The 143214-nt window shown below is 43.7% G+C and overlaps 3 protein-coding genes and 3 non-coding genes across 6 annotated transcripts; 5 read left to right on the top strand and 1 right to left on the bottom strand.

Moving 5' to 3' along the window:
- Positions 1–2707: 2707 nt before the first annotated feature.
- On the top strand, positions 2708–56110 carry SPDYA (speedy/RINGO cell cycle regulator family member A). Its single transcript, XM_007523882.3, has 7 exons — positions 2708–3099; positions 5543–5792; positions 9486–9544; positions 14219–14304; positions 17664–17835; positions 29997–30294; positions 55183–56110. Exons 2-7 carry the CDS (start codon positions 5561–5563, stop codon positions 55269–55271), a joined length of 936 nt encoding a protein of 311 aa, XP_007523944.1. The 5' UTR covers positions 2708–3099; positions 5543–5560; the 3' UTR covers positions 55272–56110.
- Positions 54543–72816, bottom strand: TRMT61B (tRNA methyltransferase 61B). Its single transcript, XM_060186807.1, has 7 exons — positions 72155–72816; positions 65318–65420; positions 63316–63506; positions 61061–61152; positions 59294–59520; positions 55661–55738; positions 54543–55562 (listed from the first exon to the last, which is right to left on the bottom strand). Exons 1-7 carry the CDS (start codon positions 72755–72757, stop codon positions 55501–55503), a joined length of 1356 nt encoding a protein of 451 aa, XP_060042790.1. The 5' UTR covers positions 72758–72816; the 3' UTR covers positions 54543–55500.
- Positions 72817–98934: 26118 nt separating this feature from the next.
- On the top strand, positions 98935–138789 carry WDR43 (WD repeat domain 43). The gene is made up of 18 exons (XM_060186808.1): positions 98935–99195; positions 108316–108453; positions 109542–109663; positions 114266–114386; positions 115071–115210; positions 117648–117750; positions 118611–118675; positions 119575–119746; positions 120929–121015; positions 122795–122926; positions 125470–125601; positions 128703–128789; positions 129408–129439; positions 133429–133492; positions 136736–136849; positions 137665–137734; positions 138268–138317; positions 138425–138789. Exons 1-18 carry the CDS (start codon positions 98971–98973, stop codon positions 138587–138589), a joined length of 2019 nt encoding a protein of 672 aa, XP_060042791.1. The 5' UTR covers positions 98935–98970; the 3' UTR covers positions 138590–138789.
- Positions 114724–114807, top strand: LOC132537938 (small nucleolar RNA SNORD53/SNORD92). The gene has a single exon (XR_009549343.1). It is a non-coding gene; the product is annotated as a small nucleolar RNA SNORD53/SNORD92 (small nucleolar RNA).
- Positions 121361–121440, top strand: LOC132537936 (small nucleolar RNA SNORD53/SNORD92). Its single transcript, XR_009549341.1, has one exon. It is a non-coding gene; the product is annotated as a small nucleolar RNA SNORD53/SNORD92 (small nucleolar RNA).
- LOC132537937 (small nucleolar RNA SNORD53/SNORD92) lies at positions 123166–123240 on the top strand. Its single transcript, XR_009549342.1, has one exon. It is a non-coding gene; the product is annotated as a small nucleolar RNA SNORD53/SNORD92 (small nucleolar RNA).
- Positions 138790–143214: the final 4425 nt, after the last annotated feature.

Genomic DNA, 143214 nt, shown 5'->3' on the forward strand with positions numbered 1-143214 from the left:
AGTGTAAGTTGAATAGTTTGTAATAGAATTCTAGGTGCACTCCTTGTCATTGTAATGAAGCAGGTCTGAAAAATCTGGCAGGAGCTAGGGCAGTCTTTAATACATTCATTATAGTATTTATAACAATAACTTAAATCATGCTTCTTGGGATTTAGTTTAAGACATTCAGATCAATAATGAATTTTATAAGTAGTAACAAACTAAATCTTGATCACTAAATTTAAAGGATGGAAATTTATTATGTTTAAAGTCATTTAAATTTCATGAGAGAGAACTACAGCATCATTGGCACACAGTGCCAGCAGTCAAACTGGGCACCTTATTCTTGAGCGTCCAATGCTCCATTCTACCTCTCAGGCTGCCCCTCTGACTTTTTTATATTAGTGATTTTTCTATGTCTGGATTGAAATAAAAACAGTTCATTGTTTTTATTTTGCCTAAGCACAAATTTTAGTATGATCAACCCCGACTGGTTTGTGCAAAATGTTGACACCCTCCCCCCAAATCCAAAAGAATCCACACATGGTAAAGGAGCGCACTGTCGATGTAGTAAAAGTCAAAAAGGCTGTCAGAAACGGTGGGGCAGTGCAGGCACTTAGCCCCAGTGACACCCTGCTGCCATAAAATAAAAGACTTCTAAATATATATATATATATTTTAAATATTTATTTCCTTTTTGTTGGCTTTTATTGTGGTTATTGATGTCATCGTTGTTGGGTAGGACAAAGAGAAATGGAGAGAGGAGGGGGAGAGAAAGACAGACATCTGCAGACCTGCTTGACAGCTTGTGAAGCAACTCCCCTGCAGGTGGGGAGCCAGGGGCTCAAACCGGGATCCTTAACGCCAGTCCTTGCCGTTTGTGCCACATGCGCTTAACACGCTGCACTACTGCCCGACTCCCCTAAAAATATTTTTAAGCATCAAAGACTCCATTCCTTAATTCCTAGTTTTCTGAAACTGCCCATAAATCTTTGCTTCCTTCTCCTTAGGCATCTTTGCCAGTTAGCATGGTTAGATCACCTTTCTTGTAACCACAGTGCTTTGGATATCTAGGCTAGATGATGACAGGTGAAGACTAACCGCCTGGTACTATGTGCATAAATGTGGGGTCCTAAGGTCTATTTTTTATGTTTGTTTATTATTGAGTAGAGACAGAAAAATTGAGAGAGGGCAGGCACATAAAGAGACACCTGTAGCCCTATTTCATCTCTCATGAAGCTTTCCCCTTGCAGATGGGGACCAGGGGTTTGGGTCCTTGCGCACTGTAGTGTGTGTACTTAACCAGGTGCTCCACCGCCTGGTTCCCCCTAAGATCTGTCCTGAGAGAGTTTCAGTCAGGCCTGGCCTGGAATCATCAAAGAAGAGGTGTTAATGTTTCCAACTGCCTGATCTGATTCAGTAGTTCTATACACGTCAGAGTTCTCTGATAACATGATAACATAGCTGAACACCTGGAGAGATCATTGATCATTACAACGGTTTATTAAAAGGCACAGTAGCTCTAGGGATCTTACCAGTAGGTTGTCCACCTTGCTTGCCTGAGGCCCTGGGTTTGATCCTCAGCACCACATGGGGGTGGCAAGGAGAACTCTGGGATAATTGAGTGGTGCTTTGCTCTTTTTTCTCTCTAACCCTCTTGCTGCTGTGCTCTCACGGGCTCGCTGTGTGTGTGGTGTTTTTAGGTTAGGTTGGGGTGGCTCAGCAATAAAAGTGCAGTCATGAGATTGAGTTCTGGCACTCCATGAAAAGCACACTTTTTTTTCCTCCAGGGTTATCGCCTGTGCTACATATCCACTGCTCCTGGTAGCCATCTTTTCCTCATGGTTACTGCTGTTGCTGTATAGGATAGAAATCGAGAGAGGAAGGGGAAACGGGGAGGGAGAGATAAGCACCTGCAGACCTGCTTCACCGCTTATGAAGCACCCCACCCCCTGCAGGTGGGGATCTGGGCGCTTGAACTGGGATCCTTGCATGGGTCCTTGTGCTTTGCACTATGCGCTTAACCCAGTGTGCCACCCACCCCCCTTTTATAAACTATTATTGACAAAGTCACAAAAGACAACACCAGAAAGTCCAAAGAGGTCTTTAATGTAACAGGTTTCTTTTCAGTTAACTTCGGGGCATTAAACCTAGCATATGTCTTGGGGGGGGGGGACTAGGGTGTTACATTTTTTTTGTCAAGCCAAGTCCTCCAATACATAATTCTCAATTTAATATTGGCACAATTTCTCGAATGCTTACCAACCAAATATTGTCTGCTAAGGCCTAGCCTGTTTACACTGTTTTCAGGTAAGCATGAATTTTGTCTTTAGTAAGTCTAATAAATAGTCCCAAGAAGCCGAGTATATACCAGCCATTTGAAGAAACAAATGTGTGGAAGAACTTAGGAAACTACTCAACTTAAAAGTAACCTGGGGAGTCAGGTGGTAGCGCAGCGGGTTAAGCGCATGTGGCACACAAGGACCGGCATAAGGCTCCCGGTTCGAGCCCCCGGCTCCCCACCTGCAGGGTAGTTGCTTCACAGGCGGTGAAGCAGGTCTGCGGGTGTCTTTTTTTCCCCCTCCTCTATTTCTGTCCTTTCTAACAACTACATCAATAACTACAACAACAGTTTAAAAAAAAGCAACAAAAGGGAAAAAAAGTAGCCTGTGGCTGTGGAGGAGGTAGCCCAGTGGTAGAGCGCGGGGTTTGTATGCGTGGGGTTGTCTTCATGTCACTTATCTCTCTAGATGTTAAACACTGCAGTGTAAAGGTGCAGGGCAATACAGTGGATGCACCACATCTAAGTGGGGCAGGTTATCCTGACGGAGAACAGGTGGTGAAGGATGTCAAGATTCCTGCTGCAGGGGCAGAGGGGCGACGACCGGAAGTCCCGGCCCTGGACTCCATCTATTAACTGACCGGAAGGATTCACTGAGAACACGGGAGCGGCTGCGGGGGGCGTTGCGAGGCGGCGCGCGCATGCCCCGCCCCCGGGCCCCTCCGCGCACGCTGATTGGCAGAGCTCCGAGTGGGTGTGGCCGCAGACAAGCAACGGTCTGAGGCCAGGCGTCTGGAGCGGCTCTGCCGGCTGCGTGTCGCTGCCGCGGGTCGGCGCAGGTACCTCCGCTCCCTCCCGGCTGTGGGCTCAGTGCCGCCCGCTGTCTGCCCTGCCCCGGACCTCAGGGCCGTCGGCCCCCGCCCGGGGCGGCAGCATCGCGGCCCCTCACGCCGCGCCGGGAGTCTCCTCAGTGGCCGTGGCCGCCGCGGGCCGGCCTCGGGACGCCATGGGTCGGGGGGCGTCGCGGGCGGACCCCGGGGCGGCGAGGCCGCGGGCTGAGGGTCAGGGCCGGGAGGGGGCGCCGCGGGCTCCTCGCGCCGCGCAGGTTCGTGAGGGCCGGCGCTGCGCGTCTGTGGGGAGGGGGCGGCCGCGGAGCTCCGGAGCGGCGCTGGGGCTCGAACCCGGGGCCGCACGCCTCCCCGGCCTTTGCAGCTGGGCCCCGCCCCTCCCCGCGCCCTCTGGGCTTCTTCCTCAGCGGCCCGGGGCTCCTGGGAGCTGGGGGTGGGGTCGCATGCAGAGTGGGGAGCAGTGTTTGGGGCGCGGAGTGTGTCTTGATGTTAAAAATCACGCGGGGCCGCGAGAACGCAGCGCGATCTCGCGAGAAGACCCTCCCACCTGAGGCTTCTCCGTAGGCCAGCGCTAGGAGATAGTGCTGGAGGGGGCCAGTGACGTGCGCGGGAGCGTGCACACGTGACCACGCGTGAGGACCCAGGTTTGAGGACCCGGGTTCGAGCCCTGACTCCCCACCTGCGGGGGGGGGGGGGGGGGAACGAAGCGTCAGGGATGCAGGTGTCTCTTACCTCAATTTCTCTCCGTCTTTTTTTATATTTGTATTTTTTAAATTATTTATTCATGAGAGAGAACCAGACATCAGTCCGGTACATGTGTTGCCGGGGATCAAACTCAGGACCTCATGGTTGAGACTCCGATGCTTTATCCACTGCGCCACCTCCCAGACCACTGTATTTATTTTTTATTGGCTAGAAATCGAGCGGGAAAGCAGACACTTACGGCCCTGCTGCACCACTCGTGAAGCGTCAACGCCCCCCACCCTCCCCCCTCCCACCCCCGGCAGCGGAGGACCGGGGGCTCGAACCCGGGTTCTTGCACTGTGATGTGAGCGCTTAGCCAGGTGCAGCACAGCCTGGCGCCTCTGTGTCTATCCAGTAAAAACGGGAGTGTGGGGGAGAGGGCGTCCCGGAGCAGCGGCCATGAAAGATCAAAGTCTGAAGTAAAGCAGAAAAGACGTTCAGTAACTAACTGACTCTGTGGGGCAGTGTGGGAGGTGGCGCAGTGCACGGGGCGTTGGGCCTCACACGTGAAGAAGAGAATCGCGGAGAGACGGAGACGCCGGTGGCCCGGGAGGTGGCGCGTGGGTAGCGCGGTGGACTCTCCAGCGTGAGGTCTCCGGTTCCGTCCCCCTGCACATGCGCCAGAGCGACGTCTGGGTCTTCCTCTCCTCTTATCGTTTCTCATGAATGAATAAATAAAATCTTCGAAGGAGAAGAAGAACGGAGAGAACCACACTGTTAAATTGAAATTCTGGCGCCCCCAAAGAGAGCCGGCCTGGGCGGCGCGCCTGTTTCCACCCACCGCGTGGCTCCCGCACCCCCCCCCCCCCAACTGGCGAGGCCCCTTCCATCCCCGCCAGGCAGAGGTGGCCCCATCCACGGTGGCCGGAGCCCCCAAACTACCGCCCATGGGTGGTTCTCCAGCCAGGACGCCTGGCGCTGCACAGACACACCTCTCAGCTTTAAAGGGAGAGAAATCCCACTGAACAGCCCACTATGCAGGTGTGAACTCCAGTATGGACTTTGATTTATTGGCTAGAGGCGGGGAAACCGAGAGGGAAGGGGAAGCCAGTTCAAGAGACACCTGGAACTGCCTCGCCTCTGGGGAAGCTTCTGCCCTGCAGGGGGGACCAGGGTCTCCTATCCGTCCCTAAAATGGCCCCAGTTTCCATTTGTCTTTATTACTACTTCTTCCTGTCTGAATGAAGAACAGAATTAAAAGGTGCATCAAGAGCTGAAGAACTGGGACAGATAAATTGAGAGGGAAGGGTGAACTAGAGAGAAGAAAAAGATGCCTCCATCACTGTTGGGCTCTCAAAGCTTCCCTCTGAAGGTGGGGGACAGAAACTTGAACCCAGGGCCTGGATATAGTGGTAACATGTACACGTAAGTACACCACCACCCAGCCCCATAACTTTTCTCGGAGATTTATTTGTTTGAGAGAGAACACAAACCAGAGCGTCACTGCAGCCCCTGTGATGCTAGAGATAGAACTCGGCACCTCGTGCTTGAGAGTCCAACACTTCTTCCACTGCGCCACCTGCTGGGCCACAGGAGGCTCAACTGTTCCAAAAGAAAAGCAGTTTCTCATGAGTCTGTCGCGGTATTTTAAGTTCAGTAACACATCATGTGATTGTATCTGGTGTATCATCCAGTTATTTCTACATAGGCATGAATGAGTGTGGCAAATAATTATGTTCTGTTTTTCTAGGGACCTCAGGAAACCAAAATGAGGCATAATCAGCTGTGTTGTGAGACACCACCTACTGTCACTGTCCATGTAAAATCAGGGCCTAATAGATCACATCAGCCTAAAAAACCCATTAATCTGAAGCGTCCTATTTTTAAAGATAGTTGGCCAGCATCTGAAAAAAATGCACATAATAACAAGTCTAAACGTCCCAAAGGACCCTGTCTAGTTATACAGCGTCAGGAAATGACAGCTTTCTTTAAATTATTTGGTAGGTTTAAAATGTTGTAATAATAATTGTAAAGCACTTTAAATGAGTTAATATAAAGGTCAGTTTTGACATTTTCATGATGATCTAAAAGGCTGTTGTTTATTTCTGTCAGAATTCCCATGTTTGAGCAAATTTATGTTGTTTTGGTCTCCTTTAAATGTTGGGTTTCTGTTTATTTTGATTGCCTTTGAATTAAAAATTCATCTGACCTTTGCTCTACTGAAATACAATGTAAGCCAACTGTAAATGTTGGGCAGTTTATGATAATAATATAAGTTTTGTTTAGCCACAAGTAAAAGACTACTTAAAGTCTCAGATGACCCGCTCTACCCACTCTGGACCCAATGGGCTTCTGGGTACTTGCAGTGTTAAAATTAAACAAGCTGCGAAGGTTTCTTCCATCTTAAGTACTATAAATACAACTTAAACGTTATAGTGAAATTGAATTTCAGATCGTGAGATGGTGCTACTTTGCAGATATATTTATATCTTTCAAACAGCCAAAAGAGAGGGGGGGGCAGGGGGAAACTTCTATTGGCTAAGAAAGAGAAAGGACTTTCCTGTTTTAGGTAGGGTAGTAAGGTAGATTAGAATAAAAATGGCTGTGGGCAAGTTCTGGTAAATATCTATAGAAATGAATCAAAGCATGTAGTTCGAATCCAGAAAGTCCATTGGTAAGTTTCCTTGATTACAGAGGAAGGCAGATTAAAGAGTATTTTCCCTGAAATGACAGAAATCTTTAAGAGAAAACTGGTTTAGATATTAGAAAATCAAAATAAGTAAGTAAGAAAAAATTTAAGACTGTGAATTGTGAAACGTGTTAATACAAGCTTCCTTTTATTCAGAGTAGAACAAAATTGTTAGCCAGAATTTTATTACACATAACTGATAGTGACAAATAAGAGAAAACGCCTTGCATTTCTGTTTTAGGTAACAAATATAAATGGAATTTATAAGAAATTGAACAAATAATTACTTATTCTTGGAACAGCCATATATTTGAGTGGATTGTTGGTATTTCTTTTTGAAATTTATTGATTTAGTTATTGGATAGAGACAGAAATTGAGAGGGAAGAAGAAGATAGAGAGGTGGAGAAAAAGAGACACCTGCAGCACTGCTTCATTGAAGCTTCTTCCTGCAGATGAGGACCAGTGGTTTGAACACAGGTACTTGAGCATTATAATGTGCACTCTACCAGGTGCAACACTGCCCAGGCCCTAGTGCCATTTCTAGGATATAAAGAGATTATGCCTTGCTACTTAAAGTGAAGGAAAAAATTGAAAAGAAATTTTCTCAGATTATATTCTGGCAAATGCCAACATACTTTGAGGGTATATATTTTAGTGTTTTAAATAGTTCTTGTTATATTCTTAGCATTTTGATATTTATCATTATATTCATTTTCAAAATTAAATGTTAATTGTAAATACAAATGAATTATGATTTTCTTTTCCAGAGCACTACTTAGCTCTGGCTTATGGTGATACTGGGGATTGAACCTGGGACCTTTGGTGCCTCAGGCATGAGAATTTTTTTTTTGCATAATCATTATAGTATTTCCCTAGCCCTTACGAATCTTTATATAGACATTTTTGTGTTTATTTGGATATTAGATAATTGGACAGAGATAAATTTGAAGCATAAAGAAGAATCCAAAACTAAAATTACCCTGGACCTAGGAAGAGAAGTAGTAAAAAGATTTTTTTTTTTACATACTTAGAAAGCAGTATTTATTCAGTCTTATGTGTTTGTTTTTTAGAGAATCAGAGAGAGAGAATGAAATCACAGTATTGAAACTTCCTTCAGTTCTGTGGGGGCTTGAACTTGGTTCACACACTTGACAAATCAGCAGCACTATGCAAACAAGCTTATTTTGCCAGCCTGTTCAGTCATTTCTAAAAAGAATTATTGATATAAAAGAGAGACCAGAGCAGTGCTCAGCTCAGACTTCTGGCTGTTTTGGGGGATCAAACCTGATGCCTCAGGCCTGTAAGAGCTACACTCTAATGTTGACCTCTCTCTGGCATCATTCTTTTTTGCTGTTTTTTAAAAACAGACAGAGAAACACCAAAAAAAAAAAAAAATACTGCTCTACCATCTATGGAGTCCTGTGGTGGTATTCTTGGGACTATCCTATGATGTAGAGGATCAAACCCAGGACCAGATACATGTGAAGATACATGTTCTACGTGTTGACCCCCAGTTATTAGTTGTTGTTTCAGGATATAGACAGGCAGAAAGAGGGTGAAAGACCACAGCACCAAAACTTGTTTCATGCACATGGCAGAGCAGTGTGCACTGTCAAAGTGAGCTATTTCCCTGGCCTACCAGCTTCTTAGTTTTGTTGCCTCCAGGATTATTACTAGGGCTCTGTGCCAGCACTATGAATCCACTGCCCCTAGTGGCCATTTTTTTCCATTTTATTGGTTAGAACAGATAGAAATTGAGAGAGGAGAGACAGACACCTGCAGACCTGCTTCACTACTCGTGAAGCGCCCCCCTTTCAGCTGGGGAGCGGGAACTTAAACCCGGATCCTTGCACACATCCTTGAGGGTACAGGGTGTGCCACCGCCCAACCCCTCTGTTTCATTTGTTTGTTTTTTGTAATGAGAGACCAGAGCACTATTCAGCTATAGCTTATGGTAGTGCTGGGGATTGAACATGGGCCTTTGGAGCTTCAGGCATGAAAGTCTTTTGCAGAACCATTATGCTGTCTTCCCAGCCCAAGGTTCTGAGGTTGTGTTTTTTTTTTTTTCCTCCATCGTTATTGCCAGGGCTCAGTGCCTGCACCACAAACCCACTGCTCCTCGGAGGCTATTTTTTTCCCCTTTTGATGTTGTTTTATGGATATTGTGGTTATTGTTGTTGTTGTTGGATAGGAAAGAAAATTGGAGAGAGATGGGGAAATGGGGAGAGAAAGATAGTGACACCTGCAGACCTGCTTCACCACCCGTGAAACAACCCCCCTGTCAGTGGGGAGCCAGGGCTCGAATAGGGATCTTTAAACCAGGCCTTGCGGTTTGCGCCAGGTGTGCTTAACCCACTGTGCTACCACCCAACCCCCTGGTTCTGAGTTCTTAAAAGATTTACCTTTTACCAAAATTCATTTCCCACTGTTAAGGGTTGATTTAGGAAGGTAATAAGCGAATCTAGAATACCTAAAATGTATTTATTTCTCAAGGAACTACTGGGGTATTCAATAAATGAAACTTCTCTGATTTGACCTGCAGTCTGATCTCTATGTTGAAATGGATCAGATGGGGAGACCAGGCAGTGGTGGCACACCTGGTAGAATGGACATGTTACAGTGCACAAGGACCTGGGTTTAAGCCCTGTCCCTACCGGTGAGGGAAGTTTTTCGAGCGGTGAAGCAGTGCTGTAGGTGTGTCTCTTCCTCCCCACTCCCAAACTCCCCCGTCCCTCTTAACCTCTCTCTCTATATCCAATAAATATATAAATAAAATATTTACAAACTAGATCAGATGGGAGGCTAAAGGATAAGACAGTGGTATCTGGTACAGTGTTTACAGGGAGAACTTCATCAGGTAAATGAAAAGTAGGTCTTAGACAACATTGGCCCAGCCATTTTTTAATCATCTGCATCAGTTATAATTTCATTATATAGAAATAAATTCTTCAAAAGGAATCATTCTGTTTTTAAAAGACAAGTCATAGCTATCTTTTGTTGTAGATGATGATGTAATTCAAGATTTCTTATGGATGGACTGTTGCTGTAAAATTGCAGACAAGGTAAATAGCACTGTGATGGCACTGCCCAGTCGGAACTTCATGGCAGTCTCATAAGCTCCTTCTATCTTAGTCATTAAGCTTAGGAGTGGCACTAACCTGCATTGCCCTCACAAAGCAGAATAATCCTTACATGTCATTTGGGGTGGGGGTATACAGGGGCCTGGGAGACAAGGGTCACTGGTCCTCACAGAATCTTCTTTTTAAAATTATTATTATTATTACTATTACTATTTTTCCTCCAGGTTATTTTGCTGGGGCTCAGTGCCTGCACCAAGAATCCACTGCTCCTGAGAGCTATTTTTTCCCAGTTTGTTGCTCTTGTCATTATTGTTGCCATTTCTGTTGTTGGATAGGACAGAGAGAAATCAAGAGAGAAGGGGAAAACAGGGGAAGAGAAAGACAGACACAGACCTGCTTCACTGCTTGTGAAACAACCCCCCTGTGGGTGGGCAGCGGGGGGTGCTCAACCAGGACTCTTATGCTGGTCCTTGTGCTTCATGCCATGTGTGCTGAACCCACTGCACTACCGCCTGCCCCCCCCCTTTTTTTCCCTCCTCTCTTTTTAATTTCAGATAGAAAGAGAGAGAGGGAGGAGAGTAACCACAGCATCACTCCACTTTTGACGAGGCTTTCCCTGATACTGTGTATGGAACTCCCATGTGAGACCAGGGGCTCGAACCCAGGTTGTCCACATGGTAAGGTGTGTTCACTAATGGGTGACCGATCCCTCAGCCCTTTCACACATTAAACTTTGAAATAGAAACATAGCTTTATTCTGTACTTAGGAATTGTAGGTTCTTACTGATTAGATGTACTTGACAGTCCACTTGTTTTGGTTTGAAACAAGAATCAGAGTGGACTCAACATGTTTTTGTTCAATGTATGTACATTTGGTTATTTGTGAGAGTGAAAAGAGAAGAGAAGCAGAGTGTCGTGCTGCCACACAAGTTGCCAGGAATCCAGCTCAGGCCCTCAGTGCTTGAGAGTCCAATACATTGCACTACCTCCCAGGCTGTGACTAAAAACGTTTTGGTCAGAATTACCACTTTTTATCAAGTTAAAGAGAAATAATATTGTGAGATTCATTCTACTAAAACAACGCTACACACTTTCATACTACTTCCTAGGTGGTTTGGATAAAGCAAGTCTGTAAAATAGTAATCTTATAGAGTAAGATTTGTTTAGCATGTCCTATTTTTTTCTTTCAAATTTCTCACCTATTTGTTAGTGAGTCAAGAAACAGGAACAGGTGGTCCGGGAGGTGGCGCAGTGATAAAGCTTTGGACTCTCAAGCATGAGGTCCTGAGTTTGATCCCCAGCAGCACATGTGCCAGAGTGATGTCTGGTCCTTTCTCTCTCCTTCTATCTTTCTCATTAATAAATAAACTCTTGGGAGTCGGGCAGTAGCCCAGCAAGTTAAGTGCAGATGGTGCAAAGCACAAGCACTGGCATAATGATCCGGGTTCGAGCCCCGGCTCCCCACCTGCAGGGGAGTCGCTTCACAAGCAGTGAAGCAGGTCTCAGGTGTTTCTCTCTCTCTCTCTACCCTTCTCTGTCTTCCCCTCCTCTCTCCATTTAAATAAATAAATAGATTCTTAATCCACCTGCAGGGGAGTCACTTCACAAGCAGTGAAGCAGGTCTGCAGGTGTCTATCTTTCTCTCCTCCTGTCTTCTCCTCCTCTCTCCATTTCTCTCTGTCCTATCCAAAAAATAGTCTTAAAAAAAGATTTTTAAATAAAGGAGAAACAGGAACAGAAGCATACAAATAAAATGAAAATGAAGGACCACTGGTCCTCTACACATGAAGCTTGAACCCAAATCCAAATCCCAGGTCTCCTAATATGCCCATCAATATATCAGTATTTCTGGAGTTGGGTGGTAGCGCAGTGGGTTAACTGCAGGCAGCACAAAGCACAAGGACTGGTGTAAGGATCCCGGTTCGAGCCCCCAGCTCCCCACCTGCAGAGGAGTCACTTCACAGGCAGTGAAGCAGCTCTGCAGGTGTCTGTCTTTCTCTCCCCCTGTCTTCCCCTCCTCTCTCCATTTCTCTCTGTCCCATTCAACAACAACAACATCAATAGCAATAATAACTATAGCAGTAAAACAACAAGGGCAACAAAAGGGAATAGATAAAATAAATATTTTTTTTAATTCAATATATCAGTATTTCTTTCTAAAATGTTTTTTCATCATGATTACAATGTCACTAACGTCTAAAAATGAATAGTAATGCCTTGATGTCATTGCCTTGTTCATATTCAGTTTCAATGTTATCAGTTTAAATGTACAAGAGCAGGGAGCAATGTTTTCAAAATAACAAAAAAGGACTGCCTCTTCTGTTGTTCCTTAAGGAACCAGATCTTCACACATGCACGATTTCTCTGCTCCTGCTCTGACTTTTCATTCCAATAGGGAGGGAGAAGCACCACCGCAGTGAGGTTTGCCCAGCTGACACTGTGCTTCCCATGTGGTGCTTGGCAAGGCACCACAGTACTGCATCTTAGCTTAATATTCCTTTCACTGAAAGTTACCTTAAAAACTTGAACTAGGGGGCCGAGTGGTGACACATCTGGTTAAGTGCATATGTCACGGTGCACAAGGACCTGGGTTCAAGCCCCCAGTCCCCACCTGCAGGGGGAAAGCTTTGCAAGTGGTGAAGCAGTGCTGCAGGTGTCTCTCTGTCTCTCTCCCTCTCTGTCACCCTCTTCCCTCTCAATTTCTGGCTGTCTATCCAATAGATTTAATTTTTTTGTTTGTTTCTTTTAGTGGTCCGGGAGGTGGCGCAGTGGATAAAGCATTGGATTCTCAAGCATGAGGTCTTGAGTTTAATCCCCAGTAGCACATGTACCAGAGTGATATCTGGTTCTTTCTCTGTCTCCTCCTTTCTCATTAATAAATAAAATTTTTTTTAATAAATAAAATATTTAAAATAAAGAAAATTTAAACTTGAAATAAACTTTATTGCCAGCCAGGATAAATAAGCATCCTTATGAGAGGACATGCAGTGCATCAGTTTTTCATCTCTTCACAACTTAGCATCATGTTTTGTTTTCCACTGCTTCAGTTTTCCACACTGACTTTTGCAAATAGAAATGGAGAGGGTCAGGGGATAGACAGCATAATGGTTATGCAAAGAGGCTCTCAAGTCTAAGGCTCCAAAGTCCCAGGTTCAGTCTCCTACACCACCAGAAGCCAGAGCTGAGTAGTGTCTGGTTAAAAAAGAGAGAGAGGAGGAAGGGCACCACTGAAGCCTCAGTGCAGTGGGGCTGACCTTTAACCTGGGCCGCACAGTGCTCTAGTAGCAGGCTAGGCATTCTAATAACACATTTAAAACACATTTCTGGTTATTTTCTAATTCATTTTTTTATATTTCTTTATTCCCTTTTGTTGTCCTTGTTTTATTGTTGTAGTTATTATTGGTGTCACTGTTATTGGATAGGACAGAGAGAAATGAAGAGAGGAGGGGGAGAGAAAGAGAGACACCTGCAGACCTGCTTCACCGACTGTGAAGTGACACCCTTGCAGGTGGGGAGCCAGGGGCTCGAACCGGGATCCTTACTCCAGTCCTTGCTGTTTGCGCCATGTGCGCTTAACCTGCTGCGCTACCGCCCGACTCCCAATTAATTCATTTTTAATGAAAGAGAGAGAGACAAAGAAAAACCAGAGCACTAGTCAGCTCTGGCTTATGGTGGTCCTGGGAATTGAACCTGGGGGTTCAAGTATCAGGCATGAAAGTCTTTTGCATAACCATCATGCTATCTCCACAACCCTTTTCATGTGGTTCTAATTGTAAGTTATTTTTTAAATACTATTTTAGAAGTGTGGGTACTGCGACCGGGGAAGATTTTGCATATCCACATAACATCAAGCCGGTATGGAAACATATTAATAGTTGGTGAATTTAACTAAGTATGTATTTTTTTCAGCTTCTTACAGATTTGAAATTTGATTTAGAAAAAATGTAGGTTTGTTAAACATTTATAATTATAAAACTTAGTTCATTTTAGTTAATAGTGATAGTTAAGGGGCCTTAGTAATGACTCCCCTGCTGAGTGCACACACATTACCATGTATAAAGACTGTGTTTAACCCCCACCCTCCGCCCCCACAAGCCACCATATAAGAGCACCATTCGAAAGGGAAAGCTTCACAAGGAATTAAGCAATGCTATAATGTCTATTCTCTCCCCCCACCTCCCTTACCAGAGCACTGCCCTGGCTGGCTTGTGGTGGTGCCGGGACTTTGGAGCCTCAGGCATGAAGGTCTCTACATAACCATTATGCTATCTACCCCTACCCTTCTGACTCACAGACTCTCTCTCCCTCTCCCCCTCTCTCCCCCTCTTTCTCTCTCTCCTTCCCCTCCTCTCTCCATATGTATATATACACACGTCTCTACCTGTCTCTACCTCAAGAGAAAAAAGTCCACCAGGAACAGTGGAAAGGTGCAAAGGCCCGGTGACACCCTGGAGGCAAAAATAAATAGTAGTACAGAGCTGCTTCTTACTGTTCAGTTATATTACTGGAAGAAAGAGGGGACTCAAATAAGTAATTTTGAAGAAAAGATAATTCTTTTATATGTACCTTATTGTTTATCTTTAAGGGACTATTTAAACCTGTTTTACTTAATGAAAGTAAGGCATTATTATTAACTTTTAACTTTTTTCCCTATAGTATCTTTTGGCTATGACCTTTGTTTATTTCAAGAGGGCTAAATTTACTATAAGTGAGCATACCCGGATAAATTTCTTCATTGCTCTGTAAGTATACTAACTTTTAAGTGATATTTTGCTAGTTATTTATAATATGTAATCCATTATTTAAAACAGACTGATTAAAATCTGATGTATATCACTGAATATACCTTCCTGTATGAAAACTATACACTTTTACTTTAATAGACAATTTTGCTTTTCACTAATCTATTTTGCTATATGCCTGAGATTTATTGACTTTATTTGTACTATACCTTTTACATTTTCCACAATGCTTCTATAAATTATACCAAACTCTTTTTTTTTAAGATTTTATTTATTTATGAGAACGACAGAGGAGAGAGAAAGAACCAGACATCACTCTGGCACGTGTGCTGCCGGGGATCGAACTCGATACCTCATGTTTGAGAGTCCAAAGCTTTACCTCCTAGACCACTCAAATTCTTTTCTTTTAGACATAGATATTTTATAAAATTCAGCATATTCTCTTTTGAATTTCCATTTAGTATATAGTAACCATAATCACCATCATCATTATCCTTTATATAGAGAACTTGGAGGAAATGTTCCAGACATACACAATGTGGAGTTATTCATATTTGACATCTGCTGTTTTACTTAACACACTGAACTTTGACCAAGGAATATAGTTTGTTTCCCAGCTATTCAATTGCTGTTATAATAGCGATTCATATTAGTTTTATGTCCTGTTAGATGATTTTGGCAAGACTTTACCACTATAGTTCAGAATTCTGCTAGAATCAGTGTAATGTAAGAATATCCGGAGCTGGGGGGTCGGGCGGTGGCGCAAGGCTCAAGGACCAGCGTAAGGGTCCCGGTTCAAGCCCCCCGACTCCCCACCTGCAGGGGAGTCACTTCACAAGCAGTGAAGCAGGTCTGCAGGTGTCTATCTTTCTCTCCCCCTCTCTGTCTTCCCCTCCTCTCTCCATTTCTCTCTGTCCTATCCAACAATGAACAACATCAACAATGGTAATAATAATAACCACAATGAGGCTACAACAACAAGGGCAACAAAAGGGGGAAAAAATGGCCTCCACGAGCGGTGGATTCATGGTGCAGGCACCAAGCCCAGCAATAACCCTGGAGGAAAAAAAAAAAAAGAAAAAAGAATATCCAGAGTTGGGAAGATAGCTCAGCAGACAGAGTGCATGAACTTGGGGACCCAGTTTTGATCACCAATACCGCATATGATGGCATGGTAGCCTAGTCTGTCTGTCTGTATTTGTCTCATAAAATGCAAACATACAGTGCATACATACACACACATACATATGTGTTTGAGTTATACATATATATTTGATATAGTCTCAGAATCTTTATTACCAAGTACATGGATATGATTTTGCAGTTGGGAATATATGGATATAGCTTTAAGTATTTCAGGAACTGTATGTGAAGTATTTACAGTCTGGGGAGTCCGGCGGTATTGCAGCCGGTTAAGCGTAAGTAGCACAAGGACAAGCCTAAGGATGCCGGTTTGAGCCCCCGGCTCCCCACCTGCAGAGGAGTCGCTTCACAGGCAGTGAAGCAGGTCTGCAGGTGTCTGTCTTTCTCTCGCCCCTCTCTGTCTTCCCCTCCTCTCTCCATTTCTCTCTGTCCTATCCAACAATAATAACTACAATAAAAAAATGTAAGTAACATTATAAAAAATAGAAATATATATATTTACAGTCTGGGTCAGGGAGGTGGCTCAGCAATAGAGTTTGTGCCTTGCATGCATGAGACCTTAGGTTCAGTCCCCAGGACTGTCCATGGTGGTGTGTTGTTCTCTTTCATAAAGAAAAAAAAGGGAGGTGGGAGGGAAGGTTCAGGTCCTAGATCATGGCAAAGGAGGACCTAGTAGGGGTTGAATTGTTATATGGAAAACAGAAATGTTACACATGTGCAAACTACTATATTTTACTGTCAACTGTAAACCATTAGTTCCCCAATAAAGAAAAAAATTTAAAAGATTTAAATTTCTTTTAAAATATTTCAATTGAGGGGGTCGGGCTGTAGCGCAGCAGGCTAAGCACACTTGGCGCAAAGCGCAACGACTGGCGTAAGGATCCCGGTTCCAGCCCCCAGCAGGGCAGTCACTTCACAGACGGTAAAGCAGGTCTACAGGTGTCTTTCTCTCCCCTCTCTGTCTTCCCCGCCTCTCTTGATTTCTCTCTGTCCTATCCAACAACAAACGACATCAACAACAATAATAACCACAACAAGGCTACAACAACAAAGGCAGCAAAAGGCGGGGGCGGGGGGTGGGGTGGAGAATGGCCTCCAGGGAGTTGGGTGGTAGAGCTGCAGATTAAGCGCACGGGGCACAAAGATCCCGGTTCGAGTCGCTTCACAGGCGGTGAAGCAGGTCTGTAGGTGTCTTTCTCTCCCCCTCTGTCTTCTCCTCCTCTCTTGATTTCTCTCTGTTCTGTCCAACAACGACGACATCAATAACAACAACAATAACTGCAACAATAAAAAACAAGGGCAAATAAATAAATAAATTGGCCTCCAGGAGCAGTGAATTCATGGTGCAGGCACTGAGCCCCAGATATATATATATATTTCAATTGAATACCACAGCTGTTAGTGTTGACTCAAGAGTAAGTTTTTTTGTAATATTTTTATTTATTTATTGGATAGAGATAAAAATTTAGAGAGGAGGGGAGATCAGAGGGGAAGAGACAGAAAAGAAAGACACTTGCATCCCTCCCTGCTTCAGCACTTGTGAAGCTTTCCCCCTGCAGGTGGAGACCAGGGGCTTGAACCTGGGTCCTTGCACATTGTAGGTTATGCACTTAACCAGATGCGCCACCCTCAAGAGTTAAGTTTTTAATCAAAATCTGTTTAATTCAAAATCAAAAAGTGATAAAGAAATAAAACGGGGAGTGTAGTGGCATACCCAGTTAAGTGCACACATTACCAAGAGCAAAGACCCAGATTGGAGCCTCCGTTCTCCACCTACAGAGGGGCCACTTCATGAGTGGAAAAGCAACTGCAGGTTTCTGTCTTTCACTCCCTCTATCTATACGTCCTTGCTCAATTTCTTTTTGTACTAATGGGAAAAAACCCACTGGAAGCAATAGATTTCTAGTGCTGGCACCAAACCCTAGCAATAACCCTGGTGGCAACAAAAAATAAAATTGTGGCCAGGATATAGCTGATCTAGTAGAGCACATGTTTGTCTTATGTGGAGCCAGGGCTTGAACCCAGGACTTCACACATAACAAAATGTGTCCTCAGCTAAATGAGCTTTTGCCTAGCACTTGATTTTTTTATCTGCTTTCTTCAACTAGAGGTAATATTAAATGAACATTAACATCATGTGTGTGTGTGTGTGTACTACCTGTTTTTATCCTTTTTCATTTTTTTTAATTGTTGGTTTTTTGTGTGTTTTTTGCCAGATATTTGGCTAATACAGTTGAAGAAGATGAAGAAGAATCTAAGTATGAAATTTTCCCATGGGCTCTAGGGAAAAATTGGAGAAAGCTATTCCCTAACTTCTTAAAGTTAAGGGACCAACTCTGGGATAGAATTGACTATAGGGCAATTGTAAGCAGGCGATGCTGTGAGGAGGTAAGATTTTAAAATATTTTACAGATGTAATCTCTGTCTTCTGTTTATATGATTTTGTGTCTTATTTTTAATTTGTTCATAATGTTATTTTTTAATTGTTTCATTTATTGCACGAGAGAGTTTAAGGAAAGGTAAAGAGAGACAGCAGAGCACCCCTGTAGTGAATAGTTGATGCCAGGGAACCTGACAAGGAACCTCAGGAATGAAAAATCCAGTGCTCGGGTGTCAGGCAGTAGCATAGTGGGATAAACGCATGTGGCGCAAAGCTCAAGGACCTGTGTGGCGTAAAGATCCCGGTTCACCTACAGGGAGTCGCTTCACAGGTGGTGAAGCAGGTCTGCAGGTGTCTTTCTTTACCCATCTCTGTCTTCCCTTCCTCTCTCCATTTCTCTCCTATCCAACAACGAAAACATCAATAACAGCAACAATAATAACTACAACAATAAAACCAGGGCAACAAAAGAGAAAATAAATAATTTTTTTAAAAAGAGGGAGTTAGGCAGTAGCTCAGCGGGTTAAACGCAGGTGACACAAAGCGCATGGATCTGCATAAGCATCCCAGTTGGAGTCTCCAGCTCCCCTACCTGCAAGGGAGTCGCTTCACAAGCGGTGAAGCAGGTCTGCAGATGTCTTTCTCTCCCTCTCTCTGTCTTCCCCTCTCTCCATTTCTCTCTGTACTATCCAACAACAATGACATCGGTAATAACTACAACAATAACAAGGGCAATGAAAGGGAAAAAATTAATAAAAATATTAGAAAAGAAAGAAAATCCAGTGCTCCACCAATTGAACTAGTTCCCAAATCACAGCACTATTTTTCTTTAATGTAAGGGAAAACTTAACCTTGATGGGTACCATGAATACAGTTTGTGTATTACAGTGCCATGTTAAGTTTACACTGTAGTAATTAAAGGTTGTCATTTCTGGTTTTCAGAGAAGCCAATTTCTTTCTTTTTTAAAAGAATTTATTTATTTATGAGAAAGATAAGAGGAAAGAGAGAAAGAAACAGACATCACTTGGTACATGTGCTGCCGGGGATTGAACTCAGGACCTCATGCTTGAGAGCCCAGTGCTTTATCCACTGCACCACCTCCCAGACCACAAGAGAAGCCAATTTCTGTAGTATTTTTATTTTACTGGGATCCTCTTATCTGAGATATCACTGTTAAATTGGGGAAAGAGGGTGTCTTCATACAGGCTTTTGAAATGATTTTCATTGAATAAAGTATGAAATTTCAAGTCCTCAAAATTGAAATGTGAGCTACATGGTATAAAATTAAATAAATTTAAATACATTGAACAATTATACCTCTTGGGGAACAGAAAAGTAGCTCATCTGCTGTGTTCTCTCCCTCTCTCTCTCTCTCTGAAAAAAAACTGACTCCAGAGCAGGCCCAGAAGTGTCAAAAAATAATGAAAAGCATACCACTTTTCATAGATTACATAAAGTAAGTTTTCATCTAATGAGTGATTTAACATTATTTTACAAAATAATCATATTTACACATATTTTCATAACCACATATGATGCATGTAAGTTGCCACACCCCATGCCAAGGTTCTGTGCCCCCTAGCCCCCACTCCTTTTTTTTTTTACTTATTTATTTTTATTTTATTGGTTTATAGTATAGTCTATTTTTTTTCTCTTTTGTTGCCCTTGTAGCTCCCATTCTTATCCCCCCAAGCTGAGTTTCCTGATATCATATCCCATTAGGAAAAAACAGAAAAACCCTCACATTGAAAGACTAGTGATTTGGGACCAGGTGGTGATTCAGCTGGTTGGGCGCACATGTTGCAATGTTCAAGGACCCTAGTTAGAGCCTCTGGTCCCCACCTGCATGGAGAAAGCTTTGAGAGTGGTGAAGCAGTGTGGCAGCTGTCTCTCCCTCTCTACCACGCCCTTCCCTCTCAATTTCTGGCTGTCTCTATCCAATAAGTACATAAAAGATAATTAAATAAAAAAGACTAATGACTCTATCTAATGTTCTGGGTATTTCTTAAGTAAAGAAGAAAGTTAGGGGGAGTTGGGCAGTAGTTAGCGGGTTAAGCACACGTGGCGCAAAGCGCAAGGACCGGCATAAGGATCCTGGTTCAAGCCCCCAGCTCCCCGCCTGCAGGGGAGTCGCTTCACAGGTGGTAAAGTAGGTCTGCAAGTGTCTTTCTCTCCCCCCTCTGTCTTCCCCTCCTTTCTCCATTTCTCTCTGTCCTATCTAACAATGATAACATCAATAATAATAACTACAACAGGGCAGAGGGTAGATAGCATAATGGTTATGCAAACAGACTCTCATGCCTGAGGCTCCAAAGTCCCAGGTTCAATCCCCTGCACCACCATAAGTCAGAGTTGAACAGTGCTCTGGTTAAAAAAGGAAAGAAAAGAATAAAATAATAATAATAATAACTACAACAACAATAAAAACAAGGGCAACAAAAAGGAAATAAATAAATATGAAAGAAGAAAAAAGTTAGGGCCAGCAAGACAGTTTACTTGGAGCATGCCTGCTTGGCCATGTTTAGTTCCGAAGCTTGACCCCTGCCACTCTAGGGGATGCTTTCGTGCTATGGTGTCTTTCCTTCTCTTCTTGTCTTTCTGTCTCTTTCTCTCTGAAAAAGTCAGCCCAAAGCAGTTAAAGCCTTAGTGAAAAGAAACAGAGAGAGAAAGAAAGAAAGGGAATGAGTTAAATATTTCAGTGATAACCCTGGAAACAAAAAAAAAAAAGAAAAAAAATTCAATGGAAAGTAGCCATCACTGTAAGCTGGTATCATTTCAGAAAAGTTTAGTAAATTTGAGCTGGATGCTGCTATAGGCCCGAAGAGTCAATTAATACAGTTAGTGTCAATCCTGAGGAAGAACTTGAGACATATTTACAGAAATCTGCCAAGAACTAGCCTTATCAATTATATCTGTAACAAGATAAAGATATAACAATTGTGCATCTTTATGGGTCAGATTAGGAATGCTGTTGAATTTTTGAGGAATGCAGATTCAGAAATAACAAGACTGTACAGCTGTCTAGGTTTTTAAAAGACTGAATTCAGTAGAAAAAGATGATCAGTTGATCTTCTAACACATGCACATACCAATTAATGCATTTTTTTCTTCAACTGGGCTTATTTCAATCACAGAATATTGAAAAAAAAAATCCTGCACTTTTAAAAGATTTATTTATTGGTAAGAGAGGAACCAGAGCATCACTCTGGCATCTGCAATGCCAGGGATCAGACTCAGGACCCCACTCTTCAGAGGCCAATGTCCATCCATTGTAACCACCACAGACCTCGAATTCTACATTTTTGCACTGTTTAGCTGTTTGTCTATTGTCCATTTCAGTTGTGATCTCCATTTAATGTGTCAGAAGTCTACAACATTTCTAGCGTTTCTACTGTTTCTGTTCTCACATTCCACTGGTAACACCCATGAATCCCTTCTACTGAGAAAATCAAAGCAACTGGCAAATAAGGTCACGATGAGCTACCTTGTCTGCCATACTACGTGCATGTGCGCCCGTATGCCGTGTCTTCCCTTTGTTGTGGTGAAAGAAGTATTGTTTTTGTTCCTCTCCAAGTCCTTCTCTCTACCTCCACAGTAGTTCTCAGCATGCAAAAAAAGTTGATTTCTGGTTTTTCCACATACATTTCTAAATCTATTTCTCTTACAGTTTTCAACATTTCAGTGATCCTTCTAGTTGTTCAGGGACCAAAAGATCCTATCACTTGAGGATTTTCTTTATTTTCTCAGCCATACATCTTTAAAAAATAACCCTCCTGAGAGTCGGGCTGTAGCACAGCAGGTTAAGCGCATGTGGCATAAAGCTCAAGGACTGGCATAAGGATCCCGGTTTGAGCCCCCGGCTCCCCATCTGCTGGGGGTTTGTTTCATAGGCGGTGAAGCAAGTCTGCAGGTGTCTGTCTTTCTCTCCTCTTCTCTGTCTCCCCTCCTCTCTCCATTTCTCTCTGTCCTATCCAACAACAACAACAATAACTACAACAATAAAACGAGGCCAACAAAAGGGAATAAATAAGTAAATATTAAAAAACACACACACACAAATTGTAAAAATAAATAAATAACCCTCCCATTTCTTACTACCTCTGTCATGAAAACCTTGGCTTGTCACCTCCTTCCTCATTTAATTATCATCATAACCTTCTAAATCAGTGATGGGGAACCTTTTTTTTTCTGCCAAGGACTATTTGGGTATATATAACATTATTTGAGGGCCATACAAAATTATCAACTTAAAAATTAGCAGTTAATGTTATTCTTTTAAAAACTCTGGTTTCTTTGGCAGGGCCTGACCAAATGATTTCATGGGCTACAAATAGCCCATGGACCAGATATTCCCTACCCCTGTTCTAAATAGTCTGTCTGATTGTCTGATAATTACTCTCGTTCATAGTTGTTTTCTTTTTTCTTTTGAAATTTTTTTATTTTTTATTTTTTTTTTTTTTGGATAGAAACAGCCAGAAATTGAGATGGGAAGATAGAGAGGGAAAGAGACAGAGAGACACCTGCAGCTTTGCTTCACCACTCGTGAAACTTTCCCCTTGCAGGTGGGGACTGGAGACTCGAACCTGGGTCCTTGCACACTATACATGTGTGCTCAACCAGGTGTGCCACCACCCGGCCTCCTTTCTTCTTCTTCTTCTTCTTCTTCTTCTTCTTCTTCTTCTTCTTCTTCTTCTTTTTTTTTTTTTTTTTTTTTAGTGATTCATTGCTGCCTTGGGAGGTGGCTCAGTGGTTCAAGCCTGAGGTCCCAAGTTCAGTCCCTGGCATTGCATGTGCCAGCATGGTATTCTTGTTCATTCGTGATCTCTGTCACCCTCTCTTCTATTAAAAAAATAATCAATATTTTGGGAGTCGGACAGTAGCACAGTGGGTTAAGCGCACATGGCACAAAGCGCAAGGACGAGCATAAGGATCCTGGTTCAAGCCCCCGGCTCCCCACCTGCAGGGAAGTCACTTCACAAGCGGTGAAGCAGGTCTGCAGGTGTCTGTCTTTCTCTCCCCTTTTCTGTCTTCCCCTCCTCTCTCCATTTCTCTCTGTCCTATCTAACAACAATAACAACAGTAATAACTATAACAACAATAAATAAATATTTTAAATGATTTATTTATTGATGAGAGAGAGAGAGCAAGTGTGCAAGAACAGTGCTGAGACTCATTCCAGCAAACTTGGGACCTTCTACTTGAGAGTCCTATGCTTTACCCACTGTTCCCAGGCCACTCCATAGTCTATTCTTTTATTTATTTTTTTTCAGTGAGAGACAGGAGGAAGAGACAAAGAACCACAGTGTCACTCTGGCACATGTGACACAGGGATCAAACTCAGTTGAGGCTCCAGTGCCCTATCCATTTTGCCGCCTCCTGGGCTCTTTTTTTTTTTTTTTTTTTAAGAATTTATTTATGAGAAAGATAGGAGGAGAGAGTGAAAGAACCAGACATCATTCTGGTACATGTGCTGCCGGGGATTGAACTCAGGACCTCATGTTTGAGAATCCAAAGCTTTATCCACTGTGCTACCTCCCAGACCACGGACTGCCTATTCTTAATATAGTAGTCAGAGTAAAACTTCTAGACTCCCCCACACAGAAGCCTCCAGAAAAGTCCTATCTCATAAAAGAATAAAGTTCAAAGTCCTTGTGGTCTCCTAATCTCTCTGAAAAGCGTGCTGATGGCAATGATGAGAGAAGACAGTGTACTGTGTCAGCGTATTTGGTGCCCAGGATTGAACTTGGCGCCTCATACCTGATGCTCTACCTGCTGAGCCACTTCCTCAGGTGTCTCTCTTCCTCTCTATCCCTCCCTCTTCCCTCTTGATTTCTGGCTGTCTCTAGCCAATAAATAAATAAAGATAATTAAAAAATTTTAAAAAAAAAAGAAACCTTCCTGGGACCAGGTGGGTGGTGCACCCAGTTAAGTGCACATAGTAAGTAGTGTAAGAATCTATCAAGGATACAAGTTTGAGCCCCCAGCTCCCCACCTGCAGGGAGGATGCTTCTTCACAAGCTGCGAAGCAGATGAAAAGTGGATTCACAGTACCGGCACCAAGTCCCAGACATAATCCTGGAAGCAAATAATAATAATAAATAAACCTTCCCTTCCCACCCTATATAGAGTAATATTCAATACTCCCCACATGGGAGTAGAACTGAAAAGTCCGGAAATAAACCCCCATATTTATGTCCAGTTGAATTTTGTATTGACAATGAATGGAATGTACCTCTTCCCCTTTCAATTTCTCTATCCAGTAACAAATAAATAAAAATGTAATTTTAAGAGAGGCCAGGTGGTGGTACAGCTGGTTAAGCACACACATTACAGTGCACAAGAACCCAGGATTAAACCCCTGGTCCCCATCTGCAGGGAGAAAGCTTCAAGAGTAGTGAAGCAAGGCTGCAGGTATCTCTCTGTCTCTTTCCCTCTCTATCTCACCTCACTATTTCTCTGTCTCTATCCAATAATAAATAAAAATATAGTTAAAATTACAATGAGTGAAATGTAAAGCATCTACTTTCTCATACTTACTAAAAATGTAAACTTTATTTATTTACTTATTTTTGCCAGAGCACTGCTCAGCTCTAGCTTATGGTGGTGTGGGGGATTGAACCTGGGATCTGGGAGCCTCAGGCATGAGAGTCAGTTTGCATAACCGTTACACTATCACCTCCATCCTTCCCTTATTATTGAAAAATGGAACATGTAAATCCTGTAGAAAAAGCAACTATGTAGTGAATTTCACCCTGTTAAGTATCTATTCAATACCTGATTTGAATAAGATACCAAATTCAGTGTTGTGGAAGTTTATTATAAGGAAGTAATACATCACCCTTTCCCTGAATTTTGCTGCATTTCAGCAGAAAAACAGCTGTTTAACAATGAAGTATTCTGGGCCAGGTGATAGAGCAGCGGGTTAAGCGCACATGGCGCGAAGTGCAAGGACCAGTATAAGGATCCCGGTTTGAGCCCCCAGACCCCACCTGCAGGGGGTCGTTTCATAAGTGATGAAGCAGATCTGCAGGTGTCTTTCTCTCCCCCTCTCTGTCTTCCCCTCTTCTCGATTTCTCTCTGTCCTATCCCACAATGACAGCAGTAACAATAATAACAACAACAACAACAACAACAGTGATAAACAACAAGGGCAACAAAAAGGGAAAAATATTCCCCAGGAGCAGTGGATTCATAGTGCAAGCACCGAGCCCCAGTGATAACCCTGGAGAAAAAGAAATATTAAAAAAAAAAAAAAGTATTCTGTACATTTGTTGTTGAGATCTAGGTTCTGCCATACCTCCAACTCATTTCTCCAGTCTCTGGCACATGAGATGCCAAGGTTCAAATTCAGGACCTCTTGGTTCAGGGTTCTAATCACTGCGCCACCTCTCAGGCCACTTTTTTTTTTGTATGTGTTATTATTTGATAGAGACAGAAATTGAAAGGGAAGGGGAGATAGAGAAGAAGAAAGAAAGACACTTGCAACACTGCTTTGCCACTTCTGAAGCTTTCCCCTGGCAGGTGGGAACTGAGTGCTTGAACCTGGGTCCTTGTACATTGTCATGTGCTCTCAACTAGGTGTGCCACCATCCGGCCTCAGCACTAGCGTTTTATAACTGATGAAACTAGGCCCAAGGAGGTTGAGATTTATTCAAGATCATACATCAATTAAGTGGTAAAATGAGAACTAACATCTGATGGTTCCCAGAGTTCCATTTCCTCTAACCTCCACCTCTCATGGTCAGTTTAGAAAATGCATTGTTGGGAGTTGGGCGGTAGTGCAGTGGGCTAAGCGCCTGTGGCGCAAAGCACAAGGACCGGTGTAAGGATCCCGGTTTGAGCCCCATCTCCCCACCTGCAGGGGAGTCGCTTCACAGGTAGTGAAACAGGTCTGCAGGTTTTTCTCTTTCTTTTTCCCTCTCTGTCTTCCCCTCCTCTTTCCATTTCTCTCTGTCCTGTCCAACAAAGAAAAAAAGAAAATGCATTTTTAAAAATTTATTTATTAGAGACAGAAAAATTGAGAAGGGAAGGGAAGATAGAGAGAGAGAGACACCTGCAGCCCTACTTCACAGCTCATGAAGCTTTCCCCCTGCAGGTGGGGACCAGGGGCTTGAAGCTGTGTCCTTGTGCACTCTAATGTGTGAACGTAACCAGGTGCGCCACCACCTACCTGGTCCCTAGAAAATGTATTTTTACCATTTGCAAGGACCCAGGTTTGAGCCCCTGGTCCCCACCTGCAGCACATGGCTGGTGAAGCAGGCTGCAGTTATCTCTGTCCCCCTCTGTCATCCAATTTCTTTATCACAGCAGTGGGGGGGGGGGACAGAATGGGCACCAGGAAGTGGTGAGTTCATTGTGCAGGCACCAAGCCCCACTGATAACCCTAGTGGCAATAAAGAAATCAGCATATATACTTGTTAAGAATTTTTATCTCAGGAGTCAGGTGGTAGCGCAGCGGGTTAAGCGCACGTGACAGATGCAGAGCGCAAGGACTGGCGTAAGGATCCTGGTTCAAGCCCCCGGCTCCCCACCTGCAGGGGAGTCACTTCACAGGCGGTGAAGCAGGTCTGCAGGTGTCTGTCTTTCTCTCCCCTCTCTGTCTTCCCCTCTTCTCCCATTTCTCTGTCCTATCCAACAACAACGACATCAAGAACAACAACAATAACTACACTAAAACAACAAGGGCAACAAAAGGGAATAAGTAAATAAATAAAAACAGAAAATAATAGAAAGAAAATTTTTTATCTCGGGGGTCGGGCACTAGCGCAGTGGGTTAAGCACACATGGCACCAAACGCAAGGACCAGCGTCAGGATCCCGGCTGAGCCCCGGCTCCCCACCTGCAGGAGAGTCGCTTCACAGGAGGTGAAGCAGTTCTGCAGGTGTCTCTCTGTCGCTCTCCGTTTCTCTCTGTCCTATCCAACAATGACGACATCAATAACTACAACAATAAAACAACAAGGGCAACAAAAGGGAAATAAATATATATTTTTAATTTTATCTCAGGAATTAAATAGCATATATAGTCTGTGAATTTTACAGATGAAGAAACTGACTTACAAAAGATAACTGATGGTAACAATAACAATAACGACAACAACAAGGGAAACAAAATGGGAAAAATGGCCTCCTGGAGCAGTGCATTCCTAGTGCAGACACCAGGCCCCAGCAATAACCCTGGAGGGGAAAAAAGAAAAGATAACTGAAGGGGCCAGGTGGTGGCGCACCTGGTTGAGCACACATGTTGCGGTGTGCAAGGGCCCAGGTTCAAGTACCCAGCCCCCACCTACAGGGGAAAAGTTTCATGAGTGGCGAGCAGGGCTGCAGGTGTCTCTGTGTCTCCCTCTCTATCACCCCTTTCATAAATTTCTGGCTGTCTCTATCCTATAAATAAAGATAATAAAAAAAAATTTTAAAGAAAAGATATGGGAGTCGGGCGGTAGCGCAGCCGGTTAAGCACACGTGGTGCCAAGCACAAATACTGGCGTAAGGGTCCAGGTTCGAGCCCCCGGCTCCCCACCTACAGAGGAGTCGCTTCACAGGCAGTGAAGCAGGTCTGGCAGGTGTCTATCTTTCTCTCTTCCTGTCTTCCCCTCCTCTATTTCTCTCTGTCCTAACAACGATTACATCAATAACAACAGTAAAAAACAAGAGGGAGTCGGGCAGTGGGGCAGAGGGTTAAGCGCACGTGACTCAAAGCGCAAGGACCGGCATAAGGATCATGGTTCGAGCCCCCGCTCCCCACGTGCAGAGGCGTCGCTTCACAGGCGGTGAAGCAGGTATACAGGTGTCGATCTTTCACTCCCCCTCTGTGTCTTCCCTTCCTCTCTCCGTCTCTGTCCTATCCAACAACAAAGACAACAATAGTAACTACAACAATAAAAAGAAACAAGGGCAACAAAAGGGAAAATAAATATAAAAAAAATTTAAAAAAAGAAGAAAAGATATAACTAGGTGGGGGTAAGTAGCATAATCGTTATGCAAAGAGACTGTCATGCCTGAGGCTCCAAAGTCTGAGGTTCATTCCCCCACACCACCATAAACCAGAGCTGAGCAGTGCTCTGGTAAAAAGAAAAGGCAAGGGAGTCGGGTGGTAGTGCAGCGGGTTAAGCACACATGGCGCAAAGCCCAAAGACCGGCAGAACGATCCCAGTTTGAGCCCCAGGCTCCCCACCTCTAGGGAAGTCGCTTCATAGGCGGTGAAGTAGATCTACAGGTATCTGTAGGTGTCTTTCTCTCTCCATCTCTGTCTTCCCCTTCTCTCTCAGTTTCTCTCCGTCCTATCCAAGAATGACGACATCAACAACAATAACAACTACAACAAAAAACAGCAAAGGCAACAAAAGGGAATAATAAATAGATTAAAAAAAAAAAGACAAGAAAATAAGATATAACTGGGGGCCAGGAGGTGGCGCACCGGGTTCAGCACACATAGTATGAAGCTCAAGGATCTCAGTTCGAGCCTCTCGCTCCCCACCAGCAGGGGGTCACTTCTCAAGTGGTAAGCTAGTCTGCAGGTGTCTTTCTCTCCCCTTCTCTATTTTCCCTTCCTCTCTCAATTTCTCTCTGTCCTATCTAATAAAATGTATTAAAAAACTATTTTAAAGACCCCCAGCAGCAGTAGATTCATGCCAGCACTGAGACCCAGTGATAACCAACCCCCCACAGGCAAGCAAACTGACAAAACCAAGAGTAACATGAAAGGTTTCTAAGCATGAGTCAAGGAACAGAAGAAGCAGAGCAGATGATTGGAGCAGCATTTGTTTCTCCCCAAATCTAGAAGTTTTCGTTCATATGTACACTAGCCAGTGGTTGTGGACAACCACTTACTTGGCGTAAAGAACTTAATTTCAGTATACACCGGCTCTGGGCAGCATTTGATAATGCTCTATCCTGAGTTGTAGCCGCTGTAATTGTGTAATAGTGAACTGAGATAGTGAAACATGGTGTCCAGCTTTCTACTGCATTTTTCAAGTGGAAAAGTTAACTTAAAGATTGACACATACAAATTGGTGGAGAAATTGTGCATATGCCAATTTTTTGTTAAAACCTTTTATTTTGAACTGTACTGCTTTGAGATCTCATTTCAGAAGAACAGCATGAACAGTCTTCAGCCACAGTTGTGATGGTTGTAAATGCTCACAGTTATGCATCCTTAGGGTGTGTCTTTCCCTGGGGGTTGCAAGGTGTTCACTTAAAACATTCTTAAAATGCTTGGCTTCTTGATTTTGCAAGCCAGCTGATGCGGTAGCAACCAAAGACTCCAGTGATTGAGCATATGAAAGACTCTGCCTGCTAACCTGTGCTAGAAATAACAGCATCTAACGTGAAGACTTAAGAAAAACTTAGTGACTACTAGATTATATTAGGACTCTGCATTAACTCTATAATTTTCTTGGTATTAAAAAAAATCTGCCACACAAATTTAGTTAACATCTTATAACTGAACAAGTTTGTATGTTGCTTAGATAAATGTAATCACTATAAACATCTATATGATCTGGGATTTTGTTTTTATTTTGAAATGGGAGCTTTTTATGTTTACGAGTTCATTAAAAACTAAAAAAATGTTTCTGTAAAAAAAAAAAAGAAGAAGAAAAGATATAACTTACCCATGATCAATCAGTTAGAGTTATCGAGAACTTAGTCAGCATTCATGGAGCCCTTGAGTTAGCTCATCTGGAAGTGTGCTTCTTTATTTTTTAACATCATAAGTCTGGATTGTTTGGATTTAGCTGTTCTTGAGTTATAATTTCTGTGCTTGATTTTACAAACTTTTTAAAATTAAAATTTGTGTTTATTTTGTTTTGATGAGAGGAAAGCAGAGGCTGCTCAGTTCTGGCTATGGTGGTGCTGGGGGTTCTGTTTTGATGAGAGGAAAGCAGAGGCTGCTCAGTTCTGGCTATGGTGGTGCTGGGGGTTCTGTTTTGATGAGAGGAAAGCAGAGGCTGCTCAGTTCTGGCTATGGTGGTGCTGGGGGTTCTGTTTTGATGAGAGGAAAGCAGGGCCTGCTCAATTCTGGCTATGGCGGTGCTGGGGTTGGGTTTGGGGCCTAAAGCCTTGGGCAAGGGAGGGTTTTTTTGCATAACATTTATGCTGTCTTCCCCAGCCCTGATCCCAGCAGCTTTTACGAAGATTTTACTAAGGTTCTAAAATACTGTCCATGTAGGTTATGGCCATTGCTCCGACCCACTATATATGGCAACGGGAACGCTCTGTGCATCACAGTGGAGCTGTCAGAAACTACAATAGAGATGAAGTTCAGCTGCCCCGGGGACCTAGCGCCACGCCGGTAGATTGTTCCCTCTGTGGTAAAAGAGGAAGATATGTTAGACTGGGGTTGTCGTCATCATCTTCTTCATCCAGTGATACAGTAGAGGCAACTGAAAACCCATCTGGGGAGTCACACAACTCGCTCTCCGCAGGCAGAGTGGTTGACCCTGCTGAAGCTCATAGCCGTTCTCCAGGTACGATGTACAAATAATGATGCGAGACTGAGACATATGCAAGTGCTAACAAGTCCAAGTTCTTTATTGACCTGTAGTTCTCACAGACAGATGTACATAACACTTTATAAACTACAGAGATATGAGTTTAATTAGTATTGAAAGTTTTCCCCTTTCAGTTAATGTTTTTTTGTCTTCTGTCAATGTCTGTTTTGTGGTGGCTTACCTTAACTAAAATGTTTTTAATGTAACTTATGCTTAGTTGAAACTGTAATCTATTTAATGTAATTTATGCTAAATTGAAACCATGGGTTGCAAGAGACTGAATAATTTTCTTTGAAATGTTTATTTTACCTTAAAGGAGTTTCTCAAAGAAAATAAATTGCTTGTATTTTCACCATTTAGCTTTATAGTGATCAACATTCTTTAGCTTTTATTTTAGTGATTTACTAGATCATAAGATCATTCCCAAAACCAAAGTTTTGTGACACCCCCCCCACAATAACAACAAAAAAGTTCTAATCACAAGAAAATAAACTGCTTATTAACTAAACTTATTGTGGTAAATTGCAATATATACATATATCAAATCAGTGACCCACCATAGTTCTCCCAAGAATGTAGTTATGGCTTGACTATATATAATTTTTATTCTCTTTTCAAATTTATGTGTTTCAATTCTCTATATTCCACTTTGGAGTGAAATCTCAACATTCTTATATACACTTGAAAATTGACATATAATGGGCAAATAACATATTCATTTTAAGTATATAACACTGATTTGATATATGCACATATTGCAGATTACCACAATAAGTGAACTTTTTTTTTTTTTTGCCTCTGGGCTTATCACTGGGGCTCAATGCCTGCACTACGAATTCACTGACATTTTTATTTCCTTTTTCATTTTTTTCTCCTCTATTTTTTTCAATAATTTATTTATTCATTAATGAGAAAGATGGGAAGAGAGAGAAAGAACCACACATCACTCTGGTACATGTGTTGCCGGGGATTGAACTTGGGACCTCATGCTTGAGAATCCAACGCTTTATCTACTGCATCACCTCCTAGAGCACTTTCTTCTTTACTTTATTGGATAAGACAGAAATTGAGAGGAGAGGGAGAGATAAAGAGGGAGAGCGAGAGCGAGAGAGAGAGAGAGAGATGCCTGCAAACCTGCTTCACCACTTGTGAAAGGACTCCCCTGCAGGTGGGGAGCCGGGGGCTCGAAGCAGGATCCTTACGCCGGTCCCTGTGCTTTGCGCCACCTGTGCTTAACCCATTGCACTACCGCCCGACTCCCAAGTCCAAGTTCTGTATTGACCTGTAGTTCTCACAGGCAGATGTACATAATACTTTATAAACTACAGAGATATGAGTTTAATTAGTATTGAAAGTTTTCCCCTTTCAGTTAATGTTTTTTGTCTTCTGTCAATGTCTTGTTTTGTGGTGGCTTACCTTAACTAAAATGTTTTTAATGACGGAGTCAGGCAGCAGTGCAGCGGGTAAGTGCACATGGTGCAAAGCACAAGGACCTACATAAGGATCCTGGTTTGAGCCCCCGGCTCCCCACCTGCAGGGGAGTCCTTTCACAGGCGGTAAAGCAGGTCTGTAGGTGTCTATCTTTCTCTCCCCCTCTCTGTCTTCCCCTCCTCTCTGTCCTATCAAACAACAATGACATCAATAACAACAACAACAATAAGAACTACAATACAAAAAAGGAAAACAAAAGGGAAAATTAAAATATTTTTAAATGTAATTTATGCTAAATTGAAACCATAGGTTGCAAGAGACTGAATCATTTTCTTTGAAATGTTTATTTTACCTTAAAAGAATTTTTTTTTAATCTGTGAAGCAGATCTACAGGTTTCTCTCTTTCTCTATCCCTTTCTACCTCTCCCCCTGCCTCTCAATTTTTCTCTCTTTTATCTGATAAAATAGAAAAGAAGAGGGGACCAGGCAGTAGTTCACCAGGTTAAGAGCACATAGTTGTGAAGCACAAGGATCGGTGCAAGGATCCCGGTGCAGCCCCCAGCTTCCCACCTGCAGGGAGTTCACTTCACAAGCAGTGAAGCAGGTCTGCAGGTGTCTTTCTCTCCCCATCTCTTTCTTCCTCTCCTCTCTCAATTTCTCTCTGTCCTATCCAACAACAACAGCAGCAACAATAACAGCAGCAGCAGCAACAACAATGAAAAAATATGGCCTCCAGGAGCAGTGGATTCATAGTGCTGGCACCAAGCCCCAGCAATACCCTAGAGGCAAAAAGAAAGAAAGCAAGAGAGAGAGAAAGAAAGGAAAGGGGGGCCCATGCAAAGGAAGAAAGAGTAAAAGAAAGAAAAATAAATTAATTAATTAATTAAAAAGTAAGAAAAGGGGGCCCAGCCCTAGGCAGTGGCACATCTGGTTAAGTGCACACATCACAGTGCACAAGGATCCAGGTTCAAGCACCCTGGTCCCCACCTGCAGAGGAAAAGCTTCATGAGTGTTGTAGTTGTATCCCTGTCTCTCTCCCTCTCTTATCTCTCTACGCCCAATTTCTCTGTCTCTATCCAAATAGTAAATAAATAAAAATGTTTTTGAAAAGAATGTCATTGTAATTAAAGGAGAAAAAGGAACAAAGGAAGGAAGGAAGAAATGACTGCCAGAAGTAGTGGATTCCTAGTGCCAGCACTGAGCCCCAGCAGTAGCCCTGGTGGAGATTTAAAAAGAAAGAAAGAAAAAAGTATACGGGGGCCAGGTGATGACACATCTGGTTGAGCGCACATGTTACAATGTGCAAGGGTCTAGGTTCAAGCCCCCAGTCCCCACCTTCAGGGGGAAGGCTTCACAAGTGGTGGAGTAGTGCTGCAAGTGTCTCTCTGTCTCTCCCTCTCCATCTCTCCCTTCCTTCTCAATTTCTGACAGTATCCAAAAAATAAAGATAATAACAAAACTTAAAAAAAAGAAAAAAGTGTACGCCAGAGAACTGGTGCAAGTTACTGGATATATATTGGGTTGTTGAAAAAGTCACAACACATTTTTGCATAAAAAAATACATCATTGGGCCTGAATAGATAGCATAATGGTTATGCAAAGAGACTCCCATGCCTGAGGCTCCAAAGACCCAGGTTCAAGCCCCCACACCGGCATAAGCCAGGGCTGAGCTGTGCTCTAATAAAAAGAGAGATCATGACTTTTTCTTTTTTTATTAGTGATTTAATGATGATTAACAAGACTGTAAGGTAACGGTTACACTACCATACAGTTCCCACCACCAGAGTTCCATGTCCCATCAACCTCATTGGAAGCTTCCCTATTCTTTTTTTTTTTTTTTTTTAATATTTTATTTATTCGTGAGAAAGGAGGAGAGAGAAAGAACCAGATATTACTCTGGTACATGTGCTGCCGGGGATCGAACTCAGGACCTCATGCTTGAGAGTCCAATGCTTTATCCACTGCGCCACCTCCCGGACCACAGCTTCCCTATTCTTTATCCCTCTGGGAGTATGGACCAAAATTCTTTATAGGGTACAGAAGGTGAAAGGTCTGGCTTCTATAATTGCTTCTCCACTGGACGTGGACGTTAGTAGGTTGGTTCATACCCCCAAATCCGTTTCTGTCTTTCTCTAGTGGGGTAAGATTCTGGAGATGTGAGACTTTGATACACATTGGTGAGGTCATCTGCTCAGGGAAGACAGGATAGTATCATAGTAGCATCTCCAACTTGGTGACCGAAAGGCGGTAAGAATACTGTAAAGCAAGACAAATTGTTTAATAAACAAGAACCCAAAGGTAGAACTAGAGCAGATAAAATGAGGGGTCTTCATATGGGAAGAAGCTGGGAAGTCTATTTAAGGTATGTTTCAAGGAGCACGTGACTTTAGTAATTTTTGAACCTAGTAGCTAACATGCAGGTGGACTAAAATATTGTTTGAGAAGATATTGGAGTTTAGAATAGGGCTAGAAAGCTGGATTAGGGCAGAGTATCTCCCAAACATGAGGAAAGTATATAAATACCATTAGCTGTAAACTCCACCAATCTGACCGAGGGCCCATATCGATTCATATTTAACACTGGAGCCTGTGTGACCTAAGTCCCTGTCAGTCTCAGCTCAAAGTCCATGGTCACAGCAAGGAACATTCTAGGCTGCATTCATTTCAGGAAGGCAGACCCCCACCTCCTTTCAGAGAGTGGGACAGTCCATACCATTGCTACTTTACCGTGATGGCAAGGTCCTGGAGAGGCCCACAAGAGGACTTATGATGATGTTCCTGATGGAAGTGACCAGTGGCGGTGGAGAGAGGCATCTGTTAGAAGACTAAGCCCATTATTATCTATGTGGGAATCCAAGGATTCCCTGACTAGAGCCCCAGCTGATGGGGTGACCTGGTATTGACCAAAAAGGTGAAACCAGTCTCTTGCCCATATCCAGCTTTTGTAGTCCTTACTTTATCTGACAAGGTTAGACTTCCTCCCAGCTTTTGAGTGTCATTTGTTGTATCCAAACTGGTATTGGGTTTATAGGATCTGCCTCATGTTGGGGAGGAATAGACTTAGGACTTAAGAAGTGGGATCTAAGTTAACTAAAGTTTTAGTGTATTTTACTTCTTTGGTGATTATAATAGAGGTTCCATAGGGGACAATTAATTGCTTTAAAAAAATTTTTTTTTTACTTGTGTTCTTTTTTTTAAAAAAATCTATTTCCTTTTGTTGCCCTTGTTTTATCGTTGTAGTTATTATTGATGTCATTGTTGGATAGGACAGAGAGAAATGGAGAGAGGAGGGGAAGACAGGGGGAGAGAAAGAGAGACACCTACAGACTTGATTCACTGCCTGTGAAGCAGCTCCTAGTAGGTGGGGGTCCTTCTGCTGATCCTTTTGCTTTGCGCCACATGTGCTTAACCCACTGCGCTACCGCCTGAATCCCTAATTGCTCTTTAGTTGATATATACACACACACTTTTGCACAGTATATCTGTCTCTATGCCAATTGTATACAAGATTTCTTTTTTTTTCTAATTATTTTTATTGGATAGAGACAGCTAGGAATCGAGAGGAAGGGGAAGATAGGTAGAGAGAGAGAGACAGACACCTGCAGCCCTGCTTCACCACTTGTGAAGCTTTACCCCCTGCAGGTGGGGTCTGGGGGCTTGAACCCAGGTCCTTGCACACTATAACATGTGAGATCAACTAGGTGTGCCACCACCCAGCCCCACAACATTTCTTCTAAAGATTATCAAGGGGTGGCATTAATGTTGTGGGTGTCAGGAGAAATTGGGGTTATCTCTTCCTTTCTTTTGTGTAGTTCATTGAGTAGATAAAGTGATTAGGAAAATGAAGTAGTGGGTAGGGTGTCTAGTCCTAAGTAGTAAATATTTAATTGGACATTTTATGCTGTCTTCTTTTTTATTGTAATTATTATTGTTGTTATTGATGTCGCCATTGTTGGATAGGACAGAGAGAAATCGAGAGATGAGGGGAAGACAGAGAGAGGGAAAGAAAGATAGACACCTGCAGACCTGCTTCACCACCTGTGAAGCGACTCCTCTGCAGGTGGGGTGCCGGAAGCTTGAATCGGAATCTTTATGCTGGTCATTATGCTTTGCGCCACCTGGCGCTTAACCCGCTGCGCTACAGCCCGACTCCCTTTTATGGTGTCTTCTTTTTTTTTTTTTTTTTTTTAATTCTTCTAATAAGACTAGATTTATTCAATACCCTAGTAAAAGTTTTGATTATAAGTATCCAACAGTATAAAAAAGTACAAAACAGATTTGTAGATTTCTAATGTATTAATACAAAGTGCATGACTACATACAGTACGTCCTACAGGCAAAGAGAGGTGGAAGGGGGAAAAGATGACTGTGGTTGAGGTCAAGTAATAAATAAATAAATACAGAAGTAGAGATGATCCATATCATAGTATATTTTACCACCAAATACTGCAGCCAAAATGTACAAAGAAAAAATTAAAAAACCATTTTAAAGTAACGCGGGAAGAAGGTGGTAGTGGCCGGACTCCTGGCGTGCGCCCAGGGCTGTGGTAGAGCAGGCCCACTCACCGTGTGGTCTGTGCGTATGGTGGCTTGTAGTTTTTCCCAAAAGGAAGAAATATGAAATTTTAGATTAAGAACTATAAAACTATAGGGTGCCCTTCCTTGGCCATCTGCACAGTTGAGTTTTAGCTCTCAAAGACTTCAGTTAACCTTTGTGAAGGTTTTATCTGTGTAGAATGGGTGTTTGACTCGTATCCTTATAGGGTTTGGGGGTTTGTTTCACTATATTAATGTAAAATTCTACTAAAAGAACAGAGGTGTGTATGAATGCTGAATGAGTTTGGGTTTGTTTTGGCTTTTAGTAAGGCTTTCTGAATATTGAGATGCCAGATAATAAATCCTTAAGGAACTTAACTCAGATCCTCACTAAAAGACTCTTGAACCCAAGCCAAAGCACTCTTGTTGCCTCTTTTCTGAAAGTTCAGGAAAAATAGATCACCAGTTAGGACTTTATGAGGATCACTTGCCTACCTTATTATAGTAGCATAACTCAGTGCTTATTTTTTAAACTGGATTTTAAAAATTGGATAGTATAAAGAACAATAAGGAGTGAGCCACTTTTTATGGGCACCCTATAGTTTTATGGTGTCTTCTAAAGGGCTTTCTACTTGCTTGCTGAGCTTAAGTCTTTTTTTTTTTTTTTTATGCCTTCAGGGTTATAGCTGGGGTCCGACGACTGCACTATGAATCCACTGCTCCTGGAGGCCATTTTTTTTTTATTTTGTTGCCCTTGTTTATCATTGTTGCTTTATTGTTGTTGTTGGATAGGACAGAGAGAAATCGACAGAGGAGGGGAAGACAGAGAGGGAGAGAGAAAGATAGACACCTGCAGACCTGCTTCACTGATTGTGAAGTGACCACCCCTGCAGGTGGGGAGCTGGGAGCTTGAACCGGATCCTTACGCCGGTCCTTGGGTCCTTGTGCTTTGTGCCATGTGCGCTTAACCCACTGTGCGACCACGCGGCCCCCTTATTAAGTCTTAAGTCTAATCACAGCAGACTGAGCACTTTTACTTTGAACACCAGGGGAACAGTCAACTTTTGCTTTTTTTTTAGAAAAATATCCTTGGCCAGACGGTGGCACACCTGGTTAAGCGCACATACACTGCAATGCACAAGGTTGCAGGTTCAAGCCCCTGGTACCCACCTGTAGGGGGAAAGCTTCATGAGTGGTGGAGCAGGACTGCAGGTCTCCAGGTCTCTGTCCCTCTTTCTCCCCCTCCCCTCTCAATTCCTGTATTCAATTAAAAAAAAAAAAAAACTTAAAAAATAGATCTATATCCCTAAGTGGAATTGCTGGGGCATATGGTAGTTCTGTTTTTAAAATTTGCGGGCTCTCCATCCTCTTCTCTCCATAGGCAGCTACCAACCACATTAGCACTGGTGCACCATGGTGATGTGCAGCTCTTGCTTTTTCAGGATGGAGAGTGCTGGTCACTGTCCAAGGGAGCTCTTTTGCTGTCCCAGCACACTGTTTCTTTTTTCTACCAGAGCACTGCTCAGCTCTGGCCTATAGCGGTGTAGGGGATTGAACCTGGGACTTTGGAGCCTCAGGCATGAGAATCTTTTGGCATAACTATTATGCTGTCTACCCCTGGGTTGCTTGTCTTTTTTATATCAGCGATCCTAACAGTATGAGGTGACATGACATTATGGTTTTGCTTTACATTTCGCAGGTGATTAGTGGTGTTAAGCACCCTTTCATGTCCTTGCATGTGTTGGATATTTGTAAGTCTCCTTTGGAATAATGCCTACGCGCATTTTCTGACCTTTAATGTTTTTCCCGTTGAGTCGTCTCAGGTGTGAGTGTGTGTGCATATAGGAGGATATCATCACTTCCTGCCAGCTGCCCATGTATTTTCTCCCTTTCAATAGGTTGCCTTTTCACTTTATTATTCACTTCCTTTGCTATGCAAGAGACTTTCAGTTTAATGTAGTTTAACTACTTTTGCTTTTAATGTCAGATTTAAAAAATACCAAGGACAGTGTCAAGGACTATACCCTTAGTTTTCTTCTAAAAGTCTTATGGCTTTAAGTCTTCAATCCACTTTGCATTGATCTTTTTGTGTGTAGTGTAAAATAGTGGCTTCATTTTTTTGCACAAACTGTCTAGTTTTTCCAGCTTCAACTGTTGAATAGTCTGTGCTTTCACAATTATACATTCTTGGCTTATTTGCCATAAATTGACTGCTTGTGTGCATTTGTGAGGATTGAACCTGGGATCTTTAGTGCTCCAGGCATGAAAGTCTTTGCATAACTGTTATGCTATCTCTCCAGCCCAATTTGACCCCTCTAAAGAATGTTTTTTTGTGGCCCAGGAAGTGGTACAGCGGATAGTGTTAGGACTCTTGCTTGAGGTTCTTGGGTTCAGACTCTGGCATTACATGTGTTAGTGTGATGCTCTGGTTCCTCTCTCTCCTGTCTCAAATAAATAAAGAAAATATACAGTTATATCTTAATTAGAATATACATATGAATTGGAATTCATATACTAGACTTAATACCATAACTTGTAATCATATTATAGAGGCATATTTCTGACATTTCACAATTTGAAACAGAACTGTAATAATGTTCAACTAGCAGTGATCCTTTTTAATATATATATATATATATTTATTATTATTAGAAAGATAGGAGGAGAGAGAGAAAGAACCAGACATCACTCTGGTACATGTGCTGCTGGGGATTGAACTCAGGACCTCATGCTTGAGAGCCCAATGCTTTATACACTGCGCCACCTCCTGGACCACCCTTTTTACATTTTTTTCAGTGACTTATTTCATATGAGATACTTTCCGGTGAGAGAGAAAGCCAGTGCATCATTCTAATACATGTGGTGTCATGAGTCAAACTGGGAGGCTCAGGCATATAAGTTCTGCAGCTACCAGCTGAACCACTGTCCCAGCTGCCCTTTTTTACTTTTTGTAGTTGTTGATAAAGAAACTGAGTCACACAGCTCAGGCCACTGGCACACCTGGTTAAGTACATGTTACCATGTGTAAAGCCCAGGTTCAAGCCCCTGCTTCCCACCAGCAGGGGGGGAAGCTTCACACGTGGTGAAGCAAGTACTGCAGGTGTTTCTCTGCCTCTCCCCTCCACTATCAATTTCTTTTTTTAATTTTAAGATATTATTTATTTTATTAGTGAAAAAGTAGGAGGAGAGAGAAAGAACCAGACATCACTCTGGTACATGTGCTGCCAGGGATTGAATTTGGGACCTCATACTTGAGAGTCTAATGCTTTATCCATTGTGACACCTCCCAGACCACATCCACTATCAATTTCTCTCTATCCTATCAATTAAGTAATAGAAAGGGGAAAAAAAGGCTGCCAAGAGTGGTAGAATAATCATGCAGGCACCAAGCCCTAGTGATAGCCCAAGGAGACAATAAAAACAAAATTAAGAAACTGAGGTATAGAGAGGCTAAATAGTGTCTCCAATATTGCACCAAAGCAAAGGACTCTGGAGGAGGGACAGGAGGGGCAGAGGAGAACTTTGGAGTCCTGTTGCAAAAGGAAGTTGTAACCATGTCATTGATTGCACTGTAAACCATTAACCCCCTCAATAAAAATGAATATAATAATAATAAAAATAATGTGCAACATTTGAACCAGTCTGTCTAGACTAGAGTCTCAAGTCTTATTATGCTGAACTTCCTTCCCCCTGATGAAATCCTGACTTTGTTGATGATAAAAAGCTGTCATGAAAAAGTCTCCTGGTAGACTCTTAAGGACCAAGGAAATGGTGACAGAATTAGAACCGAGTCCCTTGTGAAGGCTTATGTAGCAGGAACTGGGAGAATTTGAACCATAATTTTCTGAGCAGGTAATTCTAGAAGGCAGACAAAAGCAGTTATATTTCATTTAGACTAGCTGCTATAAACAGTGACACTACATTTTAGAATATGCTCTCCTAACAGGAAAATCAGGACGCACCCAGGAAGTACGGAGTGCCTGCTACCTTGCTTTGAAAAAGAAAGTGGTTTTTGAGGGATTAAGGACTAAAAACAGGGTACTTGATTTAAAAGTTGTAAGTGAAACTATTTCAGCCTATTGCTGGATGAAAGCCCTAAGCCCCCCTCTGCCCCCAGATTAGAATATACAGGTCTGATACAGAGTAAGCCAGCCACGCACGGGGCAGTGTGGGGGTGGAAGGTAACAGGATTTTAGGCGCTCCAGCAGTTAGTGGCTAATGTGAGCTTCTGATTCCCAGTCATGGCCTCTGTTTATGGTTGCAGAAGACCCACATTTGCTTTCCCCAAGAGAGACACAAAGAGCTGATATGTCCCATGCTTTAATTTATTATTATTATTATTATTATTATTATTATTATTATTATTTTATATAATAGAGCCAGTCAGGTGATACCACTGGCCACCTACTTGGCCCAGTTTTTATCTCATATTTTGAGAAAGAGGGGCCGAGCAGAGGTGCACCTGGCTGTGTACACATTACCTTGCACAAGGACCCAGGTGTAAGCTCCTGTTCCCCCTGCAGGGGAAAGCTTCACAGATGGTAAAGCAGTGCTATAGGCGTCTGTCTGTCTCCCCCAGCCCTCCGAATTTCTGTCTCAGAGAGAGAGAGACCACCAAAGCACAGATCCATCATTCAGGGTCCCACCTGCAGGTGGCTGGTGCTCTCCTGCGGTGCAGGGGTTGGCCCCAGGCCCCACTTGAGGAAGGCCTGCACTGTCCTTACTTCCCGGGCACCTTTCTTTTCAACTTAAGCAGTTTCTTACTTTTTCAGCTAAAAACATGTTTTTCTATCCTTAAACACTTTTACCAAAACAGCATGTTCGAAAAACAAGTTTTACATAACATGTTTATGACATTAAGAACAAAGTATTTTTCAGCTCAACAAGGGTGAGGGTGATAGATGAGTCACTCTACAAACTCCAAATTCACCTCACAGTCACTAGCGATTCACTAGGCCTCTGTAAAGGCCGGCTCCTCTAACACATGGCAGACCAAGAAACCTTTTTTGGTTTTGGCTGTTTATTTTACCCAAAAATTCTTGAAGAAGCATCATGACATTCATTTTACTGATGAAGAGACATCCATGAAAGTTACAGTTGCAACATAAAATAACAAAGATATAAACAGCAAGATGGGAGCCCAGCTCATATAATAAATACATAGCAGGCTTTATACTAAAGACTATTTCTCTTTACCTTCTGCTATACTTTTATTTATTCTTTTTGTTTCAACTTATTTTAAAGTCTTCTTAATATTTATTTTTTTATTTTTTAAATTTTAATATATTTTTTATTTATTAATGAGAAAGGAGGAGAGAGAAAGAACCAGACATGTGGTTCTGGTACATGTGCTGCCGGGGATTGAACTCAGGACCTCATGCTTGAGAGTCCAATGCTTATCCACTGAGCCAGCCACCTCCCGGACCACTCTTTGTATTTTTATTTATTAGGTAGAGACAGAGAGAAACTGAGACGGGAGGGGGGGATAGGGAGAGAGATAAGAGAGACACCTGCAGCCCTGCTTTCACCATTCGTGAAGCTTTCCCCCTGCAGGTGAGAACCAGGGGCTTAAACCCAGGTCCTTGTGCTCTATAATGTGTGTGCTTAACCTGGTGCGCCACCGCCTGGACCTCAGCTTATTTATTTACTAACAAAAAAGAGAGAGACCCAGAGCATCACTCTGGCACATGCATTGCCAAGTGTTGAACTTATGACCTCTTGATTGAGAATCCAATGCTTTACCCACAGTGCAGTGCCACCTCCTGGACTGCCTTATGCTACTGATTTTTTGTCTGTTTTGACTTAGTTTGGGTTTTTGTTTGCTTTCTTATAGAAAGAAACTGCGGGGGGGGGGGTAAGGTAGGTAGAGACTGAGACTTGGAACACTGCTTCACCACTCATGAAGCTTCCCCCCTTCAGGTCGGGGGGACAAGCCCCTCAAACCAGCATCCTTGCGCATGGTGACATGCGCCCTCAACAATGTGCATTACTATCTGCCCCTTCCAGGAGGGGACACCAGAACTCTGGCCCGCATATATTTTTTATATATAATTATTTGTTTATTTATTCCTTTTTGTTGCCGTTGTTGTTTTATTGTTATTGTTGTTATTGATGTCATCATTGTTGGATAGGACAGAGAGAAATGGAGAGAGAAGACAGAGAGGGAGAGAAAGATAGACACCTGCAGACCTGCTTCACCACTTGTAAAGCAACTCCCTTGCAGGTAGGTGGGGGGCCAGGGGCTTGAACTGGGATCCTCACACCAGTCCTTGGGCTTTGCACCACCTGCGCTTAACCCGCTGCGCTATCGCCGGACTCCCAGCCCTCATATGTTTTAAATCCACTGTTCTAGCCAGTGCGCCAACTCCCCCCTCCCCCCACCAGGCCAATACATTATGCTATTTTGGGGTTTGTGGTTTTTTAATTATCATTATTTTATTTTCACAAGAGCACTGCTCATCTCTGGCTTGTGGTGGTGCGGGGGACTGAACCTGAGACTTTGGAACCTCAGGCATGAGAGAGTCTCTTTGTATGACCAGTATGCTATCTACCCGTCCGATTATGCTGCTTTAAGACTTATGACAACTGTACTGTCTAAGAGCCCCTCAGATATTAGAGTGAGGCTTTGGAGAAAAAAACAATCTACTAAACCTGGGTCACTAGGGCAGGCATTGAGCATTATAACTATTACATGATTCTAACACCAAAGCTTCCCTCAAAAATAAATTCCTGCATTTTGTTGTTATCATTATTTTTGTCATCCTGGTTTAAAAGCCTTACACTTCCAGTGGAGGCATAATCAGGGCTGATAAACTAATGATGTGATGAGGCCATGCTAAATAATGACCAATATCTAGGAGCCTGAAGGATTCCAGGATTCTGTGGGGAAGAGATGTGAAAGTTTTTTCAGAGGAATTTATGAACTGGTAATTGAGGGGAGGGGCAGATAGCCTAATGATTATGCACTGTAACTCACATGCCTGAGGCTCCAAAGACACAGGTTTAATCTCCATTACCATAAGCCAGAGTTGAGCAGTGCTCCAGGAAAAAAAAGGAAGACTTGATTTGAGGTTTGTTTTTTTTTTTTTTTTTTGGGGGGGGAAGCTGTTATTGTTTGCTTGTTTTTACAAGAGCACTGCTCAGCTCTGGCTTTTGGTGGCAATTGAACTTGGGACTGTTGTGAAAATCTTTCATAGCAATTATGCTATTTCGCCAGCCCTTACTGGTTTCTGCTTGCCCAGAGATGTAAGGGAAAGGGCTCTTGAATAAATAGTAGATAAAGTTTAAAAATGTTTTAACTTCTCTCCTGTACACCAAATGTCTCACTGGTTTATCTGGTTCTTCCATATATATTTTTGTTTGTTTTTATTGTTTATCTCTGCCCTTTCCTTCACCTCAAAATTGTAGAAAGTATTATAATGGGACTGGGGAGATAGCATAATGGCTATGCAAAAAAGACATTTTCGTATCTGAAGCTCCCAGACCCTAGGTTTAATACCCAGCACCACCACAAGCTAAAGTTGAGCAGTGCTCCTCTCTCTCTCTCTCTCTCTCTCTCTCTATTTGTCTTCTGTATCTCTCATTGAAATAAAATAATTTTTTTAAAAAGAAGCTAATAGTTTTTAAAAGCATTATGGACTTAATTCAACAGAAATTTTCCCTTCCCTTAAATAGATACTAACAAACTGATGTTCCTAAACTATCTCCTTTTACATAACCATGGGACCTTCAGAATAAAATTCAGAGGGGCCAAGTTGAGCGCTTAAGTTACAATGCGCAAGGACCCGGGTTCAAGCCCTGGTCCCCACCTGCAGCTTTGTAAGTGGTGAAGCAGTGTTGCAGGTGTCTCTCTGTTTCTCTCTCCCTATCACCCCCTTCCCTCTCAATTCCTGGCTATCTCTATTGAATAAATAAAAATAAAAATAAATAACAATAAAATTCAGTCTTCCACAATCGAAGAGTTACATGCCAAGACTTTTCACATGTAGCAGCCAAATAAATCAACAGATGAAATAATACATGGTCGAGTGTTGGCTTAAAGTCATCATCAGTTTTTATTGACCATTTATTGGTTGAAAACGTAAGGTAAGGCCTCTCACTAATAATTTTTTTTAAATAAAACTAAAAAAGGTAAGCCCTCTAGAAGGTACTGGGAAGATGTCTGTGAGTCAGTGATAAAACTCAAGGAATTTACAGCATGGCCAGATGTAGACACAGAAAGTTATCCTTAGAAGTTTATGCTTTGGGGGTCAGGCGGTAGTGTAGTGGGTTAAGCGCACATGGCACAAAGTGCAAAGACCAGCATAAGGATCCTGGTTTAAGCTCCCAGCTCCCGACAGGTGGTGAAGCAGGTCTGCAGGTGTCTATCTTTCTCTCCCCCTCTGTCTTCCCTTCCTCTCTCCATTTCTCTCTGCCCTATCCACAGTGACAGCAGTAACAACAGTAATAATAAAAGCAATGATGAACAACAAGGGCAACAAAAGGGAAAAAAATAGCCTCCAAATAGGAGTGGTGGATTCATAGTGTAGGCACTAAGTCCCAGCGATAAACCTGGAGGCAAAAAAAAAAAAAAAAAGAAGTTTATGTTTTGGTCTGAGGAGACAGCATAATGGTTTCTGCAAAAGACGCTCATGCCTGAGGTGCTGAGGTCCCAGGTTCAGTCTCCTGTGACACCATAAGCCAGAGCTGAGCAGTGCTCCGGTCTTTCTCTCTGTATAGCTCATCGAAAACAAAATATAAGAAACAGAAGTTTATGAGTCAATAACCCTCCCATAAAGTATTTTCTAATAAGTAGGCATCTGTTCCCATAAGCAGGACTGTAGACAAGCTGAATGTCCAGTGGAGAGAAAAAGAGGTTTTTTTTTTATCTTTATTTGTTGGACAGAGATTGTCAGAAATTGAGAGCGAAGGGGTGATAGAGAGGAAGAGAGACAGAGAGCCTCCTGCACTACTGCTTCACCACTTGTGAAGCGAGAGAAAGAGTTTTAACTGGACTTTGATTAGTTGCTTGTGAAGTCTGGTTTCCTTTCCCTTTTTATTAATTTTTTTTAATCTTTATTTATTGGATAGAGACAGCCAGAAATCAAGAGGGAAGGGATTGGTAGAGAGCCACCTGCAGCCCTGCTTCACCACTCGCAAAGCTTTCCCCCTGCAGGTGGGGACCGAGGGCTCAAACCCAGGTCCTTGCACATTGTAATATGTGCACTCAGCCACATGCGCTACCAGCCAGCCCCTCTTCTTTCTTTTTTATTAATTGTTTATTTTTAGGATTTTATATATTAATGAGAGAGACAGGAGGAGAGAGGAGAGAGAACCAGAGCACATGACACATGTATTGCCAGGAACTGGACTTAAGATAATGCTTGAGAGTTCAACACTTTATCCATTGCACCGTCGCCTGGACTGGAGTCTGGTTTTCAGTGCAACATAAAATGAATACTGTTCTGATCCAACATCCACTGAGCATGGTGTATTGAACAGAAATGAATTATTCTCAGGAGTCTGGCGGTAGCGCAGTGGGTTAAGTGCACGTGGCGCGAAGCACAGGGACTGGCTTAAGGATCCTGGTTCAAGTCCCTGGCTCCCCACCTGCAAGGGAGTTGCTTCATAGGCGGTGAAGCAGGTCTTCAGGTGTCTATCTTTCTGTCCTCCCTCTCTGTCTTCCCCTCCTCTCTCCATTTCTCTCTCTGTCCTATCTAACAACAGCGACATCAATAACAACAACAATAACTACAACAATAAAAACAACAAGGGCAACAAAAGGGAAAATAAATATGTAAATAATAATAAAGAAATTAATTATTCTCATGAAATAGGAATAAAATGTACAATTGTCTTTGCTCTTTAGCCAGCCCCTTCTCTAAATTGTACAACTAGAGCCTGGCAGATAGCAGGCACGTAAACGCATAATAGAGCAGCAGGTTAAGCGCAGGTGGCACAAAGCTCAAGGACTGGCATGAGGATCCTGATTCGAGCCCCCGGCTCCCCACCTACAGGGGAGTCACTTCACAAGCAGTGAGGCAGGCCTGCAGGTGTCTATCTTTCTCTTTCCCTCTCTCTGTCATCCCCTCCTCTCTTCATTTCTCTCTGTCCTATCCAACAACAACGACATCAATAATAACTACAACAATAAAACAATAAGGGCAACAAAAAGGAATAAATAAATATTTAAAAAAAAGAAAGGCTTAAAAAATACATCATGGGAGTTGGGCAGTAGCGCAACGGGTTAAGCACAGGTGGCGCCAAGCGCAAGAAACGGCGTAAGGATCCCAGTTCAAGCCCCAGGCTCCCCACCTGCAGGGGAGTCGCTTCACAGGCAGTGAAGCAGGTCTGTAGGTGTCTATCTTTCTCTTCCCCTCCTCTCTCAATTCCTCTCTGTCCTATCCAACAATGAAGACATCAATAATAACAACTACAACAATAAAACAAGAGCAACAAGGGAATAAGTAAATTTTAAAAAAATACATCATAGAATTTGACTACTAGTTAAGTTGAAAAGCTGAAGGAAAAAGGGTTATTTCATGATGAACTTTAAAAGTAGTTTTTCTTTATGGAGAGGGGATTAATGGTTTACAGTCAACAGCAAAATACAGTAGTTTGTACATGTGTAACATTTCTTTTTTTAAAAAGTATTTATTTATTAATGAGAAAGATACGAGGAGAAAGAACCAGACATCACTCTGGTACATGTGCTGCTGGGGATTGAACTCAGAACCTCATGCTTGAGTCCAATGCTCTGTCCACTGTGCCACCTCCCAGACCACGTCACATTTCTTTTTTTTTTTTTTTAGAAGGTGGAAAGTGGAATTATATAGATAACTTTGTGTTGGTGACCTGATCTTTAACACAAGTGACTCTACTTGGTGCTTTTGGTTTGTTTGTTTTTGCCACTAGGGTTATCAATGGGGCTATCTTGCATGACAAATTCACTGTTCCTGATGGTCATTTTTTTTTTCTCTCTCTTTCTCCTTCTCCTCATTGTCCTCCTACTTCTTCTTTCTCATTTCTTTTTTAATACTTTTATTTATTATTGGATAAACAGGGATAAATTGAGAGGGGAGAGGGAGATAGAAAAGGAGAGCAATAAACACCTGCAGCTTCACCTTGTGAAAACTTGTGAAGTTTTCCCCCTGCAGGTGGGGACCAAGAGCTTGAACCTGGGTCCTAGCGCACTGTAATGTGTGCGCTTAAACCAGTTGTGTCACCACCTGGCCCCCCCAAACCTTTCAAAGGGTTACTTGTTATGACTCTCTGCAGGAGGGGTGGGGGCCTGAAACGAGGTTTGCTCATTGTTATGTGCCCAGGCAGGTGCACCACTACCCAGTCCTTCCATGATGAACTTTAGAAATGTACTTGAGGTGGTCTGGAAGATGGGACAGTGGATAAGGCATTGGGCTCTCAAGCATGAGGTCCTGAGTTCAGTCCCTGGCATCACATGGACAAGAGTGATGTCTGGTTCTTTCTTTCTTTCCTCATATCTTTCTCATTAATCAATAAAATCTTTTTTTAAAAAAAATCTTAAAAAAGAAAAAAGAAGTGTATTTCCAGGGGGCCGGGCAATGGCCCACCTAATTAATTGCACCTAGAACTATGTGCAAGGACCTGTGAAGGATCCAGGTTCAAGCCCTGCTTCCCACTTGCAGAAGGGGTTGCTTCATAAGCAGTGAAGCAGATCTGCAATTGTCCTCTTTCTCCCACCTTCTATATCCCCCTCCTCTCTCAATTTCTCTCTGTCCTATCGAATAAAATGGAAAAAAAAAGAGAGAGAGAGAGAGAGCTGGGCGGTGGTACAGCGGGTTAAACACACATGGTGCAAAGCTCAAGGGCCGGCATAAGAATCCTGGTTCTAGCCCCCGGATCCCCACCTGCAGGGGGTTGCTTCACAGGTGGTGAAGCAGGTCTGCAGGCATCTTTCTTCCCCGTCTTCCCCTCCTCTCTCCATTTCTTTCTATCCTATTCAATAACAGTAATAGCAATAATAACAATGATAAACAAGGGCAACAAAAGGGAAAGTTGAAAATAAACAAAAATAAAATGAAAAAAGGGGGGTTGGGCGGTAGCGCAGTGGGTTAAGTGCATGTGACACAAAGTACAAGGACCTGCATAAGGGTCCTGGTTCGAGTCCCCAGCTCCCCACCTGCAGGGGGGTCTCTTCACAGGCAGTGAAGCAGGTCTGCTGGTGTCTGTCTTTCTCCCCCCTCCTCTCTCCATTTCTCTCTGTCCTATCCAACAACATCAATGATAATAGTAACCGCAACAACGATAAAACAAGAGCAACAAAAAGGGGGTGGGGATGGCCTTCAGGAGCAGTGGATTCGTGGTGCAGGCACCGAGCCCCAGCAATAACCCTGGAAGCAAAAAGGAAAAGAAAAGGGGAAATATGGCGGGGCTGAGTGGTGGTGTACCTCGTTGAGTGACCAGAGGCTCAAGCCTGGGACCTTGCGCACTGGAACATGTGTGCTCAACCAGGTGTACCACCACCTGCACCTATTTTGTAATTATTTTTATTTATTGGATAGAAGACAGCCAGAAATCAAAAAGAGAAGGGGGGTGGCAGAAAGGTAGAGAGACATTAGCAACATTGCTTCACCACTAGCAAAGCTTTCCCCCTGCAGATGGGGACCCAGTCCTTGTGCACTGTAACATGTACATTCAACCAGGTGTGCTACCACCCAGTCCTTTCATTCTTTCTGTGGAAGAAAGGGAAAAAAAAGTTCTTCTGGAACAGTGGAATCATGCAGAACAAAGCCTTAGCAGTATGTGTGTGTGTGGGGGGGGGGGGAGGGTTGGCTGGGAAGGAGTCTAAGTATCTTGAAATGTTATACAAACTCTGCAGTGACTTCATGATAAGAGCTTTCAGATAGCTTTTGCAGAAATAGGATGCCAGAGGCAGGGAGGCAGCATACCTAGTATATCACACCTTTAAAAAATTTTTTATTATTATTTATTAATGAGAAAGTAGGAGAGAGAAAGAAACAGATACCACTCTGGTACACGTGCTGCTGGGGATTCAACTTGGGACCTCATGCTTGAGAATCCAATGCTTTATCCATTGTGCTACTCCCCAGACCACACAGATCACACATTTTAAGGTGTGTCAGGACCTGTGTTTAAGTCCTTGGTACCACATGGGAGTATTATGGCCAGCAGCTTCATGACAGTGGAGCCGTGTTGTGGGATCTTTCTCTCTCTCTCTCTCTCCCCCGATGTCTCTATCAAATCTTAAAGATGGTGGGGTTTCCTCCAGGAATAGCGGAACCATGCAGGTACGAAGCCGCATTGCCGAAAGCAAAAACATCAGGAGGATACAAGTCTTGATTCAATCACTGCAAATACAACCAGATAGTTTTTTTTTTTCAAACATACAGATGTTATCCCACAGTCATTACATCCTTCAACAGTCATTACATCCTTCAACAGTTCACCGGTTTTCGCAGGCTAGACAAATTGCTTAACAGGGCTCAAGAGCCTGCAATCTGATCCCTGCTGTCTTTACAGTCTCTCTCACTCAACCTCACCATCACTGGCCTTTCTGGCTCTTTTTCTCTGCTGTAGTTAACGCCTCCTGATCACTCATGTTTCAGCTCATGGTGAAGCAAAGCCTTTACTATGGCCTCCTGTACTTTTGGAATCTTTATAATGGTATTGGCTCTTTGTTTGCATGATTAATATTTAATGTCTAGCTCTACCATAGAATGTAAAGTCTAAAGGCAAAGATTTTAAGTTAAAATTTTCCACATAGTGAAAAACACATAAAATGTTCTTTAGAAAATGTTCTTTTCTTTTTTTTTTTTCTTTTATTTTTGAAAGAGATTCAGAGAGAGACACACAGAAACACCAGAGCACTGCTCAGCTCTGGTTTAAGAAAATGTTCTTTTCTTTTTTTTAATTTTTTTTTTTAGTATTTATTTCCTTTTTGTTGCCCTTGTTGTTTTTATTGTTGTTGATGTCATCATTGTTGTATAGGACAGAGAGACATGGAGAGAAGAGAGGAAGACAGAGAGGGGGAGAGAAAGATATAGACACCTGCAGACCTGCTTCACTGCCTGTGAAGCGACTCCCCTGCAGGTGGGGAGTCGGGGGCTCGAACCAGGATCCTAAGGCTGGTCCTTGCACTTTGCGCCACGTGTGCTTAACCCGCTGCGCTACTGCCCGACTCCCAGAAAATGTTATTTTCAATAGGTCCAGTCTGAGAGATGCACCCAGGGCTAGCAGCATCTAGCCTCCTGGGCACAACTTTAAAACTTACAAGACATTTATATATAACCACCTAGCCACTCTAAGCCTTTGCTTATCTATTTAAGTTTAAAAACAATTTTTTTTTAATGAGCTACTCATATTAAAAAAAAAAAAAAGAGAGAGTCAGGTGGTAGCGCAGCGGGTTAAGCACACATATTGCAAGCACAGGGACTAGGCGCAAGGATCCCAGTTCAAGCCCCCAGCTCCCTACCTGCAGGAGGGATGCTTCACAAGTGGTGAAGGAGGTCTGCAGGTGTCTATCTTTCTCTCCCTCTCTGTCTTTCCTTCCTCTCTCAATTTCTGTCCTATCCAACAACAGCAGCAACAACAACAGTGGAAAAAAGATGGCCACCACGCCCTAACAGTAACCCTGGAGGCAAAAAAAAAAAGGACAAAGGAAAAAGAAAAAATGTTTAATGAATGACATGTGGTAAATACTAAATAACTGGTGACTGAATCACAAGCCCTAGTCCTAGTTAATTTACATTTATAAAGTGTATTTCTTTTTTTATTATCTTTGTTTTATTGAATAGAGATAGCCAGAAATCTAGAGGGAAGGGGGTGATAAGAGAGGAAGAGAGAGAGACACCTGCAGCCCTGCTTCACCACTCGCAAAGCTTTCCCCCTGCAGGTGGGGACTGGGGGTTTGAACCTGGGTACTTGAGCACTGTAATATGTGTGCTCAAGCATGTGCGCCACCACCCAGTCCCTATAAAGCGTATTTCTACAAAGGTTTGATTTATGCAACAAAACAATTCCACTGGTGGCCTTGGAGGTATAACAGTGCTAGAGTACAGGGTGGTGGCACACCTGGTTGAGCACACACAGTACCATGCTCAAGGGTCCAGGTTCAAGCCCCACTCCCCATCTGTAGGGGGGAAGCTTCATGAGCAGTGAAGCTGGTCTGCAGGTGCTGATATTTCTCTCTTCCTCTTTTATTTCCCCCCTACTCTCTCAATTTCTGTGTCTAATCAAATAAAATATTTTTTTTTAAAAAAGGTGGTCTGTGAGGTGGCACAGTGGCTAAGGCACTAGACTCTCAGGCATGAGGTCCTGAGTTCAGTCCCCAGCAGCACATGTACCAGAGTGATGTCTGGTTCTTTCTCTCTCTCTTCCTATATTTCTCATTAATAAATAAAGTATTAAAAAAAAAAAAGGAAAAAATGGCCACTAGTAGCGGTGCATTCATGGTGCCAGTACCAAGTCCCAGCTATAACTCTGGTGGCAAAAAAAAGAAAAAGTATAAGGTCCTCAGTTCAGTCCCTGGCACTGCACATTGCCAGAATGGTGTGCTCTCCTCCCTCTCTCTCATAAATAAATCGATCAATCTTGGTGCCAGGTGGTGACGTACCTGGTAGAGTGCACATATTGCTATCCCTAAAGACCTGGATTAAGCCCCTGGTCCCCACCTGCAAGTGGGGTGGGGGGTAGCTTCATGAGCAGTGCTGCAGATGTCTCTCTATCTCTTCTTGTTTCTGTCAAAAAAATAATGATTTTTTTGGTATGCTAGGATTTTGTCCCTGCATCATTTCATTACTCCTAGAGGATTTACCCCCCCCCCCCTTAACTTCTTCTTTTTTTAATCAGAACACTGCTTAGCTCTAGGTTATGGTGGCTCATGGTTGAACCTGGGATCTTCAATGTCTCGGGCTGTTGTCCTACTGACAGTTAACCTCTCTCCCAGCCCTCCCTCTCACTTTTTGCCCCTTTTGAATTGGAAGATAGATAGAAAAGACATCACAACATTTGCCATGCATGGTGCTGTCACGGGGTGGTGGAGGCTTGCACACGGGTTCTCGTGCACGGTAAACTGTGCACTCTACCAGCGGACACATCCCTCGGTCTCTAAACAAGTATTATGTACTGATGCCGCCAGGGCTCTCGCTGGCACTGCCTGCTCAACTCCACTGCTCCTGGAGGCCTCTTTCTTTCTTTTCTTTCTTTCTTTCTTTCTTTCTTTCTTTCTTTCTTTCTTTCTTTCTTTCTTTCTTTCTTTCTGTTTTAATGGAGGGTGAGAAACAGAATGAGAGGGAAAAGGAGGGAGGAGACACTTGCAGAACTGCTTTACCACTTGAGAAGCTTCCCCAGTGCAGGGAGACAGGGGGTTGAACCCAGGTCCTTACACATGGTAGCATATACACTCTACCAGATGAGCCAACACCCACACCCTAAACAGCTCTTTAAAAGAAAGTAAAGTTGTGAGTCCGGCAGTAGCGCAACAGGTTAAGCGCACGTGGCGCAAAGCGCAAGGACCGGCATAAGGATCCTGGTTCGAGCTCCCGGCTCCCCACCTGCAGGGGAGTCGCTCTGCAAGCGGTGAAGCAGGTCTGCAGGTGTCTATCTTTCTCTCCCCCTCTGTCTTCCCCTCCTCTCTCCATTTCTCTCTGTCCTATCCAACAAAGATGACATCAATAACAACAACAAAAATTACAACAATAAAACAACAAGGGCAACAAAAGGAAATAAATTTAAAAAAAAAAAAAGAAAGTAAAGTGGTCCGGGAGGTGGCGCAGTGGTGAAGCTTTGGACTCTCAAGCATGAGGTCCCGAGTTGGATCCCCAGCAGCACATTGCCAGAGTGATGTCTGGTTCTTTCTCTCTCCTCCTATCTTTCTCATTAATAAATAAAATACTTAAAAAAAAAAAAAAAAAGAAAGAAAGAAAGAAAAGAAAGTAAAGACTCAGGCTGGGACGGTAGCTTCTCTGGGAAAGGCATATGCTCTGCTGTGCGTGTGACCCAGGTTGGAGCCCCAGTTGCCACAGCACTAGGAAAGCTTCAGTGCCATGTTTCTCCCTCTCTCTCTTTTTTTTTTTTTTTTTTTGGCCTCCGGGTTATTGCTGGGGCTCAGTGCCTATACTACAAATCCACTGCTCCTGGAGGCCATTTTTCCCATTTTGTTGCCCTTATTGCCCTTATTATTGCCATGGCTATTGTTGTTGGATAGGACAGAGAGAAATCAAGAGAGGATGGGGAAGACAGAGAGGGGGAGAAAGGTAAGACACCTGCAGACCTGCGTCACCACCTGTGAAGTGACCCTCCCCTGCAGGACTCTCCCTTTTTTTATATATTTATTTATTTATTCCCGTTTGTTGCCCTGTTGTAGTTATTATTGATGTCGTAGTTGTTGGATAGGTCAGAGAGAAATGGAGAGAAGAGGGGAAGAAAGACACCTTCAGACCTGCTTCACCACTTGTGAAGTGACTCCCTTGCAGATGGGGAGCTGGGGACTCGAACTGGGATCCTTACACCGATCCTTGCGCTTTGTGCCACATGCGCTTAACCCGCTGCGCTACTGCCAGACTCCGCTTCTTTTTCTAAGAAGGAAGCATTGACAAAGCCATAGGGTAAGAGGGCCTGTTTGATCTTTTGATACCATTGATTCTTTTGCCTCCAGAGTTATTGGTGGGGCTCGGTGCCTGGACTAGGAATCCACTGCTCCTGAAGGCCATTTTTTCCCATTTTTGTTGCCATTGCTGTTGTTGGGTAGGACAGAGAGAAATCAAGAAAGGAGGGGAAGACAGAGGGAGAAGAAACAGATACCTGCAGACCTGCTTCACCACTTATGAAGCGACCTGCCTGCAGGTGGGGAGCAGGTGGGGAGCAGCCGGGGGCTGGAACCAGGATCCTTACACTGGTCTGTGCGATTCACGCCAGGTGTGCTGAACCTACTGCATGGCCCCCTTTAATACAGTTTTTGAGATGGGTCTATTGAGCTCACCAGTCTCCCTCCCCTTTTTTGTCTCCAGGGTTATCACTAAGGCTCCGTGCCAGCACTATAAATCCACTGCTCCTGACAGCCATCTTTTTCCATTTTATTGGATAGGACAGAGAGAAATTGAGATAGAGAGGGAGCACTGTAATGTGTGCATTCAACCAAGTGCACCACCACTTGACCCACGTGTGTGTATTGAAGGATGTCTGAGTAGCCAAGGAGGGTGGCTTAGCAAGAGTTCCAGTCCCAGGTTCAGCCCCTGGTATCACTGTAAACCAGCGCTGAGCAGTGTACAGTAACAAATAACTTTTTTTTCTTTTTCTTTCTTTCTTTTTTAATGTAAGGACATGAGCTAGCTCACTCAGTAGAGTAAATGTTTTATTATGCTTGAGGACCCACTCTAAGTCCTGGACCATCCCGCAGGCACACCATGCAAAATGGAAGCTCTGTGAGTGATGAAATAGTGCAGCGATCTCCCACCTCTCTCTGTCTCTCACCCTCTGGCGGAGGGGGGAGGAGAAAGAAAGAAAACAGGAAGAGTCTGCTAGGTTTGGTAGAATTGTGCAGGCGTGAAGCTCCAGCGAAGCTCTGATAGCAAACAAAACAAAACTTAAAGTCTGAGTTATAAGAAGTAAACGGAGGGAGGAGTGGTTGTGCGCCTGGGCAAGTGCACAGAATACAAAGTGCACGGACCCGCGTGGGACCCGCGCAAGGATCTGGGTTCAAGCCCCTGACCCCACCTGCAGGGAGGAAGCTCCACAAATGGTAAAGCAGTGCTGCAGGTGTCTCTCCTTCCCTCCATCTCTACTTCCCCCTCCATTCTCAACTTCTGTATTTAGCCAAAATAAATATTTAAAAAAGTCCAAAATACACACATGCCACTAAATATATACTTAATATACACAGATACATTTTTTTTTCTTACAATGCATGTTTTATTTTGGTAGCCAATGACCATCAATCAAACAAAGAAAAGAAACATAATTCTATGAAGAAAGACAAATCTATGGAGTGGTTTACAGGCAGTGAAGAATGAAATGACGCAGCTGGAATCCTTTAGAAAATGTCAAATTAACTAGAAGACAAGTATCAAAATAAGACATTTAAGCAGTTTGAAATGTTACACACCCTTTTAAAGCTTGTTACTTTTCAAAATTTTAAGGAAAAGTTATACAAACCATAGTAACAGCTAAAAACCCCAATCTCTGAAAGTAGTGCTTTGGAATATAAAGTTCTGTTTTGATGTTCCTCCTTCTTCAGATCAGTTACTGTCTGTCACCTGAGATGCTTGGGTGAAATTTGAACTTCCTCAACTTGACAAGAAAAGCTAATTAAAAAAAAAAAAAAAGTAAGAAAAATGGCCATGACAATAATGAGAAGGAAGCGCCCCTTAATATGGCCTGAAAACATGAAAACACGACTCACCTGTGTGGCTCTTCTGCTTATGTGATGGCTTAGCAACATAGGGGAGCGGTCCATCTGGCAAAGCAGAATGTGAGTCTTCTGTTGTGGAACAGAATACATAGCATAATACAGAATGACAATATATATGCAAAGTGTATTAGTTTGTTCACAAAACTGTTAAAATACAAACCATAAATTACTATGCCTTTACTCTTAAGTTTTTTCTCTCAGGGTTTTTTTTGTTTGTACTTTCTCCTCAGCCCTGTTAGATTTTTTTTTTTTTAAGCATTTTGTTTTGGAGCTACTCTGCCAGGCATTATACAGAAATGATTTATAAAGGATTACATGACTAGTTTATATAAAGGTTTATAATCTAGTAGGTAAGTCAATATCATAAACTAATGGATATTTGAAAACTTGTTTGTGGCTTAAATAATGTTTACAATATAATAAATTCAGTTCTTTGAAGCATTCCAGTGACAAAGAAGTTATTTTTTAAATAGAATTTGTATCTTATTACATTGTTTCCTTTCAGAAATAGCCCATGACCTAAACAAAACACTTCTTCAGTATATTTAAAGTACTTCATAGGGCTGAAGACAGAGCAAATGACCTTCATGCCTGAGGCTCTGGGGTCCCAGGTTCAATCCCTAGCACCACCATATGCTAGAACTGAGCAGCAGTCTGGTAAGTAAATATTTTTAAAAATTAAGTACTTCACAAGCCAAACTTCTTGTGACAAAAATATAAATATTACACAAAGCTCAATTCTTTGTTTTAGTTTTTATTAAGCACTGTTCAGCTCTGGCTTATGGTGGTGCTAGGGATCGAACCTGGGACCTTTGGTGCCTCAGGCATGTAAACATTTTTGCATAACCATTATGTCATCTCCCCAGCTCATACAAAAACTTTTTTTTTTTTAACCAGAACACTATTCAACTCTGGCTTATGGTGGTGTGGGGGGTTGAACCTGAGACTCTGGAGACTCAGGCATGAGAGTCTCTTTGCATAACCATTATGCTCTACCCCCACCCATAAAGATCAATTCTTCTTTTTTAAATATTTATTTATTTATTCCCTTTTGTTGTCCTTGTTGTTTTATTGTTGTTGTTGATGCCGTTGTTGTTGGATAGGACAGAGAGAAATGGAGAGAGCGGGGAGAGAAAGACCTGCAGACCTGCTTCACCGCTTGTGAAGTGACTCCCCTGCAGGCGGGGAGCAGGGGCTCAAACCAGGATCCTTACGCTGGTCCTTGCACTTTGTGCCACCTGTACCTAAGCCGCTGCGTTACTGCCCGACTCCCAAGATCAATTCTTAAAAGGCAAGAAAAGACATTTTTTTCTCTTACAGGGTGTCTTATTTTTATTTTTTATTTTTACCTGAGCACTGATCAGCTCTGGTTTATGGTGATGCAGGGGACTGAACCTGGGACTTCAAAGCCTTAGGCATGACAGTCTGTTCGCATAACCATTATGCTATCTACCCCTGCCCTTTTTTTTTTTTTTTTTTAAATGAGTGAAGGACAAGAGTATCATTCCATCACATGCAGAACTGGGAACTGAACCCAGGGCCTCCGATATGCTATACTAGGCCACCTCCCCAGTCCTTAGAGACTTAAGACATTAAGAGAGAAGAGGGAAACAGACATAGAGGAGGGAGGTGAAGGGAGGGAAACCTGCAACACTGTTTCTCCACTTAAGCAAATCCTCTGCAGGTAGGGACCAGGGACTTGAACCCAAGTCCTCGCACACCGTAATGTGTGCACACAGCCAGGTGCACTACCACTTAGCCACTAACATTCATTTATTTTTGAGAAAGAAAAAAGGACTAGGTATACAAGGTGCCAGGAATCAAACTCAGGACCTCATGCTTGAGAAGCCAACACTATTCACTATTAACTCCCAGGTCACAATATTTTTATTTAAAGTTTTTTATCTTTTTTAAATTTTTTTTCTTAATCTTTATGTATTTATTGGATAGAGACAGCCATAAATTGAGAGGGAATGGGAGTCAGGCGGTTGCGCAGCGGGTTAAGCGTGTGGTGCAAAGCGCAAGGTCTGGTTAGGATCCCAGTTTGAGGTCTCCCCCCCACCCTGCAGCAGAGTCACTTCACAGGCGGTGAAAAAGATCTGCAGGTGTCTCTCTGTCTCTTTTCCTCTCTATCTCCCCCTTTTCTCTCAATTTCTCTGTCTCTATCCAGTAACAAATAAAAAAAATTTTAAAAAAAATTAAAAATAAAATTGAGAAGGAAGGGGGAGATAGGGAGAGAGACAACAGAAAGACCTGTAGCACTGCTTTACCACTCGCAAAGTTTTGCCTCTGCAGGTGGGGACTGGGGGCTCAAACCTGGGTCCTTGTACATTGTAACATGTGCACTCAACCAGGTGTGCCACCATCCAGCCCCTATTTCTCTTTTCTTAAAAAAAAAAAAAAAAAAAAAAAAAGGGAGTCAGGCTGTTAAGCACAGGTGGCGCAAAGCACAAGGACCGACGTAAGGATCCCGGTTTGAGGTCCTGGCTCCCCACCTGCAGGGGAGTCACTCGCTTCACAAGCGGTGAAGCAGGTCTGCAGGTGTCTGTCTTTCTCTCCCCCTCTCTGTCTACCCCTCCTCTCTCCATTTCTCTCTGTCCTATACAACAACGATGACAACAACAGCAATAATAACTACAACAATAAAAAAACCAACAAGGGCAACAAAAGGGAAAATAAATAAATAAATAAATAAAGTGTGTGTGTGTGTGTGTGTGTGTGTGTGTTTAAAGGAGAGGGGAGAGAACCAGAGTATCACTCAGGCCCTTAGCAATGCTGGATGGGGAGATGGGGTGTGGGGGTTGAGGGGGTGGGGGTCAATTTCATGACCTCATGGTTATGCACTGAGCCACCTCCTGGCCTATCTGTTCGTTTCTTTTCTTTATTATCTTTATTTACTTACCAGGTACAGACAGCCAGAAATTAATAGGAAAGGGGGAGATAGAGAGGGCCAGAGACAGACACCTGCAGCCCTGCTTCACCACTTGTGAAGCTTTCCCCTTGCAGGTGGAGACCAGGAGCTTGAACCCGGGTCCCTACACATTACAATGTGTGCGCTTAACCGGGTACACCACCACCCGGCTCCTTATTCTTCATAAAGACTGAGGCTGAGAGGGAGAGAAACTACAGTACTGAGTCTTCCTTCAGTGTGGCGGGCACCAGGCTTGGCACACAAAGCAGACAGTGCACTATCCAACTGAGCTGTTTTGCCAGCCCCAAGAAGTATTTTCTGACTTACTGGTCAATGCCTTCAGAAACCCGGTCTTCACTTATTACAAACACATGCATAAAAGAAAAAGGAGGGAGTCGGGCGGTAGCGCAAAGGGTTAGGTGCACCTGGCGCAAAGCACAAGGACCGGCGTAAGGATCCCGGTTCAAGGCCCCGGCTCCCCACCTGCAGGGGAGTCGCTTCACAGGCGGTGAAGCAGGTCTGCAGGTGTCTGTCTTCCTCTCCCCCTCTCTGTCTTCCCCTCCTCTCTCCATTTCTCTCTGTCCTATCCAACAAGGACGACATCAATAACAACAACAATAATAACTACAGCAACAATAAAAAACAAGGGAAGCAAAAGGGAAAATAAATAAATATTAAAAATGTTTAAAAAAAAAAAGAAAAATGAAGCTCACCATTACTCTCCTCCTGAGACATCTCATCTTCAGCTGCAGTATTCTCTTCAGAACTTAACTGTAGCTCTGTGTTGGTTTTAGACTCGACTTCTCGTGCTGAAATCCTACTGTTCTGTTTTGCAAGGCAGACCACCCAGTCTCTGACTATGACTTCACTGATCTTTTCACATGAGAGAGCAAGGCCGTACATACGAATTCCATCTACAAGTTGAATGACCTGTGTGATACTTTCAGAAAAGTCAAAAATAGAATTTAAAATTGTAGTGAAATTATTTGATATTTAAGTTTGTTATACTTCTTGCCCAAATATAAATGCCACAATTAAGGAAGGAAATATTGGGTGGAGGGCAGATAGCATAAAGGTTATGCAAACAGACTCTCATGCCTGAGGCTTCAGAGTCCCAGGTTCATCCCTGCACCACCATAAGCCAGAGCTGAGCAGTGTGCTCTGGGGGCGGGGGTGGGAAGGAAGGAAAGAAATATTAAAAATTCAGTTACGGCATGTAAGAAGCAATTTCACAGAATACTGTGCTAAAATATGGGTGGGGAGGCAGTACAATGGTTATGTAAAAGGCATTTTATTTTTTAATTGGCTTGCTTATTGTTTATTTTTTACCAGAGCACCGCTCAGCTCTGGTTTGTGGTGGTGTGGGGGATTGCACCTAAGATTTTGTGTCCTTAGGCCTTAGTCTGTTTGCATAGCCATAAAGCTATCCCCCCCACTCATGCAAAATATTTTCATGCTTGAGACTCTAAAGTCCCAGGTTCAGTCCTGATACCACCATAAGCCAGAGCAGTACTCTGGAGGGGAAAAAAAAAAAAAAGAGAGAGAGAGAGAGAGAAAGAAATAAAACACAAAAATACAAGCCAGACATATAGAGCAGAGCTGCCTTCATGTCCAAGACGCAGGCTACAGCCTGGTCCCTACTTTATTGAAAGAAGCTTTGGTGCTGTGCTCCCTTTCATTCTCTCCTTTTTTGTCTCTATTTTAAAAAGAAAAAAAAAGTATATAATATGTATGTGTGTGCGTATGCACACTCACTTAACATTAATATGTGTGTGCGTATGCACACTCACTTAACATTAATATGTGTGTGCGTATGCACACTCACTTAACATTAATATGTGTGTGCGTATGCACACTCACTTAACATTAATATGTGTGTGCGTATGCACACTCACTTAACATTAATTATATTTTAAGTCTTCCAAATTATCAGAAGAAATAGTAGCATTTTTTTTTTTAAATCTATTTTAGAGAGCAGGAACCAGAACATAACTCTAGCACGTGTGATGTTCTCAGTACCCTGTGCTTGTGAATTCTATACTATATCCACTGCTCCACCTCCTAGGCCACAGAAATAGTACTTTATAGCCCTATTTATAGGAAGGACGATTTCAACAGCAACATAACTGTGTCTGGGACAAACACTGTTAGCCTTGCACTTATACAAAAGAAAGCCATATCTAAAATCACTTTATAAGCCCAGGAGACAGCCCACCTGGTAGAGTGCACATCTGCAGTGTGCAAGGACCTGGTTTCAAGTCCTTGATCACCACATGGAAACACATGCAGAAGGAAAGCTTCACAAGTGGTAGAGCAGTGCTTGGGTGTCTCACGTTTTGTCTGGCGCTCTCTCTCCCCCCCGCCCACCTGAAATTTAAAAAAAAGAGTTCAACAGGAGCCATGGAATCATTGAGTCATGCAGTGTCCCCCAGTCACTTAGCTAATTAAAGCTCGGCACAAAGGACAGTCACGTTACTCACCTCACCAGATACACAGCACACACACCACCCTGTTTAAGATGTGGATACACAACAAGCAAAGCAATCAGAGGGTTCAGCATATCCAGAGCTACCTGTGGGGGGAGCAAAGAGGTCAGAGTGAGCACTTTTCATATAAAGGATAGGCATCATCATTATTGTTTTATTTCTTTTTTCATTTTATTTCTTTTTTATATAATTACAACTCTTTTTAAAAATATTTTATTTATTAATGAGGAAGACAGGAGAGAGAAAGAACCAGGAATCACTCTCACACATGTGCTGCTGGGGACCGAACTCAGGACCTCATGCTTGAGAGTCCAAAGCTCTATCACTGCGCCACCTCCCTGACTACCTTTTTTTATTTTTAACAGAGCACTGTTCAGCTCTAGTTTATGGTGATGTGAGGATTGAACCTGGGAGCTCATAACCTCATACCTTGAGGATCTATTTGTATAACCATTATGCTTTCTCTTCCCCACTCCCTTTGTTAAGTTTGTTAGACAGACAGAAACTGAGGGAAGGGAAGGTAGAGGGGGAGAGACACCTGCAGTACTGCTTCACTATTTGTGAAGCATCTCACGATAGTCTTTTTTTTTTTTTTTGCCTCCAGGGTTATTGCTGGGCTCGGTGCCTGCACCATGAATCCACTACTCCTGGAGGCCATTCATTCCCATTTTTGTTGCCCTTATTGTTGTTATTTTTATTGTTGCCATTGATGTTGTTGCGGGATAGGACAGAGAGAGATTGAGAGAGATGGGGAAGACGGGGAAATAAAGATAGATACCCGAAGTCCTGCTTCACCGCTTGTGAAGCGACCTCCCTGCAGGTGGGGAGCCGGGGACTCAAACCCGGGTCCTTATGCTTTGTGCCATCTGCACTTAACCCGCTGCGCTACCGCCCAATGCCCAGGATAGGCTTTCTTACTGGAATGAAATGACACACTTTTGGAAAACAATTGCCCAATTCAAGTAGTTTGTATTTTAGAATGTAGTACTACATGGGGGTGGGGGAGTAGATAGCATAATAATTATGCAAAGAATTTTCATGCCTGAGGCTCCAGGGTCCCAGGTTCAATCTCCAGAACCACTATAAACCATAATTAAGCACTGCTTTGGCAAAAATAAATACATAAATAAATAAAATCCCTAGGGCTGGAGTCTATAGCATAATGGTTATGTAAAGAGACTCTTATGCCTAATGCACCAAAGTCCCAGGTTTAATCCCTCTCACCACCATAAACCAGAGTTGAGCAGTGGTCTGGTAAAAAAAAAAAAAAAAAAAAAAGTGGGAGTTGGGCGGTAGCACAGCAGGTTAAGCGCACATGGTGCAAAGCACAAGGACCAGAGTGAGGATCCCGGTTTGAGCCCCCAGCTCCCCACCTGCAGGGGAGTCGCTTCACAGGTGGTGAAGCAGGTCTGCAGGTATCTGTCTTTCTCTCCCCCTCTCTGTCTTCCCCTACTCTCTCCATTTCTCTCTGTCCTATCCAACAGCGATGACATCAACAGCAATAATAACAACAACAATAAAAACAACAAGGGCAACAAAAAGGAAATAAATGTTTTTTACATAATAAATATTTTTGTACACCTGTACAGTAAACTTACTTCTTTCCTTCCTTCCTTCCTTCTTCCTTTCCTCCCCCCCCCCAAAAAAAAAAAAGAATGTAGTACTACAAACTCCCATTTCACTGCTCTCTACATACATAGTATCCTACAATTCATAGTAGTGTCTGGCTATGTAAATAATGGTCTTGCAGGGTGGGATGGTGGCACAGCTCTGCTCAAGGGGCAGGCATGGTGGGGGTGGGGTGAGGGGCTTCGCGAACAATGAAACAGTGCTGCAGGTCTCTAGTTCCCCCTCCTCTCATTTTCTCTACCTTATGGTGCTCCAGTGTGGTGCTGGGGTTCAAACCTAGGTCTTCACACACAGAAGGCACATACATACTCTACCATATAAGATGGTCCCATGGAGGGGTCAGGCGGTAGCGCAGCGGGTTAAGCGCACGTGGCATGAAGCCCAAGGACCGTTGTAAGGATTCCGGTTCAAACCCCTGGCTCCCCACCTGCAGGGGAGTCGCTACACAGGACAACAATAATAACTACAATAATTAAACAAGGGCAACAAAAGAGAAAATAGATAAAATTTAAAAATTTTTTAAAAGATGGTTCCATGGTGTGTGCATGTGTGTGTACACAATAATGAAATGCGATCCTTTTTTTCTTTGCGATACTCAGGGCCCACTTTAGAAAACTTACTGCATCAAATGTTAAAGATTTTATGTCTTCAGCTGCTCCTGAAATGTCCTTATGAATAAATTCCACATTGTCAGGCCATTCTTCTTCATGACTTATTTTCCATGAATCACGCCAGTGTTTATAGTTCTCCTTAGCCTGTTCGTGGTGTTCTTTTCGTATATCAAAACTTATTACTCTTCCTTGTGGTCCAACTAAATTAAAAAATAATAATAAAAACAAATTACAGCATTTCATAGTATTAATCAATAAAAAGAATGTTAAAATTCTACTTTTTTATTTATTCCCTTTTGTTGCCCTTGTTTTATTGTTGTAGCTTTCATTGTTGTCGTCTTTGTTGGATAGGAGAGAAATGGAGACAGGAGGGGAAAACAGAGAGAGGGAGAGAAAGACACCTGAAGACCTGCTTCACCATTTGTGAAGCCACGCCCCTGCAGGTGGGAAGCTGGGGGCTCGAACTGGGATCCTTATGCTGGCCCTTGCACTTTGCGCCACGTGCGCTTAACCCGTTGCGCTACGGCCTGACTCCCATTCTCTCTTTTTTAACCAGAGCACTGCTCAGCTCGGGCTTACGTAGTACAGGGGACTGAACCTGGGACTTTAGAGCCTCAGGTATATGAGTCTCTCTGCATAACCATTATGCTATCTCCCCCCACCCTCAAAATTCTATTTTTCTCAAAAGTATTTCTTTTTTATATTTATTCCCTTTTGTTGCCCTTGTTGTTTTATTGTTGTAGTTATTATCGTTGTTATCGATGTCGTCACTGTTGGATAGGACAAAGAGAAATGCAGAGAGGAGGGGGAAACAGAGACACCTGCAGATCTGCTTCACCGCCTGTGAAGCGACTCCCTGCAGGTGGGGAGCCAGGGGCTCGAACTGGGATCCTTATGCCGATCCTTGCGCTTTGCGCCACGTGCACTTAACCTGCTGCGCTACCACCGGACTCCCTCTCAAAAGTATTTCACGTGAAGAAATCATTCATAGTCTCAAGGTTCCAAAAGTCTCTATCGGATGTGAGGGCGATATGGCTGCAAAATGTTACCCCACTGATATCTGGCTGGCTAGGCGGGTGTCCCCTTCTTCCCTCACCATCCCTCCCAAAGCTGCACACTCCACTTGGGGTGATGGAGGATAGACAGCCTTCCCTGAACACAGACGACCTGTGTTCAGTCGAGGGGATACAAGTAGCTGCGCTCCCCTGCTAGACCCTCCAAACAAGCACTGAAGGCCCAAAAGTCTCTATCCCATCCCAGATATGAAATTAACCTCCCTCCTCAAAAGTCGATTATTTGTAGCTATTATGACACTTCCTGATAGAGCCAGTGTCCATATACAGGTGTGAAGAGTCTCTTTCTGGCGGTCCAGGAGGCAACAAAGAGGATAAAGCTCTCAGGCATGAGGTCCCGAGTTCAGTTGCTGGCAGCACATGTACCAGAGAAATGTCTGGTTTGTTCTTTCCTCCTATCTTTCTCTAATAAATAAAATCTAAGTCTGTCTCTGTTGGTCCTTTTAAGATTTCTTCATTTCTGAAAGAGCAGAGCACTCACTGCTCTGGAAGGCAGGACCAGGATGGAACCCTCGGTCTCCCTCACGCAAGTCTTACACTCCACCTACTTCATCAGCTTCCTAGTCCCTCTTGCATCTCACACTCGGTGATGTGCTGTATACACTGTCCTTTATCTTCCTTCTGACCTACAAATGCATTTCAGCAATTCACAGTCTGCCACATCCTTTAACAGCTATTACAGCCCACTGTATATTTACATCCGAGTTTAGCCAGTCATCTGCTGACAGTCATTTGTCTTTAGTCCTGTGCTACTACTATAAGCAGTACTACAATGGAGGTTCTTGTAGGGCTGGGGAGACAGCATAATGGTTCTGCAAAAAGACTTTCATGCCTGAGGCTCTAAGGTCCCATGTTCAATCCCCAGCACCACCATAAACCAGAGCTGTACAGTGCTCTGGCCTCTATCTTTTATCCATTAAGTAAATTCAATATCTTACCTGCTTTGGATAAAAATAAGCTCATCCCACCAGAGCCTGAGCCAGTTTCCAAAACAGTATCTCCTGGGTGGATATTCATCATCAACAGAATCATATTTATATCCTATGATGTAACACAGAACACGTGACTTAGCGACTTTTTCTTCTTACCAAAACACTGGTAAACTCTAGCTCAGGTGGTGCTGGGACCTCTGGTGCCTCCAGCATGAAAGTCTTTTTGCAGAACTACTATGCTGGCTCGCCAGCCCTCAGTGAGTGTTCTCATCTATCACTATGTCCACCGTGGAGAAGGGAAAAAGGACTCCATTTTGGTCCTGCCTACTGTGAGGCGCTATCTTACTTGTTAAGAGATGCAGATATTGCGAGTGGTGAAGCAGGGCTGCAGGTGTCTGTCTCTCTCCTTCTCTATCACCCCCTTCCCTCTCAATTTCTGACTGTCTCTATCCAATAAGTAAATAAAGAGAATTGAGAGAGAAATGCAAATAGCAGCAAACAAAGCAGCACTGTAGAACAATGAAAGTATAGATACATCAATGCAATGGGGGCCCAGGCAGTGGTACACCCAGTACAAAGTGCAAGGACCACCACAAAGATTTGGGTTCAAGCCCCGGGCTCCCCACCTGCAGGGGGGGTGCTCACAAGCTCTGCAGGTATCTATCTCTCTCTCCCTCTCTTTTTCTCCTCTCTCAATTTCTCTGTCCTGGCCAATAAAATTAAAGACAGAAAAAAAAAAAAAAGAAGAAGGCCACTAGGAACTGTTTTGTATTGGCACCCAGCCCCAGGGATAACCCTGGAGGCAAAAAAAATAACAGTGGCCCAGTGGCTAGAGCTGGAGTGAGGAGCCAGAGAAGGGGAGGGAAGGGGAGAGAAGTGGGGGAAAAGGCAAAACCTATTGGCTGGCATGTTGGGAGTATGGCTTGCCTCAAATGATACACAGACACATAATTGAAAAGATTTATTTTATCAGGGCACTACCAGGACATGACCCCATCTTAGCTGGTGCCAGTGGTCACTGCCCCAGGCCTCAAGCATACAAATCCTGAGCCACCTCCCTGGACACAGACTACACACTGTTTTGAAAATGTATTCACCAAAAACCTTCATTCAAACCTTTTAGACATGCATATTTTCCTGAGGGGCACACCACACAGGCAGGAGGCAGGCTAACTAATCCTTCTTCCTCTCCCTCCCTCCCTCCCTTCTGATGAGAAGGTGGGGAGAGACCCAGAGCATCACTCTGGCACATGTGATGCCAGGGAATGAGCTTGGGACTCCGTGTTTGAGAGTCCAATGCCTCACCCACTGCACCCCCTCCCAGGCAGTTGTTCTCTTGCACCTTTCATGTAACAGAAACCTAGTGTTATAAATTACAAAGAAAATGGGGGGAGCAGGCAGTGGTGCACCTGGCTAAGCACATGTTAAGTGCACAAAGACCCGGATTCAAGCCCGCTCCCCATCTGCATGATCAGCGCAGCAGGTCTGCAGTGTGGCTCTCCTTCTTTATCTGCCTCTCCCTTCTCAATTTCTTTCTGTCCTATCAAATAAAATAGAAAGAAAACATATATATATATAAAGAAATGAGCACATTTTGGCTTTTGTTTCCGCTGTTCAAGTCACATGTTCTCAGTGGGATGAGCTGCCCAAACTGGAACCCACTATTATATGGGGAAGAGGAATTGCAGTCCAAGTTTTAGATGGGACACAAAATGTATTCATTTCCTTGCCTGGAAAAGGGAGTTGGAAGGGGCAGTGTGGTGGTGGCACACCTGGTTAAGTGAACACATTCCAGTGTGCAAGGACCCAGGTTCAAGCCCCCGGTCTCCCAGGGGCCAGGTGGTGGTGCACCTGGTTAAGCACACAGATTATAGTGTGCAAGGACCTGAGTTCAAGCCCCAGGTCCCCACCTGCAGGGTAAAAGCTTCACGAATGGTGAAGCAGAGCTGCAGGTGTCTTTCTGTCTCTCTCTCCCTCCCTCTCTATCTCCCTTTCCCCCTCTTAATTTCTCTCTGTCTCCATCCAAAAAGAAAAAAATCTGTAAAAAAAGGCTTTAAAATTTTTAAAATATTTATTCCCTTTTGTTGCCCTTGTTGTTTTATTATTGTAGTTATTATTGTTGTCGTTGTCACTAGATAGGACAGAGAGAAATGGAGAGAGGAGGGGAGGATAGAGAGGGGGAGACATAGAGACACCTGCAGACCTGCTTCACCACCTGTGAAGCGACTCCCTGCAGGTGGGGAGCCGGGGGCTCAAACAGGGATCCTTACACAGGTCCTTGCTCTTTGAGCCACCTGGGCTTAACCCGCTGTGCTACCGCCCAACTCCCCACCCCCCAAAAAAAGGTTTTTTTTTTTAAAAAAAAATCAGTCTTCCCTTACAAGTCACCCATTACTCATCTGTCATTACCTGAAAGTGCCTTATTCTTCCATTTACATGAACTTTGTCTCCATCTCTAGGATGCTGAGCAGTGCTGGCTCACCAATGTATCTCCCTAAAATCGTGATCCTAACGTATTACAGAAGGTAGCTGTTTACCTGCTGAGCAATCAGCGGGTCACATCTGGGAAGGGATGTTACAATCACAAAAGGAAAACAAAATTCTACTCCAAAGACTGTAAATGTGAATAAGGGTTGAAAAAAAGGTTGTTTCTTTTTTAATATTTTATTTATTATTTGGGATAGAGACAGAAATTGGAGGGGAGGGGAGAGAGGAAAGGAGAGAGACACCCGCAGCGCTGCTTCACCGCTTATAACGTCTGCCCCTGCAGGTGGAAGCACAGGCTGGAACCCGGGTCCTTGCACATTCTGCGAGTACTCAACCAGATGTGCCACTGCCCTGCCCCAAAAGGAACCTTTTTTGTTGTTGTTAACCAGAACATGAGTCTCAGCCTATCCATTATGCTATCTACTGCTACCCTAAGACTGTTTCTTGAACAAGACAGGTAACTAACTAACTTAGAAAAAAATGTCTTTAGTTGGGAGGCGCCGCCCATGAGATGACAGGTTAGAACTGAGGGAGAGCTGGAGCCATGTGGAAACTAACCTGAAAGGACCCAGAAGTCTGCCCCAGAGTTGTCCAGCTGGGGCAGCCACTGCCGTGGGGCTTTCAGAATGGCTTGCCTAATCGCAGGGCCCATGCAAAGCGAAAATGCAGGCTCCCTCCAAAAGCGGACTTCATGGGGCTCTGTATCTGCACAACTCCACCACTCTCAGCAGACTATTTTTTTTCTAGATAGAAGATGAAAAGCATTGAACATTCTCCTACATGCTCACTAAATGCACTTTTGTGAAAGTAGTTTTCTATGGAATTATATATTTATATTTAGTCATTATCATCCTGACCTCCAAAGAGCTGCATGATTATGTGAATATGTTTACTATACATATTGCTGTCAAAGAAGTGCAGCACCATACTTGCAGGGACACTAAAATATTAAATTCAGTCAAATTGTATGATCACCGAAAAAAATTATTTAATTGGGGCCAGATGGTGGTGCTCAACTGGTTCAGAAAACACATTAAAGTATGTAAGGACCTGGGTTCAAGCTACTAGTCCCCAGCCGTGGGGGCGGGGGCTTTAGGAGCAGTAAACTGCTGCAGGCATCTCTCTCTCCCTATCTTCCCCTCCCCTCAATTTCTGTCTCTATCCAAAATAAAATAGCAAATTAAATGATTTTTCATTGTTTAATTTTTTTAATGTTAGCTGTTTAGTTGTTTTAATACAAAATGTTTTTCCTACAGAAGAAACTATAGTAGTGTACCTGTTGTTGAAAAACTGTCTTTCTAAACTGTAACATGCCTTATTAAATATTAAAATACCAGCACAGCGCGCACACACACACACACACACACACACACACACACACACACACACTACTACCACCAAAATAGTATTAAAAATTTCTCTGTGGTAATGGAAGTGGTACAGTAGATAAGGCCACCGAACTCTCTCTTTTTTAAAATTTTTATTTATTTGTTATTGGATACAGACAGAAACTGAGAAGGGTGGGGGAGACAGACAGACAGAGATGAGACAGAGAGACACCCGCAGCCCTGCTTCACCACTCATGAAGTTTTCCCCTGTAGGTGGGGACCGGGAGCTTGAACCTGGGCCCTTGTACACTTCAATGTGTGCTCTTAACCAGGTGCACCACCACCTGTCCCCAAGACCACTGAACTCTCAAGCATGAGGTCCAAAGTTCAATGTGCCAGAGTAATGTTCTGGTCTCGCTCGCCCCATTAACACATAAATTAAAATGATTAATAAACTCATCCTACACCAAAATTATTCATCAGTCTCCAAGGGTGCTTGGTAAACCTTGTTATGGGAAAGAGGGCCAAGGGAGATAGCATAGTGATATGCAAGACTTTCAGGCTCCAAGGTTCCAGCCAGAACTGAACAGTACTCTGGTTAGGAAAAAAAAAAAGGGGGGGGATGGACGGACACTGGGTGGTCGCACACCTGGTTGAGTGGACATGTTACAGTGCACAAGGACCTTGGTTCGAGTCCCTGGTCCCCACCTGCAGAGGGAAAGTTTCATGAATGGTAAAGCAGGGCTGCAGGTGTCTCTCTGTCTCTCTCCCTAGTCCTCTGAATTTCTGGCTGTCTTTATCCAATAAAAATAAAGATAATAAATTTTTTTAGAAAAATGTAAAGGGGGCGGGTGGCGGGTGCACTGGGCTCGGCACACATAGTAGAGGGAACAAGAACCCAAGCAAGGGTCTCAGTCTGAGCCCCGGCTCCCCACCTGCAGGGTCGCTTCACAAGCAGGGCTGCAGGTCTCTCTGCCTCTCTATCTGCCCCTCCCTTCTCAATTTCTCTCTGTCCTATCCAATAAAATAAAACTTAAAAAAAATGAAAAATGGCCTCCAGGAGCAGTGGATTCATAGTGCTGTCACTGAGCCCCAGCAATAACCCTGGAGGCAAAAAGAGAAAAAAAAAAAGTTATGGAACAAAAAAGTACAAATATAAGTACTTATTATGTAAGTACTTATGTAAACTCCCCTTTTGTTGCCCTTTTTTATCGTCGATGTTGTTATTGTTGTTACTGTTGTTGTTGGATAGGACAGAGAGAAATCGAGAGAGGAGGGGAAGAGAAAGACAGACACCTGCAGACCTGCTTCACCGCCTGTGAAGCGAACCCCCTGCAGGTGGGTAATCGGGGGCTGGAATCGGGATCCTCACACCGGTCCTTGCACGCTTAAACAAAAGGGGAGTTCAAGATACAACAAAAGGGGAGTTCAAGATACTGTGTGTATATTTTCAATTTATTGATTTTTTTTTTTTTAATGAAGAGATGCATCTATTAGAGCAAGTGAGCACACCAGAGCATCACTAAGGTACATGTAACGTTGAGGATCAAACTCAGGACTCCTGCTTCTGAGTCCAATGCCTCATGCACTGTGGCCAGCCCCAAAATTTAAACTCCCATGTAAGAATTAAGATCTAGAGGCAGGGGAGCTGGGCGGTGGCAGCGGGTTAAGCGTGCAAGGACCGGTGTGAGGATCCCGATTCCAGCCCCCGATTACCCACCTGCAGGGGGTTCGCTTCACAGGCGGTGAAGCAGGTCTGCAGGTGTCTGTCTTTCTCTTCCCCTCCTCTCTCGATTTCTCTCTGTCCTATCCAACAACAACAGTAACAACAATAATAACATCGACGATAAAAAGGGGCAACAAAGGGGAAAAATTAAAAAAAAAAAAAAAAACAGGGAGTCGGGCGGTAGTTCAGCGGGTTAAGCGCACATGGCGCAAAGCGCCAAGGACCAGCTTAAGGATCCCAGTTTGAGTCCCAGGCTCCCACCTGCAGGGGGTTGCTTCACAAGCGGTGAAGCAGGTCTGCAGGTGTCTTTCTCTCCCCGCTCTGTCTTCCCCTCCTCTCTCCATTTCTCTCTGTCCTATCCAACAACGACGACATCAACAATAACTACAACAATAAAACAAGAACAACAAAAGGGAATTTTAAAAAAATCTTTTAAAAAAGACCTAGAGGCAGGGAGATGAATCAGTGGGTAGTGTGGGTATGGCATGGGTCAGGCCCTGGATTCCATCCCTGAAAACACACGGGCAACAATGTGGTAATGAAGTAGTTCTTTGATTTCTCTCTCTCTCTCCAGAAATACAGAATAAAATCTGGGCCAAGAAGGCTGCTCAGTGATATCATCCAAGTGAGCCCTGTGTTCATTATTGCCATTGCATTTTTTTTTAACCAGAGCACTGCTTATGGCGGTGTGGGGGACTGAACCTGAGCCTTGAACATGAGAGTCTCTTTGCATAACCATTATGCTATCTACCCTCCACCCTGCCATTGCAATTTTAAATTATGTACTTACTAATGGAGAGACAGAAACAAAAGCATTACTTTGGCATAGGAGTTGCTGGGAATTGAACTCCTGCCATCATGCTTTTAAGTTGGGTGCCCACCCCCTGGGCCCACTGCATTTTAAAACATTAAAATCTGGTCATCTTCTCCTAAAATTAGCAATCACAAGATATATCAGTCATACCAAATCTTTCTACAAGTTGAAAACCATGAAAATGCTAAACGTTGGGGCGGGTGATGGCAAAGCGGCTAAGCATACACGTTTCCAAGCTCAAGGACCTGGGTTCAAGCTCCCAGTGCCCGTCTGCAGGGAGGAAGCAGGGAAGCTCCCCGTGTGGTGTGGCAGTGCTGCGGGTGTCTCTCCTTCTTCCCCTCCCTCTCAATGTCTCTCTATCCGGGGCGGGGAGCGCGGGCGAGCGAGCGCTCAGCGTCCTTCCCGGAGCTTCAAGTGCACTACTCAGGGCTGTGGCACTTCTGCCCTTGGCAGCACCGGGTGCACCTCCTTCCCGCCGCAGTCATTACCTTTGGGGAGGCTATGGCGGTCGCTCTTTTCATCAGGAGCACATAGTCCTCCAGTGACGGCCTCTTCATCATGAACTGTTTACCAGAGGAACTCCTCAGTAACTGGCCGGGCAACTTCCCCTCAATCTCGCTGAAAGGGATGGACCTCCGACTCTTCCTGAAATACCCGACGCTGCCCAACGTAAATAACTTAACTTCCACGTTTTTCTTCCTAGTCTCAGCTAAAACCAACTCCCCAACCCGAAAGGGCACCTCTGTGGAAGTTGGCCGGGTCTGGGTCTGGGCCAGGGCGGGCGGCGAGGGGCCATGCTCCCGAGGGGGTGGCCCGTCCGGCAGCTGCGGCGGCCCGAGGACCCCGGGGTCCGGCAGGTGCGGGGGGAGAGAAGGCGGTGATTCTGGTCCGGGCGGCAGACTGGGTGCAGCCTCGCACGTTCCTTCTCCCGCCTCTCTGGACGCGGAAGACTGTCCACCCAGTGACTGCGCTCCCTCAAAAGGCTCGTGCCCAAAGTCACGCAGAGGAGAGCGGATCCCCACCGCCAAGCGACTCCGAAGACGCAGCAGTCGCTGCAGCAAGAGGGAGCGGCAGCAGACAGCCGGCAGCATGGTATCCCGCGCGTCGCGGGCGACTGACGTCACTGGCTCGCGACACCCGACGCTCTGACGCAGCGCCCTCAGGGGCGCGGACCTCGTGGGGGCGGGGCTCCGCTGCTGCGGCTGCGCAGGCGGGCGGCGCTGACCGGGTTCCAGTTCGGAGGTTCAGTTCGGAAGCTGCGGCGGGCTGTCGGCTACAGGAGAAAGTCCTTTGGGGGTCGGGCTGGAGGAGGGAGTCCGAGCGCCGTGTGGACCCTGAGGCCGGGACTCCCGGGTTCACGGCTGTGACTGCATTCTCGGTGTGCTTATCTGAAAAAAGAAACAAGGGGGGAGTCGGGCGGGAGCGCAAGGACCGGCCTAAGGATCCCGGTTGGAGCCCCGGCTCCCCACCTGCAGGTGTGCCGGGCTAGCTAGGCGGGCGGGAGAGAGAGAGACGATCAGGGACTCATGGCTGAGTGGCAGTAAGTTCAGTCTTTATTCATGTGGGAGGCAGCGCAATCTAAGCTGTCTCTAATGGCAATCCTGTCCTTGGCCGAAGTGTCAGGTCTGAAGAGGATGTAGATGGGAAAGGGGGTGGGGAGAAGGAAAAAGCGTGCAAAACAGTGGGGATTAAACCAGTGCCCTGGAGGCAGGGCGGTGCTTAGTTAACAGTGGTTATGTCAATAGAATACAGTGTTAAGCAGGGGGGATTAAACCAATGAAACAGAAGGGGTCTTAGGAGCAGAATTTAGAAGCAGACCAACACAGGTGTCTGTCTGTCTTTCTCTCCCCCACTCTGTCTTCCCCTCCTCTCTCCATTTCTGTCTGTCCTATCCAACAACAACGACATCAATAACAACAACTACAACAATAAAATGAGGGCAACAAAAGGGAATATAAGTAAATATTAAAAAAAAAAAGAAGAAGGGCACCGGGTGGTGGCGCACCGGATTGAGTGCACATAGTGTGAAGCGTGAGGACTGGCCCAAAGGATCTGGGTTCGAGCCCCCGGGTCCCCACCTGAAGGGGGCGGGGTCTCTTCACAAGCGGTGAAGCAGGTCTGCAGGTGTCTGTGTATCTCCCACGCCTCAATTTCTCTCTGTCCAGTCCAATAAAATGGGAAGAAATGGCCGGCGGGAGCAGTGGATTCGTAGTGCCAGCACCGAGCCCCAGTGATAACCCTGGAGGCAAGAAGAAAAAGAAATTTTAAATAATAAATAGGGGCCGGGTGGTGGCGCACTTGGGTGAGCGCACATGTCACAGCGCTCAAGGACCGGGCTTGAGCCCCCCCGTCTCCACCTGCAGGGAAAAAGCTCTGCGAGTGGACGGCAGCAGGTGTCTCCCTCCCTCTTCCTTCTCTACCACCCCCGTCCCTCTCGATTTCTGGCAACCTCTCCAATAAATAAAGATAATTAAAAAATTAAAATAATAATATAGATTTAAACTATTAGCCATTGTGAGGGGAAGGGAGTATAATGGTTATGCAAACAGACGCTCATGCCTGAGCCTCTGAGGTTCCAGGTTCAGTCCCCCACACCACCATAAGCCAGAACTGAGTAGCGCTCTGGTGTAAAACAAAAACAGAAACAAGATATTAGTAATTGTGGCCGGGAAGGTGGTACAGTTCATAAAGCTTTAGACACTGAAGCGTCAAGTCCAAGTTCTGCCCTTAACATCACAGGAGCTGGAGATGCTCTGCTTCTCTCAGACTTTTTTTTTTTTTAATATTATTGGATAGAGACAGGAATTTGAGGGATGGAGGAGATAGGAAAAGAGAGAGAGACACCTACAGTCCTGCATCACTACTCCTGAGGCTTGCCCCCTGCAGGTGGGGACCAAGGGCTTGAACCCCAGTCCTTGCACACTGTGATGTCAGTGCTTAACCATCTGCCCCCCCTCAAAGACTTAAGTCAGTCTTACTTCCCCATCCCCTCCACCTCATCCTTCCATAAATAAATGTTTATGTATTTGAGAGAAGGATGCAGAGTATCACCTTAGCACATGGAGTGCCTGGGATGGAACTCAGGACCTCCTGCTTGAGAGTCTGATGCTCCGTAGGTGGTGGAGCAGTATTGTGGTATCGCTCCCTTCCTGAAATAAGAGGAATAAAAAAGTTGACCCAGAAGCTGTGGCCTCATGCATATTTGCAGGTGTGGGGTGGGTGGAGGGAGAGCGAGCGTACCAATATTATCTAAGAGAGTATTTCACACTCCCTGCAACTCAACAGAAGCCCGTGAAAATGGACAAAGCGTTTTCTTTGGAGTTCAAAAATCTCATTTTATTTTTCTTCTATTTCATTCAATAGGACAGAGAAGAATTGAGAAGGAAGATAGGGAGAGAGAAAGACACCTGCAGACCTGCTTCACTGCTTTTGAAGCTTCCCCACTGCAAGTGAGGAGCAGGGGCTTGAACCCAAGTTCTTTGGTGGGTCCTTGCACTTAGGACTATGTGTTCTTAAGCAGCTGTGCCATTGCCTGACCTTTCCAAAACCTCTTTTTTTTTTTTTTTTTTTTTTTTTTTTACCAGAGTACTGCTCAACTCTGGCTGATGGTGGTGCAGAGGATTGAACTTGGAACCTTAGAGCCTCAAGCTTTTGCATAACCATTATGCTGTCTCCCCAATCCTCACTCTGTTTCCCCCTTCCCTCTTGATTTTTGTCTCCATTCAAAACAAGTAAATAAAATCTTTGGGAAAAAAGCATTAGATATAACCTGCTTGCTTCCCATCACTTTGCTGTCAGTTGAAACAGTGCCAGGCATGGTAGGTGCTTATTTAAGTTTGCAGCCACCTTCATGAGGGACTAGCCCAGAGTGGCTGGGGAGGCAGCTCTACTGCAAGTGCCTTTCTCTCTCTGTTTCTCCCTATTGCTGTCTCTCACCCTCTATCAAAAAGAAAATGGCGAGGAAGGGAGACAGAGAGACATCTGCAGACCTGCTTCACCACCTGTGAAGCTACTCCTCTACAGTTTTAAAAGACAAATAGGGAGGCGGAGCTACGAGCAGCAGATCGCTTTCTCTCCTCTCCTCTCTTCTCCTCTCCTCTCCTCTCCCGGATCAACTAAGAATACCAAAGGAGACCACCCAGACCGAAACAAAACAGGACTAGAATGACCACAGGAACCCAGTAAATCACCCGTGAGTACAAACACGTGTGGCTGGTGACAGAGAGGAGAGAGGGGCCTAAGGAGAGATTAAGTGACTGCTAACTGTTCAACAGTTTATCAGTGGACACACCACCTCCAGTCTGCTCCACAACAAGGGGACAGCTGAAGGGAGGAAAGGACTCCGCAGAGACTCACCAAGTGCAACTCTGAGTCTCCATTGCTACTATCCTCAGAATCTGGAGCAGCAACAGGGAGGGACACCAGGGGACAGAGATCTAACCGGGAAACTCAGGGGAAGATCTATACCTCGGTGGCATAGCTGAGGGGCTGTGAAAGTCTCTTTGCATAACCACTGGATTATCTCTGCCACACCCTGCTTTATCTCTTGGTCAGGAGTCAGTGATTAAGCTAAAAAGCCTATTGATAGTTTAAAAGCCCTCAGGCTCCCATAGCCTAAAGGGAAGAAAAAAAAAAGAGGCTTTTACACCACTGAGCTCCAACTCAGGGATTGAAAAAACTGTTAACTTCCACCACGGTAAACCCTTTAATTAAATTACTTAGACACAAGTCAATCCAGGCATTAGTGATCAATAATTTGAAAAGTACTGATAAAGGGAACTCATAACATAATATATAAAATGGTTAAAACAACAAGAAAAAATATTGGAGACTCGAACCAGGACAAGAGTCCAGCTAAAAGTCCTCCACAGGGTGAAGCACAAAACAACGAGTTCAACATCCAAACATTAGCTAAGGAAATGATAAAAGGAGTGAGTAAAGAATTTGAAAAAATTACAATCAGAAATGCAGCAACAACAAATGAGAATATGGAAGAAAATTCTAATAATCTCATGGTTATTAGAGAGCTGAAAGCTGAAATCGCTGAGCTAAGAAGGCAACTAGCTGAACAAGCTAAAACAGTATCAGAGCAGGGCAACAAAATAGATGAACCCCAGAAAGCAGTAGAGGGCAGAGAGAATAGAATCTATGAGGCTGAAGACAGAATTAGCAAGATTGAGGATGAATTAGAGACAACTAAAAAAGAAATAAGAGATCTCAAAAAGAGATTAAGAGATGCTGAAAACAACAACAGAGTCCTATGGGATGACTTCAAAAGAAACAATATACGCATTATTGGCTTACCAGAGGAAGAAAGCATTCTCCAGGCCATAATAGCTGAAAATTTCTCTAGTCTAGACAACACCAAAGACATAAAGATTCAAGAAGCCCAGAGGGTCCCAAACAGAATTAACCCAGACCTAAAGACACCAAGACATGTCATACTTAGAATGGAAAGGAATAAGGATAAAGAAAGGATGCTGAAGGCTGCAAGAGAAAAACAAAGAGTCACCTACAAAGGAAAACCCGTAATATTAGCAGCAGACTTCTCCATACAAACACTACAGGCCAGAAGAGAATGGCAAGATATCTATCGAGTGCTCAATGAGAAAGGCTTTCAGCCAAGAATACTATATCCTGCTAGACTGTCATTCAGACTAGATGGAAGCATCAAAACCTTCTCAGACAAGCAACAGTTGAAGGAAGCAACCATCACCAAGCCTTCCCTGAAAGAAGTTCTGAAAGGTCTCCTATAAACAACCAGACCACCACAAATAGGACATATATCAAAACACTCTAAAACTCTACAAGAATGGCATTAAAATATCTTCAATCTTTGATATCAATAAATGTCAATGGCCTGAATTCACCTATTAAAAGACACAGAGTAGCAAGATGGATCAGAAAACACAACCCAACAATATGCTGTCTACAGGAAACCCACCTAACTCAACAAGACAAACACAGACTTAAAGTGAAAGGATGGAAAACTATCATACAAGCCAATGGCCCACAAAAAAGAGCAGGAACAGCTATTCTCATATCTGACATGATAGACTTTAAAATAGATAAGATTAAAAAAGATAGGAATGGACACTACTTAATGCTCAGAGGATCAGTCAATCAAGAGGACTTAACAATTATTAATATCTATGCACCCAATGAGAAGCCATCTAAATACATCAAACTTCTACTGAAAGAGCTACAGCAATATATTAACAGTAACACAATCATAGTAGGGGACTTCAACACCCCACTATCTCAACTTGACAGATCATCCAGGAAGAAAATCAGTAAAGACATAAGGGAGTTAAATGAAGAGATAGATAAACTAGAACTATTGGGCATTTTCAGAGTCATTCATCCCAAGAAACTGGAATACACATTTTACTCAAATCCACATGGATCATTCTCAAGGATAGACCATATGTTAGGCCACAAAGACAGCATCAGCCAATTCAAGAGCATTGAAATCATCCCAAGCATCTTCTCAGACCACAGTGGAATTAAACTAACACTTAACAATCAACAAAAGATTAGTAACAGTGCCAAAATGTGGAAGCTCAACAGTACACTTCTTAACAACTTCTGGGTCAAAGAGGAAATCAAGGAAGAAATCAAAATGTTTCAAGAGTTCAATGAAAATGAAGACAAGCTATCAAAATATTTGGGACACAGCTAAAGCAGTCCTAAGAGGGAAGTTCATAGCTATACAAGCACACATTAGGAAACAAGAAAAGGCACAAATAAACAGCCTGATGGCACATCTTAAGAAGAAGAACAACAAAGGAATCCTAAAGCAACCAGAAGGACAGAAATTTATTTTATTTATTTTATTTTATTTATTTTATTTTATTTATTTTATTTTATTTATTTTATTTATTTTATTTTATTAAATTTAAATTTATTTTAACTAAAGTTAGGGCAGAAATAAATAACATTGAGAATAGGAAAACCATACAAAAGATCAATGAAAGTAAATGTTGGTTTACTAATACCTCTACTTTTAAAAGTCTTCCAGAAGATTGAAGACACTGGAATACTCCCTGCCAGCTTCTAAGCCAACATCACCCTGATACCAAAAGCAGACAGGGACACAACCAAAAAAGAAAACTACAGACCAATATCTCTGATGAACATAGATGCGAAAATATTGAACAAAATTCTAGCCAACCGGATACAGCAGTATATCAAAAAGATTGTTCATCATGACCAAGTGGGGTTTATCCCAGGCATGCAAGGTTGGTTTAATATACGTAAATCAATCACTGTGATCCACCACATCAACAAAAGCAAGACAAAAAACCACATGGTCATATCAATAGATGCAGAGAAAGCCTTTGACAAAATACAACATCCCTTTATGATCAAAACACTACAAAAAATGGGAATAGATGGAAAATTCCTCAAGACAGTGGAGTCTATATATAGCAAACCTACAGCCAACATCATACTCAATGGTGAAAAACTGGAAGCATTTCCACTCAGATCAGGTACTAGACAGGGATGCCCACTATCACCATTACTATTCAACATAGTGTTGGAAGTTCTTGCCATAGCAATCAGGCAGGAGCAAGGAATTCAAGGGATACAGATTGGAAGAGAAGAAGTCAAACTCTCCTTATTTGCAGATGACATGATAGTATACATGGAAAAACCTAAGGAATCCAGCAAGAAGCTTTTGGAAATCATCAGGCAATACAGTAAGGTGTCAGGCTATAAAATTAACATTCAAAAGTCAGTGGCATTCCTCTATGCAAACACTAAGTTAGAATAAATTGAAGTCCAGAAATCAGTTCCTTTTTCTATAGCAACAAAAACAATAAAATATCTAGGAGTAAACCTAACCAAAGAAGTGAAAGACTTGTATACTGAAAATTATGAGTCACTACTCAAAGGAATTGAAAAAGACACAAAGAAGTGGAAAGATATTCCATGTTCATGGGTTGGAAGAATTCACATCATCAAAATGAATATATTACCCAGAGCCATCTACAAATTTAATGCTATCCCCATCAAGATCCCAAGCACATTTTTTAGGAGAATAGAACAAATGCTACAAATGTTTATCTGGAACCAGAAAAGACCTAGAATTGCCAAAACAATCTTGAGAAAAAAGAACAGAACCGGAGGCATCACACTCCCAGATCTCAAACTGTATTATACGGCCATTGTCATCAAAACTGCTTGGTACTGGAACATGAACAGACACACTGACCAGTGGAATAGAATTGAGAGCCCAGAAATGAGGCCCCACACATATGGACATCTAATCTTTGACAAAGGGGCACAGACTATTACATGTGGAAAGCAGAGTCTCTTCAACAAATGGTGTTGGAAACAATGGGTTGAAACATGCAGAAGAATGAAGCTGAATCACTGTATTTCACCAAATACAAAAGTAATTTCCAAGTGGATCAAGGACTTGGATGTTAGACCAGAAACTATCAGATACTTAGAGGAAAATATTGGCAGAACTTTTTTCCGCATAAATTTTAAAGACATTTTCAATGAAACGAATCCAATTACAAGGAAGACTAAGGCAAGTATAAACCTATGGGACTACATCAAATTAAAAAGCTTCTTCACAGCAAAAGAAACCACTACCCAAATCAGGAGACCCCTCACAGAATGGGAGAAGATCTTTACATGCCATACATCATACAAGAGTTTAATAACCAACATATATAAAGAGCTTACCAGACTCAACAACAAGACAACAAATAACCCCATCCAAAAATGGGGGGAGGAATTGGACAGAATATTCACCACAGAAGAGATCCAAAAGGCCGAGAAACACATGAAAAAATGCTCCAAGTCTCTGATTGTCAGAGAAATGCAAATCAAGACAACAATGAGATATCACTTCACTCCTGTGAGAATGTCACACATCAGAAAAGGTAACAGCAGCAAATGCTGGAGAGGATGTGGGGTCAAAGGAACCCTCCTGCACTGCTGGTGGGAATGTCAATTGGTCCAACCTCTGTGGAGAACAGTCTGGAGAACTCTCAGAAGGCTAGAAATGGACCTACCCTATGACCCTGCAATTCCCCTCCTGGGGATATATCCTAAGGAACCCAACACATCCATCCAAAAAGATCTGTGTACACATATGTTCTTGGCAGCACAATTTGTAATAGCCAAAACTTGGAAGCAACCCAGGTGTCCAACAACAGATGAGTGGCTGAGCAAGTTGTGGTCTATATACACAATGGAATACTACTCAGCTGTAAAAAATGGTGACTTCACCGTTTTCAGCCGATCTTGGATGGACCTTGAAAAAATCATGTTGAGTGAAATAAGTCAGAAACAGAAGGATGAATATGGGATGATCTCACTCTCAGGCCGAAGTTGAAAAACAAGATTAGAAAAGAAAACACAAGTCAAACCTGAAATGGAATTGGAGTATTACACCAAAGTAAAAGACTCTGGGGTGGGGAGAATACAGGTCCATGAAAAATGATGAATGAAATAGTGGGGGTTGTATTGCTAAATGGGAGTCTGGGGAATGTTATGCATGTAAAAAAAAAAAAAAAAAAAGAAGAAGTAGAAACGCAAAGCAGAAATTGACTGAGTTTGGAGTATGGCACCAAAGTAAGAAAGCAGAAGTATACTAGAGTTTGCAGTGAGTACCTCCCTAATACTTCCTCTCCACTTTTCCAAGCTTTGGGTCCATGATTGCTCAACAATTTGTTTGGCTTTGTATGTTAACTCTCTTTTCAGTCACCAGGTTCCAGGTGTCATCAGGATGCCGGCCAGACTTCCCTGGATTGAAGACACCACCAATGTGTCCTGGAGCTCAGCTTCCCCAGAGACCCATCCTACTAGGGAAAGAGAGAGGCAGACTGGGAGTATGGACCGACCAGTCAACGCCCATGTTCAGCGAGGAAGCAATTACAGAAGCCAGACCTTCTACCTTCTGCAACCCTCAATGACCCTGGGTCCATGCTCCCAGAGGGATAGAGAATGGGAAAGCTATCGGGGGAGGGGGTGGGATATGGAGATTGGGCGGTGGGAATTGTGTGGAGTTGTACCCCTCCTACCCTATGGTTTTGTTAATTAATCCTTTCTTAAATTAAAAAAAAAATGTAAAAAAAGAAAAAGAAAAAAAAAAGAAGAAGTCAAACTCTCCTTATTTGCAGATGACATGATAGTATACATGGAAAAACCTAAGGAATCCAGCAAGAAGCTTTTGGAAATCATCAGGCAATACAGTAAGGTGTCAGGCTATAAAATTAACATTCAAAAGTCAGTGGCATTCCTCTATGCAAACACTAAGTTAGAATAAATTGAAGTCCAGAAATCAGTTCCTTTTTCTATAGCAACAAAAACAATAAAATATCTAGGAGTAAACCTAACCAAAGAAGTGAAAGACTTGTATACTGAAAATTATGAGTCACTACTCAAAGGAATTGAAAAAGACACAAAGAAGTGGAAAGATATTCCATGTTCATGGGTTGGAAGAATTCACATCATCAAAATGAATATATTACCCAGAGCCATCTACAAATTTAATGCTATCCCCATCAAGATCCCAAGCACATTTTTTAGGAGAATAGAACAAATGCTACAAATGTTTATCTGGAACCAGAAAAGACCTAGAATTGCCAAAACAATCTTGAGAAAAAAGAACAGAACCGGAGGCATCACACTCCCAGATCTCAAACTGTATTATACGGCCATTGTCATCAAAACTGCTTGGTACTGGAACATGAACAGACACACTGACCAGTGGAATAAAATTGAGAGCCCAGAAATGAAGCCCCATACCTATGGACATCTAATCTTTGACAAAGCAGCCCAGACTATTACATGGGGAAAGCAGAGTCTCTTCAACAAATGGTGTTGGAAACAATGGGTTGAAACATGCAGAAGAATGAAACTGAATCACTGTATTTCACCAAATACAAAAGTAAATTCCAAGTGGATCAAGGACTTGGATGTTAGACCAGAAACTATCAGATACTTAGAGGAAAATATTGGCAGAACTTTTTTCTGCATAAATTTTAAAGACATTTTCAATGAAACAAATCTAATTACAAGGAAGACTAAGGGAAGTATAAACCTATGGGACTACATCAAATTAAAAAACTTCTTCACAGCAAAAGAAACCACTACCCAAACCAAGAGACCCCTCACAGAATGGGAGAAGATCTTTACATGCCATACATCATACAAGAGTTTAATAACCAACATATATAAAGAGCTTGCCAGACTCAACAACAAGACAACAAATAGCCCCATCCAAAAATGGGGGGAGGACTTGGACAGAATATTCACCACAGAAGAGATCCAAAAGGCCAAGAAACACATGAAAAAATGCTCCAAGTCTCTGATTGTCAGAGAAATGCAAATCAAGACAACAATGAGATATCATTTCACTCCTGTGAGAATGTCATACATCAGAAAAGGTAACAGCAACAAATGCTGGAGAGGGTGTGGGGTCAAAGGAACCCTCCTGCACTGCTGGTGGGAATGTCAATTGGTCCAACCTCTGTGGAGAACAGTCTGGAGAACTCTCAGAAGGCTAGAAATGGACCTACCCTATGATCCTGCAATTCCTCTCCTGGGGATATATCCTAAGGAACCCAACACACCCATCCAAAAAGATCTGTGTATACATATGTTCTTGGCAGCACAATTTGTAATAGCCAAAACCTGGAAGCAACCCAGGTGTCCAACAACAGATGAGTGGCTGAGCAAGTTGTGGTCTATATACACAATGGAATACTACTCAGCTGTAAAAAATGGTGACTTCACCGTTTTCAGCCGATCTTGGATGGACCTTGAAAAAATCATGTTGAGTGAAATAAGTCAGAAACAGAAGGATGAATATGGGATGATCTCACTCTCAGGCCGAAGTTGAAAAACAAGATTAGAAAAGAAAACACAAGTCGAACCTGAAATGGAATTGGAGTATTACACCAAAGTAAAAGACTCTGGGGTGGGTGGGGAAAATACAGGTCCATGAAAGATGATGAATGACATAGTGGGGGTTGTATTGTTAATTGGGAATCTGGGGAATGTTATGCATGTACAAACTATTGTATTTACTGTTGAATGTAAAACATTAATTCCCCAATAAAGAAATAAATTATATATATATATATATAAAAGAAAATGGCCACCAGGACCAGTGGAGCTGTGCAGGTTCTGAGCCCCAGTTATAACCCTGGTGGCAAAGTATTAGTAAATAGGAACTTGGATGCCAGAAGTTCATTTCTGCTTTTCCTGTTGGATCCAGAACACTACATGTACCAGAGTGGTGTTCTGCTGTGGGATATCTCATGTGAAAAATGTAACCTGTAGCAATTCTGTTTGCTGAATGTCTGTGAGGCCACGGAGACACTGGTATCTAGTCAAGTAATCACTAAAAAGTTCAAGTGGCTATTGGGAAACAGTGACTGGTGGCTGGGGCTTTTGTTTGTTTAATGATAGGGAGGAAAGAAATGAAAGTGAGAGGAGGAGAAACCAAAGCAGCAACCCCTCAAGCCAGGATCACCACTAGTTTGTCCACGTTGCTCACGCGTGGTGCCAGGGACCAGAGCCTCACACATCTGGCAGGCAGGCTCTCCGCCTCTGACTCACCTCCCCAGCCCTTGGGAGTTGGCACAGAGGCACGGACTAAAACACAGGAGAAATAGTGGGTAGTGCACTGCTTTGTCGTGAGTGCAGCCCAGGTTCAGCTTCAGTGCTGTGGTCTCTTCTCTCTCTCTCTCTCTCTTTCCACCATTCTCTCTCTCTCCATCTCTCTCTCTCTCTCTCAACAAAGGAGAGAGAGGGAGATAGAGAGAGAGAGAGAGACGAAAGAGGGCTGGGAATAATAGCATTCTGCTTATGCAAAAGACCTTCATGTCTAAGGCTCCAAAGTTCCAGGTTTAACCCTCAGTACCACCATAAGCCAAAGCTGAGCAGTGCTTTCTCTCTCATTTAAAGAAAAGAAATACGGCGTATTGGCCCAAAGTAAAAGACTGTGGGGTGGGTGGGGGGAGAATATACATCCAAGAAGGATGACAGAGGACCTAGTGGGGGTTGTATTATATGGAAAACTGGGAAATGTTATGCATGTACAAACTATTGTATTTACTGTTGAATGTAAAACATTAATTCCCCAATAAAGAAATTTAAAAAAATAAATGAAGGAAGCAGCTATACAGTGTTGCACCAGCTTAAGTGCTTACTTTACCATGTTCAAGGACCTGAGTTCAAGCCCCTGGCCCCCACCTGCAGGGGGGGAAGCTTCACAGGTGATGAGCAGGGATTTATTTCTCCCCCAGTCCTCCCCCCTCCCCTTTCAATTTCTCTGTTCTATCCAAAACACATAAATTTTAAGAAAATAAAAAGGCAGGGGCCAGGTGGTGGCGCACCTGGTTGAGCGCACATGTTAGACTGTGCAAGGACCCAGGCTCAAGTCCCTGGTCCCCATCTGTAGGGAGGAAGCTTCATGAGTGGTGAAGCAGGGCTGCAGGTGTCTCTCTGTCTCTTTCCCTCTCTCTCTCTCCCTTCCTTCTCGATTTCTGCCTGTCTCTATCAAATAAATAAAGACAGTGGGGGCCGGGCAGTAACACAGTGGGTTAAGCACACAAGGCTCAAAGCACAAGGACCAGGACTGGCTTAAGGATCCTGGTTCGAGCCCCTGGCTCCCCACCTGAAGGGGGGGGGTCACTTCACAAGCAGTGAAGCAGGTCTGCAGGTGTCTATCTTTCTTTCTCCCTCTCTGTCTTCCCCTCCTCTCTCCATTTCTGTCCTATCCAATAATGACATAAATAACAACAAAAATAACTACAACAATAAAACAAGGACAACAAAAGGATATAAGTAAAATAAAGACAGTAAAAAAAATTTAAAAAGAAGGAAGGAAATCACAGGATGAAGTCCTGAGTGCTAACCATGTATTTTAAAACCTTGGAACTAGACCAGCTGCACACATGTTCTCCTCCAGTGCTTCATCTCTGTCTCTTTTCTTAATGTAAGTCCCCCATTTCTTCAGGTGTCAACCTCAGCACCAGAAATATGGCTGAAAACACAGGGAGGGTCACCTCTCCATGCTGCTGGAGTCAGTTGTCTTCACAGCTCACGTCAGGCTGTGTGGATAATACAGCCTACCTTCCCCCAAGCAAGGGAAGACGGTGGAGAGGTTGTGTCTTGTTCATTATAATGCCTCACACAGTGCCTGGCACACAGTATGGCCTCAAGAAACACTTGTCAAGAAGAGAGTGGGGAAGAGAGGAAATGGTGCCCCCAGTTGAGCACACTCAAGCCGCTGGTTCAAGCCGCTGGTCCAAGCCGCTGGTCAAGCCGCTGGTTCAAGCCGCTGGTTCAAGGACCAGGTTCAAGCCGCTGGTCCCCAACTGGTTCAAGCCGCTGGACCCCCAACTGCAGGGGAGAAGGACCTGGTTCAAGCCGCTGGTCCCCAACTGCAGGGGAGAAGCTTCACAAACTGGAAACCTTTGCAGCAGGTGTCTTTCTTTCATTCCTCTATCTCCCCTTTTCCTCTCAAATGTCTCTATCCAAAATAAATAAATAAAAATATGGGCGGTAGCACCGTGGGTTAAGCACACACGGCGCAAAGCACACTGACCAGCATAAGGATCTCAGTTCAAGCCCCCGGCTCCCCACCTGCAGGGGGGTCGCTTCACGGGCAGGTCTGCAGGTGTCTATCTTTCTCTCCCCCTCTCTGTCTTCCAATCCTCTCTTCATTTCTCTCTGTCCTATCCAACAACAATGACACCAATAACAACAAAGATAAGCAACAAGGGCAACAAAAGGGAAAACATAGCTGTTGGGAGCAGTGGATTCATAGTCAACGACTGCCACCTCTCCAGATTCAAAGGAGGTCTCAAAACTTTACATCAGGCTCAAGCTGACGCTGTTGACTGGCTACGGAAGAAGGGCAAACGCTAGAAGAAGTGCAGGCACTGAGCCCCAGCAATAGCCCTGGAGGCAAAAAAAAAATGTGAAAGGAGAATTGCAGTCCTGACACTTAAGACTATAGTAAACAATTCAGTGCATAAACAGGTCCAATTATATTTAATACTGTCTATTTTGTGCTGGATATTTAATACTATCTATTTTGTGCTGGATCTGCTTGTGAATTGATCCCCCTGCAGGTGGGAAGCCAGGGCTCTAACTCGGATCCTTATACTGGTCTTTGAGCTTTGCACCATGTGTGCTTAACCTGCTGCACTACTCCCCAGCCTCCTTTGCATAACTTCTATGCTATTTCTCCAGGCCTATTTCTTTTAATTTTTATTTTTTTTAATATTTATTTATTTATTCCCTTTTTGTTGCCCTTGTTTTTTTACTGTTGTAGTTATTATTATTGTTCTTACTGATTTCGTCGTTGTTGAACAGGACAGAAATAGACAGAGGAGGGGAAGACAGAAAGGGGGAGAGAAAGATAGACACCTGCAGACCTGCTTCACTGCCTGTGAAGCGACTTCCCTGCAGGTGGGAAGCCAGGAGCTGGACCCAGGATCCTTACGCAGTTCCTTGAGCTTTGCACCACCTGCACTTAATCTGCTGTGCTACTGTCTAACTCCCCGCCCCCCCCAGGCCTATTTTTTAAAGAGAGGTAGAAAAGACACTGAGACAGGGAAAGAGAGTGAAAGAGACCCCAGCACAAAAGCTCCCCTCAGTGTGCTGGGCGCTGGACTCAAGTCTGGGTTGCACACATAGCAAAGAAGCAAACAATCCAAGTGAGCTGTTTCGTCAGCCCACATGTATTCAGCTTCCATTAGAACTGCTGAAGTTTGGGAGGCCAGTGGTAGCGCAGCAGGTTAAGTGCAGATGGAGGCCGGGCTCCCCACCTGCAGGGGAGTCACTTCACAGGCAGGCAGGGAAGCAGGTCTACAGGTGTCTGTCTTTCTCTCCCCTTCTCTGTCTTCCCCTCTCTCCATTTCTCTCTGTCCTGTTCAACAACAATAACTACTACAATAATAAAAAAAAAACAAGGGCAACAAAAAGAAAATAAATAAATATTAAAAAATTAAAAAAACTGTTGAAGTTCTTTTCTTTTTTTTTATTAAAATTTTTAAATATTTATTTTCCCTTCTGTTGCCCTTGTTGTAGTTACTATTGTCGCTGTTATTGATGTCGCTATTGCTAGACAGAACAGAGAGAAATGGAGAGAGGGGAAGACAGACAGGGGAGAGAAAGACAGACACCTGCAGACCTGCTTCACCGCCTGCGAAGATACTCCCCTGCAGGTGGAGAGCCAGGGGCTCGAACCGGGATCCTCATGCCGGTCCCTGCGCGCCTTGCGCGCTCAATCCACTGTGCTACTGCCCGACTCCCATTCTTTTCTTTCTTTCTTCCTTTCTTTCTTTCTTTCTTTTCCCTTTTGTTGCCCTTTTTTGTTGTTGTTTATTTTGTTTTATTGTTGTAGTTATTGATATCATTGTTAGATAGGACAGAGAGAAATGGAGAGAGGAGGGGAAGACAGAGAGGGAGACAGAAAGACACATGCAGACCTGCTTCACCGCTTGTGAAGTGACTGCCCCTGCAGGTGGGGAGCCAGAGTCTCGAACCAGTATCCTTACCACAGTCCTTGCGCTTTGCTCCACGTGCGCTTAACCTGCTGCACTACCACCGGACTCTCTGAAGGTCTTTTTTTTTTTTCCTTCTTTCTGTGCTAACTTGGTGGTGCCAGGCCTTCCATCTCTGGGCCACTCTGAGTGTATTTCTCATTCTGAAAAAGAGAAAGAGACAGGGGGAGAGGGAAAGACACCACAGCACTGAAGCTTCCATCAGTGTCGTGACTTGAACCTGGGATGTGAGCAACTATAGCATCCAGGTGAACTGTCTTTCTTGCCAGCCCTGTCCTGAATTTTAGTGAAAAATAAAGTGTTGTTAAAATTCGGAGGCTCCAGCTGGCCAGGCTAGCTTCACGGGTGGGTAACAGAGACGACCAGAGACATACAGCTGGGCAGGAAGCTGTATTTCTTTATTCAGGAACAACGATTCATAAACTAAACCAAACTAATCACCAAACAGAACTCTGCTGCTTCTTTCCACCGCGGCGGTGCCAAGCACTCTCGAACTCTGGAACTCTGGAACCCTGTCGGGGTTCCTTGGGGCGGGGCCAAGCGGGCCTGCGAAACTAGCAGGACTGATCCAATTTTCTTGGCAGGGGGAGAGCTAGAACAACCCAATGTAAAGCATACAACAATAAAGTCTAAGACTGTCACTGGTATTTCTCTTGTTTTTTCTTCTTTTTAATTTTTTGGTGTGTTCACACTACCAGTTCTGCTTCAGCTAGTATACATTGTTACATTTTTTAAATTTCTTTATTATCTTTATTTTTTATTTCTTTATTGGGGAATTAATGTTTTACATTCAACAGTAAATACAATAGTTTGTACATGCAAAACATTCCCCAGTTTCTCATTTAACAATACAACCCACACTATGTCATTTATCATTCTTCATGGACCTGTATTCTCCCCACCCACCCACCCCAGAGTCTTTTACTTGGGTGCAATATGCCAATTCCAGTTCAGGTTCTACTTGTGTTTTCTTTTCTGATCTTGTTTTTCACTTCTGCCTGAGAGTGAGATCATCCCATATTCATCCTTCTGTTTCTGACTTATTTCACTCAACATGATTTTTTCAAGGTCCATTCAAGATCGGCTGAAAACGGTGAAGTCACCATTTTTTACAGCTGAGTAGTATTCCATTGTGTATATAGACCACAACTTGCTCAGCCACTCATCTGTTGTTGGACACCTGGGTTGCTTCCAGGTTTTGGCTATTACAAATTGTGCTGCCAAGAACATATGTATACACAGATCTTTTTGGATGGATGTGTTGGGTTCCTTAGCATATATCCCCAGGAGAGGAATTGCAGGGTCATAGGGTAGGTCCATTTCTAGCCTTCTGAGAGTTCTCCAGACTGTTCTCCACAGAGGTTGGACCAATTTACATTCCCACCAGCAGTGCAGGAGGGTTCCTTTGACCCCACACCCTCTCCAGCATTTGTTGCTGTTACCTTTTCTGATGTATGACATTCTCACAGGAGTGGCGATATCTCATTGTTGTCCTTATTTGCATTTCTCTGACAATCAGAGACTTGGAGCATTTGTTCATGTGTTTCTCGGCCTTTTGGATCTCTTCTGTGGTGAGTATTCTGTCCATGTACTCCCCCCATTTTTGGATGGGGTTATTTGTTGTCTTGTTGTTGAGTCTGGCAAGCTCTTTATATATGTTGGTTATTAAACTCTTATCTGATGTATGGCATGTAAAGATCTTCTCCCATTCTGTGAGGGGTCTCTTGGTTTGGATAGTGGTTTCTTTTGCTGTGAAGAAGCTTTTTAATTTGATGTAGTCCCATAGGTTTATACTTGCCTTAGTCTTCTTTGTAATTGGATTCGTTTCATTGAAAATGTCTTTAAAATTTATGCGGAAAAGAGTTTGCCAACATTTTCCTCTAAGTATCTGATAGTTTGTGGTCTAACATCCAAGTCTTTGATCCACTTGGAATTTACTTTTGTATTTGGTGAAATAACAGGGGTTCAGTTTCATTCTTCTGCATGTTTCAACCCATTGTTTCCAACACCATTTGTTGAAGAGACTCTGCTTTCCCCATTTAATAGTCTGGGCTGCTTTGTCAAAGATTAGATGTCCATACTTGTGGGGCCTCATTTCTGGGCTCTCAATTCTATTCTACTGGTCAGTGTGTCTGTTCATGTTCCAGTACCAAGCAGTTTTGATGACAATGGCCGTATAATACAGTTTGAGATCTGGCAGTGTGATGCCTCCGGTTCTGTTCTTTTTTCTCAAGATTGTTTTGGCAAATCTAGGTCTTTTCTGGTTCCAGATAAACATTTGTAGCATTTGTTCTATTCTCCTAAAAAATGTGCTTGGGATCTTGATGGGGATAGCATTAAATTTGTAGATGGCTCTGGGTAATATATTCATTTTGATGATGTGAATTCTTCCAACCCATGAACATGGAATATCTTTTCACTTCTTTGTGTCTTTTTCAATTTCTTTGAGTAGTGACTCATAATTTTCAGTATACAAGTCTTTCACTTCCTTGGTTAGGTTTACTCCTAGATATTTTATTGTTTTTGTTGCTGTAGAAAAAGGAACTGATTTCTGGATTTCAATTTATTCTAACTTAGTGTTTGCATAGAGGAATGCCACTGACTTTTGAATGTTAATTTTATAGCCTGACACCTTACTGTATTGCCTGATGATTTCCAAAAGCTTCTTGCTGGATTCCTTAGGTTTTTCCATGTATACTATCATGTCATCTGCAAATAAGGAGAGTTTGACTTCTTCTCTTCCAATCTGTATCCCTTGAATTCCTTGCTCCTGCCTGATTGCTATGGCAAGAACTTCCAACACTATGTTGAATAGTAATGGTGATAGTGGGCATCCCTGTCTAGTACCTGATCTGAGTGGAAATGCTTCCAGTTTTTCACCATTGAGTATGATGTTGGCTGTAGGTTTGCTATATATAGACTCCACTATCTTGAGGAATTTTCCATCTATTCCCATTTTTTTGTAGTGTTTTGATCATAAAGGGATGTTGTATTTTGTCAAAGGCTTTCTCTGCATCTATTGATATGACCATGTGGTTTTTTGTCTTGCTTTTGTTGATGTGGTGGATCACAGTGATTGATTTACGTATATTAAACCAACCTTGCATGCCTGGGATAAACCCCACTTGGTCATGATGAACAATCTTTTTGATATACTGCTGTATCCGGTTGGCTAGAATTTTGTTCAATATTTTCGCATCTATGTTCATCAGAGATATTGGTCTGTAGTTTTCTTTTTTGGTTGTGTCCCTGTCTGCTTTTGGTATCAGGGTGATGTTGGCTTCATAGAAGCTGGCAGGGAGTATTCTAGTGTCTTCAATCCTCTGGAAGACTTTTAAAAGTAGAGGTATTAGTTCTTCTTTGAAGGTTTTGTAGAATTCATTTGTAAAACCATCTGGTCCAGGACTTTTATTTTTGGGGAGATTTTTGATAACTGTTTCAATTTCATTAGCTGTGATGGGCCTGTTCATGTTATCCACTTCATCTTTACTTAGTTTTGGAAGTTGGTAGGTATCTAGGAAATCGTCCATTTCTTCTAGGTTCTCTAGCTTGGTGGCATATAGTTGTTCATAGAAGCCTCGCATGATATGTTGAATTTCTGTGGTGTCTATTGTGATATATCCTCTTTCATTTACTATCCGATTTATTTGGGTCTTCTCCCTTTTCTGTTTTGTGAGTCTGGCTAAAGGTTTGTCGATTTTGTTTACTCTTTCGAAGAACCAACATTTACTTTTGTTGATCTTTTGTATGGTTTTCCTATTCTCAATGTTATTTATTTCTGCCCTAACTTTAGTGATTTCTGTCCTTCTAGTTGCTTTAGGATTCCTTTGTTGTTCTTCTTCTAGGTCTTTAAGATGTGCAATCAGGCTGTTTATTTATGCTTTTTCTTGTTTCCTAATGTGTGCTTGTATAGCTATGAACTTCCCTCTTAGGACTGCTTTAGCTGTGTCCCAAATATTTTGATAGCTTGTGTCTTCATTTTCATTGAACTCTCGAAATATTTTGATTTCTTCCTTGATTTCCTCTTTGACCCAGAAGTTGTTAAGAAGTGTACTGTTGAGCTTCCACATTTTGGCACTGTTACTAATCTTTTGTTGATTGTTAAGTGTTAGTTTAATTCCACTGTGGTCTGAGTAGATGCTTGGGATGATTTCAATGCTCTTGAATTGGCTGATGCTGTCTTTGTGGCCTAACATATGGTCTATCCTTGAGAATGACCCATGTGGATTTGAGTAAAATGTGTATTCCAGTTTCTTGGGATGAATGACTCTGAAAATGTCCAATAGTTCTAGTTTATCTATGTCGTCATTTAGCTCCCTTATGTCTTTATTGATTTTCTGCCTGGATGATCTGTCAGTTGAGACAGTGGGGTGTTGAAGTCCTCTACAATGATTGTGTTACTGTTAATATATTGCTGTAGCTCTTTCAGTAGAAGTTTGATGTATTTAGATGGCTTCTCATTGGGTGCATAGATATTAATAATTGTTAAGTCCTCTTGATTGACTGATCCTCTGAGCATTAAGTAGTGTCCATTCCTATCTTTTTTAATCTTATCTATTTTAAAGTCTATCATGTCAGATATGAGAATAGCTGTTCCTGCCCTTTTTTGTGGGCCATTGGCTTGTATGATAGTTTTCCATCCTTTCACTTTAAGTCTGTGTTTGTCTTGTTGAGTTAGGTGGGTTTCCTGTAGACAGCATATTGTTGGGTTGTGTTTTCTGATCCATCTTGCTACTCTGTATCTTTTAATAGGTGAATTCAGGCCATTGACATTTATTGATATCAAAGATTGAAGATATTTTAATGCCATTCTTGTAGAGTTTTAGAGTGTTTTGATATATGTCCTATTTGTGGTGGTCTGGTTGTTTATAGGAGACCTTTCAGAACTTCTTTCAGGGAAGGCTTGGTGATGGTTGATTCCTTCAACTGTTGCTTGTCTGAGAAGGTTTTGATGCCTCCATCTAGTCTGAATGACAGTCTAGCAGGATATAGTATTCTTGGCTGAAAGCCTTTCTCATTGAGCTCTCGATAGATATCTTGCCATTCTCTTCTGGCCTGTAGTGTTTGTATGGAGAAGTCTGCTGCTAATCTTACGGGTTTTCCTTTGTAGGTGACTCTTTGTTTTTCTCTTGCAGCCTTCAGCATCCTTTCTTTATCCTTATTCCTTTCCATTCTAAGTATGATATGTCTTGTTGTCTTTAGGTCTGGGTTAATTCTGTTTGGGACTCTCTGGGCTTCTTGAATCTTTATGTCTTTAATGTTGTCTAGACTAGAGTAGTTTTCAGCTATTATGGCCTGGAAAATGCTTTCTTCCTCTCCTTTTCTTTCTTCCTCTGGTATGCCAATAATGCGTATGTTGTTTCTTTTGAAGTCATCCCATAGGACTCTGTTGTTGTTTTCAGCATCTCTTAATCTCTTTTTGAGATCTCTTACTCCTTTTTTAGTTGTCTCTAATTCATCCTCAATCTTGCTAATTCTGTCTTCAGCCTCATAGATTCTATTCTCTCTGCCCTCTGCTGCTTTCTGGAGTTCATCTATTTTGTTGCCCTGCTATGATGCTGTTTTAACTTGTTCAGCTAGTTACATTCTTAGCTCAGTGATTTCAGCTTTCAGCTCTCTAATAACCATGAGATAATTAGTATTTTCTTCCATATTCTCATTTGTTGTTCTTGCATTTCTGATTACAATTTTTTCAGATTCTTTACTCACTCCTGTTATCATTTCCTTAGCTAATGTTTGGATGTTGAACTCATTATTTTGTGCTTCACCCTGTGGAGGACTTTTAGCTGGACTCTTGTCCTGGTTCGATTCTCCAATACTTTTTCTTGTTGTTTTAACCATTTTATATATTATGTTATGAGTTCCCTTTGTCAGTACTTTTCAAATTATTGATCACTATTGCCTGGATTGACTTGTGTCTAAGTAATTTAATTAAAGGGTTCACAGTGGTGGAAGTTAACAGTTGTTTCAGTTCCTGAGTTGGAGCTCAGTGGTGTAAAAGCCTCTTTTTTTTTCTTCCCTATAGGCTATGGGAGCCTGAGGGCTTTTAAACTATCAATAGGCTTCTTAGCTTAATCACTGACTCCTGACCAAGAGATAAAGCAGGGTGTGGCAGAGATAATCCAGTGGTTATGCAAAGAGACTTTCACAGCTGTTGGTATGTTCCCTCCCCCCCCACCTCTGAGAAGGTATAGGTCTTCTCCTGAGTTTCCTGGTTAGATCTCTGTCCCCTGGTGTCCCTCCCTGTCCTGCTCCAGATTCTGAGGGTAGTAGCAATGGAGACTCAGAGTTGCACTTGGTGAGTCTCTGGGGAGTCCTCTCCTCCCTTAAACTGTCCCCTTGTTGGTGGAGCAAACTGGAGGTGGTGTCTCAACTGATAAACTGCTGAATTGTTAGCAGTCACTTAATCTCTCCTTAGGTTCCTCTCTCCTCTCTGTCACCAGCCACACATGTTTGTACTCACGGGTGATTTACTGGGTTCCTGTGGTCATTCTAGTCCTGTCTTATTTTGGTCCCGGGTGGTCTCCTTTGGTATTCCTAGTTGATCAGGGAGAGGAGAGGCTATTATCTTTATTTTATTTATTGGGTAGAGACAGCCAGAAATTGAGAGGGAAGGGGATGATAGAGAGGGAGAGACAGAAGTTAGCCAGGTGGTGGTACTTACAGTGTACACGGACCCAAATTCAAGCCCCAGGTATCCACCTACAGGTGTCTCTCTATCTCTCTCTATCCTCCCCTCCCTTCTCAATTTCTCTACATTTCTCAAAGACTTAGATCTGTTCCATCTCAGCTTGTCCTCTACATCAGTCTTATAATTTAAAAAATATTTATTTATTCCCTTTTGTTTTCCGTGTTGTTTTATTGTTGTAGTTATCGTTGTTGTTATTGATGTCGTTGTTGTTGGATAGGACAGGGAGAAATGGAGAGAGGAGGGGAAGACAGAGAGGAGGAGAGAAAAACAGACACCTGCAGACCTGCTTCACTGCTAGTGAAGCTACTCCCCTGCAGGTGGGGATCTGGGGGCTCTAACTGGAATCCTTACACTGGTCCTTGTGCTTTGCGCCACCAAAGTTTAACCCGCTGTGCTACCACCTGACTCCCTTTCTTTCTTTCTTTCTTTCTTCCTTCCTTCCTTCCTTCCTTCCTTCCCTCTCTCCTCCCTCCCTCCTTCCTTTTTTGATTCTTTCCTTCCTTCCTTATTTCTTTAGTATCTTAATTTTATTTATTCGGTAGAGACAGCCAGAAATTGAGAGGGAAGGGGATGATAGAGAGGGAGAGACAGACGTGGGCTTCCTTCCTTCTAGAGTACTTTTTGACTCAACCTAACAGTGGTGCCTCAGGCATTAAAATCTGTTGTGCAACTCTTAGTGCTACTTCCCATCTCCTTTTTTTTTTTTTTTTTTTGCCTCCAGGGTTATTGCTGGGGCTGGGTGCCTGCACTAGGAATCCACTGCTTTTGGAGGCCTTCCTCCCTTTTGTTGCCCTTGTTGTTACCCTTGTTGTTGTCATTGCTGCTGTTGTTGTATAGGACAGAGAGAAATCAAGGGAGAAGGAGAGACAGAGAGGGCGGAGAGAAAGATAGACACCTGTAGACCCGCTTCACCACTGGTGAAGCGACTCCTGTGCAGGTGGGGAGCCGGGGGCTCAAACTGGAATCTTTCTGCCAGTCCTTGTGCTTTGCGCCATGTGTACTTAACCCACTGTGCTGCTGCCTGACACACACCCCCATCTCCTCATATAAGGACAGTACTCACTGAAGTTTGGGCTTACTGTAAATAGAGAATGATAGCATCGTGGTCTGAGAGTTGGTGCAATGGATAAAGCGTTAGATTCTCAAGCATGAGGTCCTAAGTTCAATCCTCACATGTACCAGAGTGATGTCTGGTTCTTTCTTTCCTCCTATCTTTCTTACTAATAAATAAAATCTTAAAAAAAAATAAGAGAGAGAGAGAGGATAGCCTCTTGCCACCCAGGAGATGGTGCTGTGTATGAGGAATTGGACTCTCAAGCATGAGGTCCTGAGTTTGATTCCTGGCATGTAAGAGAGTAAGAGAGGGGGGCTGGCGGTAGCTCAGTGGGTTAAGTTCATATGGTGCGAAGTGCAAGGACTGGTGTAAGAATCTGGGTTCGGTTGGAGCCCCCGGGAAACCCTGCTTCAAAAATGTTTGGTACCAGGGGTTAGGATCTGAACACATCTGGATGAGGGGGCATTGTTTGACTTGATCCAGTGTCCATACAGAGATTTGTTTTTTTTGATTGAGACAAAGAGAGGGAGTCAAAGAGACTAAAGTACTGATGCTTTCCCTTTTCTTTTCTTTTCTTTTCTTTTCTTTCTTTCTTTTTTTTACCAGAGCACTGCTCATCTCTGGTTTATGGCGGTGCAAGGGACTGAACCTGGGACTTGGGAGCCTCAAGCATGAGAGTCTCTTTGCATAATCACTATGCTGTCTCCCTTACACTATGCAGAGATGCTGAGTAGCAAATCACGATAGACTGGCCTTCAAGAAAAGATGCAGGCTGGAGGTCTTCATCCTCTGATACAGCGGGAGGCGATGAAGAGAATCCTGGCGAGAAGGCAGAGAATAAGAGGAAACCAGGAAGGGCTGGTGTCACAGGAGCTCCTTAGGGTAGGGAGCTGCTTTGCCAGGCTCATGGCCCAGGTTTGAGCCCACAGGCCACTACTACTGAAGACATTTTTTTTTCTTTTTTTTCCCCTCTCTTTCTTTCTTTTGCCACTAAGGTTATTGCTAGAGTTCATATACATGCATGACTCAACCATTCCTGGAGGCAATTTTAAAAATATTTATTTAAAAATTTATTTTAAAAAATTGTTTTGGCGGGGCATAATGATGTGGTCCGGGAGGTGGCGCAGTGGATAAAGCACTGGACTCTCAAGTGTGAGGTCCTGAGTTCAATCTCCAGCAGCACATGTACCAGAGTGATGTCTGGTTCTTTCTCTCTCTCCTCCTATCTTTCTCATTAATAAATAAATTAAATATAAAAAGTTAGCATATTGATTATGCAAACACTGTCTTGCCTGAGGCTCTGAAGTCATAGGTTCAATCCCCTGTACCACCATAAGCCAGAGCTGATCAGTGCTGTGGTTAAAAAAGAAAAAAAAAAAAAAAAGGGAGTCAGGCTGTAGTGCAGTGGGTTAAGTGCAGGTGGTGCAAAGCACAAGGACCTGCATAAGGATCCCTGTTCAAGCCTTGGCTCCCCACCTGCAGGGGAGTCGCTTCACAGGCAGTGAGGCAGGTCTGCAGGTGTCTATCTTTCTCTCCCCCTCTGTCTTCCCCTCCTCTCTCCATTTCTTTCTGTCCTACCCAACAACAACGACAACAATAATAACTACAACAATAAAACAACAAGGGCAACAAAAGGGAATAAATAAATAAAATATTTAAAAAAAACTTTTAAAAAAGGAAAAAAATGTGTTTATTTTCCCTTTTGTTGCCTTTGCTGTTTTATTATTGTTGTTGATGATGTCGTTGTTGTTGGATAGGACAGAGAGAAATGGAGAGAGGAGGGGGAGATAGAGGGGGGAGAGAAAGATAGACCTGCTTCACTGCTTGTGAAGTGACCCCCCTGCAGGTGGGGAGCCGAGGCTCGAACAGGGATCCTTACGCTGCCGGTCCTTGTACTTTGCGCCACGTGCGTTTAACCCGCTGCGCTACCGCCCCACTCCCATTAAAATTTTTATTTCTAAAAAGGAAACACTGACAAAAACCATAGGATAGGATAGTTCCCACCACCAGAACTCCGTTTCCCATCCCCTCCCCTGATAGCTCTTTCCCTTTCTGTCTCTATCTGAAAAAAGTGAGCCTGGAGTGGTGAGCCCCAGAGATGACTAAAAATAATAATCATAGCAGTAATAATAATGATACTAGTTTATTTGTGACCCAGAAGGTGGTACAATGGATAAAGTGTTGGATTCTCAAGAATGAGGTCCTGAGATGGATCTGTAACATCCCATGTGCCAGAATTATGCTCTGGTCCTCTTGCACTTTTTCTGTTTTTTGGATAGAACAGAGAAATTGAGAGAGGAGGGGAAGACATAGGGGGAGAGAGACAGACACCTGCAGACCTGCTTCACGGCGTGCGAAGCGACCCTCCTTGCTGGTGGGAAGTCGGGGGCTCGAACCGGGACTCTACAGCTGGCTGCTCTTTGCACTATGTGCGCTTAACCGGTGCACCACCGCCCGACTCCCCTCTTTTGCTTCTCTCTTTCTATCATTAATAAATAAATCTTCAAACACATTAAAAAGGTCATTTTTATCATAGACATTTACAACTGCTGTCTGAAAACACCCATCAATTTGTTCCCCGGGAAGTGGTGCAGCAGGTAAAGGTGCAAACAGGTACAAGCACGAGAGCTCCAATGTAGCCCCCGGCATTTCATGTGCTCCCACTCTGCCCCTCCGCCCAGGCCCGAGTATTTCTTTTAAACACATTGTTCTTCGTGCCATTTAGAAAAATAACGAAGCATTTTCTTTTTCTTTTTAAAGGACCAGGGCCCGACTCTGGCGTCTAAAGCCTTCTCCCTGCCTGAAACCCGCCGCAGCGTCAGCGCGTTAGTCGCGGGCCCTCCGAGCCACCGTCGCAGCGCGGCCCCGCCCCCCGACGCACGCTGACGTCGGACGGGCCACTCCCTGGGCTCCCAGCGCTCCCTCCCCCTCACTTCCTGCCTCTAGACTCCGCCCCGCTCCCGTGCGCCTGCGCACGAGCGAACACGTGGCTACCGCGAAGCCAGAGCAGCAATGGCGGCGGGCGGCGGCGGTCCCGCGGACCCCCTGTCTCCGGCGGGGGTCCCCTGCGCCTTCTCCCCGCAGGGCCAGACCTACTTCGCTTTGGCGTCTTCCGACGGTCACTTGCGAGTGTGGGAGACGTCCAACAACCGGCTGCACCAGGAATACGTGCCTTCCGCGCACCTCAGCGGTACCTGCACCTGCCTGGCCTGGGCGCCAGTTCGGCTGCAGGCCAAGGTATGGCGCGGGGTGGCGGGGGTGCGGGGACGGGCTCCCTCCGCGTCTGGGCCGTGCTGCCCGGGGTCGGGGGCGCGGGGCCGGCGGCGCCGGGGGCGGGCGGGAGCGCAGCGGCGTCCGAGGCGCAGGCTAGGCTGGGCCCACGCCGTCTCCCCCATGGCGGCCTGCCGGGGGCCTCGGGGAGGCGCGGCTCCACCCGGGGCGGCGGGGCCCCTGTTGCGGGCCGCGTGCGGGCTGCCCCGCCGTCGCCATGTTCGCCCAGGCCCCGGCCCTCCGGGAGCGGCTCCCCGCAGCCAGGCCTCGCTCTGGAGCCTGCGCTGCCCAGGCCGCCGGCTGTTGACAGACCCCTGCACACCCCCCCCCCCCCCCCGATTTCCCGGGCTCCTCTGTAGCCACGACCCGGCCGGTCTGCTGCCCAGGGCGGCGGAAAGCAACAAGCCCGTCCCGTTGCTTCCGGGCCCCCGCTTGCCCTCCGGGTGCCGGCTCGCCATGCGCCCCCTCCCCCCCCGGCCGGCACGTGGGCTCCGGGGCAAGTCTGCATCTCCCGCGGGTGCTTTCCGGCCTCGGACTCGCTGGGTGCGCCCCCCTGCCTCTCACCCCACGCCTGCCGGCTGCAGCGGGACATTGAGGCCGAGAGAGGCGGCCGGCGACCGGCGACCGAAGGCCTTTTTTCGCTCTGGGACCCGGCTGAGGTGAGGTGCCGCCCCGCGTGGAGCCACCGGACTCACCGCCCGCACGTGGTTGAGGGCAGCTCCGCGAGGCCCATGCGGTTTGCAAGCCCCGTGTTTGCGGAGCTTCCGTGACATTTGGCTGAAAGCAGGTGCACTTTGCAGGAGCTGCGGTGCGGGGCAGCTCTTAGGGACGTCTGCTTCACCCGCCCAACCGCCCGCCGCCCTTCTCGCTTGCAAGTAGGGACATCTTTATTCAGGATATGTTTGGGCGGCTGTTTTTCAGATCTGTGAGTTAGAGCCTCATAGTTGGGAGGCGAGGTGCCTCCTGTTGATTCATAAACTTTGTCAGGATTCTTGAGCACAAAAATCTCGAATTTTTTTTTTTAAGAGTCGCAGTTGTCATTATTAAAGTCACAGCACTCTGCTCCCCCCACCCCGAGCTTCGAATGATAGTGTCCTAACAGCCCCGTAAATTGATGATTCAGTGCTCACGTTGAGGGGAAATTCACTTCTAGCTTCACAGCAGAAATTGGGCCTTTAGTTCACCACCTGTAAGGTGGGGGTCCATCTACCTTTGATTTTGGGGGCTAATGTGTTTAGTGACGGATGCTCAGAGCATCTGCGACAGTTCTTGCACTTGAGTTGCTGCAGACGTTAACTTTTACTTGCGTGGCTAGACCTGCAAAGTAAATAAAGATGAGCTTAATCGCCCTATTTGGGAAGAAAAGTCTCTGGAAAATTAGGCGATTGTATAAGGCCAAAATAAGAAACCAGGACTAGAACTCAAGTCTTAACTCAGCTTTCCATTACCTGAAACAGGTACTTTATGTTAGGCTCACAACAATTTGTCACTTAAATTTTTTTTTCTTAGTGACTTAAAATCACATTGGGTGTCTGGAATAAAACTGAAATGTAGCTTTAAGTTTACTGTTTCAAATTAGTCTTGGAAATATGTGCAGTACTGGGATACAGTAGGAAAACAACTGGATTTAGTTTTGACTAGGACTCCACTCTTGTCACACTGAAGAACTTTGGTCTAGGGCACCACTGAGAATCATAGTTGGATTGGACTACATTCAAAATTGCCTGATTAGGTTTCAGTGTTCTCTTTCTTACCTGTACTCTCTCATTTTAGCTACACAACTGTGCAATGGCTTGAAGTCATTTGTAAAAAGCGATTGAGATTCAGATATAACTAGAAATGAACTTGACCAAAGCCTTAGTTGTCAGAAAGTAGCTGGACACTAGACTGTCAATCTGATTCCTGACCCAGTGGACTTGGTGTTGGCTGTCACTCTGAGGCTGTCACTCTGGATCTGAAGGCACAGAACTGCAAGCTGGGAAGAATGTAGAGACATCCTCATACGTTGGGGAGATGTCTTTTTTTTTTTAATGAAATTTTTAAAATTTCTTTATTGGGGGATTAATGTTTTACATCCAACAGTAAATACAATAGTTTGTACATGCATAACATTTCTCAGTTTTCCACATAACAATACAACCCTCACTAGGTCCTCTGTCATCCTTTTCCAGGGCCTGTACTAGGGAGTTATCTACCAGTCAGCTCTGCATATGAATCAGTGGAAGAAGCAGTTGTATTAAAACGGACTTGTATGTTACAATGTGAGAGTAAAGTCAGGGTCAGGCTGTGGTGCACCTGGTTAAGCACTCATTACAGTGCTAGGACCTGAGTTCAAGCTACTGTTCCCCTATCTGCAGGGAGTAAATTTCACAAGTGGTGAAGTAGGACTGCAGTCTCTCTGTCTCCCACTCTATCTCCCCTCCTTTCTCAGTTTTTCTCTAATAAAAAAATAGAGTCACATGATTTATAAATAGAATAGTGACTTGTCACCTCATTAAGTGCATGTGTTACCAAGCACAAGGACCCAGGTTCAAGCTCCCAGCCCCCACCTGCAGAAGGGAAGCTTCACAAGCAGTGAAGCAGTGCTGCAGGTATGTCTCACTGCAATTCCCCCTTTCCTGTCGACTTCTCTGTCTTATCAAATAAAATAGTTAATTAAAAAGATAGTGATGTGTAGCAACTTTTTCAATTTTTGCCATTGAGTTACTATCCATGCCATGTAAATTAAAAGAAATATTTATTTTTCAGAATTTATTTATCTATTCATGAGAGAAGAGGAAAGAACCACACATCACTCTGGTACATGTGCTGCCCAGGATCGAACTTGGGACCTCATGGTTGAGCATCCAATGATTTATCCATTGTGCCACCTCCTGGACCACAAAAGATATTTATTGGGGGCGGAGGGTAGATAACATAAGGATTACGCAAACACTCTCATGCCTGAGACTCCATAAAGTCCCAGGTTCAATCCCCTGCACCACCATAAGCCAGAGCTGAACAGTGCTCTTGCTAAAAAATAATAAAAAAATAAGAAAATAAAATAAAGAGAAATATTTATTGGTAGTGCAGTGGGTTAATAGCGCGAAGCGCTAGGACCGCCGTAAGCATCCGTAAGCATCCCGGGGTTTGAGCCCCGGCTCCCCACCTGCAGGGGAGTCGCTTCACAAGAGGTGAAGCAGGTCTGCAGGTGTCTTATCTTTCCCCCTCTCTGTCTTGCCCTCCTCTCCCCATTTCTCTCTGTCCTATGCAGCAGCAACGACATCAATAAAACAACAACAATAAAACAAGGGCAACAAAAGGGAATAAATAAATATTAGGAAAAAAAATAAATCTTAACCAGAGAGAGGAGGAGAGAGAAGCTATTGAATCCAGAACCTGGGTCCTGCACTCAACCACTGTGTTACCTCCCTGGCTGCACCACACACATCTTAGGACTTTATTAAATCCCTTTTATTTCATATCTTGAAGCTCAAGAGTATGAAACATGAAATGGGTGCAATTCTGAAGCCTGTGTTTCTAGCATCTTTTAAAGATCTTAGTATATGGCATACTCCCAAAAGTGATGTGGGAGGGTATAGTAGGCAAATTCTAGGGTCCTCAGCATTGAATCGGTGTGTGTGTATGTGTGTGTGTGTGTGTACACACAGTACATGTGTGTATATATCTACATCTGTCCATATGACCTGGCATGCAGAGAGGGGAGAGAAGCCAGAGCACCACTCTAGCACATGAGATGCCAGGGGTCAAACTATGTTCAGTTTATTATTACAGCACTGCTCAGTAGAAATCAGTTTGTAAGAGTGTCCTGTATCTGCTTTAGTAAGTTTGGTGGTAATACTCTTACCAGTGGAGAAAAATGAGATGATGTCGGATTTCCTAGTTAACAGGAGTTAAGACAGTGGCCAGCAATCTTCCTCCTGAGAGGCTGCCTGTTTCATCATGCTTGGCCCAGATTTGAGCCCTGATCCCACTGCACTGGGGGGGGGGATGATTTGAGGCTGAGATGTCTTTCCTCTTGCTGTGTGAAAAAGTTGTCCCACATTGGTGAAGCCTGGGTAACAACAACAAAAAATCATGTTTAGAAAATCATGTTTAAAGAAACATGTTTAGAAAAGTCAGGCTGCCATTCTTTGTTACAGAATGGTTATAATACTTTGGATTTGCACCACAAGGGTTCTGATTGATGGAGACTGGGGACAAGGGACCTCCAGCAGTGACCACAGACCTGCAAGGAGACACTGGGTGCACTTGAGAGGGATGCAGCTACTAGATCTCAGTTTATATGTGGCAGCTGAGGCTGAGGTGATGCGTGACACTGGCTGAGCCCCCTGGGAACAGAGCCTGCATTTTCACTCCCCCGTAAGTCTTCAGCTTCCTCTTCTCCCCCAAGCCATTGTAGAGACCTGCTACTGGCTTCCACAGCAATGTGTTTTGCTCATACCACTGCCATCAAGATGACCCCACTCAGCTTTGTGCTTATTGAATGAAGCACATTGCATTCCAGACACTGGGCAGGATGAGCCCAGTCAGACCAAGGAGCTTTTAGGGACAATCTCCACCGAGCGTCTTCACTCCATTCCTTGCAGACACAGCATGGATCAGTTGCGCTCTGTCCAGTAGTGCTCTTTTTTTTAAAAAAAAAAATTTATTTTATTTTTGAGAGAAATGCAGAGAGAGACATAGAGAAACACCAGAGTTCAGCTCTGGTTTATGGTGGTGCGGGGGATTGAACCTGGGATTTAGGAGCCTCAGGCATGACAGTCTGTTTGCATAACCATTATACTATTTCCCCCGCCCCTGTAGTGCTCTTCTTGTCTCTCTAGTGTTTAGTCTACAGAAGGGACACTTTGTAGTCAGATCTCATGGACAGAAATAGACATTTCTGTGTATTAGAGCTTGTTTTTGCTATACTGTATATAGTTGTGTGGAAAATTCGTGTTTTGCTCACAACCACCCGTGAAACTTACCAGAGTGATTGACAGTAAGATAGGCCCAGAAGGGGCTGGGTGGGCTCACCTGGTAGAGCACACGTGTTACTGCACACGGGTCCAGGTTTAAGCCCCTGATGCGCACCTGCAGGAGGGAAGCTTTGTGAGCAGTGGCTGGGAAGCCCCCTACCCCACCACTGCAGTTACTGATGGGGCTCTCGCTCGCCTGTTTCCTCTGCTCCTGGCAGACTGTATTTTTATACTGTATTATAGTTGCCTGTGTATTTTTTGGGTAGAGACAGAAATCAAGGATGGGGCAGACGGAGTGAGAAAGACGCCTGTAGCACTGCTTCAGTGCTTATGAAGCTTTCTCCCCGTCTTCGCATATTGCAATTTGTGTGCTGTACCAGGTGCACCACCACTGGGCCCCTGCTTACTTTTTGATAGTGGGGGAGGGAAGGGAAGGAGGAAGAGGACACCGTGGTAGTGTTCCACTGCTCCTAAGATTGCCTCCCCCCAAGCCCCACAAAGTCTGCCTGTGGGGGTGCGCTCCTGCCCCTGCAGGGCTTTTCCCTTTGACACAGAGCCCAGGACCCTTTTCCTGCCACTATTTTCCCCCTTTCTTTGTTTTTATGAATTAGAGGAGCTATTGACTCAGGGCTTCTACTACTGAACCACCTCCCCAGCCCTGAGAGAGTATTTCTTTTTTTCTTTTCTTTCTTTCTTTTTTTTTTTTACACAACTCTGAGCATTGGTAAGTCAGTAATCCTTTGAGTGATTGAAATTAAATTATTTAGGTCTAATGGTTCTCAGCTTTGGGTATAGAGCCTGCAGGTTTTCTGTTGTTTTTTACACCAGACCACTGTTCATTCCTGGTTTATGGTGGTGCAGGGAATTAAACCTGGGACTTTGGAGCTTCAGGCACAAAAGTCTCTTTGCATAATCATTATGCTATCTACCTCTGCCCTGTGGCTTCTTTCTTTACTCACTCAGTTCTGCTTCCTTCTCTCCCCAATAGAGATTTTGCTCTTAAGGGAAATTAGAACTCTGAATTTGTTTGTTTGTTTTTTACCAAGGCACTGTTCAGCTCTGGTTTATGGTGGTGCCGGGGATTGAACCTAGGACTCTGGAACCTCAGGCATGAGAGTCTGTTTGTATAACCATTATGTTATCTACCCTCTGCCCAGAACTTTGAATATGTCAGTGTTTGTCTAAACCTATTTTTGTTCTTCGAGGGGCTTCACTTCCTGGGCTGACTTTTTCAGATAGACAGACAAACAGCCACAGAGAGGAGCTGTGGTGTACTGGCTGCTTACACCTGGTTGCACACATGACAGAGCAGACTTCCTCCCAGGTGAGCTGTCTCACCAGCTCTCTGTATGAAGTCCTTTTTAAAAACAGCACTGCTCAGCTCTGGCTTCAAGTGCGAGGGTTTCTTTGCATGACTTGTGCTATTGCTCCCTGCCCTGTGTATCAGACTCTTCGTGCTGATTCTGATCTGCAGAGAAACAGAAGTATTTGGACCACCCTGTTAGTCAGTTTTGCTAGGGAGAAGCAAAAGTGAAAGAACCAGGGTCTTGGATGAGGGACAGTATACTGCCCCCACTGGCCTAGTCTGAAATAGCCGCCGTTTTCTGTTTTGACCTGATAAAGAATCTAGACTGTCCTCTGAGAGTACTCAGAGGTAGCGTTAGGAATTTGTTTAAGTGGAGGCCTACCCAGGGCACTGCTTGGGCTAAACTGGCAGTGCTTTATGGGAATTAAGTATTACTGATGGGCTTGAGGGGTTAGCATAGTGGTTTTGTAAAAAGCAAGCTGGAGGCACCAGAAGTTCCAGGTTCAATCCCCATAAACTAGAGCTCTAGTTAAAAAAAATGTTACTGAAGAACCCATCAGACTTTGACTGATTGTACTTTGGGTTTTGTAATCTAGATATATTTCTTTTATACTTAGTAATATAGACATATTTCTTGTATACTTTTAAAAGGGCTTCTGTCCTTTTTTCTTTTTAATCAGAGCACTGCTCAGTTCTGGTTTATAGTGGTATGGGGGATGAACCCGGGACCAGGGAGCCTCAGGCATGAGACCTCTTTACATAACCATTGTGCAAATAACCATCTCCTCTGTCCATACTTTTCCTCTCTTTGAGTGAAAGATACAGGAAAATGTAGAGAAATCTGAGCAGTGCTCAGCTCAAGAGCTTAAGGCATGAAACCTTTCATATATTACTAAAATAAGACAATGAACCAGCTCTATAAATCTCCTTGATAATTGTAGCTTCCAGGGTTATCGCCGGGGATCTGTGCTGGCACTGCCAGTCCAACCCTGAGGCCACCCCCCATTTTCTTTTATTGATAGTACAGATAGAAATTGAGAGGGGAGGGGCAGATAGAGAGTGAGAGAGGGGCCTCAGTTCAAGCCCCAGCACCACACAGCAACCTCTGTTCTAGAAGATACTCAAGGTGCAGTGGGGGTCTTAGCTCCTTCCCCCTCCTTTTCCACTTCACTCTTCTCCATCTCAAAGTAAAAGGATGGAAAAAAAGTATACCTGGAGCTGTGGGGTTGCCCAAGTGCCAAGCTTAGCAGGCAAAATAAAGTGATTATCAAAATTGCTCCCCCACCCTTTTTTAAATCTCTAGCTAATGATGTTGCTAGGTCCTCACTACCTCAGCATGGAAGTCGGTTGCTGTTCCTCTTAAGTCATGCCCGGCTTTGGGGGAGTCGGGCAGTGGGCTAAGCACACGTGGTGCAAAAGCACAAGGACCGGCATAATGATCCCGGTTCGAGCCCCAGCTCCCCACCTGCAGGGGAGTCGCTTCACAGGTGGTGAAGCAGGTCTGCAGGTGTATATCTTTTCTCTCCCCGTCTTTCCCTCCTCTCTCCATTTCTCTCTGTCCTATCTAACAAAAACGATATCAATAATAACTACAACAACAAAAAACAAGGGCAACAAAAGGGAAAATAAACAAATATAGCAAAAAAAAAATTAAAAATTTTTTTGGGTGGTCTGAGAGATGGCTCAGTGGATAAAGCACCGAACTCTGGAGCATGAGGTCCTGAGTTCAAGCCTCACCAGCAAATGTACCAGGGTGATACCTGGTTCTTTCTCCTCCTGTCTCATTAATAAACAAAAATTTTTTAAGTTTTTAAAAAATATTTATTTTCCCTTTTGTTGCCCTTGTTGTCTTTTTATTGTTGTAGTTATTATTGTCATCTTGTTAGATAGGACAGAGAGAAATGGAGGGAGGAAGGGAAGACAGAGGAGAGGGAGAGAAAGATAGACACCTATAGACCTTCACCGCCTGTGAAAGGACTCCCCTGCATGTGGGGAGCCTGGGGTTTAAACCCGGATCCTTCTGCTGGTCCTCGGCTTTGTGCCACTGTGCTTAACCCGCTGCAGTACTGCCCGACTCCCATAATCTTTTATAAAAACTGTTTTGTGGGAGAAGTAAACATTGCAGCACTGACTATAGCACTCTGAAGTTGTAGTCATTGATTGCTACCCCCTTCCTGTTAGGGGCAATTAATCTCATTTTTGGAATAAATCAAAGTCTGTTGACATTTGACCCCGGATTGGAACTTGTGTCTCTTCCACCATTACAGTTACTGGGGAAGTGTGGAACTTGAGCTCCCAGTCAGCCACTTCTCACAGGGTGCCCTGTGCTTTTCTCCACTGGTGATATGTAATTATGTACACATGACTTCGATTGAAGAAAACTCGTATTAATAATTATAAAACAGGCATCACTTTTCCTGACAACCATGCAAAAGAAGATTGGGGGGGGAGGACAGGAAGGGAGGACCCAGCTGCTTGGGTATGGAGTCATTCATAGTCTTAGTGGCCTGGGAATAGGGGCTTTTCTCAGCCCCTCAGGAGCGTCTTGGGGAGTGGAAGCAGCAGTGAGGCTGACGATACCAGGCAGAGATCATGTTGTCCTCTTAGGAGACAGCCAGCATAGAGAGTGACTTCTCTTCCCAGTGCAGTGACCTAGGGCAGTGAGGAGAAAGGCCTCTGAGAGTTAACTCCCCCTCCTTTTTTATTCCAGTGTCTTAGTATTGATTGGTTCCTGGGCATGTGCATTCTCTTTGGTGAAGCTTCATTGTTTGACATACAATATAAAACACAAAACCTTGTTATCTCTCTTTTTCTCCCCAGGAAAGTCCCCAGAGGAAAAAAAGAAAATCGGAAACTATAGGAATGAGTAACCAGACTGATTTATTGGCTCTTGGTACAGCAGTTGGTAGTATTTTATTATACAGTACAGTAAAAGGAGAGCTACACAGTAAATTAACAGTAAGTATGTGTGTATGACTCTTACATAAACATATGATGGGAACCGCTAGGAGTGGACATCAGATACTCTAGAATCCGCTATGGGGACACACAGATCCACATTTAGAAATCAACAGTAGTGGGAGTTGGGCGGTAGCGCAGTGGGTTAAGCTTACATGGTGCAAAGCTCAAGGACCTGCGTAAAGGTCCTGGTTCGAGCCCCCGCTCCCCACCTGCAGGGGAGTCGCTTCACGGGCGGTGAAGCAGGTCTGCAGGTGTCTTATCTTCCTCTCCCCCCCTCTGTCTTCCCCTCCTCTCTCCATTTCTCTCTGTCCTATCCAACAATGATAACATCAATAATAACTACAACAATAAAACAAGGGCAACAAAAGGGAATAAATAAATATTTTTAAAAAATCAACAGTGTTTGATGAGAAGTATGATAGCATGGCTCTAAAGGTATATGAGAACATGGAGAATTGTTGACTGAGTTTAAGATAAAGGTACAAGAAATTCCAGATATCACAGGCGAGGAGAGAACACACCACATCCAGGAACAGGAGGAGAAAGGAGGCCGTTGGGATTCTGCTGGTAACGCAGACCTTTGACGGGGAGACCTCTCTAGAGGAGGAGGAGCGAGGGAGTGAGTCACCCCATAGGCCTGGAGTCCAGACCTTCCCGGGTGGAGTGATGAGACTCCTTCTCCAGGTGTTGCAGAAATTGTTGCTGGAGTGGTGCAGATGGCCACATGGAGCCAGCAGAACACACCAGCAGCTGAGGCCCCAAAGAAACAAGCTCTTGCCATTTTTGCAGCTGGAAAGTTTCACTGATTTCCCTTTTTAGAAGGCTGTTTATCTCTTATGGTGGTACTGGGAATTGATCCTAGGACCTTGGAGCCAGCCATGAAAGTCTTTTCCATAATCATTTGCTATCTCCCCAGGCTGATTTATCTCACTTGTGATATTGAACACTGAAATGGATAGTTGTAAGTTAAGATCTATTAAAAAAATTTTTTTTTAATTAGGCTGAGGATTACCATCTTAGCTGTTTAGTAATGGTTCCGAAGTTCTTATCACAGTATGTCAGATGTGTTATTCTTTGATTTGCAGAGTGGAGGACATGACAACAAAGTTAATTGTATACAGTGGCATCAAGACAATGGCTGTTTGTATAGTTGTTCAGATGATAAGTATATTGTGGAGTGGAATACACAGACGTGCAAAGTCAAGTGGTGAGTACTATTGATGGGGTTAAGATATCGGAGGGGTGACTTGATCACAGTTTGGAAACACATTCGAGTTTGAGAAATCAAGTCTCTGTTCTTGCCATAGGTAGACTGATGCCAGACACTGGGGGTATGGACTTGAGGAAGGTTATAGACTATTGTTGAGGAACTTTGAATCAGATTTCTAAGCTAGGTTAGATTTGCATAGAAGTGGGTGTGAGAGTCCTTATGGGGGGGTGGTGGAGAGTGTGATAAGAGCAAGCGGGCACATACACGGGTGATGATGGACAGAGTATATGGGGCAATGTTTAAGACTCGAAGTGCTGTTGGTACAAGTCCCAGGCCACTCTTGTAGTTCACACACCAGGTCTGTGACAGGCTGTAGAGCGGATGGTCAGGAAAGCCTTGACTCCATGTAGATGAGCCAAAGGAGGGCCACGGTGCTTTAGTCCTAACAGCCGCCACAGCAGAGGAGGGCCGTGCTTTTCTAATGGACTAAAACTGTTTGAAGCTTAAGGTTCTGTCTTGTAAGTTTGAAAGGCAGTGTCTTGGGCACAAAGTAACCAAGATAATGCTTTATGAAGAAGCAGTTTGCCAGCACTGATTCAAATACTATAATGCTATATAACATTTGTGAAGGAGCCAGCTGAGGAGCTGGGGTAGATAGCATAATGGGTATGCAGAGATTCTCATGTCTGAGGATCCAAAGTCCCAGGATCAATCCCCCCACACTACCATAAGCCAGAGCTGAACAGTGCTCTGGTTAAAAAGGAAAAAAAAAGCCAGCTGACAGGTAGAGAAAGAAGCTAATTGGTGGGGGTCAGGTGGTAGTGCAGTGAGTTGAGCGCACATGGTGCAAAGTGCAAGGACCATCATAAGGATCCCAGTTTGAGGCCCCTGGCTCCCCACCTGCTGGGGCTCGCTTCACAGGCAGTGAAGCAGGTCTGCAGGTGTCTTTCTCTTCCCCTCTGCCTCCCCTTTCTCAGTTTCTGTCCTGTTCAATGACAGCAGCAATGGCAACAACAACAATAATAACACGGGGAACAAAATGGGAAAAGTGTGGCAGGGGTAGATAGGTTATGCAATGAGACTCATGCCTGAAGTTCCAAAGTCCCAGGTTCAGTCCCCTGCTCCACCATAAGCCAGAGCTGAGCAGTGCTCTGATAACAAAAAAAAAAAAAGGGAAAAATGGCCTCCAGGAACAGTGGATTCATAGTATAGGCACAGAGCCCCAGCAGTAACTCTAAAGGCAGAGGGGGAAAAAAAACAGAGGCTAATGGGCACAAGGTTGTTACCCTCCTCTGGGAGTAAGATGGTAGCGTGGGAAGTCGGAATGGAAAGGCACTAGCCAAGAAGAATTAGTCGTGCTTGGGCAGAAAGACATGAGTATTGAGTACTGAGTCACTGACAGGGACTTTATTTTACTTTTTATCCCCCCAGAGCATTGCTCAGCTCTGGCTTATGGTGGTATTGGGATTTGAACATGGGACTTTATAGCTTCATGTGTGAGAATCTCTTTGCGTAGCCATTATGCTATCTACCCCTGCCCTTGGTTATTTTTAATTGACACCAGGGTTATTGCTGGAGCTCAGTGTCTGCACGACAATTCCATTTTCGGCGCCACCTCCCTCTTTCTCTCTTTATTTGATAGGACAGAGAAATTGAGAAGGAAGGGGGAGGCAGACAATTGTAGTACTTGATCCATCGCACCTGAAGTTCTCCCTGCAAGTGTGGAGTGAGGCTTGAACCCTGGTCCTTGCTTATGGTAACAAGCGCTTGACCAGGTGCGCTACCACTCGGCTGGCTCCAAGAGGAGTTAAATTGAAGGTGACTCCTAATTAATTGTTCAGCTTTGTGAACACTTTTAGGGGGGAGTAAGGGACAGTTAAGAGAAACTACTGCGGGGGTCGGGCGGTGGCGCAGTGGGTTAAGCGCATGTGGCGCAAAGCGCAGGGACCGGTGTAAGAATCCCAGTTCGAGCCCCCGGCTCCCCACCTGCAGGGGAGTCGCTTCACGGGCGGTGAAGCAGGTCTGCAGGTGTCTATCTTTCTCTCCCCTTCTCTGTCTTCCCCTCCTCTCTCCATTTCTCTCTGTCCTATCCAACAACGAATTGCATCAACAAGGGCAATAATAATAACCACAACGAAGCTACAACAAGGGCAACAAAAGGGGGGAAAAATGGCCTCCAGGAGCGGTGGATTCATGGTGCAGGCACCGAGCCCAGCAATAACCCTGGAGGAGGAAAAAAAAAAAAAAGAGAAACTACTGCTAGGAATGCAAACTAACTCAGTGTCCCCCTTCTCCCATCTTCCCCCAATCGACTTCCCCTTTCACACAAGTCTCAACCATAAACAAAATAACGAAAAGCAGAGAGGGAAACAGTTCTGGAGTTTTAGATAAGAGAATTAAACTTTTAGGCAAGTTGAGTTTGAAATGACGCATGCCAGGCAACACCTTGTACAGGTGGGACTGGCAGGGCCTTGTGGGGGGGAGGGTGGGCGCAGTTGAGCCAGCCTTGCCCCAGCCTTCTGCACCGAGGATGCCTGTCAGAAACAGCAGGAGATTCTCTGTTGGTTTGGACGGGGATTCATACACCCTTGTTTATAATGCTGTCTGGGTAAGAGTTAAGTCAGGAGGGGCTGAAAAACACATTGGAAGTGGGCTGTGTCTTTATTTCACCACTGAAATCAGCCTGGGCTGTCATCCAGACCCTGCTGTCACATCCTGCTATATCCAGTTCTGTTCAGTCTTGTACTGCTGTTCATTTTTCTTTCTCATTTTAGGAACTGCCTATTGATTTCCTATTAGCTCAATCCTATGAGGACTTGGCTCTTAGCCTTTCTTCATCTCTGCCTTCATCCCCTCATTATTGCATTTTTGATTAAACAGTATTCATTATTGATAATTAAATATCGTTATAGGCAGCTTCAGATTGTACTAAACATTGAAAAGGGAGGGGGAGATTTTATTTTATTTATAATGTTTATGAGATTATTGGGGCCAGGTGGTGGCATATCCTGTTGAATGCACACAGTACCATGCACAAGAGCCCTGGTTTGAGCCTCTGTTCTTCACCTGCCAGGGAAGCTTCATGAGCTGCTAAGCAGGTCTGCAGGTGCCTCTATTTCTCCTTGTGTATTTCGCCCCCTCCCCTCTCAGTTTGTCTGTCCTGTTGAATATGAAAAGGAAAAATGGCCTGCAAGAGCAGTGGATTTGTAGTTGCAGCACTGAGACCTAGCTATAACCCTGATGACAGTAAAAATAATTGTTTTGGGAGACCTTCCCTAACCCAAGATTGTGAAAACATTTTCCTACTTTTTAATAGGCACTTGATATCAATTAGTAAGTTTTTTGTGTGTTAAGTTAGAGATTTAATTTTGCTTTTCTGAATGAGTAACGACATTTCCTTGACCGGCAGAACAATAACATTTTCTTCCATTTTAAGATGACTTGTTTTGGTAGGAAGATTGCTAGTTATTTTTTTATTTAAAAATTACTAACCAAGTTTGCTGTGCTTGTGACAATGGCAACCGTTAAAACTCAGGCTGGTAGTAGAGTCGAATGCGAAAGGTATCATCTGTACCTCATTTTTACCTTATCGGGAGGTGCTCATCTATGTGAATTTGAGATATAACAGCCTCTTTAAACTGTAACTTGAATTGTTTTGTCTTTCTTTTTTTATTATTATTTTTTGAATATTTATTTATTCCCTTTTGTTGCCCTTGTTTTATTATTGTAGTTATTATTGATGTCATCGTTGTTGGATAGGACAGAGAGAAATGGAGAGAGGAAGGGAAGACAGGAGGGAGAGAAAGACGGACACCTGCAGACCTGCTTCACCGCCTGTGAAGCGACTCCCCTGCAGGTGGGGAGACGGGGGCTCGAACCGGGATCCTTAGGCTTTGTGCCACCTGCACTTAACCCTCTGTGCTACTGCCCAGCTTCCTTGTTTTATCTTTCTAAGTAAGTTAAAGCCAAACTTCCAAAGAGGTCTACCTCATTCATTTCCTGGTACCTTCTGAGAATGTCTTGTTATCACCTGTCAGGATTGGTATGGTATGGTATGGTAAGGGGCGAGGTTAAAAGCTTCCTGACACAAACTTTTATAAGGTTCAGTTTGGGGTGGAGGGTAGATAGCATAATGGTTATGCAAACAGACTCATGCCTGAGGTTCCAAAAAAGTGTAATTTGGGGAGTTGGGCGGAAGCGCAGTGGGTTAAGCGCACGTGGCACAAAGCACAGGGACCAGCGTAAGGATCCTGGTTTGAGCCCTTGGCCCCCCACCTACAGGGGAGTCACTTCACAGGCAGTGAAACATGTCTGCAGGTGTCTATCTGTCTTCTCCTCCTCTGTCCATTTCTCTCTGTCCTATCCGACAACAAAGACAGACAACAATAATTACAACAGTAAAACTAGGGCAGCAAAAATGGAATAAACAAACACATAAATTAAAAAAAAGTTTTAAAAAGTGCAATTTGGAATAGAAACTGAGTTATTTGTAATGCTGGAGTTTTTTAAATTATCACTAAAAGATTTTTAAAAAAATTTCTACTCTTAAGCAGTTTTCTCCTCATTCACCGCACTGTTTTGTTTTTCCTCACAATACAGCAAGTGGAAAGGTGATAACAGCAGTGTCAGTTCCCTGTGTATCAGCCCAGATGGAAAGATGTTACTTTCAGCTGGTCGAACAATCAAGCTGTGGGCTTTGGAGACCAAAGAAATCTACAGAGTGAGTGAATTAAGTTCATCATGAAGCACAACAGTTACCTAGAGCAATCATGGAGAAGGGGAGAAATGGCTGAGCTACTCTGTATTGCTTTAAGGGTACAATTTGTTTTAGACACAGTGAAAAATAGAATTAACAGGTATGAGTTAACTTCAGGTCTGGTTTGATGATGTGAAACAAATCAGGTCTGCTCACGTCTGCAGACATTAGTGGAATTTGAATTAAAATCCTTTATTATGCAGGTATAGTAGTTTTGAATGATACAGCATTGTGTACACTTAGAGTATGTAAATGGGGATTTGAAATGACTTGAGTGTGCTTGGGGACTACTGAACTTCTGGTGCAGTGATGATGCCTTAAGATTGTGGTTTCTACTCACTGAGAGTAAATGAAGACCTACAATTCCTTGGCTGTGTCTGAGCACTGAACACCCCTTTAACAGTGGTAGATGGGAAGAACTAACGGTTGTGTGTCCCACAGACTTGAAAGGACAGGACAATCTTAATTTTCAAAAGGTTTTAAGAACTGAGACTAGCATACACTAGTTACACATAATTGAATTTAACTGTTACCGTTAGAGCTCTGAATTCAGGTATGTGTCAGTTCTTGTTCATGATGCATATGACTCTTAATTCTTATGACCACTTTGTTTTCATCTGTTCCTAAATGAGATTGAACTCTTTCTAGCATTTCACCGGACATGCGACACCAACTTCATCGCTTAGGTTCACTACTCTCAGGCCTCCTAATGAGAGCCAGCCCTTTGATGGAATTACAGGTCTTTACTTCCTATCTGGAGCAGTACATGACCGGTTAATTAATGTCTGGTATGTATTTCTTTGGATTTGAAAGAATTTGTCATAGTTTTAGGTACTTGATATAAATGATTAAGCTGACACCTGACTTTGGAAAAAAAATTTTTTTTTAATCTTCATTGGATAGAGACAGAAACTGAGGGGTGACAAGGAGAGAGACAGAGGCACCTGCAGCACTGCTTCACCACTTGTGAAGCTTTCCTCCTGCAGGTGGAGACCGGGGGCTTGAACCTGGGTCCTTGCACACTGTAACATGTGCACTCAACCAGATGTGCCACCACCTGTCCCGGACACCTGACAACTGACTTTTTGTTGTTGTTGTTGGTCGTGGTTATTTTTGTTGTTGTTATTGATGAGATATCAGCGCTTGAGCCCAAGACTTCATGTATGTATGTTAAGGGGCTGAGCTAGCCTTCATCCCATAGAAGCCCCCCCCCCCTTTTAACTTGGGAAAATGATAATTCTTTGGACTTCTGCCAGTGTGTACAGTTTCTTACCTCCCCAGGACAGCTGTCAGCATATGTCACCACCCTCCACTGTAAGACACCAGGTTCCAAACTCTACAGAAGTCAATTCTAAACCCCCCCCCCCAGTTTGTTTATTATGAGAGAGCAGGACACACGACAGAACCATAGTACTACTCAGTGCAGCCAGGGTTTAACCTTTAGCTTCTGTGGCCTCACACAATATAATTGGTGCTCTCTCTTTTTAAAAAATACTTATTTATGTGGTCCAGGAGGTGGCACAGTGAATAAAGCACTGGACTTCCAAGCATGAGGTCCTGAGTTCAATCCCTGGCAGCACATGTACCAGAGTGATGCCTGGATCTTTCTTCACCTATCTTCCTAATAAATAATTAAAATTAATTTATAAATTAAATAAAATTAATTTCCTTTTGTTGCCCTTGTTTTTTTGTTATTGTTATTGATGTCATCCTTGGATAGGACAGAGAGAAATGGGAAGACGGGGAGAGACAGACACCTGCAGACCTGCCTCACCACCTGTTAAGAGACCCTCCTGCAGGTGGGGAACCGGGGCTTGAACTGGGATCCTTATGCCAGTCCTTATGCTTTACATCACGTCTGCTTAACCCGCTGGCCTACTGCCCGACTCCCCATGGTTCTATTTCTGTAGTATTTTTCTCAGTATTGACTAATCTGTATTTTAGTGCAAGGTCACTCAAAATTCTAGCAGTTTTTTTTTTTTTAAATAGAAAAATATTAAACCAAGGGGTCAGGAGATAGGTCATTTACATGCCCTGTGCAAGAGCCATGGGTAGTATTTGGGGGAGCCTTGTGGATGATGGTGCAGTGCTGTGGTATCTGAGAAAACTGCTCTGAGGAAGGTCTTAGTGGTGGTTTTGTATACCAGTGAGGCTCTGACATTCACTAAGGAAGAAAGAAGACAAATTGACAGTCTGGTTTTAAAATTCAAGTGACCTACAGAGGACAGAGTAGTGACAGTGAGTTAAAAAGAAACACATTTAGGGAATGAGAGAGACAGGTTGGGAGTATGGATCAACCTACCAATATGCATGGTCAGCAGGGAAGCAATTACAGAAGCCAGACCTTCCACCTTCTGCACCCCATAATGAAGGAAAACTATCGGGAGGGGATGGAATACAGAGTTCTGGTGGTGGGAATTGTGTGCAGTTGTACCCCTCTCATCCTATGGTTTTTTGTTAGTGTTTACTTTTTTATAAATTAAAACAAAACAAAAAAACAATTTAGGGCAACAAAGGGGGAAAATGGCCCCCAGGAGCAGTGGATTTGCAGTGTAGACATTGAGCCCCAGCTATAACCCTAGAGGCAAAAACAAAACAAAAAACCATTTTGCCAGGCTGTGGTGCAGCGAGTGAAGCACAAGGACTGGAACAAGGATCCCGGTTTGAGCCCTGCTTCCCCACCTGCGAGGGGTGGGAGTCACTTCATGGGCATTGAAGCAGGTCTGCAGGTGTCTGTGTCGTCTCCCCCCCCCCCCCCCCCCCCGGCCTTTCCCTCTTCTCTCCATTTCTGTCTGTCCTATGGAACAACAATAACAGCAACGGTAAACAACAGGGGCAACAAAAGGAAAAAGCCTCCAGGAGCCGTGGGTTTGTAGTGCAGGCACTGAGCCCCAGTGATAACCCTGGAGGCAAAAAAAAAAAAAATGGAGAGAGAATAAAAAACATTGACGTACTAGCATTGTCTGATTTTAGAAGCTACTCTTCGGCTTACAGTGGTATTGGCCCTGAAGTAATAGAGAATGTTACTGTGTTTACATCTCCACAAAGGCATCCTGCTTTCTTCCTCCCAAGCAGCTACATCTTTGATAGAGACACAGTTTTTACCTTATTTTGAAGATGAAAAAGCTACTGAATATCTCTCCTGAGACTAAGAGTGTGATCCCCTTACCATTCCCTCTTTTTTAATAACTATCTTAATGTGCAATTGTTGATTTACTAATCTAGGCAGATCCGGTCAGAAAACAAAGAAAAGAATGCAGTGATGTCTTTCACAGTTACAGATGAGCCTGTCTACATCGACTTGGCTGTATCAGAAAACAGAGAAGAGGTAAGTGGCTTGTTTTTGATTTTCATAAATAGTAAGTGTCCCTCCCCCAATTGTGAGAGGGGGAGAGACCCCACAGAATCTCTGCCATTCGTAGTGTTCTGTTTGCCTCTTTCCTGTTGTGGGGAGGGAGGGGGTAGTTGGTGCGGGCACTACAAATACACTGCTCCTGGTTGCCATTGTTTTTGCTTTTTTTGGTTAGGACAGAGAAATTGAGAAAGGAGTGAGAAAGATAGACACCTGCAGACCTGCTTCACTGCTTATGACGCAACTCCCTTGCAGGTGGGGAGCCAGGGGCTCGAACCGGGTCCCTTGAGCTGGTCCTTGTGCTTAGTACTAAGTAAGTACTTAATAGTACTTAATCCAGTGTACCACCGCCTGACCCGTTTGCCTCTTTTTGTCGTGAAGCTAGGAATGGAATCCAGAGTTTTCTTACATATGTCCCCCACTACTGAGCTACATATTTGGCTCTCATAAATATTTTAGTCTCAGGGCTTTGATAATGTAATGACTTGGGAATGATGGGGTGTGTGGCAGAGAGAACCAGGAATAGCTTAAACCCCAGATTGCTTGAACTCACCACCACACTCCTGGGGTGAGTGCTATAGAAAGGTATGGGCTGGGTTGGTGCTGGTGCTCTGAAGAGGCCTGTGGAGTCTGTCCTGTGAGCTCTCTCATACCCCGTCCAGGCTGCGTCCTCTCCATGTCTTTTTCTAGGCCTAAACTTCATTTTATAAGCCCGGCAACAGCAATGGTTATTTTGATGACATTCTCCAATACATCTTTGTTCTAATCTCTTTTTTTGGCTATAGTAATTTAAGGTACATCTCCCAGTAGAGTGACCAGTCATTTTTCTCTTCCAGCCTGTCAAGCTAGCTGTTGTTTGCAGAGATGGTCAGCTTCATCTTTTTGAACACATATTGAATGGGTAAGAAATTTTTCAAATCAGAAATGTATTTTCCTTGTTATTTCTTCCACTTCCACTTCTGTGTTTTGCATTAACTTTAAGTTTGTTTGAAGATCATTGTTAATTAGTGGTATGACTACACACATACCCAGTGATGACCCAAGTTTTTGGAGTTAATGAACCATTTCTTCATAATTGTGTTTAGGAGAATGACTTTATGACGGGTGCTTTGCAAACAGCCGTGGTGGTGGTAGTGGTAACTGTTTTTGCCTCCTGTCTCTGATCTGCTTTATACGTGGGCCAGTGCTTGTGGCCTAGCTCAGTGTCTTGGTGTTCAGAGGGAGCACTGCTGCTAGGATACACAGTAGTTAAAACCAGGGCCAGTAAATTATGGCTTACAACCCAAGCCCAGTAGTGAGCATATATGCCCCATCAAAACTAAAACAGTAGATTGTTGGCAAAGTCATGTCATTTTATTTTTTCTGTGTTTTATTTATTTTCCCTTTTGTTGCCCTTGTTCTTTTTCATTGTTGTTGTAGTTATTATTGTTGTTATTAATGTTGTCGTTGTATAGGACAGAGAGAAATGGAGAGAGGAGGGGAAGACGGGGAGAGAAAGATAAAGACACCTGCAGACCTGCTTCACCGCCTATGAAGCGACTCCCATGCAGGTGGGGAGTGGGGGGTGGGAAGGAGGCGTTAGAACCAGGATCTTCACTCCAGTCCCTGTGCTTGGCACCATGTGCGCTTAATCTACTGCACTATTTTGTCCCCTGATGCAGTCTTAAGAGCAGCAGCAGTGCTCTGGAGATCCTAATCTCCCTTGATGGGAGTGTGGAGGTGTAGGGGAAGGCTACATTTCATGAGATGTATTTCTGTCTGAGATCTTTCAACTTTTCTGATTTTATTTTTCATGCCTAGGTACTGTAAAAAGCCTTTGACTTCCAATTGCACAATCCAGGTAACAGCACCTGGGAAGGGCAAGAAATCAACGCCAAAGCCTATCCCGATTCTAGCAGCTGGATTTTGCGCAGACAAAATGTCATTGCTGGTCGTATACGGCACTTGGTTTCAGCCTACCATTGAGCGAGTGGTACGTGGACGCTACTTGGAAGTAAAACTGTGATGTCCGAGGAAAGAAAGATTTTGAAGTGATCCATCGATTTGCTTACTGGAGTGTTTGAGAATAAATCACCTGTATTTCCTTTAATTGAAGGGTCTTTCACTAGCTACTTGAGTTTGTGAAAACTGTAATTGTACTTAACCCATATGAAAAATGTGATTCAGCCCTTAGTGACTATAAACTAGCGTGCACACCGGAGTTAGATGCAGTGCAGCAGGACACAGTGTAGGGAAGCTGCTGCCGATGGGCGTGCTGGGTCTGGTGCAGGTTTCACTTTGTGAAACCAAACCGTCAGTGAGTTTTTTTAAAACTGCTGTGTCTGCAGAGCTAAGCAAGGCATAGGCACGCCTTTCCTAGGCACTGCCCGCCTCAGTTTGCACTGGCCACATTTCCAGAGTTTAGTTGGCACATGTGGTCAGCATAGGTATTGAGTGAATTTTCCCCAGTTGCCATAGAGATTAGTCTTAATAAAAAGAAACCTTAGCAATAATACCTATTTAATTTACTTTCTCCTCCCCTGGGTCTCCCATTGAATTTCCTTTCTTTTAAAATTTTTTTATATTTATTTATTTTCCCTTTTGTTGCCCTTGTTTTATTGTTGCAGTTATTATTGTTGTTATTGATGTCAGTGTTGGATATAACAGAGAAATTGAGAGAGGAGGGAAAGATGGGAGAGAGAAAGATAGATACCTGCAGACCCACTTCACCGCTTGTAAAGCGACTTCCCTGCAGGTGGAGAGACGGGACTCAAACTGGGATCCTTATGCCGATCCTTCCGCTTCGTGCCACATGCGCTTAACCCACTGCACTACTGCCCGACTCCCCCCATTGAATTTTCTAAGTGGGAAGTACTTACAGTCATACAGTGTTTAATATTCTGAATGCAGACATTATCTTTAGAGCTTTCTGGTGAGAAAGATGAAGGAAGTGTGTCCGCTAGGCCCTTTTTTAAGCCTAGATTCATATCATCCTATTTAGTGAGGCCCCCAGAAGACATGAGTGGAAAGAACTGGTGGGGTGCAGTAGGCACTTATTGTCCCTATGCTCACTGCCCCCCCCACGCTACATTGAAATAATAAGCGAATCAGATTTCTTTATCATTATAAACATTATGCTAAGCATCCTACTTACCTTTTAAAACTGTTTTCCCAGGCTTTAAATTCCAAAGAACCTCATATGTGTTTAATAAGAGATATTTCAAACTGCTGGGCCCCAAAAGTAGAAACAGCTATAACAAAGGTGAGTGCATTTTATTTTAGAAGTCATGAAAAAATATTTGGGTGAATTGCTGTTGAATATTTATGTTCTGGCCCTTTTTGTGTGCCCTCTTTGCTGCCTTCCTCCGACTGCATTGTTACCCGAGTGAGGAATTATGTACGAATCAACATCAGATTTGTTAATACTTTCTCTTAAAAGCATTGATACTTATGCAAGTATTATTTGCCCAGAAATGTTAAACTGTAGATGATTGGGCTGTGATTTAATGTTACTTGGAAGCAGTGTTGTGTTGTAACTCTGATGTGGCTTCTCCATGTAAACATCAGTTGCTTGGTGGCATTTTGATGAGAAAGGGGAGGCCAAGACCTGCTATGATGACACCCACATATGGTTTCGCTTCTGGCTGAGCTTCAGAGATGACACCTTTCTCTTGGCTGTCTGAGCATTTCTGGCAAAGATTGATGTTTGGGGATGATTATGTGTAAGTTTGGAGCCTCAGGCACGAAAGTCTTTTTGCACAGCCATTAATGGCTCTCCCACTTAACCCACACCATTGTAAAAGCAGTGTCTCCAGATTTTTATTTTGATACTGTATTGCAAACTTTGTAACTTGTTTATATTTTCATTTGTATTTTATTTATATTTGTTTATATTTATTTATATTTTATATTTTCATTTGTCATTTAATAGTGGTTTACAAGTTGATGTCACGGTAAAGTTCTCCACTGCACCTACCACCAGTTTTGCATCCCCATCTTGCCAAAGATAACTACTTAGCTGTGGTTAAGATGTATCATTTAAAAACTACATTTGCCAATATTCAGTTAAGCTTTATCTTTAGGACCTGGGAGATAAGTCAGTTGGTGGAGCACGTGCCTCCCCATACTTGAGGCTCTGGCTTCAATCCTGTGCCACTTGGGAACACAGGACGGCACCAGGGGGGTTGCATAGATGGCGGCCTTGTGCTTTGGTGCCCTCTTTCTTCCTTTCCTGTCTCTGCCCCCAGCCCCCATTCAAATTAATAAAATAAAAATCAGGTCAGGGAGCTATCTAACTGGCCATGCCCATAGACAAGTTACTGGGTTTATACTCCATCACCACATTAAAGGTGCTAAATAAATAGCTTATGTTGAATTTTATAATAGAAAGACCACTTTTTAAATTATCTTTATTGATTGGATAGAGACAGAAATCGAGAGGGAAGGGAGGGACAGAGAGGGTGAGAGACAGAGAGATGTTGTTAAAATTCGTGGGCTCTAGCCGGGTTGGCTTCACGGGCGGGTAACAGAGACGACCAGAGAGACATGCGGCTGGGCAGGGAAGCTGTATTTCTTTATTCAGGAACAACGATTCATAAACTAAACCAAACTAATCACCAAACAGAACTCTGCTGTCTCTTTGCGGCGGCACAAGCTCTCTCTCTTACTCTGCAACTCTCCAACTCTTGAACTCTGGAACTCTCTCACCCTTTCTCCGGGTTCCTAGGGGCGGGGTCAAGCGGGCCCACGAAACTAACTGGACTGATCCAATTCTCTTGGCGGGGGAGAACTACCCAATGTAAAGCATACAACAGAGAGACACCTGCAACACTGCTTCAACACTTGTGAATCTTTCCACCCAGGAGGTGGGGCCTGGGGTCCTTGCACATTGTAACATGTGCACTCAACCAGGTGCTCCACCGCCAGGCCCAGAAAGACCACTTAGAAGCTGCCCCATCATCATTGGGTTTTGCATGTTGTAAGGACTAGGGTATAATTGATTTCCTGGCTTTACACTTTTGTTGTCCCTGCTTAAACACAGGTGAGGACACCAGTGATAAATTCTGAAGCAAAAGTTCTGGTGCCTGGGATACCCGGTCATCACGCAGCCATCAAGCCTGCACATCCCCAGACTGAGGAAGGAGAGAGCAAAAGGAAATTGGGAGAGAATGAGGTAAGAGGATCAGCGTGGTTGCTTTTGAAGTTTGCCATTACTCGGGAGATGCTAACTTATTACCGTGTTTTGGAAGGAGTCAAAGTCAATAACAGGAATTCCTGGATTGCCATTGTTACCTTTTCCCCAGCAGACTGTGTTCTAAAATCCCCGATTTTCACCTCTTTTGAATTTATAAGTCAGTTGGTTATTTGTTAATAGTTAGCCGGGTAAACCCAAGTAAGTGAGTTGTCCAGGACTCGCTGTGATGACTTCATTTGGTTTCGCTTGTTGCTGAGTTTCAGTGATGCCTCTTCTCTTGGCTGTCTGAGCAGTCCTGGCTGGGCCAGTCAGTGTCCATTAGTTTCTGACAGTGGTGCTCCTCACAACCTCTCAAACGATCGCAAACTTCAGAGACCCTTGCTTGGTGACTGTCCTTGTCTGTGTTCTGCTTGTCTTCTTTCATGTTTATCACTCTAGTCTAAATGTAAGATTCTAACTTTAACCACGAGAGAAAGACTTTTTTTTTTAGCCTGATTTTGACTGTCTTTACTGGGTAGGGGATAACACATTTAGTCTGTAAAAATTAATCTTCAATTACATGGTATCTGTTTTAAAATAAGGGGCCAGCTTTTTTTTTGATTTTAATATTGACTTAGAAAATTATGAGCCAACATGTCAGTTTTCTATACCATGGCCTGTTTGCACCCTTCTGCTTCCTTTTATACATTTAGTTTTTTCTGTCATGATACCGTAGACAGATTGTCTTTGGTGGTCACAAAGAACATTGTTATTTAACTATCAAGGGACTGGCAGAATATGGTTTTTATATTTCTTTGTTTTATATATATATATATATATATGTTTCAGAGTATGGTTTTTAGACTTACTTTAACGAAGGGTCAGCTGTATATAATAAATTAATTACATCGTCGTTTACACTTGAATTGTTAATGTTTATCAAGGGAACATGGGTGTGTACAGCATACTATAGAAAACGCTGTTGGCAGTAAAGAGGAAAATAGGCATTTTACAAGCTAGGGAATGCGGCTGTCCCTCCCCCCATTTTCTTTTCCTTTCATAAGTCACTTTATTAGGGGGCTGGTGGTTTACAGCACAGTCGCTGACACCTTGCTACAGTTTATCATCTCCCAGGATAGGTGGGTTCTTTTGCATCCTCATGCAACAGGACCCCTTGGTCTGCTCTTCCCTTCCTTCCCCTTCCTCCCCCAGAGTCCTTTGCTATGGTGCAAGGGAACCTTTAAATTTGTTTTTATTCTTTACATGCTTGTTAATTTATTGAATAGAGACACAAATTAAGAGGGTAGTGGAAGATAGAGGGGGAAAAAGAGAGACACGTGTAGCCCTGCTTCACTGCTTGGAAGCTTCCCCTGTGGGTGGTACCTTGGGCCTTGCACGCTGATATGTGCGTTTATCTTAGGGCACTACCGCCTGGCACCAGAATATAGCTCTTCCAGTGATATTTTAATTTTCCTCCCCTCCTTTTAAAGATTTTACTCATTTATTTATTTATTTATGAGAAAGGAGAGTGAGGGTGGAGGAGATAGCATAATGGTTATGCACAGACACACTCTTGACTAAGGCTCCAAGGTCTCAGTTTCAATCCACTAAACTACCGTAAGTTGGAGCTGAGCAGTATTCTGGTAAAAACAAACAAAAAACAAAACACACATAGGAGAGAACCAGACACCACTCTGGTTAGTACATGTGCTGCCAGGGATTGAACTTAGGACCTCATGCTTGAGAGACCAATGCTTTAACCACTGTGCCACTTCCCAGACTATTTTAATAATTCTTTCTGGCGTTTGATGGTTACGGATAAAGGTGGAGGTGCTTCAGTGACGCTGCACATCTGTGCTTGAGATGCTACTGTTGTGCTCTATTTATTTTTTAAAAAAAGATTTTGTTTATTTCTGAGAAAGATAGGAGAGAGAAAGAAGCAGACATCACTCCGACACACTTGCTGCCAGGGATCGAACTCGGGACCTCATGCTTGAGAGTCCAAAGCTTTATCACTGCGCCACTTCACAGACCACAACTTTATTATTTTTTAAATTGCCATCAATAAAAACCTGGGTCTCGGTTTTTATTGCTGGGTCTAGGTGTCAGCAGTATGAGTTCACCAATCCTGGCAGACTTTTTTCCTTTTTCCATTTATTTATTTTCCTTTTCTATTTTACTTGATAGGAAAGAAATTGAGAGGGGAGAGAGAGAGAGAGAGACACCTGCAGACTTGCTTCACCACTTGTGAAGCTCCCCTTCCCCACCCACATGCACACACACAGTTTGGGAGCAGGTGCTCGATCTGGGGTCATTGCACACTCATTTATGAATTACTTTTTGTGAATTGTGGCTGCTTATTTGTTTTTTCACAAGCATCTGGGAACACGGGTTGTGTAAACATTAGCTTTATGATAATAAGCCCCTTCTGGAATGTTAAGAGCAGAAGTCGGGCTCTTCAGGGGTGGGTGGGAAATTGGTAGTGCTCGTTTCCTCTTGAAATGTCACTCCTGGCCTGGTTTAACAGCTCGTTTTTGTTGTAGACTAGCATTGAAGAACGCCTGGGTGCACTGGATATAGATGCGAAAAAAAGAAAGGAAGATCTTCCACAGACAAATAGCTTCCCCGTTCTTCTCGCACAGGGCTTAGAAAGTAATGACTTTGAAATGCTAAATGTAAGTATCAGCAGTTTTTACATTGTGATGGTTAAGTTTCCTTAGAAAGTGGTTGACATAGCACAGTCATAGGAGGAGGAGCCATGCCGTGGAGCAGCTGTCCATTTCATAGTTTGAGAGATTAGGCAGGTGTGCTCCTTGGGGGCTCTCTGCAGTCACTAACCTACAAAGGGATTGTACTGAGCTATTTTGAACCTGGAATGCATTTTCTCATAGAAATTCTGTTCTGAATTGTTTTTAGCTTCATGTGAACATAATGTAGCTGAATTACCGTACTCAGCATTCTAGATCACAATTTATATTTTTTTCTGTAGGAAAATGCGTTCCTGAGTTTTTACTCTGGATTCCAGAAACTTATTTCCCCCTGGCCGTGAGAGGGGGCAGTGAGGTGGCACCTTGGCAATGGGTAGGAGATTTGGTTGAACAATTGAAGAGGGCTGGGGGTTCTGGCATGAAGTGTTAAGTGGGGAGAGTGCTAGAGCTGGTATGTTTAGGGAGTCACTTATAATTTCTCTGTACGTTGGTGACTGTAAAGTTCCTTAATATGATTCATAGAGAAAATGCATAAAATTTGGACTTGGACACTGGTCAGATTAAAGCAAAAAACACTTGCCGTTCTTTTATTTCTTGACACATATGCCAGTTAGTGTAGGTGTGATGTTACTATATAGTCTGTAAATACTGCCTATTTTTTTCTTTTTGCTTGTTTCTGAGGTGATTTGACTAAATGAGAGAGTGCTGAAACCTAAACACTTCCAAACAGTTCCTCCATGTGTTTGGGAGGGGCCGGCTTTGAGTTTAGCATGGCCTCGAAAAATAGGATGGGGTTGGTGGAAAATGAAACAAGTGATGGTATTTTGAAGATGTAACATAACCTGCTGTCCCACCGCTTTGGCCACCCTTTGAAACTTGAAGAACCAGAGCTTTACTCTGGTCCATGTGGTGGGGCGGGAGAGGATCAAACTTGGGGCCTGCTGTTTGAGAGACTCCAGTGCTTTCCTTAGCCCCATCTTGGGCTGCTTGGAACTTTCCTTCCTTCCTTCCTTCCTTCCTTTCCAATACATTTTATTTTATTGAAAGAGAAAGTGAGACAGAGAAAGATAGAAGACCCCAGCACCGCTCAGCTCTGGCTCATGGTGGGCCTGGGAATTGAACCTGGGACCTCAGAGCCTCAGGCATGACAGTTTGTATAACCATTATGCTGTCTCCCAGCCCCTGCTTGAAACATTTCAGTCATAAGTATATTTTGATTCAGCTCTAATCACAACACTTTTTTATTACAGAAAGATAGCCACAATCCATGATCACATAGTAAACAGTAATTCCTTGAAAATCATCAAATGTCTCCATATTTCTCACAGACTTAAGTTTTTTTTTATGTTTGTATCCTTGAAAATGGAGTCCCCCATTGTATTTGGTCTCTGTTTCTTCTTTCTCTTTTTCAAGATTAACTTTTGTGGAACTTGGCTATTTTCCCTATAGTGGTTCCCACATTCTGGATTTTGCTAAAAACCTGTTTTATTGTGTTGTATAACATGTTCCTTTTTTATTACATTTCTTGTACAATGATAGTAGATCTAAGAGCTTGAAAAGATTCAGATTAGAAGAATCTTTTTACAGTATGTATAGGTATATACATACATACATGTACAGTCTGTCTATATTTCAGATAGAGACAGAAATTGAGAGAGTATATAGACACCTGCAGCACTGCTTCAGCAGACGCCTGCCTGCAGGTGGGGACCAGGGTCTTGAGTCTGGTCTTTATGTATGTGTGGTAATGTGTGTGCTAGTAGCCAGACTAGATTCTTCTGGCAAGAACACTTAAGAAGTGACAGAGTTGTTGAACAAATGGAAAGTTTCTGAAAGCATATAGATTGTGAAGGAATTTGCTGTTCACCTTTCAGAAATTAAAGACATGAAATAACCAACCACTATAAGATAAAGCAAATTGGAAAGGCTTTTTAGGGGCAGGGGAGACAGCATAATGGTTATGTAAACAGATTCTTATGCCTAAGGCTGCTAAATCCCAGGTTTGATCCTCCCGCACCACCATAAACCAGAGCTGAGCAGTGCTCTGTGTTTCTCTGTGTCTCTCTGCATCTCTCTCAAAAAAATAAAATAAATAAAATTTTTTAAAAAGAAAGGCTTTTTAGTAGGAAAAAGACAAAAGCACAACAGGTTAGCTGTCCAGTACCCAGAAACAGAAGCCAGCAGTTGGTTTTAATTTAAGGCGTTGAGGTGAGTCAGTGAGACAAAGTGTTTTCCAGTAGCTGCTGATGAACCAACTCAGAGTCTGTATCGAGATGAATGGTTCTCATACCTGATACAAAAGTCGGCACAACAAACAGTGTAAACACAAGCCGTAGGGGAGAAGTATATGTGAATTTGAGTAAAGGCTTCTTGATAGGCCAGAAAAACATGGAGTGTTTGGTTATTTAGAATTTATGGAAATTCCTCCTTTGAAACGATACTTTCAAGAGAATGGAAAAGACTAACTGCACTCTGGGAAAAAGTATTTGTAACTCATATGCTAGACAGAGCGTTTATATATCCCAAATATGGTAATGAACCCAGCAAATGGTAACAGTTTGAAAAAAATCACAAAAAATTATTTGAATGACATCATGCCCATGCACAGGTAACTGTTTTTCATCATACCAAATGCAATTTAAAATCACATGATAACACTCCATAGCCAGCACTGATCAAAGATTTTTACTGCTCCCTGCTGGTGAGAATGTGGAATAGCTGCAATGTGCATGTTTAAGCACCCACTCAGCACAGACCCAGCCAGTGTGATCCTGTTGTGCTGAAGAGAACAGTGAACGTAGGCTGGCACAGGACTCGGGTATGAATGGATAGAGCAATGTTAATTCCAACAGGCAGGATCTGGAAAGAACCCACCTGGCTCTCATCAGATGAGAAGTACATTGTTTACCTGGCAGTCACAGGAACAGTTAGTGATAGTCACTGGAGACCGCACTACTGAGCCTGTTAGAACTAGAATTCAGTTGCTAATTAATTAGTTTGGTCTTTAAAATTTCCATCTGAAATTTATCCCGTTGTGACTTTAGCTCCTGAATATTATTTTCTTACAGAAAGTACTTCAAACTAGGAACATGAACCTAATAAAGAAGACTGTGCTGAGGATGCCCCTGCATGCAGTCATTCCATTGTTGCAAGAGGTAATTGAGCCCTGACACCACAACTACAAAGCCTAGTATTTAGAGAAAGAGATTTCAGTGTGTACAGAAGCAAAACATCAGAGGGTAGAAGAGAGATGATTAGGCAGGAATCTTTTGGATGGAGACAGAAAGACCGAGAGGGGAGAGGAAATGAGAGAGGCAGAGACCCGTGCAGCCCTGCTTCACTGCTTGTGAAGTGCTCTCCCTCCAGGGGTGGCTCGGATCCTTGCACACCACCACAGACCAGAGCTGAGCAGTGCTCTGGTAAATAAGTAAAAAACTAAAAATAAATAAAATAGTATAAAGTCAGGCTTGTTTTCTCAGATTATGCAAGAGATCCTAGACCCATCAGGGAGCATCACATACTGGCAAACACTAAAATCCTTTTTTGTCTGGATTTGGCTGTTTAGACACTCATCTGAATTCGAGCCTGTGTCTTCTGCAGGCGAATTAGTCTTTTTGGAACATACTCCTAGAGTGTTATTTTGGGTACATATTTAGGAGTTAGAACATTTCAGAATCAGTTAGGGTCAGTGCATACTGTTGTCACTGTTGCTGTGGTGTGAATGTGAAAGTTGAGCAGGTTGCTGTCACTAACACCGTTTTTCTACCTCATAGCTCACCAAGAGGTTACAAGGACATCCCAATAGGTATGGTGTTTACTTACATTACTTTGCCTTTCTAACTATATTAGAATTGCGTATTAAGTGGTCCGGGAGAATGGCACAGTGGGTAAAGCATTGGATTCTCAACCATGAGGTCCTGAGTTCAATCCCTGGCAGCACATGTACCAGAGTGATGTCTGGTTCTTCTCTCTCCTATCTTTCTCATGAATAAATACATTTTTTTTAAAAAAGAAGCTTATTAAACACACCAGGGAATGATAATGTGAAATCACATAGCAAGTAGTTAGTAGTAGTGATACTTGATGGCTAACATTACTCTCATAAGTTGAATGATTTCTCTCCCCCCTGCCCCCATACTGTTCAGCTGTGGCTTATGGTGGTGCAGAGGATTGAACCTGGGACTTTGGAGTCTCAGGCATGAGAGTCTCTTTGCCATAACGGTTATGCTATCTACTCATGCCTGAATGATTCTTTTAATTTAATTTTTATAAACTATTTAATATTTCTTTTTCCCTTTTAATTGCCCTTGTTTTTTATTGTTGTTGTAGTTATTATTTTTGTTGATATCGTCGTTGTTAAATAGGACAGAGAGAAATGGAGAGAGGAGGGGAAGACGAAGAGAAAGATACCTGCAGACCTGCTTCACCGCCTGTGAAGTGACTCCCCTGCAGGTGGGGAGCTGGGGGTCTTGAACCAGGATCCTTATGCTGGCCCTTGTGCTTTGTGCCACGTGCACTTAGCCGCCCACTGTGCTACCACCCGACTCCGAAACTTTATTTATTTATTGGATAGAGACAGCCAGAAATTGAGAGGGGAGGGACAGATACCTGCAATACTGCTTGACCACTCACAGAGCTTTCCCCCTGCAAGTGGGGGCCAGGGGCTCGAACCTGGGTCCTTGAGCACTGTAACATGTGCGCTCAACCAGGTGCACCACCACCCCTCCCCCTCCTCCCCTTTAAAGACTTTTTAGAACCTGACATTTTTTTCTCCTTTATTTTAGGAAACATGTAGGTTTTTTGACTTTATTATTAGGTCATTTAATAAGTCTAACTTAATGGTTTAATCTATCATGATATTTAAAGCTGCCTTTTGGGTCTGGGTGGTGTACCTGGTTAAGCACACATGTTACAATGTTCACGGACCCGGGTTTGAGCCCCTCCATCCCCACCTGCAGGGGGAAAGCTTTGTGAGTGGTGAAGCAGTGCTGCAGGTGTGTCTCTGTCTCCCTTTTTCTCTCCCCCTTCCCTTGGGCTGTCTCTATCTGATAAAAAAGATTAAAAAAAAAAAGTTCTATTAAAAAAAGCTGCCTTTCTGGTGGGCAGATAGCATAGTGCTGATGCAGAAAACTTTCATGCCTGAGGCTCCAAAGCCCCCCCCAGGTCCAGTCACTGTCATGACCACAAGCCAGAGCTGAGCAGTGCTCTGAAAAGAAAAGAAAACGTCAAATTACCTTTCATAGACTTCCCCCCAACCTCTTGTAGTTGCTAATGTACAAAGAAATGCTTCATAAAACTGTTTTGTGGGTCTTTTTTTTTAAACAACTCTATGGTCCATTTAAATAGTAAGTTGATGCTGTGTAGATCCGTAGCCATATAAACCTATATGGTATGGTCAGTGCCTACAAGGTTTAATTTTTCTCATTTTAGTTTATGTATTGGATAGAGGCAGGAAATTTGAGAGGAAGGGGAGATAGTGGAGAGAGACAAACACCTGCAGCACTACCTCACCTGCTTGCCAAGCTTTCTTCTTGCTTGTGGGAACTGGGCATTTGAACCCCAGGTCTTTGTCCATTGTCACAAAGTGAGCCACCAAACACCCCCACTCCTTTCATTGGTCTTTGGAGTTCACACAGGAAAGCTCAGAAACCCACCAAGTAGACACACACTTGTTGTGTGGCTTTTAATGTTGGCCTGGAGATCTTGCCAGCTTCTTCCACCCCCTCTTCTTCTCCTCCTCCTCCCCACTCCCCCTCCTCCTCCTCCCCCTCTCCTCCCCCTCCCCTCACTGTCCCCTCCCCCTCCCCTCACTGTCCCCTCCCCCTCCCCTCACTGTCCCCTCCCCCTTCTTCTTCTTCCTCCTTTTTTGTTGCCCTTGTTCATCATTTTTGTTGCTGTTGTTACTGCTGTCATTGTTGTTGGATAGGACAGAAAGATGGAGAGGAGGGGGAGAGAAAGAGACACCTGCAGACCTGCTTCACCGCTTCTAAAGCAACTCCTCTGCTGGTGGGGAGCCGGGGGCTCGAACCGGAATCCTTACACCGGTCCTTGTGCTTTGTGCCACATGCACTTAACCCTCTACGCTACTGCCTGGCCCCCCTTTTCCTTTTCTTCTCCCCTCCCCTTTTCTGTTCTTCTCTCTCTTTCTGTCTCTTTCTGTGTCTCTGTATGTCTCTCTCTTTTAAGATTTTATTTATGAGAAAGATAGGAGAGAGAAAGAGCCAGACCTTACTCTGGTACATGTGCTGCTGGGGATTGAACTCAGGACCTCATGCTTGAGAGTCTAATGCTTTATGCACTGCGCCACCTCCCATAACACTTTTTTTTTTTTCTCTTTTCTCTCTTGAGGATAGGAAAAGTTTATTGGAGAGAATAGTACCCTCTCCAGAAAGGAACACTGACCAGGGAGTAGGGTCTGCTTGCTATTTCTTTGTTAATAGGCAATTTGCTCAGATACCATGAGCATAAAATGTAGTCAGTTGAGATCAGTTCAATGAAAAGGTAAAACATGAATTTTATTTTAGGATTGTGGGAGAGGGAGTGAGTTTTGTCCTGTTTCCAGTCTATTCTTTGCCCTTGTCTTCCCTAAGAGGAAATTAGATCACACAGACCTCAGATGGTCACGAAGGGGGAAAGATCCTCAGGTCTGCAGTGATTTTAATTATTGTCATTTTCACACAGCCCAGTTTATAGATCCTTACTTTGTCGACCATGTTTATGATTAAAAAAAAATTTTTTTTTTCATTTTGTTCCTCTGGTAAATTTATTGTGTCTATAGATTCACTTATTTATTTCCCCCCTTTCTCCTTGTTTTTTATTTTTGTAGTTACTTATTGTTGTTATTGATGTCATCATTGTTAAGACAGACAAATGGAGAGAGGAGGGGAGGACGGGGGGAGAGAGGAAGATAGACACCTGCAGACCTGCTTCACCGCCTGTGAAGCGACTCCCCTGCAGGTGGGGAGCTGGGGCCTTGAACTGAGATCCTTGTGCTTTGTACCACCTGCGCTTAACCCGCTGCGCTATCTCCCGACTCCCTTTTAAAAAATTTTTATTTATAAAAAGGAAACACTGCCAAACCATAGGATAAGAGGAGTACAATTCCCATCACCAGAGCTCTGTATCCCATCCCCTCCCCTGATAGCTTTCCTATTCTTTATCCCTCTAGGAGTATGGACACAGGGTCATACTCAGGGTCATTATGGGGTGCAGAAGGTGGAAGGTCTGGCTTCTATAATTGCTTCCCCATTGAACATGGGCATTGACAGGTCGATCCATACTCCCAGCCTGCCTCTCTCTTTCCCTAGTGAGGCAGGGCTTTGGGGAAGTGGAACTCCACATTGGTGGGGTTGTCTGCCCACCAATGTTTGTTTATTTTAGCATGGCATCATGTTAGCATCTGGAACTTGGTGGCTGAAAAAGAGTTAACATGTAAAGCCATATTCATTGTTGACTAATCATGAACCCAAAGGCTAGAATATTGCAGATGAATATTTGGAATCTGCGTTTTGGAAATAGCTAGTAAGTCTATTTTAGGTATATTTCAAAGGGCCCATGAATTTATTAGTTTTTGCCTGAGCCTGACACCTGATATGCAGGTGGATCCAAGTTATTGTCTGGGGAGATGATGTCATGGCTGGAAGAAAGGTTAGGAAGTTGGATCAGGGAAGAGCGTAGCTTCCAAATATGGGAAAGTTGTATAAATACTGTTAACTGGTTTCTGATTTTCTAACAGTTGTGCTTAGTTTTACATTCATGGACATCAGTTGACTTGACTTTCTCTCTCTTTTTTAGTGCTGTTTTGATGATTCAATGGCTAAAGTGTGTATTAACGGTCCACGCCTCCTACCTGTCTACAGTAAGTCTTTCCAGCACCTGGTGCTGCTTAGCTCAGCTTTGGTAAAGATTACGGACTGCTGGCTTGACAAAACTATCCTCCCTTCATCTGTCCTTCACCATCAACTCCTTGTAGAGATTTTGGTTTCTCCAGGTACAATGGCATAATGTCCATAGCCAACTTTTATAAATCGACCTTTCCCTTGATTTTAAAAGTAACCTGTAATCTAGCGAGAAGTTTGAGAAATGCAGAAAGGAGAAAAGTTGCACGTGAATCTTTAGATGTTTTCTATAAACACAGACTGTTTGGTGAAATTGTGTGTTTGAGAATTTTTTCTGTCCCCCTTAAATATGGCAGTTTTTTCTGTCCCCCTTAAATATAGCAGTTTGGGGGCTGTTTGGATGGTGGCACAACTGTTAGAGCATGTGTGTCACAATGCTCAGGGACCTGGGTTCAATCCTCTGGCCCTCACCTGCTGGGGAGAAAGCTTCATGAGTGGTGAAGCAGTGCTGCAGGTATCTTTTTTGTTTGTTTATTTTATTTTTTATTTATAAAAAGGAAACACTGACAAAACCATAGGAAAAGAGGGCTACAACTCCACACAATTCCCACCACTAGCTCTCCGTATCCCATCCTCTCCCTTGATAGCTTTCCTATTCTTTATTTCTCTGGGAGTGTGTACCCAAGGTCATTGTGGGATGCAGAAGGTGGAAGGTCTGGCTTCTGTAATTGCTTCCCCACTGAACATGGATATTGACAGGTGGATTCATACTCCCAGTATGTCTCTTTCTTTCCCTAGTAGGGAGGGGCTTTGGGGAAGTGGAGCTCCAGGACACACTGGTGGGGTTGTCTGTCCAGGGAAGTCTGGTCGGTATCATGCTGGCATCTGGAACCTGCTGGCAGAAAAGACAGTTAACATACAAAGCCAAACAAATTGTTTAACAATCATGGACCTACAGGCTGGAACAGTGCAGATGAAGAGCTGGGGGAGGGGGGGGTTGTCCTCCATTCTGTAGATAGCTAGTAGGCATATTTTAGTTATATTCCAAAGGGCCTGTGGCTATACTAGTTTTTTTTTTTTTTTTTTCTTCCCCTGAGCCTGAAATCTGATATGCCAGTGGATCCAAGTTATTATCTGGGGAGATGATGCCATGGCTGGAAAAGGACCAGAAAGCTGGATCAGGGAGAGAGTAGCCCCCTGATACAGGAAAGGGGCATAAATATTGTTGGCTGTAAAAGAGTTCAGCAAACTTAGCAACAGAAAAGCAAATGCCCCATTCAAAAATGGGCAGAGGGTATGAACAGCAGGCATCTTTTTATCTCCTCTTTCTCATTTTCTCTGTCTATCCAATTAAAAAAAAATGAGAATGTAGCAGTTTCCAAAGTTTGTGTGTAGACTGACAGGTGGCCCTGAGGATAAAGTAACTTGTGAACTATTTTATGCCTGGCAAATATTTTGCTGGGGTTGTTACTAACTCTTGATTATGCAGATGGGAGGGAAGAAGCATTTAACCTCTTTGTGAACTGGGTTTGGATGCCTGTATGACTCCACCATTCCCAGAAGTTTCCTGCTCACCTTCCCCTTTTAGATTTTAGAGGGAGGAGGGGGGCACCTGCAGCACAGCTCCAGCTTTCTTGAAGCTTTGTAGTGCAGGTGGGGTCTCGGGCTGAAACCTGGGCCATCACCCAGGAGTGTAAAATCTCTCATTTATTTTTACCGTTGCCGTGCTTTTAAAAAAAAACCCCATAAATCTGGCTTATGGTGGTGTTGGGGATTGGACCTAGTACCCCCAACATGAAAGGCCCAGGAAAATAATTGTGTTACAGTATGAGCTGTGTTTTTTGCCACACCATTGAACTAGTTACATTTCAGTCTAGAGATAACTGTACAGCTTACTTTTCTCCCTTCTATTTGGTAATCTGTCAACTTTTAATAGGTTTTCTTCTAAGTTTGTAGTGGGTAGTGAACAGAATTGGTTACTGCTCTGGAACAATAGTCTTTTCTTGACAGTTTGTCCTGGCCGCACACCCTGTCACTATCCCTTGCCCGTCTGTCTTTGGTAGTTTGAATTAGGGAAGAGTACCCGGTGACTTGTTTTGAGGTCACCAGGCTATTCTTGGAAGGTCTGTGGTGATTGCTGCCAAATTGTTCGAATGGAGGAAGAGACAAACAGCAGATAACTGACTGGCTTTTCCCTCTTGGGAGCTGATAGTGGCTGAGCAGGACGGTGACAAACGTAGGCAGGTCACCACCAGCCTCAGTTCTGGGGGCTCTGGCCAGTAAACAGCACAGCTGCCATTTTGTGGCCCCATTTCCTTGGAACTGACAAGGTCCTGAGTAGGCCCTGTGACGGATGCATTGAGCCCCCTGGCACCCGCTCCTCACGTAGCTGCTAGTAGTGGTGCGGCCTTCTGGCTGAGACAGCAAACCAAAGGACCCGTAGAGGGGGATGCCACAGCCCACAGCCACCTTTAGAAAAGTGCTTTTCCTCCTGCCTTCCCTTCATTTCTCCTCCCGACCTTCTCTCAGCCAGGACTGTGGTAAGCAGAGGGGCTTCAGCAATGCACAAGGCACTGTGACTCCCACCATCAGCAGCTGACAGTCTGTGTGAGGCAGTGAGGGAGATGATGGTAATTGAAATGTGATCATGTTACACTTTTGTTGCCTCCTGTTGTGTGTCTGTTCACTGTGTAAAGCTTACTATTATTTTAAAAAATATTTGAGGGAAGTGATTACACTCCGCCTCGAGATAGCACCATGTTTATGCAAAGAGGCTTTAATGTTCGAGCTCTGAAACCAGGTTCAGTTCCTCGCACCAGCCCAGCAGTGCTCTAGTTGAAGGAGAGGGAGATGGGATCAGCAGAGTACGCAGCAGGGTAAATAGCGGGGCTCCTTTTCCTGAGTCTGGAAGGATGCTCTTCCCGCACTTACTGGGACTTTGTTCACGAGCGAGGCAGTGTTGAGAATGAGCTTCAGAAGAGCTGTGTGCTAGGGGCACTTGTTAAACGTCGACCACGCGAGCCCTACCGTGCCCTTTGTTCTTCTGATCTTGTATCACTTAGAAGAACATTGCTGCTGCTCTGCCGCTGAAGAAAGCTCTCTGTGGGCATTTGAGATGTTTCTAGGCTCTGCCTCAAGCATTCACTGGGTGCTGGTGTCTGTCCAGTGGTCGAATGCTCGGGTGTATCTGATGTGATTGGCATGCTTACTCTCTGTCATGTTACTGTATGCACTTTATGTAAAGTGATCCCTTTCTCCTGCAGCTGCCTGACCTCGTACCCCAGTTGGGTACACTATACCAGTTAATGGAAAGTAGAGTTAAGACTTTCCAGAAGCTGTCCCATCTTCACGGAAAGCTTATCCTTCTAATCACACAGGTAAGTAAATCAAAATGTTTGTGTTCACTTTGGGACGTAATAGGAGTGAAGAGAGGAATACGAATCATTTATGCGAGCATTAAAAGCTCCCTGTTTTGGCTTTAAATAAAAAAGGCAGTCAGGAAGGATTTAGTCTTTGACTTGGAAATGCCATCTGTTCGATAGTGACCAAACTTTGTTGTACCTGTTTGAGTTTCTATTGAATGAATCTCAGCTCTTAATTTTAAAAGATCTTTTAAGGGAGTTTGGCGGTAGCGCAGCTGGTTAAGTGCATGTGGCGCAAAGCGCAAGGACCAGTGGAAGGATCCCGGTTCGAGCCCCCGGCTCCCCATCTGCAGGGGAGTTGCTTCACAAGCGGTGAAGCAGGTCTGCAAGTGTCTTATCTTTCGCTCCTCCCTTCTGTCTCCCCATCTCTCCATTTCTCTCTGTCCTAGCCGACAACGACAACAATAACAACAATAAAAACAAAGGCAAAAAAAGGGAATAAATAAATATTTTTTAAAAAGATCCTTTACAATACTTGTTTATGGGATAGAGACAGAAATTCGGAGGGATGGGGAGATAGGGTGAGAGATAGATGCCTGCAGCCCTTCTTCGCTGCTGGTGAATACAGTCAGGATGGTGATGGCACCAGGAACAAGTTACAGGATGTGTATGTGGTTTTCATTTTGACACACAGAAATTCAATCACCTTAGAGGTTTTGAGCCTCATGAAATAGCTTTCTTCTTGTGTCAGGTGATTTGTCACCTGCTCCTGACTTGGCCCACATTTTATTTTGGCCTTGTACTGAAGGTGAATACACTCTTTCTTTCAGGTTACAGCATCAGAGAAAACAAAGGAAACAACTTCTCCCTCGCAAAAGGCCAAACTGGTATATGAGGAAGGTGAGCTGGGCTAGCGCAGCAATGTTGGCTTTCACAGTCACGCAGGTCTGTTCCCACATAGTGGGAAAGTGTCAGTGCCAGCAGAATCATGCTTGGGCCACATGTTCTCTGATAACGGGCAGGTACTGACAAAACACAAAATATGGCCAAGTAAGAGTGAGCCACCTCGCTATACCCCCAAACCCCTCGCTCGCCCGCCCGCCCGCCTGCGTGCGCCCCGCCCAGCCCGCCCGGCACTGGGGAACAAGTCCAGCACTGCACGCTTGGTCATACAGAGCAATCTTCCTGGCTGTTAACTACTTTTCCATTCTGTGTCCTGAGAGGGGAGGAGGGAAACACCAGTGTCCTGCCATTGATGAAGTCCCCCGTGATGGTGCTTTCCATGTGCTGCCAGGGATTGGACTCAGTGCCCAGGCATGGTGTGATGTGCACTCTGCATGCCTTGAATATAATCTTTCTAAAGTATATATGCATGTTTTAGGACTATGCCATCTGCTTTGGCTAAAGTAAAGCTGTTTTTCCTCCCCTTGTAGAATCTTCTGAAGAGGAGTCTGATGATGAAATAGACGAGCACGATTCTGATGTGAGTAACTGAGCCATTTGTTTGCCATGACATCATATGCCTTTACATCCTTACACTTGAAGAGGGAGTCCTTGCTGAGTCCTCTCCTTGTTTAATGTTTCTGTTAGGATGATTGGGATGAAGATGATGAAAAAGAAAGTGAAAAAGATGAGGATCTTGATGAAGAGGAAGAATGTGCTGAAGAAAATGGTGAGGACAGAGAGGTGACAAGTGAAAAAGAATTAAATGGAGATTCTGATTTAGATCCTGAAAATGAGAGTGAAGAAGAATGAAGACAGTAGCCGATGGAACTGTATAAACTCTGGCTAACCTTAGTCCTGGGAAGGGTTTTTCTCTGACAGGATGCCAATGACTGTCGCTCGTTTCCAGATTTCTACCAGTGGCTCTGTGCCACCTGCTGTCCTGAGCACCCAGACATAACTGTGTAAATAAGAGGGTTTCATTCAAATGTTAATAAACTTTACACAGTAAATAGCGTTTTCTGCAGTGTACTGACGTGAGCGTTCACATGTTTATTTTTATAATAGCTGAGTGTGGTTGGTTATACCAAGAATTGATCCGAGTGAAGAGACTTCTCCCACAGGAGGCTGGGCGACTAGACTGTGTGAAGGAGTTAGCTCAGGCTGACATCTTTCATAAATTTAAATCCAGTGAAGACCATATTTTAATCTGGCACATTTTCATATAATGGGGATGGCTAAAAACTGGAAGACAAATTGATTTAAAAAAAAAATAAATCACCAGTTTCCTTAGCTTTTGCCTGTCCACTGTGGTAATCTGATTTGAATCAGATTGAATGTTTTCAAGTCCTTCCGCAGAACAGCCACTTTTAATTTATCATGTGAAGTATTTAAAGAAAACCGCACACAGAAAATAAGGTGATAAAAAACCTAAAGAATTGCTAATGTACAGGTTTGCAAGAACTATTCATTGCATACAACTTTAAATAATCAGTTATAGCTGCTTTTGAAGAGACTTATTTAGATTACTAATGCATCAAAGAATGTTTTTTTTTGTCTTCGATAGTAATGATGTCCTTGTCTAGTTTTTTAAAAGATATTTTTATAATTCAATAATTTAATGTTTTCCTTTTCATTGTCCACTTTGGCAGTGTTAGGGTATCTGTTTCCCATTAAAATAATAAATCTGATTCAAGATTTTTTTAAAGACATATATGAATAAGTATTTTGGAGTGCTACAAAAGCCTTTTCAAATTATCAGCACTTTTCCCCGTTGGTTTTGTAAACAGAATGAGCCAGTATTTATTCAGCACTCTATAAAGAACATGCAGATGGATGGTCCATTCCAGGAGGGCTGGGGAGGTGGCTTTATTTTTCCCACCTGTGAATATGTAAAAACATGATCTCTGAGGGACTTTTTATCAGCACCAGTAGAGCAAGAGCAGGCTTCTGTGCTCAGTCTGTGAGAACGAGCCAGCTAGTGTTGGGGAGAACAGAGCAGAGCTGGCTCCTGGTGTCCTGTGTATTTGTATTTGTCTGATTGGAGCTGTTGACGGGGATTTAATACCCTTCTCTTTGTAAAGTGAATAAATGCTCATCTTCACCCGGTGCTTGTCTTGTGCTGTATGTCTAGAGGAAAAACAATGACTTGTTAAGGCCTATGGTGGTAACGGTCTTGAAAGCAGACTTGCTGTGTGGATGAAGTGTTTATGAGTGACAGTTTGCAAGGCCTGTCGAGCAACCTGACAGTCCTAAGGCAATGGATGGTCAGAAGCTTTGTCTTCATGTAATGGTGGTATCTTTTTTGTTGTTGTTTGTTTTGTTTTTAATGGTGGTTTCTTCATGTCTCCTTGGCCCATGGCTGCTGTGACAGCATGCATGTGCTCATGTAGACTCCCTCTGTGACCTGGGAGTCATGCTCCCCTGCACCCGACTGACTCTACTTCGATGTGAAAGTTTGACTAAACTCATAATGGCTGTTTTGGTTTAACAAATGCAGAGTTAAGTGAGATTTGTTAGAACATTTTCCATGTGCTTTATGTTCTAATCTAGGTAACAAAATCTTGTCTGTGCTTTTTGGTGTTTCTTCCCAGCTTAGTTACTATTTATTATTATTATTATTATTATTATCATCATCATTGTCTCCAAGGTTATCTCTGGGGCTTGGTGCCTGCAATATGAATAGCTCCTGGAGGCTATTTTATTTTTCCTTTTGTTACCCTGTTTATCATTGTTATAATTATTGTTGTCATTGGATAGGGCAGAGAGAAATTGAAAGAGGACAGGAAGACAGAGATAGATAGACACCTGCGGACATGTTTCATTGCTTGTGAAGTGACCTGGGGAGCCGGGGGCTTGAACTGGGATTCTTAACGCCGGTCCTTGCGCTTCGTGCCAGGTGCGCTTAACCCGCTGTGCTACTGCCTAACCCGCTGTGCTACTGCTTGGTCCCCTAATTACTATTTTTTGAGAGACCATTCATTCATTCGTTGCTGTGCATCAAACCCAGGACCTCACACATGTAAGGAATGTACTCCCTGGCCCCCAATCTCACATTTTGAAATTACAATCCTTCATTTATGATTCATCCTGCTCTCTTAATCCAGAGTGTTCCCTTTTATGTGTGTTTTAGGATTTCAATATAATAGAAACAAGAGTCTGTGTTGTAGAATGTCCAAGAATCTAAATTTATCTGTTTGCTTATGATTTGATTCTGCCTTAAGTGTTCTGGAAGGGTTATGAGGCACTAAGGAAGAATGACTGGAGTATGTACTAGGCAGGTGTCAGAGCTTTAGGTTTGGTTTTTTTTTTTTTTTTTTAATATTCATGAGAAATGATAGGAATGAGAGAATCAGACATTACTCTGGTACATGTGCTACTGGGGACTGAACTCGGGACCTCATTCCTGAGAGTCCAAATCCTTATCGACTACACCACCTCCCAGACCACGGTTTGGGAGTTTTTGAAGCTTTGGTGCACGGTAGTGTTGGAAGGCCAGAAATGGGACCCTGGTAGTGAGAATGGGTGGTATTTTGACACAGTGTAAGGCAGTTTCCTGTGGGGGTTCTCAGCATAATTCATTTAGCTAATACTGTATTCTGCCAGGTATTTAGTTGCTTGGTATATAACAGTTGGGATATTCATCTTGGGAAATTGATAACCAACCAGAGAGGGAAAGGAGATGATGTATAGCGAGGAAGAAAGTTCTCCACGGCAGGTTAAAAGGCAGTTCCTGGGGGGGGCAGAGGGGCAAGTAGACTGGGGATCAAGGTGGGGAAGGGGAGCAGTACGGGACCAGGCTGTGGCTTATTGACATGAACCAGGAGGAGGTGCAGTCAGCCGGGAATATGTAGGAGTGTCCACCTGGCATGAGACAGGAGCAAAGGCCCCCAGAGTCCACATGTGCCGATGCCTTGAAACATGGTAGGGAGACAGGCGTGCCTGGCTCAGAGCCAGAAAGGGCGTGGGCTGACAAGAGGCAGGTAGCTGTGGACTTAAGTGGCTTCAGCTGCTTGTCCCTTCGTGTGAAACTGCTTTCCAGCCTTCAAGTCCCGACACACCCCAGCCTGCTTTCTTTGGGTTGGAGTTGCCGTTACTGGTGAATCCTCACTCGGTGGCTTGCTTGCATGTAGCTGTAAGTTATTGGTTTGTTTCACTTTAAGAAACTAACTTGTGATTTTGTCTTTACTGAGATCCTGCTTACCGGAATTTTCAGCTTGTCCATTTCAATGCTAATGTGAACCCGTGAATCCATGTTGGTGACTGACTTTCTAGGGTGCAGATAAGGACACCCAGGAATTTGGCAGAGAGTAATTAACAGAAGGTGAAGTGCTTGCTCTGCATTCCAGTAAGGCCCTGATCCCCTAGAGCCTGGCTCTCTCTCAAAGGTCCCTGCAGATGACGCCTGTGACCCTGTAAGTCCAACTCTGATACACAGAGAACTCTCTGTAAAGCACAGAGCACTTTTAGTGAGAATTGAAGACAGACATGACAAGAGAAGTGAAATTAGTTTGGCAAATGCTACTTAGTATTTGCTTTTCAATTCCACATATAAGAGTTTGTTTATCTTGGTTGGGGAATAGCATAATAGTTACGCAAAAAGTCTCATCTGAAGTCTCAGGTCCAGGTCTCATATCTGAAGTCCCAGGTCCAGGTCTCATATCTGAAGTCCCAGGTCCAATCTCCTGCACCACCATAAACCTGAGGTGAGCAGTGTTCTGGTAAAACACAACAAAACAAACAAGAACAAAAACTATATTCATCCACTCGTCTGTCTGCATGTTTCGGTTGCTCTCATGTTTGGGTTATATTGTAAATAGTGCTTCAGTGAACTTGGGTGCAGTTATCTTTTGCAGTGAGTGCTTTTTATATTTGGATATGTGCTCAGAAGTGGAATTAGAATTGCTGAATCATATGGTAGTTCAAGTTTCTTTTTCCTTTGAGGAGTCACTATCTTACTTTGAAACCTGTATGCACACACGTTTGTCTTACAAAACAGAAATCATATATTCATTTTGTCCTTTGTCACTAATAACATCAGTTGAAATGGTAACCCCATCAGCAGTGACCTGTATCCAAACCCTAACCCTCGTGATGGTGTTTGAGGAGGGATCTGGGAAGGTGCAGCCTCACGAGTGATGGGCTTGGTGCCCTTCGAAGAGACGCCAGAGGACTTGCTTCCGCTGATCTCTGTGCAAAGACAGCATAGCCCTCTGAAACAGGAAGCAGGCTCCCCAGATATCAGCTCTGCTGATGCCTTGACCTTGGACTTCACCTTCAGATCTGTGAGGACTGAATGTCTCTTCTCCCCCCCCCCCCCCCCGTCTGCCTTTTATAGCAGCTGAAGGGGACCCCTCGGGTCCACCGTTCTTCAGCCAGTACCCTAGTTTGATCTGCTGTAGCTTTAGGGTTCTCAAGGGCGCCGTCTCTTCTAAGGG

This window comes from Erinaceus europaeus, chromosome 3, assembly GCF_950295315.1.
Source record: "Erinaceus europaeus chromosome 3, mEriEur2.1, whole genome shotgun sequence".
Taxonomy (NCBI): domain Eukaryota; kingdom Metazoa; phylum Chordata; class Mammalia; order Eulipotyphla; family Erinaceidae; genus Erinaceus; species Erinaceus europaeus.

Excerpts from the sequence above, each read along its gene's own strand:
- WDR43 (XM_060186808.1), top strand. The coding sequence starts at position 98,971 with ATGGCGGCGGGCGGCGGCGGTCCCGCGGACCCCCTGTCTCCGGCGGGG. Across the intron at positions 119,747-120,928 it reads AGCCTACCATTGAGCGAGTG|GCTTTAAATTCCAAAGAACC; the intron begins GTACGTGGACGC and ends CTGTTTTCCCAG. Across the intron at positions 136,850-137,664 it reads TTATCCTTCTAATCACACAG|GTTACAGCATCAGAGAAAAC; the intron begins GTAAGTAAATCA and ends TCTTTCTTTCAG.
- TRMT61B (XM_060186807.1), bottom strand. The coding sequence starts at position 72,757 with ATGCTGCCGGCTGTCTGCTGCCGCTCCCTCTTGCTGCAGCGACTGCTG. Across the intron at positions 61,153-63,315 it reads AATCTTTAACATTTGATGCA|GTAGCTCTGGATATGCTGAA; the intron begins GTAAGTTTTCTA and ends CTCCCCCCACAG. Across the intron at positions 59,521-61,060 it reads TGTGCTGTGTATCTGGTGAG|TATCACACAGGTCATTCAAC; the intron begins GTGAGTAACGTG and ends CTTTTCTGAAAG.
- SPDYA (XM_007523882.3), top strand. The coding sequence starts at position 5,561 with ATGAGGCATAATCAGCTGTGTTGTGAGACACCACCTACTGTCACTGTC. Across the intron at positions 14,305-17,663 it reads ATAAATTTCTTCATTGCTCT|ATATTTGGCTAATACAGTTG; the intron begins GTAAGTATACTA and ends GTTTTTTGCCAG. Across the intron at positions 17,836-29,996 it reads GCAGGCGATGCTGTGAGGAG|GTTATGGCCATTGCTCCGAC; the intron begins GTAAGATTTTAA and ends CTGTCCATGTAG.